The sequence below is a fragment of the Silene latifolia genome, chromosome 9, assembly GCF_048544455.1.
Source record: "Silene latifolia isolate original U9 population chromosome 9, ASM4854445v1, whole genome shotgun sequence".
Taxonomy (NCBI): domain Eukaryota; kingdom Viridiplantae; phylum Streptophyta; class Magnoliopsida; order Caryophyllales; family Caryophyllaceae; genus Silene; species Silene latifolia.
In genome coordinates, this window is record NC_133534.1 from 168,897,939 (window position 1) to 169,042,117 (window position 144,179).

Consider the following 144,179-nt stretch of genomic DNA (forward strand, 5'->3'; position numbering starts at 1 on the left):
AAGCTACTATTACTAGGCGATGCTATGCTAGGAGAAACAAAAGGGTGGGGAGTGACGATAGGAGGAGACTCTATAGCGAACTCTCTAGACTTAGGTTCCAACTCTGATTCTGATTCCGACTCTGACTTGAATTCATCGTCTTCGGGTTCTCCTTTGAACATCTCTCCTTCTCTAGTAGTGACCTTGAAGAGCTTTCCTTGATTGTTGGTCCACTTGATCGACTTTCTCCATCCTTTCTGCTGATTTGAGCTGGTGTCAGTGATCAGTGTTGTAGGGTTGAAATGCTCGTCTTGAAGTATCATGGTAATGAACTCATCCTGCGCTGCCTTGACGAATCGATCTTCTCTAAACAGAAGGGTAATAGCCATAGTAGAGGAGATAGTGGAATAACTCTCCTCATTTTTTAGTGCATTGACCTCATCTTCAGTCGGAGAAATGAGGTGTGAACAATCCAAGGTGTATTCCACGTCTGTGATCATTAGAACTCCAAGAGGATTCTGAGTATTATTAGGCTTACTTGCAGGAGGTCTAGGCAGGCGCCCATCTTCAATCATATCCTGAATGACATGTTTAATTTGAAGCAATTTTCTGTATCATGCCCTTTGCCTCTATGGTACTCGCAGTAGGCATTCTCATCCCAGAACTTAGACTTCATCTCTGGGTGGTCGTGATATTTCTCTTCGTCAAAGCTATCAACCAAAACAATATTTCTAACTCTACAAACTACTCTTTAGTGGAGTGGTAAGTAAAGGTCGAATCCCAAGGGACGGGTATTGATTTAGGATTTCAATTGCAAGTAGTTTATGTCTTAGGGTGTCACAAATTATGGGTTCAGATGAGATGTAATCTAAACTAATCAACAAGATGAATGTAATTTAATGAAAACAAAGTAAAGCAATAAAAGGGGTTTGTAAACAATTGATTAAGGGTACTAGGGTGTCATGGGTTCATAAGGGAATCATTGAAATAGATCATACAAACATGTTCTCAAATACATACAAGCAACTTACTGTTGTGATGGAATCGAGTTAGTGTATATCTTACAATTCCTAGGAAGATTTAGGTGCCGGAGCCGAGTCGATCAAGACTTTACAACACCTACAACTCGACTTAGTCTCTTCCTATTCAACTATATGCATGTTCTAACAAGGCTCGAGTTGGCTTATATCTTAAACGCCTCATTGAAAAGATAAGAGATGGGTAAAAAATGGAAGGTTTCATAGTCTATCATTTTATCAAACATAACATGTGCATAGGTTGTGTTTTGGCAGGAATTTACACAAAGAAAATGTCCTGCCAGGGAAGATTTTGCAGGGTTATCTAACTCAATTTGATAGCCTGACTAATAAAACTAAACAATTAAGGAAATAAATGAATAGACGTGACACAAAGATTTATACGTGGAAAAACCCTGGGAATAAGGGAAAAAACCACGGGCACCAAGCCAGGAGGGATTATCACTAGGACTGTGGATAGCCTAACAGGGAATGTGTTTGTCAGGCCAGATAATTAACAAGGATGTCTAGTAATAATGTTCAAATCTTTTGTTGAACACAAGTATATGAATAGAATGTGGGTAAGTAGCTATGTTGATGTGTCTTCCTCTTTCCTTCTTTTCTTCTATTTATAATAGCTTACCAACGGTTCCTTTAGCTTAGTTTTAGGGTTTTCTGGTAAATAGGACTCGTGCCCTATTTACCTCGAAGTAGTTATTTGACTTTTGCTATATTCCAGCCATTTGCCTTGCTTGGTTAACTCTTCTATGTTCTTGTTTGAGTGTTGAATGGGTCTTCTTTGTTTATAGGGACCCTTTTTCTATTGCCTGACCGTGCTTCTATTGTTGCCTGACTTGTTTTGATTATGCTGCCTTCATGCCTGACGTGGTATCTCTTCAGGCCAGGCCTATTAGATGCCTGCCCTGTCTTTCCCTCCTGGTTGATGCCTGATCAGGTGTCCCAATTGTCTTGTTTTAGATGACTTTAGTTAAGGTTTGGCTTTGGGCATCGCCTGACATATGTCTGACGAGGCAGGGTAATTCTGGGCCCAATAATTGCCCCTTATCTTCGTATTCTCAATGGATCTGGCCAGGAATAAGGAGATAAAAATTCGGGGTAGGCAAAAAGGTGTATAAGATTTTTTACCGGAAAGAATTTGTGTTTGCTTCAACTTCTATAACGGCTACTTTCCATAAATGAGGTAGGTTTCATCAAACCCTAGGAGAGTCATGATTAGGTTTGTCCACTTGCATTGCCCGTTTATTTTTGCGGCTATAAATACTTTGCTGCGTTCACTTTTGCTCTCACATTTCCATTATCCAAATTCTTCTTTCTTTCTCAATAATTCTCTTTGCAAATTTTGTCTTCTAAAAAATCAATCTTCAATTTTAACCCTAAAAAATGGCTGGAGGACGAAGGAAGACAGCCACATCCAAGGCTGCTGCTGAGGTTGAAAAGGTTCCTGCGGTTGTTGATGTTCCTGAAATCATCCCAGAAGATGAGGTTATGGAGGTTCCTGCCCCTTCAGAAATTCCGTTCATGACACAAAAGGGAGTTACTTATGCCCCTGTGAAGGCTTTGTCTGCCTCCTTTTCCGAGGCTAATCAATTGAAGCCTGCTTTTGAGCATTATTTGAAGGGTTGGGGTCTTCTCCCTGCTGAGGCTGAAGTTTGGATTCCTGAAAGTGGTCCGGTCAGGGCTAATTGGTATAGTCCTGGTTGGTTCTGTATTTTTGAGTGGGCATTCAAAGAGGGCTGTCAGCTTCCACTTTCTCCACTTATGGCTGAAGTTCTCAGGGCCGTCAAGGTTCCTCCTTTCCAACTTATGCCAATGGTTTGGAAGATTGTTCAGTCCGTTGAACAACTATGTACCAAGCATAAACTAGTCATCACTCTTGATGATTTTAAAAACGTTTATCATCTAAAGAGTAATTCTACTGGGCGTTTCAATCTTCGAGTCATGTCAAAGATGTCTCATTTAATCACCAATTTTGATTCAGGCGATGATAAAGGATGGGCTCAGACTTATATGTTCATCAGGGCTGACTCTATTGCCCCTGACCTAGATTATCTCAGCTATCCTGCCGTTGAGGGAGGTAATTTCTTTTTCCTGCATCCAATTTTGGTTAGAGATAATTTGTTTGATTTTTGAAAATAGGCTTACTTGATTCGTCTTTGTAGTGGCTGATTGGGTTAATAACCCTGATGCTGACCGGATTGCTGCTTTTATGGCCCTGCCTGATGAGGAGAGGGCGTGGCCTGCCTGTCTGGGGCAAGCACATATGCCTCATTTCAAGAAAGCTAAGTTAAGCACCTACAAAGTCGTCAAGGGTGTCAAAGCTTCGGGGGCTTCTTCGTCAGGCAGTAAGTTTTGTTGTCTTTGCTTTATCAATTATTCTGTTTGAACACATATTAGCATTACTGATATAGGGTCTCGTCCTATAGCTACCAGGGCTTCTGCTAGGATTGCTAGCTTTGGGTTGTCCTTGGTGAAGGTAGGTGTTTCTCAGATTACAGGGGAAAAATCATGGAGTAGCGAGGCTACAGGGAGTGACAACACGTTGCAGGTCCAAGCGCCTGTCCAGCAAACTCAGTTGATATCTCCTCTAAAGGTTATGGTTGATGAGTTTAGGGGAGTCAGGGCCAGGCTTGACGAGGTCCAATTTGCCAAGGAACAGATCCAGACCCATTCTTTCCTGGTTGATGATCCTTTCTATAAGTACCAGGCCGAGGATTCTTCTGATCGTGCTTTGGCTGCTATGTACCGTTCTAGGGATTGTGCTGCTAACCTGGTTAGTATGCTGCAAGAGGTGATGATTCTGTTTTCCTCAGTTTTGTTTTGTTTTGGTTGTGTGTGTTTTGTTTTGTTTTGCCTGATTGGTGGTCTTTTTGTAGAATGTGAATGACATTTTAAGGGGTGCCTGCCAGCTGGAATCCGAAAATGGTGTTAAGGATACTTTGGACTGGGAGGTGCAATGCCTGAAGGACGGTGCATCTTTAAAAACATATTTGGAAGTGGCTAAAACGGAGAATGGGTCTTTGAAGAAAGATAATGAGGTAGGGAAGGCACGGTTGGTGGTGGAAACATCAAAGTTGGGTTCTGCTCAGGATGCTCTGAAATCTCTCCAGGCCAAGCTTGATGCTGTTCAGGAAGAGTTGCTGGCTGAGAAGCTGTAGATATCCAGTATCTGCACCTTCCAAAAACCACCCGATGATGATCGAACTGTAACGTGTTTTTGATATGTGTGCGTGGATTGGCTATATATGAGACAGTTTAATGCACTACTCGAATATGAAAAATGATTTCAAAAATGGTTTTCTAACTTCATTTGCATTCAAATAACAATATTTATAGTTAAAACCGTCTTCAGACCCAAAACCGACTCAGAAACCCGCAACTCAAGTCAACCCGAGTCAACCCAAATCCCGAATGTCAAAAATAATGCCATGAATATCTTTATCGTGTCATTTCCTTAAAAATGACCCTAATTAGAGTCAAAACCGTCTTCGGACCCAAAACCGACTCAGAAACCCGCAACTCGAGTCAACCTGAGTCAAACCGAGTCAATCAAATCTCAAATGTCGAAAATAATGCCATGAATGTCTTTATCATGTCATTTCCATTAAAATGACCCTAATTAGAGTCAAAACCGACACCGGGCCAAAAATCGACTCGAAATTCAAATCCCGACTCACAAGGGTCAAACCCGAGTCAAAGACACAAAATACCTACCCCAAATATCACCCAAGAGGAAGCTTACACGGCTAAGCAAACCTCAAAGACCACAAATTACAAGCAACAAAACATTGGTTAGAACAAATGCAAAATCCAAATTTGCGAAAGGGACATTACACCCATTTGTATCACAAGGTAGCTCGCGCCTCAAAGGGGTGTCTACTTAGCCTCTAAGCAAACAAAATCGACCTACCTCCCCACATTTCTCTATAAATACCACCCTTCACACACCAAAAAACTCACGCGAGTGTCCGCCCCTCACCTCTCTCTTAAACTTCTAGACCCGACTTCCTAAGTCGCAAAATCGACACGTGTTTACGACCTACCAATCGTAAACACAAGCCTTACACATTTTGTTTGGTACAGTCGCCGTGCATTCGACCGACCCATTTGACCAACTCAACTCATTAATAAATATGTTTTAATTAACATATTTTCAACTCATTTTCAAAACAAAATCCTTTTTTAAGGCACTCTTTTAAACTTCTTTGATCGCGAGTAGTCGCTACGAGAAAACCGTCTCTAAAGTCGTCTATGTCGCAAACATCAATACACGTAAGTTTTAGGGTGTAAACAACTCACTCTATTTCACGTCTTTACTGTTTTTATGAGTTTATTAGCATGAACAATGCATAACATGATTCGAACATAGGTTAGACGAGCCAAAACCGAGTTTTGGCCTGAGACAGAAGCCCCTTGCTATGCAAAGAGGCTCGCGCCTCAATGGGGTGTCCAGGTCAGACTCAAATGTGTTTGAGTCCGTCTTTCCTTCAACACTTTCTTTTATTTTTACTTCTTTACTTTTACGGTTTTTACCATTTGAAATCATTTTTATGACAAACGTTTTAGCCATAAATCATAATCACCCTTCGTTCCATATACCATGACGGTTTATTCCGTGACTCGGTGATATTGTTGGTTAATTACATTTTAATGGGTATTTTAACACCATTTTCTTTTATTTAAGCATTTTTCTCATTTGTTTACATTTGTAAACATATTAGTCATAATTCATAATCATCCTTGGTTCTTTATACCATGTCGGTTTAATCCGAGTACGATGATTAACTTGACTAATTACAAAGAAATGAACTTAACATGATTAGTTAAAATCAAATATTTTACATTTTTGTTTGTAAACTATACTTTTCAAACATGAAAATCCGACAACGAATGTTACTAACACAATAGTAATTATTCCGAGTCATGCAAACAACATTTGCAAATCTTTCATCATAAATACGATTTTAAAAAACCTTTTCAAGAACCAGGAGACGCCCCATTAGGTCGGCTCATGGCTCGCGCCCCAAGCGGCCGTCTGTTTCCATCTTTCAAAACCAGGGCAGAGCCCTTTATCTCGCCAATAGGCTCGCGCCTTAATAGGGTTGCCTGACATTGTTCTGTCTCATTTTGGTACTTATCTAGGACGATCCCGATTACGGTTTATCCGAATACGTGATGGATCAGATTGATAAGTTTACGTTTTTTATACTTTGTCATTTGACACCCTTTTTCAATAAATGGATCGTGTTAAGCATCATAACCCGAACTTGGTAAATGGATGTTTAATTTCCGTTTTCACATGCAAATCAATCTAAATCCAACATTGACACCAATTTCTTGGTACATGCATAAACAACCGACGTAGGAAATATTAACATGTTAGGTTAAACTTTTGGATGTGCATTCATGCATTTACACCGTTTTATCAACTTTTGCACTTAAACAACCACGATCGATCTGTAGAGGTCGCTAACGCGAGCGGGATTGGGTGTCCGATTAAAGGGCTTCCCAATACGTACCCTCACCAGTTTACTCAGAACCTTTGGATAGTGGATGGCCTTATCCAGGGCGTACGAGAGTCATTTTAGGCATAAAATACTAAAAGGGGGACGAGTCCATATCTTTAGTACCTATGTCAAACACTGCTTTGTGCTTCCTTTGACCGAGGTATAAAGTGGATTTCGAACGGGTTTCAGGCATCCCATAATTGCTTGGTGGCGACTCCTAACATCTCTAATCATTTCAAGACCTTTGTCGAGACGAAACCGACCGATCTAAAACGATCCGGTCGAAAGCATTTGAACGCCACCAAGCGTGGATTTCTAGACCGCTGCATGTCCATAGATTGGCTTGGCGTGCAGGTGGCCCGTGACCACGAACCGATAGGTGGCCCAAATCCACAGACCGGTCTGTGGCCCATGTCCACAGATTTGGCGACTCCGCTGGGGAAAACTAGGACACTTGTGTCTTTGTGATCCTTAGAGGTGAAACTCGAACGAGGTCATGGCTAAAGTGCATTAATAGATATTATGGTCATAGGTCGGGTTCCTTGTTCGGGCCCACAACCTAACCTTTTTCGACCAATTGGCTCGTCTCATCGGCGTGAGTTTTCTCATCCCCGCGTCTCGAATCCCGATTGAGTCAAGCATACCGTTGACGTTACACATTTATGTTTCGTCAAAGAGCTTTCATCACTTTCGAGCACGAGGCTAGGGCACCCTCCTTACACATTTTGTTTAGATTGGTATCCCTCTCCAAAATCGGGGTTTGATTGCTTGGTGTGTAACCCACCCTTTTAAGCCAAAACCCGTGTCAGCATTATGCATAATATAATGATTTGCGAGTGCTTATGTGTTATGTGAACATAAGTCCTTCCGTGTCATTTCAAAAACACATTTTGCGCCGTTATAATGGCTGTTTCAAACCTCGGTCTTTCGCTGACCGTTGCATTTCAACACGCCTTTCTAGGCCGTTGTAATGACGATTTTCAAATCCGATTTTTCACAACCGTTTCAAACCTCAGTCTTTTGCCGACCGTTGCATAACCTTTTTATGCCGTCGTAATGACGATTTTCAAACTAAGTTTTTACAACAGTTTCAAAACACCTTTTTGCGCTGTTATAATGGCCGTTTCAAACCTCGGTCTTTCGCCGACCGTTGCTTTTCAAACGACACGCCTTTCTAGGCCGTCGTAATGACGATTTTGAAATCCGGTTTTCTACAACCATTTCAACACGTCTTTCTAGGCCGTCGTAACGACGATTTTCAAATGGTTTTCCACAACCATTTCAAATACACCTTTTTATGCAGTTATAATGGCCATTTCAAAACCTGGTTTTTGTAACAGTTTCAAATGCACCTTTTTATGCCGTCGTAATGACGATTTCAAACCTCGGTTTTCACAAACCATTTCAAAATACCCTTTTACGTCGTCATAATGGCTGTTTCAAACCTCGGTCTGTCGCCGACCGTTGCATTCTCAAAGTACCCTTTTCACGCAGTCGTAATGATAAAATCTACCCTCGAATTTTCAAAATTTGAAATCAGTTTTCAAACAAAAACGTTTTTCAAACCGTCGTAATGACGATTTTAACCCGTGCAACTTTCCAAATTTCAAATCTCGTTTTTGAAATCAAATTTGGCTTTTCTAAGCCGTCGTAAAGACGATTTCAATTCTCACAATTTTCGATTTGCATACCGTCTTTCAAAGTTAAAACGGTTTTCTAACCCGTCGTAATGACGAATTCAATCCTCATAATTTCCAATTTCAAACCATTTGAAAACAAATTTAACCATTTTCAAATTTCAATTTAAAATCAAATCTTTGAAAACAAATTTAACCGTTTTCAAATTTTAATCCAATTTCAAATTATTTGAAAACAAATTTAACCGTTTTCAAATTTCTATTCAAAATCAAATCTTTGAAAACAAATTTAACCGTTTTCAAATTTCAATTTAATTTCAAATCATTTGAAAACAAATTTAACCGTTTTCAAATTTCAATTCAAAATCAAATCTTTGAAAACTAATTTAACCGTTTTCAAATTTCAAATCTTATTTCAAATCATTTGAAAATAAATTTAACCGTTTTCAAGTTTCAAATCAATATCAAATCTTTGAAAACAAATTTAATCGTTTTCAGATTTCAAATCCAATTTCAAATCATTTGAAAACAAATTTAATCGTTTTTAAATTTCAAATTCAAAATCAAATCGTTTGAAAACAAATTTAACCGTTTTCAAATTTTTAACGCAATCTCAAAATCCTTTGAAAACAAATTTAACCGTTTTCATGGCCATTGTGATGACGATTCCAAATTCTTCAATTCTCGATTTTCAAATCCGTGATTCAGAATTTCAAAAACCGTCTTCGGAAACAACACTTTGTTTTCAGAGCTGCCACAATTTCAACTCAAACCGTCTTTTGAAAACAAACCTAAGACAACCCTTTCAACTGGCCGACCTTCTAAAGATCCCTACTCTTTGGAAGCCGTCCATAAAACGACAAATGAATCTTTTTTAAAATTTCTATTTTCGAAAATTTCAGTCCACCTTTCTGATTTAGCCTCAAGTTAATTAGAGTCCAGTCGATTTTAAGACAAGTCGTCTAGAGAACGTTGAGTCTCCGCCAAAGTTAGTACCGACCTTCTGGTCTAGGTCGTGTCGCCTAATTTTTGAGACATCTTCAATGGTGTTACCTGAGTCAAAACCTGTCAGGTTTAAACCCGTCTTTCCCCCACATTACGGGTCAAAGGTCAAGTTTGTGTACATGTCTTGTCCAACGGCATCAAGCCAAAAATGCACATCCAAACTGAGTCAGAAGTCGTCTGTCTAGGCATCACTATGCCAAAGTCGACACTCGAGTCTAAATTCAAAGTCATGCACCAAGAGTTCAAACACAAGAGGCCATTCACGATCTTTAATGAACTGATAACCTATTCACACCGTCGCGTCTTCTCTACATAACCGCCTTTGATACCTGTGTGTCGTACTTGCCTTTATTTGTGTAATCCCCTGCCAAGACAAGTTATAACGCCTATCATTATGTCAAATAGGAATCCCTTGGGTGCCATCGATCGTCAAACAGAAACTCAAGAAGCTGATCAACCTTCATCTGCCATGACTTCTGCCGAAACCAACAACATGGTCCTTCGACTCCTAGCTACCATGGAAAACTTGAGCACTCGTCTCTCCTAGGTTGAGGACAAAATGATAACCGAGAATTTTACCTCTTCTGATATTGAGCAAAGGGTTAAGCTCCTTGAAAGCCGGCTACTGGCCAACGACCAAACAAAAACCAAACGACCTCATCTGTCCTTCCCTGATTTGGGTATGCCTTATGCCACAGTCTTAGAAAGGATAATCTCCAAAGGAAAGCTCAAACCAATTGGTCCAACTCCAGACCCTTTACCAAGCAAGCGAGGTCGAAGATGGGACGGAAAACTGTTTTGTCAATATCACCAAGGTCGCGGACACGATACTGAAATGTGTCTCCCCCTGAAAGGTGCCATCCTTGATATGATCAAAAAGGGTAAATTACCATTACCCCCCTCAACAAACAACAATAACAACCCTCCAGAAAACCCTATTGGACACAGTTAAGAATCTTCCCTAGACTGCTCTCATCTCATCTCTCCTGACGATGAGAAAATTCATGCAATTGACGAAGATGGCATACAAAGGGCTATAATGATGCTCTCCATCTCCATGAACAACATATTCTCAAAGCTGCAAGTGGCTATCGATGATTTGAATACCCGGGTAGCTAATTTGGAGAAGAGGTTTGGTAGTACTGAAAATGAACCTGACCATCAAGGAAACCAACCCTTCGTTCACCAACCAACAGCTTTTGAAAATGAGGAGTCATCCAATGGTTCCCACATCCATGAACCCACCAACAAAGAACATGAAGTCGCCTCACCAAAATCCCCTTTAGAATACCAAGCAACATCCCCAAAATTTCCCATTGACAATGACCAAATCCTGTTTCTGCCCAGGATTGACAAAATCAAAAACAAAAACAAAACTCACAAAAACGTCCCAAAAAACACCAATGTTGGAACCATGGGAAAACATCAAAGGGTATTCAAAGGTCTGGGAATAACATATGGCACCGCTTTGGGGATACTTACTTCAGAAGGATTACTGCAACTGATTGGACCAACTCCGGATCCATCTGAGGCTAAGAAATCCCATTTCTGGAACCCTAATGCCTATTGCCAATACCATCAAGGCAAGGGCCATGACACCGAATCCTGCTTCAAACTCAAGAATGTCATTCAAGATATGATTGAAGCTGGCAAAATCATAATTGAACCTCTCAGTGAAGACAATCCTCTTGGATGTCTCAAGTCAAACAGCAAGGTTGAACGTTCTCAAAGGACATTCACTAGACTCAACACAACCTATGCCGCAGCTCTTCAAAAGCTTGTGACTAAAGGGAAGCTATAACCAATCAGGCCCACTCCGGACCCGTTTGAACAGAGGAAAACCCGTTTCTGGGACGGCAATACCTATTGCCAATATCATCAAGGAAAAGGTCATGACACTGAAACATGCTTCAAACTGAAACATGCTATTCAAAATTTGGTCGACAACCATGAACTTATGGCTTCATCCCTATGCCAACCAAGTGATGAAAACAACCCTTATGAACATCTAATTCTGCAAGGAGATGAGGGCCTCATGGACTATTATCCTCATATCATTCCCAACAACGAGAGTGAAGTGCTCAAGTGGGTCAAAGCTCAAGACCAGACATTCAAGACGCTGGATACAGCAAAGGAGACCTTCGAGGAGGAAAGTGATGATTAGGAGTCCGTATCTACGATTAAGTCCGAGTCCGAGTCCCGTGTCTTAGTCTTTCTCATATCTATCCTAGCGTCTGTCCTTTTATTCCTAAATGACAACTGGGGGCTGTCCCCATGAGTCACATGTATCCATCGAGTCTGTGCTAACATCTTATTTATCTAAATTAAAGCACGATTTTCAACTATCATATATTCTCCCCTTTACCATTTCCCGTTGACAACGAGAATTGATTTGAGAATTGATTTAAAACAAACAATATGTTCCAATTCAATGTGAGTACACTTGAATGACGTTTCGTACCGAGTAAGCAGAGGACTCGAAACTCCGTGTCCATCTCTTTACCTATTCCATGTCTGTTAATAGAAACCTTTCATTAGCACCCAATTTAAAACGAGCTTTTATCAACGGGATTCTATGACGAACCCAGATAACAAACCAAGAACATCTCCTTGTTCATGATCAATGACGGAAGGCAAGCCCATTCCCCACAAAAACATCACATCACCAAATATCAACCTCTCACCAACGGGTACATCCCCGTCTGCACCTCTACCTTCCTCGAACGAAGGATGGCAAAAAACCAATATATCCAAAGCAAAACCAATTCGAAAGGTCAAAATCAAAGGCCCAAGCCAATATCCATTCACCCAAAACCAAAGCGAAAGGCCAAAATTAAAGGCCCAAGCCAAAAGCCATTCACCCAGAGCCAAAGGCAAAAACCAAAGCCAAAGCGAAAGCCAAGGCTAAAGCCAAATCAAAAAAACAAAATAGTGAAATTCAAATTCGCTATTTTCACAAATTTCAAACGACGGAATAAAAACCCGACATTCTCAAATCACAAAAACAAAATAGTGAAATTCAAATTTGCTATTTTTACAAATTTCAAACGACGGAATTAGAAACCGTCACTTCTCAAGAAATGAAATAACTGAATTCAAAATTTGTTATTTTCCCACAATTCCAAATGACGGATTTAAAAACCGTCCTTTTCAAACAAATAATGAAATAGCGAAATTCAAATTCGTTATCTTCTCTCAATTCCAAACGACGGAATTTAAAACCGTCCTTTTTCAAACAAAAATGAAATAGCGAAATTGAAATTCGTTATTTTCCCACAATTTCAAATAACGGAATTAAGCCGTCACTTTTCAAACTTCGGACCAACAAGTCCAACATACAAAGTCCAGGACCAACAAGTCCAAAGCCCAGGACCCATGAGTCCAACACACAAAGTCCAGGACCAACAAGTCCAAAGCCCAGGACCCATAAGTCCAACACACAAAGTCCAGGACCAACAAGTCCAAAGCCCAGGACCCATGAGTCCAACACACCTAATCCCGGACCAACAAATCCAAAACACCAAACACTAAAACCTTAACAAAAACTGCTTCACTCTTAAGTCCTTCTAGAGACTGTTACAGGGAGACCTATATGGGCTTCTGAGGATTCTCCTCAAGCTCGTAATACCACACCTTAACCTTTAAGGTCCAGACATGGGATTCTGATCCCACATTTATTTACCAACCATTTCGTGCTCAGGCCACATCACGCCGGAGACCCCATTCAGCACCACATTACAAGCCGTAACCCACCAGCCTAAACACCACAAAATACCAACTCCAGATTTTTATTTGTCAAACAAACCTTTTATTACAAGGCTCCACATTTCATAATGTTGAAGCCATTTCCACCCCGACCCAAATACAGAGTCTTCAAAAATACATCGCTCCCCGGAACGGGACATGTCCATTTCATTCTTAGGGTCCACTTTTTAGTGTGCCCACACAACAAGAAACATTTTCACAAACTATGCCTCTTCGATTCATGATCAAGAGGAAATTCTCTCCAATCAACTTTCATGTCACCAAACGGAATTTACCGTCGTGACCCTCAACTCCAAATTTTTATCTATCAAACAAACCTATTATTACCAAGCTCCACATTCCATAATGTCGAAGCCATTTTCTCCCTAACCCATATACGGAGTCCTCGAATGCTTTGCTACCGAGAACGGGATATACCTAATCTACCCTTTGGGTCCACTGCTTAGTGTGCTCACATGATAAGGAACATTTTCACAAACTACACCTCTTCGATTCATGATCAAGGAGGAATTATCTCAAATCAATTTCTTGAGTCACCAAACGGAATTTACCGTCGTGACCCTCTCACTTTAAGGTCCTAACATATCGCTTAGGCACACGTTCAGAACTACGATCTGGTTTGATTTTACTTCACGTGAATACGTAGGCAGTCCTTCAAGGACACAACCATACACCTTAAAATCACTTCAAGGTCCTAACAGTTAGCTTAGGCACACAAACACACACTGAACTACGATCTGGTTTGATTTCACATCACGTGAATATATAGGCAGTCCTATTACAAGGGCACAACCACATCCCCACACACCTTTAATTTTTACACCTTCAATTTGCAATCCATTGCACACACAGCTAAGAATTACGGTCTGGTTTGATTTCGCAAACACGCGAATACGTAGGCAGTCCCCCAACAAGGACACAACCGCATACCCCTTTCAATCTCAACCATCAATATCAATCCTCAAAAATAGCCCACCCAGCTGCAAAAATTAATCTTATACCTCTTTACTGGGGGCTTCTTCTTTAAGACGTCGCCCATTCCCTATTTTGTCAAATTCCAACCTTCTCACTCTGGGGCTTCTCTTTCAAGACGCCACCCGTCCTTTATCTTCAAACATCTTTTGAGTCTTCACTACAATCCAAAATAAAACCACCCATAGCCTAGTGCTCGGTTCGGACGATGACAAGGTCGTGGTTTCGCTCTCCGAATCATCATACCTTGAGAAGGGATCTCAAACAAGCAAACGGAGGCAAAGATAATCAATTCATGTTCCCCAGCCAAGCGAACCTTCTACCTCGGTGATTTGATACGCGTTGTCACCCTTTCTTGGCTAGGAGTTGCACTTACATGTGCAAAGTCTGTCAGAGTCACCCCCATGTTCTGTCGACACTGCCATTTACATCACGTTCACGACCGCCTATTTGTCAGTCTGTCAGTATGCATCTGTGTCACAACGGTCACGTGTCTTGAATCTGTTGAATCACGGATCTACGAGCAATAAATTCCAACTCTTAACAGCTTTTAAGCTTCACAACATTCAAAACTCCTATCTCCCCTCACGCGAGATAGTATATGCTTGTAGCGTATATGCTAATTGCTTACATGCTTATGTGTTTATGTGTTTATGTGTTTATGTGCTTGCCTGCTACATGCTTGTCTATGCGACTGCGGATTTGTGTGGTCACTAACCATGCAGGTAATCTTGAGGAGTCAAACTCACTCCAACTGAGTACTGGGTTCTTCCCAACAAACACCGACCCGCCAAGTCCAAGGGCTTTAACCCCGCCGCTTACATGGCTTACGCTACCTCCCAGCGAGCAGCAACTCATATCCCCGGCGAGTCCTGAGAAGGTTTTAACTCCCCAGCGAGTGCTGATTTTTTAAATGGATGTCACACATGCTATTTTCCACGGTCGATCATTCGACCATAGATGGCTGGCGAGCCTTACAACGCATATGGCTGACGAGCCTCAAAACGCAACACATTCAACATGGCTGGCGAGCCTTACAACGCACCGCGGCTGGCGAGCCCTCCTCATGTACGCACCGTGGCTGGCGAGCCTTTGTCCCTAAGCAAGATACAACTCAAGGACGTATCCCAATGATGCCTCGGGTACGACTCCTTTTCATAAGCTGGCGAGACTTTGTCCGCAAACAAGGTACAACTCAAGGACGTATCCCGAAGATGCCTCGGGTACGACTCCTTGTCGCAGCTGGCGAGCCTTTGCATGCATACAAGATACGACTCAAGGACATATCCCGAAGATGCCTCAGGTATGACTCCTTCCTATGGCTGGCGAGCCTCAAAACACACCGCCTTCAACATCGGCTGGAGAGCCTTTGTACGCACACAAGATACGACTCAAGGACATATCTCGAAGATGCCTGAGGTATGACTCCTTCCTAAGGCTGGTGAGCCTCAAAACGCACTGCCTTCAACACCGACTGGCGAGCTTTTGCGCGCAAAATATTCAAGGACGTATCCCGAAGATGCCTCAGGTATGACTCCTTCTTATGGCTGGTTGATGCCCATCTTTGTGTGCACCAAAGATAATATTTATAATACCTATTAAAACTAACAGAAGCTAGTGGTAACAGGGTCGAACCACAGAGAGGCAAATGTAATTATTAGTTGTTTAATTTCAGTCCAAGGTAACAATGATGTGGGGATTTGATTTGATTTGATCTATAACTAAGGGCAGTAAATGAAATATAAACTAAAAATACGGATGAAAACAAATATAAAAAGGGTGCTAAGATGGTCGGTTCACTGTAGTTTCGGCGGCAGCATACTAGTTAGGTCTGAAATAAATCACGCGAGACGGGAAAATAAGAAGTCCTCTCGGTCCAGTCTTAACAAGTAGCATCTTTCGATCTCGCTACAGGTTCCTAATATCACTAGTACTGACTCTCATCCTGAAAAGTGACTAAAAGCCTAAACTTTACCTATCTTTCGATCTTAGCATAGTTTAGTCATTCTAATTGGTAGTCTAACGACCTTCCCTATCTTTCGATCTAATGGGTCAGTCATTTCCTAAGCATTCAACTAGTCGCGTGCACTCGATTCGTCAAATATAGAATTTAAATCAATTAAAACGAAGCAAAACCTCACGTGGCCAGTCGATCGACCAGGGTGTGCGGTCGATCGACCGTGGCGCGATTTCAGGTCATTGTGGACAGCGGGGGCCATGGGGGCGCTTGGGAAACAAGTGTTTGCATTTTGTATGGAGTCACCACCAATTTTTATGGGAAATTGGAACCGTTCGAATACCTCGTGTCATGTCAAGACACAAAGTAGAGACATGAACACTAAGCAATCGTTACCCTTAGCATTCTACGTCTAGAATGACTCTCGTGGATGCCAATGAACACGGGTGTTCACAGATATCTGGAGTAAGGGGTGAGGGTACGTATTAGGAAGCTCTTTTGATCGAACACCTAATCCCGCCCGCCTCGATAGCGGCCTCTACTAATGATTAGGGAAGTTATTCGTACTTGATATATCGTCGGCTATATGCATGCAATGCAACATCCAAGTTTTAATCCTAGCATGTGAGAATTAGACTAAGTCGGTTGACACGTAATTAGCATACAATTGGGTCGAAGTAGGATTTAATGCTCATTTACATGGGAAAACACACAAACAATAAAAGAAATACAATAATTATAAATTACAATAATGAAAATTACAATAATTACATTGGAATAGGCGATTTATGTCAAAAATACCTTTAAAACGGATAATTTGAGGAAAAGGAATAAAAGAATAAAATAAACTAACGAACAGAAATTAGCGTGATATTACGGATAATAGTCAGATAATACGTAAGCTAATTAAACTATGTCAAGGCAGAAACGAAGTTCAGGGACAGAACTCAGCCAGGAACAGGCGCAGCAGAGCTGCGTCCTTTGGAATAGGCGCAGCAGACGCTGCGTCTGTTCCTTGGCTCAGTTCTGGCTGTGAAGCCGTACTTGCAAGCCGTTAATTTCAATTGGTGATTTTAAAGATCGATTGATGATATTTACTCGGATGGAAGTGATTAGCATGTTATTTAACATATGAATGGGTCATGAAAACAGTAAAATATGAATGAGACGGATGCAAACGGATTATTACATGATGGAATAATGATAGAAGTGAAAAATATTAATGAGTCCTACGAATTAAATCAATTACTACGTTAGATATGATGGATTAACGACAACAACAGATGAAAACTATATCAAAGACGAATTCCAGAAACCCAATATGAACAAATTGAATCTCTACAATCCGGAATTGAATTTAATGACGAAAACCCGCAAATATTGGATTATAAGGGATCTAAGTCGGATTTGTGATGATTAAAACATATTTAATGATGATGATTAATGATATACGTGTGAATTATATACTATGATGAAGAATCAACTAAATAAGCAAAAGAAAACAAGAATCAAATAACAAACGAATTTACAGAGGACGGAGGAAGAAGAAAAGAAGCAGGAACTGCGGCAGCCTCACGAAGAGGCGCAGCAGGTACTGCGCTCCTTCGAATAGGCGCGGCGATTCTTTGCGTCTTTTCTCGACGCTGTCTCTCTGGAAATCCGTAAAAAAGAGTTTTAAAGCACGGTTTTAGAAATCGGTTTTAATGGTGTTTTCGACATAAACCTTACATTGATGATACAATAATTAAAATACAATAAATAAAAGAGAGATTTACACCCTCAGACTTACATGTTGACGAAACGAGAAGAACTAAGATATCGATTAGTGATGCTCGACGCGAATGCAAAGAAAGTGCCCTCGTAAGAGGAAAACGATTAATTAATTAAGTTGATTATTGTGTAGTTGGTCAAATTGGTCGATCATGCAAACGAGGCTGGTACTCAAAAGGATCCGAGCTTACATGGTCGAATGTTCAAGCACGTAGACGCCAAAAATAAGAACAAAGTCTAGAATGCAAAGGGAGAAGAGAAGGGCGGACACTCGCGTGAGAAATATGAGGAGCGAAGGCTCCTATTTATACTAATCACGTGAAGGAATTAGGGTTTCGGAGACTCTTTGGAAGTGAATCTCGGAAAGATATGAAAAAGATATGAGAAACATACGAGAAAAGGGCACGGGAAGAGGCGCGGCGCCATCGCGTCTCTTGGAAGAGGCGCAAGACTGCTGCGTCTATTCCCAAGTGGTTTCCTCTGCAAAGAAAGATTTCCGTGTTTGAGTTATGGTAGGACGGAAATAATTCGATTTCCTTAATATCTTATATGAATATTACGGGAATTTACTTACTAAAAGATAAAATTTGTGAAATATGGAATAGAAATATCCGGAACATTCCAACATTCGACTCGGGTTTTAACGGTTATCGAAAAATGGAGACGGTTTTAGGCCCGACTCGAATGTACTCTAATTACTGTCAAAACGACCGTATCGGGACGTAGATGACAACTAAGAGGTAGACATTAATATTTGAGCAATCACTTGACGATAATCTTACGAACTGTCACAAATCGTTCCGCATACCAAACATGCGGCCCAATCATCACCGGGTGGTTTGCGGGAGGTGCAGAAATGAGGTATCTACAGAGCCCCCACTTTGACTGAGGCTTGGACAAGGCGAAAGTCAAAGTATAGCCATCAGGTCAATCGAAGATTACAACCTGACGACTATGGCGACGCGAGGCGGCTCAAGGGGTTTGAGCCAAGGACCTGTCGTCGGGAACATTTTAGAGTCTGTCGACTATCGGGGAGGATCGTTTAAAGTCCATTAGACTACGTAAGGAGGCTCGCCAGCCATAAGAAGAGACCATACCTGAGACTTCTTCTCGAGATGCTTCCGGAGGTGCATAGGAGCTAAGGGTAAGCGTAGGAGCTAAGGTTAAGACCTAAAGGATATATAAGGATTGTGCTAGGGTGTGGGACCCTAAAGGAAAGCATTGACGGGAAGGAGGCCTAAAGTAAGTTCAACTTAAGGGGTAAACCAAAGGTTGGGTATAGGAACTCTATTGGTTTGGGAACTTGAAGGCTTATGAACCTAAAAGGATTGGGATCCTATAGGTAAAAAGTCCTAATTTCGGGCTTACGAACCTAAGAAAGAAGGCTTTGGGTTTGGGAACTTCTGGAGAACGACACCCTATCGAATTCCGCGGGGAAACGAGAAACATTGAGAGTAGCAGGACACAGGCGGGAACTGCTGAGAGAAAACTGCTTTGGGTAGTCTTCGGGAAATAATTGCGAATAGCAGGACACAGGCGGGAACTGCTGGGAGGAAATCTGCTTAGGTATATCGTCAATCCTTACGTCTTGAGAGAGACAGTACGTCCGCTTACTCTCGCCAGAGACACGATTGGGAATTATTCTTCTCGTCATGAGAGGGAAAGTATATCTGCTTACTCTCGCTGAAGACATGATGAAGGTGTGTCGAAGTTTGTGAAGGAACCAATGCTCGTTGCGACAAGCAGAAGGTCTTTGAAGGAATAAATAGTACGCAACAGTCCGCTGCGGGCTTGGAAATGCGGGCCGGAACGAAAGAAAAATCGCCAAACGGACCAAAAGAATGAAATAGCATCGGGGAAGAGGCGCACCAAAGATGGGCCCACAAATAACGAACTCATAACGAATTTTTGAAAATCCGTATGGAGGGAACAAAAGGGAGAGGCGCAAAGAAGAGCTGCGTCTCTTGGAAAAAGCGCAGCGCCCTTTCTTTGCGTCTATTCCCCAATTTGGTTTTCCTGCGTAAAAACGCGAAAATCAGGAGGTTTATGTTCATTCTTATTCGAAACACAAATCTCTCATTTCTCTCTCAAATATTCACCATTTCCGCCAAGGTTTGATTCAAAAGCTTGCATTAAAGATGACTAATCGAGGTATGTGTCTCGATCTTGCATTAATCTTCTACATTTGTCCAATTTTGAGCCGAAAAATTAGGGTTTATGACCCTTTTGATCGAAAATTTGGGGCTTTTCCCCCAAACACATCTGCCTTGTTAAATTGACATTAGAAATGGATTGTAGGTAGCATTAGGAACATAACCATGTATTTGTTTCGAATTTTCATCAAGTTTTGAGCCTTTGAGTGAATTTTGAGACGGTTTTACAGCTAAACCCTAAATTGCTTCGAAAATAGCCTTAGGATTGCCCATTTTTAATGAAACTTGATATTTGGGATCCTCGAGTGATGGGTAAACGTTCTACCATCTCGGAATTTTGGTTTGTGACAGCTTTTCCAGGACACTTTTTGGGGCATAATCGCCATTATAGCGAAATGTTGCCGAAATTTCGACTCGAACCCGGGATTAGGCTTCGAACTAGACTTGACTTGATCCAAAACTGCCACATGAGTGGTCGGGTTGGTGGGAATATGGCCAAAGATGGCGAAAAAAAGAGCGGTTTCAGGGCTTTGAAGGCTCGAAAATCCCTTAACCAAGGCTTGTCGTCATGTGACGCGGCCTAAATTTGCTTTAATGTTGCAGGTGATGAGGCTTCTACTTCCGGGAGAGCTCCCATGGAGATAGACGCTGCTACTGTCGAGGAGGCTTTAGAGCAGGCCTTCACCGCTGCGGTGATGGCTACTGGGGACGAGGCTCACGAGGAGGAGGCCGTTGAGGAGGAGGAGGCCCCGAGACGGGCCAATGTCGGGCGAGGAGGTCGCCAGCTGAGAGGGGCTTCTATGTGGGCTGAGACTTGGGAGAGCAGGCACCTGGTGTGGGCTGCAGAGGGTCACCTGTCCTACAGGACGGTGAAGAGTTTGGTAAATAGGAATTCACTACTTATTACTCATCTCCTTTCATTCCTTTATTCAAATTTCTTTCAAACTTCGTTCAAAACTAAAGATATATTTGTTTCAAATCATAATAGGAGGCCGGGAACATCAGGTCGTTCTCGTGTTAAACGACAGCGATGGAGCACTACGAGCGTCTGTCGGCGGAGGAGAGGGCCATGATTGAGCGCGGAGCGTTTGGTCCTTTGGTTCAGGTTTGGAGGGATATCGCGAAGAGGAAGTTGCGGGCTAACCTTAGCCTGGTCCGTGCTTTCTTGGACCGATTCTGGGACACGACTTCCACGTTTCACATGCCTTTTGGTGAGGTGGGAGTCACTTTGGAGGATTACGGCATGATTTCTGGTCTGCCGTGTGGGACCGAGGAGGTGGTGTGGCCGGAGACTGCCATGAGGGCGGACTCGGCCGAGGCAAGGAGATTGATCCGCTGGAACTTGTCGCCGAAGGCAGTTACAGTGCCGGGTTTGATACCCAGTTCTTACGTTCGAGACTACTTTGCTGGGAAGACCCCGGCGCTGGTGACGATCGATGGGAGGGAGACGGCTCCTCCTCCCCGTCTGGTGAAAGCGAGGGCCTGGCTCGTCGTGGCTTTGGTGGTTCCTGTCTTCGATTTACCTCGGAGACAAGGGCGAGAGGCTATCGACGAAGCTTCTTCCCTTCCTTTCTGACCTGAGTTCCCTAGGACGTTGGGACTGGGTCACTGCTGGTTTTGCGGTCCTCATCCGCTTCATGAGGGCCACGGTTCGTCCGGAGTTGATGGAGAAGGGGACTTCTCCTGGTGCTGTCGGACCTGGACTACTGCTGGAAGTATGAACCTGCCTTTAGACTAAAGTAAATTCCTTTCTTTATCAAATCACGAAAGATTGTCATTGATTATTTTGCTTTACAGGCGTGGGTGTACTCCTACTTCCCGAGTCTCGCGCCCAAGAGGACGGAGCCGCTGGAGAGGGCCTATCCCGTGGTGAGGGATTGGGTGATGTGCCGGACGAAGAGCAAGCGTTCTTCTCACAACGCCTACCGGCGGGACGTGAACGCTCTTCAGCTGAGCAGCGTGAGTATTTATATTCACTTGCTTCTTGCTTTTAGTTGATCATAGGAATGATCTTTGTTTTATTTTGTCACAGTAAGTGCTCCGACCTTGGGCGGAGTACGCTGGAGCGCCTCCTTTCGTGGCTGAGGTCCTTCGACCTAGGAGCTCGAGCCGACTGCTGTTGAGGACGTCGATGGGTCCTGTGTGGTACCTCGGCGAGCGCTTGGCTCGTCAGTGCTCGCGGGGCGTGTTGACGGTTCCCGTCGATCCTCCCCGGACGATGTTTAGGGAGCCTTCTGAGGCTGAGAGGGAGGCGGACTTGGCTGGTGCCAGTGGTGACGACCTTCTTCTTCCTGGTGAGGAGTACTCGGCGTTCCTTTACGGGAGGTTGGCGTACTGGCCAGTAGTGGTGAGTATCTTTTATTTTTTCTCTTGATCCGATTATGAGATTTATGATGAAAGATCATCGATTATTGAGAAACATTTGTCTTTGTAGGAGGTCGAGGCGGCGGGCATCGAACCCCCAGAGTACCCCGAGACCCTTGAGTACACTGACGCGACCGAGAGGACGACGATCTCCGAGCTGCGTGACTTTGACGTAGCCGTGACGGATGCTGGCCTGGACGATTGGCAGCATCTGATTCGGAGGGTGAGCCTCTATCCTTTGTGTAAGAAAACATTTGGTTGAGTTTGTTTAATTGTTTGAGAATGTCTTTTTTTTGAAATTGCAGGTTGCGCCGTCTCGGTTTGTGGCGTTGTGGAGGGTGGCCAACCGGCTGCGAGCTACTTCCGTCGAGGCACTCATTGGCGGTCGAGGTCGTCAGGTATGAACCTTACGCCTGTTTCCATTTTTTTATTTTTTATTTTCTAATTTTACTTGAATTGATTGACGTGAGCCAATTTTCTTGTTTACAGGATGACCGCGAGCTGGAGTGAGAGTTGACCTAGTCTCGGGAGGAGACAGCTCGCGTGTTGAGGGAGCTCGAGGTTCGGGATGCCGAGATCGCTGCTCTTGTGGCGAGAGTTGCAGAGTTGGAGGGCGCCCAGCAGTAGCTTTTTTTTGTCGTATGTTGGTTGTGTCTTGTACATTTGTTCATTGGGACTATCATTTTGAACATTTTTTGGACTTTGTTTGGGGCTCGAGCCCCCAGTTTGTACATTTTCTCCGTTTGGTATATATACGATGGCCTGAGTGCCTTTGCTGCTGGGTTGTGTTGCTTGTATCTGCAGGTTAGTTTCGAACAGGTTTGGTAGATGACGGTTTACGCCGTCATGCTGCCGAAATTTACATAGGAAAAACACGCAAAGCATACATTTTTATATACATATGGCCTTAATTAGCGCAAAGTGAGAGACTCAAAAGAACGCGAAAAAATGCAAAAAATGCAAAAATTTTGCCGGAAATGACCGGACGGTAGGGAGGGTTACCCCCTAAAAAAAGAAAGAAATAGAAATCTATAAGTTTAGAAATGAAATTAAAGAAATTAATATTTATAAGTTGAAATTAAAATGAAAATTATTTCCTAAAATGAAAATATACAAGCGCAATATAATGGCAGAAATGTCGATGTCGCCCTGAAATGCGTGCCCGCGAATTTAGGAAACCTGAAACATGGTAATTTCCATTATTTACCAAAATAATAACCCGTAGGAATAGGAAATTATTCGTTATGGAATTAGGAAAGATTCAACGCGGAAAATCACAGAAGTGAAGCTCGGGAAGAGGCGCAGCAGGTGCTGCGCCTGTTCCCACGTTGTTCCGTTCTGACGGATTTTTGGAAACAGTAATTAGTATAAATAGAAGCGTCGATGGAGCTTTTATTCACACAAATCTTCCGTCTATTCTTCGTCTGATTACACAAAATTCTTCAAAATAAATTTTCTCATCATGAATACTTTAGTGATCCGCTTGAAGGAATGGACCAATGAATTTTCAAATATCGAGAAGCATGATATGGGCTCTTATAACTTTGGATCGTTGTTGAGTTTGAAACTCATCAAGGTTGTGAAACCGTTCTTGGATGCTTGCCTTGACTATTGGGACCCGAACTACCATGTTTTTGCGTTTCCTGGGGGTGATATTTGTCCTTTTCCTGAAGAAATTGCTGCCATTGGTGGATGGGACCCCGAACATTTGCCTGCCATTCCTTCTACTTCTTAAGGGTACAAAAGCAAATTTAGAAACTTGCTCGGATTGACTAGGCTTGAGGTGGACCGTCTAGTTACCTCAAAAGGTGTGAGAATGTTGGACTTCATAGATCGATTCATCAATAGGGCCGACCCCACCGTTTCTCATGTTGCAAGGCGGAGGGCATTTGGCTTTTGCTTGTTGCATGTGTATGTCTTCCGAGGGCATGTTGATGAAGACTTGAGAGGTGATCCCCGTCTTTTGGGTCTTGTTGAGCAGATGGAGTTGCGCAAGAGCCCAGTTTGCTTATGCTTAGGAGAGATTATATTGGGTTTGGATAATAGGAAATCCAACCGTGATCTGCCGTTCTTGGGGAGTCCCGTCGTTTTGCAGGTAAAAGTCACTTTTTTGTTTTTTTTGTTTTTTTTGTTTTTTTTTTCTTTTTTTTTTCTTTTTTTTTTCGTTTTTTTTTTCTTTTTTTTTTCGTTTTCTTTATTTTTTTTTTTTTTTTTTTTTGATGTCTAATACCTGCTTTTGGTAGGTTTGGCTTATGGAGCGGCTCCGATTGATCGAGCCCCCAGTTCATGCGCTTTCCTATCATGCCCGCTCGATTGTGATGAGGACGAGGTTGTACATGGTGGACTTCACTCGGGTCTGTGATTATTGGAAGAATAAGCTGAAGAGCGATGATGGCCCGTTGATCAGGTGGGTCGTTCCGTGGTGGCGCCTTAAGTCCGTCACTGGAGTGTCTTCTTTGGATCCCACTAGGTCGGTGCGCATTCCTGGATTGGAGTTTATGGTGTGCATCTTCCCGGAAAGGCTGATGAGACAAGTTGGGCTGAAGCAGACGATCCCTAGGCTTGATACCGTCCCGCAGACTGCTATGGCACTTACTACAGAGAGCCGAAGATAGTGGGCTATCAAATGGGCCCAAAGGAACATGTGGTTCTTGAATTTCTCTGCCAATGCTTTATGGGTGTCGGATTCTTATCTGAGGTGGAGAAAGGCTGCAACTCCGGAAGAGCGCAAGAAATTGAGGAAACGCGAGCCCATTGACTACAAGGTGCGCGAGGGAGAGAAAGAGAAAGAGAAGCATCTGACAGAGGGAGAAGAAGAAGCCGGGTTTCGAGTCATTCAACCTTCGAAGAAATCCAAGACTACTCCTGTCGCAGAGATGGTGATTGGCAAGAATGGAAAAGCTAGACCTCGAGAAAGACCGTTGGTGATTAGGTCTGAAGTGGCGCAAGAGCGTCCGGCTCGAGGTCGTGATAAGAAATATGATAGGAATGACAAGGGCAAGGGGAAGATGGAGGAATAGCCCGAGTCTCTTTATTATTATTTGATTATTATTATTATTGTTGTAATAAAAGGTGGGGTTTTTTAGAATCCTAGCCTATTCTATTTTTTATTATGTAGCGTACTATTATTATTAAAAAATGAATAAAAAGGTTAAGTGGTTATGGAACCGTTGTGATTTTCTATTTATTATCCTTGTCGAATTTCAAATGCAATGCAAATGTCCTTCTATTTACATTTTAGATATGATGGGTTGAATCCCGTGAAGGATTGCCTACGTATTCACTTAAAAAGCGAAATCAAACCCTTGCTCGTAGTTCGAGTAAATGTAAAAGAATAATTGTTCTAAGCAAGAGCTTGTAATAAACTTAGAAAAGAAGCATGAGCTTTTGCTTACTCAGAAGGTGCGAACTTAGTTTATTTGATGATATGAGGATGACAAGTTTGTCAAAATGCAAGAGCATAGTGACATTTAGCTTATTTCAGCTTGGCCAGGGGCCGTTTATTTAGTGCCACAAGAGCGACACGTGGGATTACACGAGGCGCGTGTTTGGTCCTATTCTAGGCATAGTATCGTTTCAGTTGGTCAAGGTTCGTAGGGTTTGAAAACTCATTCCCATCTAGGTCTGTGATCCTAACCGCACCCACTGGGAGTATGGATTTGACTAGAAATGGTCCGGCCCAATTAGGTTTGAATTTTCCTCGTGGGTCAACAGGTAGAAGAGCTCTAACCTATTTAAGCACTAAGTCTCCTTCTTTGATGTTCCTTGGCCTAACCCTTTTGTTGAAAGCCCGTTTGATACGTGCTTGATATGTTTGGACATTATGCAAGGCGCGTAGCCTACGTTCATCCAGGAGGATGAGTTCTTCATATCTATCCCTTTTCCAATCGGCTTCCGGGATTTGACTTTCGAGTAGAATACGCAAGGATGGTATTTCTAGCTCGACTGGTTGTACAGCTTCCATACCGTAGGTCAAATAGAAAGGAGTAGCCCCAGTGGGCGTCCTGACAGATGTACGATACCCCCATAAAGCAAAGGGTATCTTGCTTGGCCAATCTCTATAGTTGTCAATCATTTTCTTGAGAATTGTGACAACATTTTTGTTTGCCGCCTCTACCGCGCCGTTAGTCTGCGGCCTATAGGGCGAAGAGTGATGATGCTTAATCTTGTACTTGGCTAGCAATTGCTCGGTTTCAGCTTGGAAATGTGATCCGTTATCGCTAATGATCTCATGTGGGCAACCATATCGACAGATGATGTTGTTTTGTATGAATTTTGCCACATTTTTAGCCGTGAGACCAGTGTAGGAAGCCGCGTCTACCCATTTGGTGAAATAGTCAATTGCTACTAGAATGAAATAGTGACCTCCTGTTCCGACTGGGGTTATCTTCCCGATTATGTCAATTCCCCATGCAGAAAATGGCCAAGGGGATGTCATTGTATAGAGCAATGAAGGAGGGACATGTTGCACGTTCCCGAAGATTTGGCAATTGTGGCAATGTCTTACGTATTTGATGAAATCGGATTCCATTGTGGTCCAATAATATCCCAAACGTGTGATTTTCTTTGCCATCATGGGCCCACTCATGTGAGGACCGCATTCTCCGTCATGGACTTCTTCCATCACCTTTCGTGCCTGTGAATGTTCAAGGCAACATAGGACTACACCAAGAGGTGTTCTTTTGTATAATTCTCCTTGCATGAGAATGTATTGGGAAGCTAGTAGGCGTATAGCACGTTGTCCCCTCTTGTCCATATCTGGTGGATAGGTGCCATTAAGCTTGAAATTCAGGATCGCTTGGAACCAGGGTTCCTGCGCGATTTCCTCTTTGTCGGTGATTTGGTGGACATAAGCCGGCTCTGACCGTCGTTCGATGCACAAAGGCATTTCCACCATGTGATCTGGCATATTAATCAACGATGTAAGTTTCGCAAGAGCGTCTGCAAATTGATTTTCCTCCCGAGGTAGGTGTAGGTAGGTTACGTGATCGAAGAATTGAGCGACTTGGTCTATCCTAGCCTGATAAGGTGCGAGGCTTTCGCTTCAGATTTTCCAAGATCCTGTAACTTGGTTAATTATCAGTGATGAATCCCCATGTACTCGGAGGTTTTTGATGCCTAAGCTTACTGCCGCTTGTAGCCCAATGAGACAGGCTTCATATTCTGCAGCATTGTTTGTCACCCCGAAGTCGAGTTTGACAGCAATTGGTGTATGCTCACCTTCAGGAGAAATGAGCAACACTCCTATTCCGAATCCTCTTAGGTTTGATGCTCCATCAAAATACAGGTCCCAGGAGTCTACATCAGTTTGGAGTATATCCTCGTCTGGAAATGACCAAGTATCTATTGTTTGAGCGTCATTGATAGGATTTTCTGCTAAGAATTCGGTGACGGCGCGACCTTTTATAACTTTCAGTGGCACGTATTTGAGGTCGAATTCTGAGAGCATCAAGGTCCATCTTGCTAGACGTCCGTTGAGGACGGGTTTCTCGAAGAGATATTTGACTGGATCCATTTTGGAGTATATTTTGACGGAGTAGCTAAGCATGTAATGGCGTAGCTTCTTTGTTGCCCACACGAGAGCGAGGCATGTCTTTTCGAGTTGTGAGTATTTGCACTCATATTCCAAGAACTTCTTACTAAGTTAGTAGATAGCTCTTTCTTCACTTCCTACAGTTTGAGCCAACTTGGCACCCATGGTCATTTCTTCTTGCCATTCTTGTGAGATATAAACCAAGAGGTTGATCTCGTTGTGGTGGCATGAGCACTGGTGGTTTAGCCAATATCTCCTTGATTCGATTGAATGCCTTTTGACAATCGTCATCCCACATGGTGTGGTCTGTTTTCTTGAGTTTTTTGAAGATAGGCTCACAAATCATCGTAAGTTTCGATATGAATCGACTTATATGTTGCACCTTTCCTAGGAATCCTCTAACTTCTTTTTCTGTTTGAGGTTGTGGCATTTCGATCAGAGCTTTGATTTTGGAAGGGTCTATTTCTATACCTCTTTGACTAACGACGTATCCCAGGAGCTTACCAGATGTTACCCCGAATGTGCATTTCTGAGGATTGAGCCTCATGTTGTACTTTCGTAGCCTTGCGAAGAACTTGCGAAGGTTCGCAATATGTCCCTCTCTTTCCTTAGATTTGACAATCATGTCGTCTACATATAACTCAACCTCTTTATGCATCATGTCATGTAGGAGTGTAGTTGCGGTGCGTTGATATGTAGCTCCGGCGTTGATTAGTCCAAACGGCATTACCGTATAGCAGTAGGTTCCCCATTGAGTGACGAACGCGGTCTTGTGCATATCTTCCATGACCATCTTGATTTGGTTATAACCCGCATACCCATCCATGAAGGATAGTAACGCGTGATCTGCAGTATTGTCCACCAATATGTCGATGTGAGGTAGAGGGAAGTCGTCTTTTGGACTTGCTTTGTTTAAGTCCCTAAAATCAACACAAACACGGATTCTCCCATCCTTTTTGGGCACGGGTACTATGTTAGCTACCCAGTCAGAATACTCGGAAACTTTGATGAACCCGGCTTTGAATTGCTTGTCAACTTCTTCCTTAATATTTAGAGCCCATTCTGTTCTCATTCGTCGAAGCTTCTGTTTCACAGGTTTGAAACCCGGCTTAATCGGAATCTTATGTTCAGCGATATCCCTGTCGATCCCTGGCATGTCCTTGTAGGACCAAGCGAAAACGTCTTTGAATTCATTTAGGAGGTCTATGAAATCGGCCCTTTCGGTAGAGCTCAAGGTAGTCCCTATCCTAAGTTCTTGGGGTTCTAGTTCGGTTCCTACGTTGATGGGTTCGGTGTCCTCTATTACTGGTCCCCCTTCCCCTTCCTGTAGTATTTCTTTGGCTATGTAGGGAGGTATTTCGATTGAGTCTGGGTCTTGGTCATCCTCAGTATCATCATAAACAGAATTGCACTCAAGATAACACAAAGAGTAAGCAAAACCTGATTTATTCATATTAAAATTTGAGTAAAGTTGAAACAAAGAAGCCAATTGATCCATAGTCAGTGGCGGCAAAGGGACAGTGGTTAGGGCATTTCCCGAACTACTGCGACTACTCGAGGCTAAGCTAGGAGAAACGAAGGGAGTGGGGATGACAACAGGAGTAGACTCTCTAATGACTTCTCTAGACTCCGACTCTGACTCCGACTCCGACTCGAACTCATCGTCTTCTGGTTCTCCTATTGAACATCTCTCCTTCTCCAGTGGTGAGCTTGAAGAGTCTTCCTTGATTGTTGGTCCATTTGATTGATTTTCTCCATCCTTTCTGCTGTCTTGCGTCGGTTTCTGTGATCAACGCGGTGGGGTTGAAGCGATCGTCTCGAAGTATCATAGTAATGATCTCATCCTGCGCGGCCCTAACGAATCGATCTTCTCCAAACAGTAGGCTGACAGCTTGTTCGTCTAAGCAAGGTGCTTGACGGGTTTTGACGGTAGGAACCGTTTCTGGAGGAATGAAGTAGCAATCGTGAAAGATCTCGATTCCGGCTAACTTCCTCTCGAGATAATGCCAAGGTTCGGGAAATCCGTGGAAGAGTTCTAGACTTCCTTCTTAAACAAAGTACCCATTCAAAGTGGGGAGATAGGGCCTCATTTGGACTCCTACGTGCTTGCGGTTTTGGACTTGGGCGAGCATCTCGAGAACCTCTTCTTTTGTGGGTTTATACCCTAGTCCCAGTGGTATCCTCGTTGAGTTGCCTTCCTTGTATGGTGCGAAGGTATTCTTCCGAATAAGGTTCAAAGGCATTCCAGGGAAGTATCCCTGGGATTTGAGTATGTGGTTGACCACCAAGTTAGAGTAGGGATTATAGTATAAGGGTGCCAATTCGCTTTCTATGACACTTACACTTTGGAAGCCCCCAAGTTCGTATACAGGATCCGCAAGGACTTGATTGTTCGATTGTTTTTCGATTATTGCCTTGATGGGTGACGAAGTGATCGTCACTACTTTGCCGTTTAGTGGGATCTTGATCTTTTGGTGAAGGGTGGATGTTACCGCTTTGGAAGCGTGAATCCAAGGCCTTCCCAGAAGTATGTTGAATGAAGCTTCAATGTCCACTATTTGGAAGTTCACCTTTCGTTCAATTGGCCCCGTGGCTATGGTTAAATTAGCAAGTCCTACTACTTTTCGTCGTGTACCGTCATATGCACGCACACCTTGATTGGTAGGGGTCCAATCCGACTCTTTCATACCTAGCTTGTATGCCGTTTTGAGGGGTATGACGTTGACCGCGGAGCCATCATCCACCAAGGTCATTGGCACATTCTTCTTTAGACAAATGACAGTGATGTATAGAGCAAGGTTGTGACTAGCGCCAAAAGGTGGCAAGTCTTCGTCTGAGAAAGTAATAGGATTACTTAGCTTAGGTGATTCTTGGAAGACCAAGTTGACTACATCTTCAGGAGTGGAGTTATGTGCTACATTTAGCTTGGCCAAAGCTTGCAGTAAAGCTTGGCGATGTGGGAATGAGCTTGCTACTTAGTTGCCGACCGAAAGATCGCCTTTGTTTTCTGTAATTGCTTGAGCAAATGATCAGTGGGGTCATCTTCGTTGTCATTTGGTGTGATGACGTTGGTTGGACCGTTTTGAGTAGTGCTTTGATATGGGCGGCCCGAACGAGTTAGGTGATCCACATCTTGGTCTTCACCATTTTGGACTATTTCCTTGACTAAAGAGTTTTCAATGGGATATTCGTCCTCATCATCATCGGCCCAAACCCCATTGACTGCAGCTAGCTCCCTCATTCTCGTGATATCACCTTCTAGTCGTATGATTTAATCGACTAGTTTATCAACCACGGTGATTATTTCTTGCATAGTGGCATTTTGAGAGAAGATAAATGGTACACGTTCTTTGGGTATTGCGTTGGGATTGCGTAAGGTTGTTACCATGTTTTCTAGTTCCCAAACTTGTCTATCTACACTCCTTGCCCATGTGATGAAGTCGGAAATGGTAGGGGAGATAGTAGAGTAGAGCCCTTCATTCTCGATTGCATGAATTTCATTTTCGGTGGGAGAAATGAGGTGTGAGCAATCTAAGGTAGATTCATCACTTGTGATCACTAGAACTCCAAGAGGATTCTGAGTGTTGTTGGGTTTACCTCCCGGTGGTATTGGGAGTTGACCATCTTCAATCATGTCTTGAAGCACGTTTTTCAACTTGTAGCATTTTTCTGTGTCGTGCCCCTTGCCCCTATGGTATTCACAGTACGAATTTTCATCCCAAAACTTGGACTTCCTCTCGGGTTCGGGAGTAGGTCCAATGGGTTGGAGTTTACCTTGCTTCATTAGCCTTTTTAGAGCGTTGGAGTAAGTGTCCCCAAGGTTTGTGAATTTCCTTGGTGGGGTAGTTTTCTTGGATGGCTCGAGAAGGTTAACTTCATCGGTCTTGCTAGTAGAGCCGTATGAACGACTTGTAGACCCTTGATATCTTCGGCCTACCGTTTTGGACAAGAGTCCTTTACGGATGTCGTCTTCGATCCTTGTTCCTAGTACGGTCAAGTCTTTGAAGGTTTTGATGTTTTGGTATCTCAAATGGTTGGCATATATGGGCTTGAGATTATCCACAAACTTCTCCACAAGAGTAGCCTCATCCGGGCGTTCAACTAGTTGAGTGCTAGTCTTCCTCCACCTACTTAGGAAGTCGGTGAATCCTTCTTTGTCATTTTGGGTAAGAACCTCTAGAGTACGCATGTTGACTTGGATCTCGGCATTATCCGCATATTGTTTAGAGAACTCGATTGCGGCGTCTTCCCAAGTGGCGACCTTCTTGTGATCTAAAGTGTAGAACCATTGCTTCGGGATGGTGTCAAGAGATGAAGGAAAGATCCTTAAGAACATCTCGGGTTTGATGCCTTTGATAGACATGTAATCCTTGAAGGCACGGATGTGGTTTAACGGGTTCTCGTATCCCTTGAACTTAGGGATATCCGTCATGTTAAAGTTAGTTGGCAATTTGGAATTGACGGCTTCATATTTGCGATTGTTCTCCCTATAAATGTCATCCCCCTTAAGGTACATCAATTGCTCCTCTAGGTATTGGAGTCTTTTCTCAGCTGCAGTCGTCCCCATGAGAGGATTCTCATCCCTAGATTCATCATCGGAGTTACGTAGTACTTCACTTTCAAGAGGAGGCAACCTTCCCTCTACGGCATAGATACGGCCTTCGATGAGCTCAAGGCGGTCATAGGTTTGTTCTTGAGTAGATTGCATTTGGGCTAGCGCGGCTAGGATTCGATCATTACTATTCTGGAGTTGGTTGAAGTTTGCTTCATCACTTGATCCGGGCATCTTGGAACTGGATAAGAGATTGGCGACGAATCAAAACACGATCGACCATTCTATCACACTTGCTAAAAGAGGAAAAGTTTTGACTCGTGAAGTGGGTGTGTGCCACTTGTGTTGAGTGAGTTTTGAAGAAAGACAAGGTCTTTGAAAATGTGTTTCCTAGTCAACTGTAGTGTAGTTTTAGGAGTGGACTCGAAGTGAGGTTTTGAAATGGGCTTGTGGCCCGAATTTTGACGCGACAAACGGATAGAGTTTTGACCGGGTTTTGCGCTAATTAAGAGCCTATTTCGAAATTCTTGTTTGAAAAGGGGTTTTGATCTTTTGAAAAATCGTCATGGTTTTGTTTAGAAGTGGTGATCACGTAAGGTATACATATTTATACAAGCATTATAACGGGATGCTGAGTGCATTTAAAAGGGATTTGGTTTAAAAGGTGGGTTGCCATACCGAACCATCAAACCCGAAGTCTGTGGAGAGGCTCGTGCTAAACAAGAGTAAGGCCGATTCCTAGTCCATTTCCTCAAGTAGTGAAGGCCCTTGATACAAAGAAGAGTAAGCATCATGGTATGGATGATGTCAATCGCTATCCATCCTTAGGCCCAAATAAGAATTAGGACCGTTTAGACGGGACGATTGGTCGAATGGGTTGGGTTGGGCCTAGGAAGGCCGAATAAAACGGTCTAGGAAGACCGAGCTATGAAAACCGACAATTGTCTTGTACAAACTATTCCCTAACCTTGTTCAAGTTTCACCCTTTTGGCTACACGTAAGTGTATTTTGTATGGAGTCGCCACCAATTTTTATGGGAAATTGGAATCGTTCGAATACCTCGTGTCATGTCAAGACACAAAGTAGAGACATGAACACTAAGCAATCGTTACCCTTAGCATTCTACGTCTAGAATGACTCTCGTGGATGCCAATGAACACGGGTGTTCACAGATATTTGGAGTAAGGGGTGAGGGTACGTATTAGGAAGCTCTTTTGATCGAACACCTAATCCCGCCCGCCTCGATAGCGGCCTCTACTAATGATTAGGGAAGTTATTCGTACTTGATATATCGTCGGCTATATGCATGCAATGCAACATCCAAGTTTTAATCCTAGCATGTGAGAATTAGACTAAGTCGGTTGACACGTAATTAGCATACAATTGGGTCGAAGTAGGATTTAATGCTCATTTACATGTGAAAACACACAAACAATAAAAGAAATACAATAATTATAAATTACAATAATGAAAATTACAATAATTACATTGGAATAGGCGATTTATGTCAAAAATACCTTTAAAACGGATAATTTGAGGAAAAGGAATAAAATAATAAAATAAACTAACGAACAGAAATTAGCGTGATATTACGGATAATAGTCAGATAATACGTAAGCTAATTAAACTATGTCAAGGCGGAAACGGAGTTCAGGGACAGAACTCAGCCAGGAACAGGCGCAGCAGAGCTGCGTCCTTTGGAATAGGCGCAACAGACGCTGCGTCTGTTCCTTGGCTCAGTTCTGGCTATGAAGCTGTACTTGCAAGCCGTTAATGTCAATTGGTGATTTTAATGATCGATTGATGATATTTACTCGGATGGAAGTGATTAGCATGTTATTTAACATACGAATGGGTCATGAAAACAGTAAAATATGAACGAGACGGATGCAAACGGATTATTACATGATGGAATAATGATAGAAGTGAAAAATATTAATGAGTCCTACGAATTAAATCAATTAACTACGTTAGATATGATGGATTAACGTCAACAACAGATGAAAACTATATCAAAGACGAATTCCAGAAACCCAATATGAACAAATTGAATCTCTACAATCCGGAATTGAATTTAATGACGAAAACCCGCAAATATTGGATTATAAGGGATCTAAGTCGGATTTGTGATGATTAAAACATATTTAATGATGATGATTAATGATATACGTATGAATTATATACTATGATGAAGAATCAACGAAATAAGCAAAAGAAAACAAGAATCAAATAACAAACGAATGTACAGAGGACGGAGGAAGAAGAAAAGAAGCAGGAACTGCGGCAGCCTCACGAAGAGGCGCAGCAGGTACTGCGCTCCTTCGAATAGGCGCAGCAGTTGCTGCGTCTTTTCTCGACGTCTGTCTACTGGAAATCCGTAAAAAAGAGTTTTAAAGCACGGTTTTAGAAATCGGTTTTAATGGTGTTTTCGACATAAACCTTACATTGATGATACAATAATTAAAATACAATAAAAAAAGAGAGATTTACACCCTCAGACTTACATGTTGACGAAACGAGAAGAACTAAGATATCGATTAGTGATGCTCGACGCGAATGCAAAGAAAGTGCCCTCGTAAGAGGAAAACGATTAATTAATTAAGTTGATTATTGTGTAGTTGGTCAAATTGGTCGGTCATGCAAACGGGGAGGCTGGTACTTAGAAGGATCCGAGCTTACGTGGTCGAAATTTCAAGCACGTAGACGCCAAAAAGTAAGAACAAAGTCTAGAATGCAAAGGGAGAAGAGAAGGGCGGACACTCGCGTGAGAAATATGAGGAGCGAAGGCTCCTATTTATACTAATCACGTGAAGGAATTAGGGTTTCGGAGACTCTTTGGAAGTGAATCTCGGAAAGATGTGAAAAAGATACGAGAAACATGCAGAAAAGGGCCTGGGAAGAGGCGCAGCAGCCACTGCGTCTCTTGAAAGAGGCGCAGCACCTGCTGCGTTTATTCCCAAGTGGTTTCCTCCTGCAGAAGAAAGATTTCCGTGTTTGAGTTATGGTAGGACGGAAATAATTCGATTTCCTTAATATCTTATATGAATATTACGGAAATTTACTTACTAAAAGATAAAATTTGTGAAATATGGAATTGAAATATCCGGAACATTCCAGAACATTCTGACTCGGGTTTTAACGGTTATCAGAAAATGGAGACGGTTTTAGGCCCGGACTCCGAATGTACTCTAATTACTGTCAAAATGACCGTATCGGGACGTAGATGACAACTAAGAGGTAGACATTAATATTTGAGCAATCATTTGACGATAATCTTACGAACTGTCACAAATCGTTCCGCGTACCAAACATGCGGCCCAATCATCACCGGGTGGTTTGCGGGAGGTGCAGAAATGAGGTATCTACAGTCATCCTAATTTTAATGCCGCCTAACCTACAGATCCCCTACATCCTAGCACGAATAATTTAGCTACTCATGAGTGTTACAAAAATAACAACAAGATTAATGAAATAAACTACTGAATTCATGCTTGAAATAATTGAACAAACAAATAACATAAAACGATAATTTTGGCCTCGGGAAACTAACTAGCAATTTCTATACTACGAATGAAAACAATAAAACTGAATAACGGGACAGAAGAATACCGTATAGAGGAATTGTAAGGGAAAGATTAGAACCGAATGCAAAACAGAAACTTTATTGATGAAAGAATAAAAATCTTAAGAACCCTAATTAATGATAAACTAAAATTGGATGAACGCTGAATGAAACTGAATGCGTAAAGCTTAATGTCAGGTTACGTTATATAGGAATCTAACGTAACAACTTATTCCTAAACCTAAAATACATTGGGCTTTCTTATTCTCGATCTTTTATTCACGCGAATTAACGGCTTGGTCGATCGACCACTGGGACCGGTCGATCGACTGAGGTATGCTGAACAGGAGTTCCTGTAAGTCGGGCTCTGGTCGATCGACCATAGGGACCAGTCGATCGACTAGAGTAGCTGATAATCCGCTTTTAATTCTTCATAAAGTTGTCTTTTAGGCCTCAAAATGCGCACCAAGCTCATTCCTTGAGTAAATACTTCACGTCAAATGCAATGCTAGGTACTCGGGGACGGATTTAGCTTGATTTCCGCTGGATTCTTCACATTTCTGCAATAATGTACAAAAACACGAAAGTTGACGGAAATAGGGAGAATAATAGCATAAACTACATAATTGAGCTCTGAAATGCGTGTAAAATAAGGTGTAAAACATCATATAAATGACACGCATCAAATTTCCCCAAACCAAACCCTTGCTTGTCCCCAAGCAAGAACTAGACTCGATTCTAAAACCTAATGAAACGAGTTCAATCTCAGAGCGAAATGCAAACCGTATAGCCTAAACCAATTTAATGCAACAACTATCAATCAATTAGTAATGTGAATCATGCAAACGAGTTAGGGAGTCGTTAAAAACTGCTGAACCGTCAACTATAGAGACTTATCATATTGGACTCTCACGGGTCGCTCAAAACACTCAAATAAGCACAAGGTGAATAATGTATAAGATAGAAAGAATTCATTTTGTAATGACTCTCAACTAACTACGACCCATAAGAATATGCCTGCAATCTAATATGAAAATGATCTCTACAACCGTACATATGCATTCCAACCAAACGAATGACCATGACACATGCCGAGGTAAATATGGATATGTGAGGTAATGGGTAACAAGAGGCAAAGTTAATTATGGGAGTGTGGAGGTACAGGTGATCAAGCTAGTACCTAACAAAACCATATGACAACATCCAACTTCTTGCTCAAAATCAACAATAAAACCCGGTGCTAATTAGAAGCATAAATCTCGCAATCTCCATAATAATTAATCATTCAACTCCTAATAAGATATAAATGCAACATGGGAGCAAAAATCGCCATTTAATAAGGACTTTAAATCATGTGAATTGATTTTCTTTTCTCTTCTCGGGCTACAGTCGATCGACCGATGAGACCAGTCGATCGACCGCCCTCTACAGTACAGCACGCATCTTTTTTTTTCTTTCTTTTTCGAACCATGTTTTTTCTCTTTTTTTTTTTTTTTCTTTTCTCATTCCTTTTTCATCTTCCCGATCATCATCTCAAAATGTGCAAATGCCACCAAAAACGTAGTAACAATCCCAAGAACATAAACTACTAGCTTGACAAAGGCAGGCTAAAAGTAGGATGTAGTTAACGGGACAAAAAGGCTATTTTTGGCAGTGTGGAGCTTATGGGCAAAATGAATAAAGGAAACCTCTTCCACATGTGTCAACAAACCACAAACCGAATGCATAAAGGTATTAAGCAGATTAAGTTCATAATTATGCACATTTATGTAACATGTCTCATATGGAGTAACTACTCACATTCCTAAATAAACTGGTCATGAATGTCACCAGTTATAAGGCTCTAAAACTCAGAAAATGATGTAGTTTGCCAAAATTCTAAGTCAAGTCTCAAGTCTAGCAAGATAAATTAACGAAAACTCGTAGACTATGCAAATGATTCTACTAATAACATGTCAATTAAGCACGGCTTAGGCAGAAACAACTGAAAATGCAATATCATCATTGAAATACTACCGTTCCGACTCGACCTATATGCTAAAATAAACGTGCAATTTTTGAAATTTTTGAATTTATTCAATTTTGTTTTTGAATTTTCTGTATATATATAGAGGAATTGAAACGACAATGCAAGACAAAATGTAAACGTGAATGCAAGCAAATGAAATGCAACGCAAAACCCCTCCCCAAACCAAATCGCACATTGTCCCCATTGTGCAAAATCATGTAATGGAATAAACAAAGGAAATGGGATTTTACGGTAAAACTAAACAAAACATGAAGTAAGAACTCGGAAACTCACAAGACTTTAAGAGCAGCAAAAGGAAACCTCCCCAAACCAGCGTGAGATAGGAGGTTTCAGTAGCCAGCAGTGCTACCAATAAGTACCTGAAAAAGACAACCAATACCACGCGTAATTTCGAGAAAGCAAAAATTGGGACGGTAAAATTATGTGCGAAAATGAGAAAATGGAAGAAAACAGAAATTAAGCGGAGAATAAAGTGGAGAAAAGACTCCCTCAATTCCGCAAATCGACCAAACACAGCAGGGGAACGATCGAAAATAGGTACAGCAGCACGGGGCGGTCAATCGACCACATCACCCAGTCGATCGACCAGGGTGAACAGGAACAGAAGCTCCTAGAAATCGCAGCTCAGTCGATCGACCATACTGGCCAGTCGATCGACTGTAATACCTGCTGTAAGTTCTGAATTCTTCGAATTAGCTCAATAAATTGAGCTATCAAGGTCTACAAACCTGAAAATACACATAATAACGCGCCCAAAATTGCGCAAAACGCAAAGCAATAGTCTAAAGTGTATAAAATCCTAAGCAAACTTAAAAGAGCGAAGTTTCGCGCACACAAAAACAATAAAAAGAAAGTCCAACAAAAAGCAATAAAAGAATGTTTTTGAAAAATCATTTGATTAACTAATAGTTGATCAAGAACGGCCACGGGATGGCCCATTTGGTCGGCTTCTGGCTACAAGAAGTAGCCTCTACAGTGCTCATCTCCTCAGCTGCACTCTTCTCAACTCCAACATCCGCAGAACTCAACGGATCAACAGCTTCAACATCTTCCCAAGCAATGACCTCTTCTGGCTCATCAAAGTCCAAGTCGGACTCCCTCACTTTGACTGGCTCATCTTCAAGCTCCTCATCAGTGCCATAGCTAAGACATCCTAAGCCGCCTCTTGAAACGACTGGCTCCCTCACAGCTGGAGCAACATACGGCTCTTCCTTCCCCAAACCAGCTCCTGCAAAATCCAAAACAGAAGAATCTTCCTCCAAGTTGCTCCCAATCTGGGGCGGAGGTGTTATAGCAGAAACAGGCGTAGAAACAGGCATATTAGGAAGCACAAAATAAGATTTCTTTTCAGAAACCGTATTACAAGTTATCGGCCACATGGGGTCTTTCTTCTTAGCAGTCTGGGCAAAGACAATAGAATGTCTCCCTACTTTGAAGGTCAAAGTCCCTGAACCAACATCTATAACTGCACCAACAATGTGCAGAAATGGTCTACCCAATATGATAGGAATGTGGGCATCCTCGGGCATATCTAGTACGACAAAGTCAACAGGGAAAAAGAACTTTCCTATTTGCACAGAAATGTCCTCTAAGACTCTTATAGGCTGGACCGCAGATCGGTCAGCCATCTGTACTGTCATGTTGGTAACTACAAACCTAGTCAATTTCAGCTTTCTAGCAAGACTCAAGGGCATGACACTAATACTGGCTCCTAGGTCACATAAGGCCTTCTCAATAGAAAAGGTGCCAATACTACATGGAACGGAAAACCTACCTGGGTCTTCTAGCTTATGGGGTGCAGTGTGGGTCAAATAAGAGCATGACTCCTCAGTTAGTGCGACAGTATGCACAGTTTCAAGTGACTTCTTTTTAGATAAAAGTTGCTTCATAAATTTCATGTAAGCAGGCACTTGATTAACTAACTCAAGGAAAGGAACTTGTACGTTTAAGCTACGAATAACATTTTCAAACTTATTAAACGACACTTGTTCCTTCGTCGGCACCAATCTCTCTGGATAAGGGGCTGTAAGAAGAAACTTAGCCCTCTCCTCTAAATCTCTCATGCCGGCATCGGTGGACTTAGGCTGAAAGTCCACAACTTTCTCCTTGTTGTAGCTTGACCCTTCTTCAAACCGTCTCAAATGTGAACCATTAATCGACATAGGGTCGTACTTCGGAACAAGAACTGACCTATCAGCATTTGGGTCTTGCCTCAATATTTTCGGAGCATTCGTACCCCGAAACAAGTGGTCCCTCAAGTTATTAGGCATCGGAGGACGAAAAGGTTCACCATCAGCAGCGTTGTCAGTCGATCGACCATGTTGGTCAGTCGATCGACCCGACCTCTGAGACCGAAGCTACTGTTTCTCGCGGATGTCGATCGATCGGGGTATATCGATCGATCGATCGATGTACCTGGTAATCGTCTTTTTCTTTCCACTATTTGTTCCAGCCGTCTTCTTACTCGGTTCCGCCTCATCTTTTTCAGCAATGTCCTCGACCATAGCGGGCCCATCATGAGTAGACCCACTCCTCAAATTAATAGCATTTAGGGTCTCCTTTTGGTCAGTTTGCGTCGGTAAATGTCCCGGAGCTCGAGTTGTATTCTTGCTTGCCAATTGAGCGATTTGGCTCTCTAACATTTTCATCCCGGCCTCTCTAGCTTGAGACTCTTTTAGCAACAGATTCTTCAATTCGGCAAATTCAAAACCTTGGGATTGCTGCTGCTACTGAGGGACATACGGAGGCTTTTGGAACTGTTGTTGCTTATGAGGGGGCACATAATTCTGTTGCTGATGCTGCTACTGTGGAGGTGGAGTTGGATTTAGGACATTTTGGCTACTCCACCTCAAGTTCGGATGGGTATTCGGCTCAAAATAAGTGTTTGTCTGCCTATAATGTTGAAAGGCAGCACAAGACTCAAAGGGGTTAGGACAGTTGTCTGAAACATGTCCCTCAGCTCCACATCTTTTACAGACGAAAGGACCGTCGGACACATCATTCACATGATAGATCCCTCCTTTTGAAGCTCCTCCCAACTCGTACTTATCAAATCTCGCCGTAAGAGCTTCTAATGCAGCTATAGAAGAAAATTCAGCAGCTCTCCTTTGATTTCCCCTGCAATTTCCATACTCGGCTTTATGGGTGGCCAAGTCATCAATGATTTTCCACCTCTTAGTTTCCCCCATATTCTTCTGGAATCTGCCGCTAGCCGCCGCATCCAGGATAGCCCTCTTATCGTCATAAAGCCCGTTATAAGATTGCATAAGCTCCATTTCTCGAACCCATGATGCGGAATAGTTCGCACTAGTTTCTTGAAACGCACCCACGCCTCATGAAAACTCTCATCAGGACCCTGTTTAAAGCTCGTGATCTGAGCTCTAATGGCATTAGTCTTCGAGGCACAGAAATACTTTTTATAGAATGCTAAGGCCAGAGAATTCCAGTCAGTGATCCCATTAGCAGCTCGATCCAGGTCTCTGTACCACTCCCTTGCAGCATCACGGAGTGAGAATATAAACATAGTCTCCTTTACCTGGTCCTGGGTCACACCGGTCGGTGGGGGTATAGAGCAGCAATAGTCAATAAATATCTCCATATGCTTGGTTGCATCTTCATTTGCAGCTCCCCCGAATTGGTTTCTCTCAACCAAGTTGATATAAGAAGGCTTCGGTTCGAATTTTTTATCTGCTCCCGGTAATTCGAATCCCTTATATAGATTCGCAGCTGTCGACTCAGAGTGACTTGCTATACTCGCTTCTTCAGCCATCTCTAAAAAATCTAGAGAAGTGACGGTCTCAGCTGATGAAGTGGAAATAGGAGATGAATGTGGATCCTCCTCAAACAGCTCATTCTCGTAGTAACTAGACAGAGTACTCAGCTCTTCCTCTGTTGGCAATATCCTAGATGATCGTCTCAACTCGCGCAAAGTCTTCTCAATCTCAGGATTAAACGGTAGTAATTCACCACCCTGTGACCTGCGCATAAGAAGAAACTACAAAAAGAATATGAGAATAGTTTAAGGAACGAATGTCCCTTAAACTAAGAAACAGACTAAAATAAAACAGCTAAAAATTAGAACAATTGCCTCCCCGGCAACGGCGCCAAAATTTGATGCCCGTCGTTGTGTGCACCAAAGATAATATTTATAATACCTATTAAAACTAACAGAAGCTAGTGGTAACAGGGTCGAACCACAGAGAGGCAAATATAATTATTAGTTGTTTAATTTCAGTCCAAGGTAACCATGATGTGGGGATTTGATTTGATTTGATCTATAACTAAGGGCAGTAAATGAAATATAAACTAAAAAGACAGATAAAAAAAAATATAAAAAGGGTGCTAAGATGGTCAGTTCACTGTAGTTTCGGCGGCAGCATACTAGTTAGGTCTGAAATAAATCACGCGAGACGGGAAAATAAGAAGTCCTCTCGGTCCAGTCTTAACAAGTAGCATCTTTCGATCTCGCTACAGGTCCCTAATATCACTAGTATTGACTCTCGTCCTGAAAAGTGACTAAAAGCCTAAACTTTACATATCTTTCGATCTTAGCATAGTTTAGTCATTCTAATTGGTAGTCTAACGACCTTCCCTATCTTTCGATCTAATGGGTCAGTCATTTCCTAAGCATTCAACTAGTCGCGTGCACTCGATTCATCAAATATAGAATTTAAATCAATTAAAATGAAGCAAAACCTCACGTGGCCAGTCGATCGACCAGGGTGTGCGGTCGATCGACCGTGGCGCGATTTCAGGTCATCCTAATTTTAATGCCGCCTAACCTACAGATCCTTTACATCCTAGCACGAATAATTTAGCTACTCATGACTGTTACGAAAATAACAACAAGATTAATGAAATAAACTACTGAATTCATGCTTGAAATAATTGAACAAACAAATAACATAAAACAATAATTTTGGCCTCGGGAAACTAACTAGCAATTTCTATACTACGAATGAAAACAATAAAACTGAATAACGGGACAGAAGAATACCGTATAGAGGAATTGTAAGGGAAAGATCAGAACCGAATGCAAAACAGAAACTTTATTGATGAAAGAATAAAAATCTGAAGAACCCTAATTAATGATAAACTAAAATCGGATGAAAGTCGAATGAAACCAATGCGTAAAGCTTAATGTCGTTTACGTTATATAGGAATCTAACGTAACAACTTATTCCTAAACCTAAAATACATTGGGCTTTCTTATTCTCGATCTTTTTATTCACGTCAGAATTAACGGCTTGGTCGATCGACCACTGGGACCGGTCGATCGACTGAGGTATGCTGAACATAAGTTCCTGTAAGTCGGGCTCTGGTCGATCGACCATAGGGTCCAGTCGATCGACTAGAGTAGCTGATAATCCGGTTTTAATTCTTCATAAAGTTATCTTTTAGGCCTCGAAATGCGCACCAACCTCGTTCCTTGAGTAAATACTTCACGTCAAATGCAATGCTAGGTACTCGGGGACGGATTTAGCTTGATTTCCGCTGGATTCTTCACATTTCTGCAATAATGTACAAAAACACAAAAGTAGACGGAAATAGGGAGAATAATAGCATAAACTACATAATTGAGCTCTGAAATGCGTGTAAAATAAGGTGTAAAACATCATATAAATGACACGCATCACTGGCGAGCCTTTATACATAGTCTAATGGACTTTAAATGACTCGAATCGAAAGTGGACAGACTCTAAAATGTTCTTGACGGCAGGTCCTTGATTCGAATCCCCAAGTCGCCTCGACGTCGCCCTTCCCGACGGTAGGTCCTCGGCTAAAACCCTTTTGAGTCGCCTCGACGATGCAATGGTCTTCAGGTTGTAATCTTCGATTGACCTGGAGATCATACTTTGACTTTCGCCCTGTCCAAGCCTCAGTCAAAGTGGGGGCTCTGTAGATACCCAGTATCTGCACCTTCCAAAAACCACCCGATGATGATCGGACTGTAACGTGTTTTTGATATGCGTGCTTGGATTGGCTATTCATGAGACGGTTTAATGAACTACTCGAATATGAAAAATGATTTCAGAAATGGTTTTCTAACTTCATTTGCATTAAAATAACACTATTTAGAGTTAAAACCGTCTTCGGACCCAAAACCGACTCAGAAACCCGCAACTCGAGTCAACCCGAGTCAACCCAAATCCCGAATGATGCGTGTCTTAAATATGATGTTTTACACCTCGTTTTACACGCATTTCAGAGCTCATTTATGTAGTTTATGCTACTATTCTCCCTATTTCCGTCTACTTTCGTATTTTTGTACATTATTGCAGAAATGTGAAGCATCCAGCGGAAATCAAGCTAAAACCATCCCCGAGTACCTTGCATAGAATTTGACGTAAAGTGTTTACTCAAGGAACGAGCTTGGTGAGCATTTCGAGGCCCGAAAGACAAATCCACGAGAATTTAGAAGTCAAGTATCAGCTAAAGCGGTCAATCGACCGCTACCTATGGCCGATCGACCATACCACGACTTCCAGGAGCCACTGTTCAGAGCTTACCAGTCGATCGACCGGTCACCTTGGTCGATCGACCACACCGCTAATTCAGACGTGAATTAAAAGATCGAGAATAACGAAGCCCATTGTGTATTAGGTTTTGCGAATAATGTTACGTTATATTGCTATATAACGTAACCTGACATTGAGCTTTAATCATCCAGTATTATTCAGTTTTCATTCAGTTTTATTTAGGTTTTAGAACATCAAATAATTAGGGTTCTCGATACTGTTTCGTACAATTTACAATTGCATTCAGTTTTTGGATCTTTATTCTCTACAATTCCGTTCGGTATTCTCCTGCTCTTACTCAGTTTCATTGCTTATATTTCGTTGATAGTATAGAATTGCTAGTTAGTTTCCCGAAGCCGATTATCGTTTATTGCTATTTGTTATTTAACTATTTTAAGCATGGATTCAGTAGTCTCTTTCGTTAATCTTGTTGTTGTTTTTACCAATATCATGAGTAGCTAAATACCTCGTGCTAGGATGTAGGGGATCTGTAGAATTAGGCGGCAGTAGAATAGTACGAGCTGAGTCGCGCCACGGTCGATCGACCGCACACCCTTGTCGATCGACTGGCCACGTGAGGTTTTGCTTCGTTTTAATTGCTTTAAATTCTATATTTGACGAATCGAGTGCACGCGACTAGTTGAATGCTTAGTAATTGACTGACCCATTAGATCGAAAGATAGGGAAGGTTGTTAGACTACCAATTAAAATGACTAAATTATGCTAAGATCGAAAGATAGGTAAAGTTTAGGTTATTAGTCACTTTTCAGGACGAGAGTCAGTACTACTGATATTAGGGACCCGTAGCGAGATCGAAAGACGCTACTTGTTAAGAGTGGACCGAGAGGACCTCTTGTTTTCCCGCCTCATGTGATTATTTCAGACCTACTTAGTATGCTGCTGCCGAAACTACAATGAACCGACCATCTTAGTACCTTTTTTATATTTGATTTTATACATTTCTTTAGTTTATTGCTCATTAGTTATAGACCAATTCAATCAAACCCCCACATCATTGTTACCTTGGACTGAATTTAGACAATTAATAATTACATCTGCCTCTCTGTGGTTCGACCCGACTGCCGCTAGCTATAGTTGTAGTTGGAATTATAAATTTATCTTTGGTGCACACAACGACGGGCATCAAATTTTGGCGCCGTTGCCGGGGAGGCAATTGTTCTAATTTTTAGTTGTTTTATCTTAGTCTGTTTCTTAGTTTAAGGGACATTTGTTCCTTAAACTATTCTCACATTCTTTTTGTAGTTTCTTCTTATGCGCGGGTCACAGGGTGGTGAATTACTACCGTTCAATCCCGATATTGAGAAGACCCTGCGTGAGTTGAGATGATCATCTAGAGTATTGCCGACAGAGGAAGAGCTGAGTACTCTGTCTAGTTACTACGAGAACGAGCTGTTTGAGGAAGATCCACAATCATCTCCTGTTTCTACTTCATCAGCTGAGACCGTCACTTCTCCAGATTTTCTAGAGATGGCTGAAGAAGCAACCATAGCAAGTCACTTTGAGCCGACAGCTGCAAATCTATATAAGGGGTTCGAATTATCGGGAGCTGATAGAAAATTCGAACCGAAGCCTTCCTATATCAACTTGGTTGAGAGGAACCAATTCGGGGGAGCTTCAAATGAAGATGCAGCCAAGCATATGGAGATATTTATCGATTATTGCTGCTCTATACCCCCGCCGACCGGCGTGACCCAGGACCAGGTGAAGGAGACAATGTTTATATTCTCACTCCGTGATGTTGTAAGGGAGTGGTACAGAGACCTAGACCGAGCTGCTAATGGGATCACCGACTGGAATTCTTTGGCCTTGGCATTCTACAAGAAATATTTCTCTGCCTCGAAGACAAATGCCATTAGAGCTCAGATCACGAGCTTTAAACAGGGGCCTGATGAGAACTTTCACGAGGCATGGGTCCGTTTTAAGAAGCTGGTGCGAACCATTCCGCATCATGGGTTTGAGAAGTGGAGCCTATGCAATCAGTTTTATAATGGGCTCTATGACGATCAGAGAGCTATCCTAGATGCGGCAGCCAGTGGCAGATTCCAGGAGAATATGGGAGAGACTAAGGGGTGGAAGATCATTGACGACTTGGCCACCCATAAACCTGAGTATGGAAATTCCCGAGGAAATCAAAGGAGATGTGCTGAATCTCCTTCTGTAGCTGCACTAGAGGCTCTCACGGCGAGATTTGATAAGTACGAATTGGGAGGAGCTTCAAAAGGAGGGATTTACCATGTAAATGTTGTTTCAGACGGTCTTTTCGTCTGTAAAAGATGTGGAGCTGAGGGACATGTTTCAGACAATTGTCCCAGCCCCTTCGAGTCTTGTGCTGCCTTTCAACATTATAGGCAAACAAACACTTACTATGAGCCGAATGTCCACCCAAACTTGAGGTGGAGTAGCCAAAATGTCTTGAATCCGACTCAACCTCCACAGCAGCAGCAGCAGCAGAACTATGTGCCCCCTCATAAGCAACAACATTACCAAAAGCCTCCGTATGTCCCACAGCAGCAGCAGCAGTCCCAAAATTCCGATCTTACTGAGCTGAAGAATTTGCTGCTGAAAGAGTCTCAAGCTAGAGAAGCCGGGATGAAGATGTTGGAGAGCCAAATTGCCCAATTAGCTAGCAAGAGTACAACTCGAGCTCCGGGTCATTTATCGACTCAGACGGATCAAAAGGAGACCCTTAATGCCATTACTTTGAGGAGTGGGTCTACCCTTGAGGGGCCTGCTATGGTCGAGGATGTCGCTGAAAAAGATGAGGCGGAACCAAGCAAGAACAAAGCCGTGGTAAACAGTAGCAAGAAAAAGGCGTCTACCAGGTATGTCAGTCGATCGACTGACATACCCAGTCGATCGACCAGTCCGCGACAAACAGTAGCCTCTGGTCCTGTATATTCCAGTCTATCGACTGCACTACCCGGTCGATCGACCGGAAACGCTGCTAATGGTGATTCTTTTCGTCCTCAAATGCTCGATAACTTGAGGGACCACTTGTTTCGGGGTACGACTGCTCTGAAAATAGTGAGGCAAGACCCAAATGCTGATGGGTCAGTTCCGGTTCCGAAGTACGACCCTTTGTCGATTAATGGTTCACATTTGAGACGGTCTGAAGAAGGGTCAAGCTACAACAATGAGAAGGTTGTGGACTTTTAGCCTAAGTCCACCGATGCCGGCATGAGAGATTTAGAGGACAGGGCTAAGTTACTTCTTACAGCCCCTTATCCGGAGAGATTAGTGCCGACGAAGGAACAGGTATCATTTAATAAGTTTGAAAATGTTATCCGTAGCTTAAATGTGCAAGTTCCTTTTCTTGAGTTAGTCAATCAAGTGCCTGCTTATATGAAATTTATGAAACAACTTTTATCTAAAAAGAAGTCACTTGAAACTGTGCATACTGTCGCACTCACTGAGGAGTCATGCTCTTATTTGACCCATACTGCACCCCATAAGCTAGAAGACCCGAGTAGTTTTTCAGTTCCATGTAGTATTGGCACCTTTTCTATTGAGAAGGTCGTATGCGACCTAGGAGCCAGTATTAGCGTTATGCCCTTGAGTCTTGATAGGAAACTCAAATTGACTAGGTTTGCAGTTACCAACATGATAGTACAGATGGCTGACCGATCTGCGGTCCAGCCTATAGGAGTCTTAGAGGACATTCCCATGCAAATAGGGAAGTTTTTCTTCCCTGTTGACTTCGTTGTACTCGATATGGCCGAGGATGCACACATACCTATCATTCTGGGTAGACCATTTCTACACACTGCTGGTGCAGTTATAGATGTTGGTTCGGGGACTTTGACCTTTAAAGTAGGAAAGCATCCTATTGTCTTTGCCCAGACTGCCAAGAAGAAAGACCCCATGTGGCCGATAACTTGTAATACGGTTTCTGAAAAGAAATCTTATTTTGTGCTTCCTGATATGCCTGTCTCTACACCTATTCCTGTTATAACACCTCCGCCCCAGATTGGGAGCAAATTGGAGGAAGATTCGTCTCTTTCTGATATTGCAGGAGCTGGTTTGGGGAAGGAAGAGCCGCATGTTGCTCCAGCTGTGAAGGAGCCAATAGTTAAAAGAGGTGGTCTAGGATGCCTTAGCTATGGCACGGATAAGGAGCCCGATGGTGAGCCAGTCAAAGTGATGGATTCCGATTTGGATTCTGACGAGCTAGAGGAGGTCATTGAGTGGGAAGATGTCCGACATGTTGATTCGTTGAGTTCTGCGGATGTTGGAGTTAAGAAGAATGCAGCTGAGAAGATGAGCACTGTTGAGGCTACCTCTAGTAGCCAGAAGCCGACCAAGTGGGCCATCCCGTGGCCGTTCTTGATCAACTACTAGTTAATCGATTGCTTTATAACCCATTTATTTTATTGTTTTGTTAGAATGTTTACCGTTTTTCGTGTGCGCGGGACTTCGCTCTTTTAAGTTTGTTTGGGATTTTTAAATGCTTTAGACTTTACATTTGGGTTTTGCGCAATTTGGGCGCGTTATTATGTGTGTATGCAGGTTTATAGACGATATTAGCTCAATTTATTGAGCTAATTGAAGAAATCAGAAAGTTACAAAGAGGTTTTCCGACGATCGATCGCCTCCTCCTGGTCGATCGACCAATGGCTGCGACTTTCGAAGCTCATGTTCTTTGTTCACCTTGGTCGATCGACTGGGTGATGTGGTCGATCGACCACCCAGAGCTGTTGTACCTGTTTTCGATCATTCCCCTGCTGTGTTTGGTCGATTTGCGGAGACAAGGGAGTATTCCTTTCACTTTAGTCTCCGCTTAATTTCTGATTTCTTCTGTTTTTCTCATTCCGCACATAATTTTACCGTCCCAATTTTGCTCTCTCGGATTACGCGTGGTATTGTTTGTCCTTTCAGGTACTTATTGGTAGCACTGCTGGCTACTGAAACCTCCTAGCTCACGCTGGTTTGGGGAGGTTTCCTTCTGATGCGCTTAAAGTCTTGTGAGTTTCTGAGTCCTTATTTCGCGTCTTATTTATTTATTTATTTAACGCAAATTCCCATTTCCCTTTTTACTTCATTACATGATTTTGCACAATGGGGACATTGTGTGATTTGGTTTGGGGAAGAGTTTTGCATCACATTTGCATATGTTTTATTTCAGTTACACGTTTACATTTCAGTTTGCATTGTTGTTTAATTTTCTATATATATACAAAATTCAAAAAAATTTGAAAAATTTGAAAAATTTCAAAAAAATTCAAACAATTTCACGTTTATTTTAGCATATAGGTCGAGTCGGAACGGTAGTATTTCAATGATGACATTGTATTTTCATCTGTTTAAGCCTAAGCCGTGCTTAATTGACATGTTATTAGTAGAATCACATATGCATATTCTACGAGTTTTCGTTAAATTTCTTGCTGGGCTTGTGACTTGACTTTGATTATTGGCAAACTACATCATTTTCTGAGATTTAGAGCCTATAACTGGTGTCATTCATGACCAGTTTATCTAGGATGTGAGTAGTACTCCTTATGAGACATGTTACATAAATTTGCATAAATATGAACTTAATCTGCTTAATACATGTATGCGTTCGGTCTATGGTTTGTTGACACATGTGGTAGAGGTTTTCCTTTATTCATTTTACCCATAAGCTCCACACTGCCAAAAACAGCCTTTTTATCCCATTACTACATCCTACATTTAGCCTGCTCTTGTCAAGCTAGTAGTTTACGTTCTTGGGGTTGTTACTTCGTCTTTGGTGGCATATGCTCATTTTGAGATGAAGTTGGGAAGAAGGAAAAAGGAATGAAGGAGAGAAAAGAAATGGAACTGAAAAAATAGAATTGATAAGAAAAAAGAGAAAAATGATTCGAAAAAGAAAAAAAAAACGAGTAATGTACTGTAGATGCGGTCGATCGACTGGCATCATTGGTCGATCGACTGGAGTCCGAGAAAAAGAAAAAATCAATTCGCATATTCAAAGTCCTTATTAAATGGCGATTTTTGCTCCCATGTTGCAGTTATATCTTATGGGGAGTTGATTGATTTTTATGAGATTGTGAGATTTGTGCTTGCTTTTAGCACCGTTTTGATTTGAATTTTGAGCAAGAAGTTGGATGTTGTCATATGGCTTTGTTTAGGTACTAGCTTGATCACCTGTACCTCCACTTTCCCATAAATGTTTTGCCTCTTCTTACCCATTACCTCACATATCCATATATACCTCGGCATGTGTCATGGTCATTTGTTTGGTTGGAATGCATATGTACGGTTGTAGAGATCATTTTCATATTAGATTGCAGGCATGTTCTTATAGGTCGTAGTTAGGTGAGAGTCTTTACAAAATTACTTCTCTCTATCTTTTACATTATTCACCTTGTGCTTATTTGAGTGATTTGAGCGACCCGTGAGAGTCCAATTTGATAAGTCTCTACAGTTGACGGTTCAGCAGTTTTTAACGACTCCATAACTCGTTTGCATGATTCACATCACTAATTGGTTGTTAGTTAATGCATTAAATTGGTTTAGGCTAATCGGTTTGCATTTCGCTCTGAGATTGAACTCGTTCCAATTAGGTTTTAGGATCGAGTCTAGTTCTTGCTTGGGGACAAGCAAGGGTTTGGTTTGGGGAAGTTTGATGCGTGTCTTAAATATGATGTTTTACACCTCATTTTACACGCATTTCAGAGCTCATTTATGTAGTTTATGCTACTATTCTTCCTATTTTCGTCTACTTTCGTATTTTTGTACATTATTGCAGAAATGTGAAGAATCCAGCGGAAATCAAGCTAAAACCATCCCCGAGTACCTTGCATAGCATTTGACGTAAAGTGTTTACTCAAGGAACGAGCTTGGTGCGCATTTCGAGGCCCGAAAGACAAATCCACGAGAATTTAGAAGTCAAGTATCAGCTAAAGCGGTCGATCGACCGCTACCTATGGTCGATCGACCATACCACGACTTCCAGGAGCCACTGTTCAGAGCTTACCAGTCGATCGACCGGTCCCCTTGGTCGATCGACCACACCGCTAATTCAGACGTGAATTAAAAGATCGAGAATAAGGAAGCCCATTGTGTATTACGTTTTGCGAATAATGTTACGTTATATTTCTATATAACGTAACCTGACATTGAGCTTTAATCATCCAGTATTATTCAGTTTTCATTCAGTTTTATTTAGGTTTTAGAACATCAAATAATTAGGGTTCTCGATACTGTTTCGTACAATTTACAATTGCATTCGATTTTTGGATCTTTATTCTCTGCAATTCCATTCGGTATTCTCCTGCTCTTACTCAGTTTCATTGCTTATATTTCGTTGATATTATAGAATTGCTAGTTAGTTTCCCGAAGCCGATTATCGTTTATTGCTATTTGTTATTTAACTATTTTAAGCATGGATTCAGTAGTCTCTTTCGTTAATCTTGTTGTTGTTTTTACCAATATCATGAGTAGCTAAATACCTCGTGCTAGGATGTAGGGGATCTGTAGAATTAGGCGGCAGTAGAATAGTACGACCTGAGTTGCGCCACGGTCGATCGACCGCACACCCTGATCGATCGACTGGCCACGTGAAGTGTTGCTTCGTTTTAATTGCTTTAAATTCTATATTTGACGAATCGAGTTCACGCGACTAGTTGAATGCTTAGTAATTGACTGACCCATTAGATCGAAAGATAGGGAAGGTTGTTAGACTACCAATTAAAATGACTAAACTATGCTAAGATCGAAAGATAGGTAAAGTTTAGGTTATTAGTCACTTTTCAGGACGAGAGTCAGTACTTGTGATATTAGGGACCCGTAGCGAGATCGAAAGACGCTACTTGTTATGAGTGGACCGAGAGGATCTCTTGTTTTCCCGCCTCATGTGTTTATTTCAGACCTACTTAGTATCTCTTTGAAACTACAGTGAACCGACCATCTTAGTACCTTTTTTATATTTGATTTTATACATTTCTTTAGTTTATTGCTCATTAGTTATAGACCAATTCAATAAAACCCCCACATCATTGTTACCTTGGACTGAATTTAGACAACTAATAATTACATCTGCCTCTCTGTGGTTCGACTCGACTGCCGCTAGCTATAGTTGTAGTTGGAATTATAAATTTATCTTTGGTGCACACAACGACGGGCATCACCGAATGTCAAAAATAATGCCATGAATATCTTTATCATGTCATTTCTATTAAAATGACCCTAATTAGAGTCAAAACCGTCTTCGGACCGAAAAACCGACTCAGAAACCCGCAACTCGAGTCAACCTGAGTCAAACCAAGTCAAACCAAATCTCAAATGTCAAAAATAATTCCATGAATGTCTTTATCATGTCATTTCCATTAAAATGACCCTATTTAGAGTCAAAATCGACACCGGGCCAAAAACCGACTCGAAATTCAAATCCCGACTCACACGGGTCAAACCCGAGTCAAAGACACAAAATACCTACCCCAAATATCATCCAAGAGGAAGCTTACATGGCTAAGCAAACCACAAAGACCAAAAATTACAACCAACAAAACATTGGTTAGAACAAATGCAAAATCCAAATCTGCGAAAGGGACAATACACCCATTTGTATAACAAGGTAGCTCGCGCCTCAATGGGGTGTTTGCTTAACCTCTAAGCAAACACAACCAACCTACCTCCCCACATTTCTCAATAAATACCACCCTTCACACATCAAAAAACTCATGCGAGTGTCCGCCTCCTCACCTCTCTCTTAAACTTCTAGACCCGACTTCCTAAGTCGCAAAATCGACACGTGTTTACGACCTACTGATCGTAAACACAAGGCTTACACATTTTGTTTGGTACTGTCGCCGTGCATTTGACCGACCCATTCGACCAACTCAACTCATTAATCAACATGTTTTAATTAACATATTTTAAGCTCATTTTCAAAACAAAATCCTTTTTTAAGGCACTCTTTTAAACTTCTTTAATCGCAAGTAGTCGCTACGAGAAACCCGTCTCTAAAGCGGTCTATGTCGCAAACATCAATACACGTAAGTTTGAGGGTGTAAACAACTCACTCTATTTCATGTATTTACTGTTTTTATGAGTTTATGAGCATGAACAATGCATAACACGATTCGAACATAGGTTAGACGAGCCAAAACCGAGTTTTGGCCTGAAGCCCCTTGCTATGCAAAGAGGCTCGTGCCTCAATGGGGTGTCCAGGTTAGACTCAAACGTGTTTGAGTCCGTCTTTCCTTCAACACTTTCTTTTATTTTTACTTCTTTACTTTTACGGTTTTTACCATTTCAAATCATTTTTATGACAAACTTTTTAGCCATAAATCATAATCACCCTTGGTTCCATATACCATGACGGTTAAATCTGTGACTCGGTGATATTAATTGGTTAATTACATTTTAAAGGAAATCCTTTTCTTTTATTTACTATTTTAATTCATTTTTATGATAAATATATTTTGACCATTACAAAAATCATCCTTGGTTCATTATACCATGTCGGTTTAATCCGAGTACGATGATTAACTTGACTAATTACAAAGAAATGAACTTAACATGATTAGTTCAAATCAAATATTTTACATTTTTGTTTGTAAACTATACTTTTCAAATATGCAAATCCGACAACGAATGTTACTAACACAATAGTAATTATTCCGAATCATGCAAACAACATTTGCAAATCTTTAATCATAAATACGGTTTTAAATAACCTTTTCAAGAACCAGGAGACGCCCCCTTAGCTCGGCTCATGGCTCGCGCCCCAAGCGGCCGTCTGTTTCCATCTTTCAAAACCACGGCAGAGCCCTTTATCTCGCCAATAGGCTCGCGCCTTAACAGGGCTGCCTGACACTATTCTGTCCCATTTTGGTACTTGTCTAGGACGATCCCGATTACGGTTTATCCGAATACGTGACGGATCAGATTGATAAGTTTACGTTTTTTACACTTTGTCATTTGACAACCTTTTTCAATAAATGGATCGTGTTAAGCATCATAACCAGAACTTGGTAAATGGATGTTTAATTTCCATTTTCACATGCAAATCAATCTAAATCCAACTTTGACACCAATTTCTTGGTACATGCATAAACAACCGACATAGGAAATATTCACATGTTAGGTTAAACTTTTGGATGTGCATTCATGCATTTACACCGTTTTATCAACTTTTGCAATTAAACAACCACGATCGATCAGTAGAGGCCGCTAACGCGGGCAGAATTGGGTGTCCAATTAAAGGGCTTCCCAATACGTACCCTTACCTCTTACTCAGAACCTTTGGATAGTGGATGGCCTTATCTAGGGCGTACGAGAGTCATTTTAGGCATAGAATGCTAAAAGGGGGATGAGTCCTTATCTTTAGTACCTATGTCAAACACTTCTTTGTGCTTCATTTGACCGAGGTATAAAGTGGATTTCGAACGGTTTCCAGGCATCCCATAATTGCTTGGTGGCGACTCCGAACATCTCTAATCGTTTCGAGACCTTTGCCGAGACGAAACCGACCGATCTAAAGCGATCCGGTCGAAAGCATTCAATGCGTCCGAGCGTGGCTTTCTAGACCGCTGCATGTCCACAGATTTGATTGGCGTGCAGGTGGCTCGTGACCACGGACCGGTAGGTGGCCCAAATCCACAGAACGGCCTGTGGCCCATGTCTACAGAAGCAGGCAATGCAGGATCAACTGAAGGTGAATGAGGAGTTGGATGCTGAGAGGGATTTGGTGCAAGGTAGATATAAGGATGTTGCCTTATACATCTTTGGTAAGGGTCGTGTAGATGCTATGAAGGAGCCCATTGAAGTCAGGCCTTACTGGAATCCTGATCAGAAGATGGCTGATCTCTATGCCACTTGCCCTGACCTCTGCAAATTGCATGATGATGACGAGGTGGATTCTCCTCCATCCAAGGAAAAGAGCGGGGAAGCTGGTGATGAGGAGGATGGCGAGGAGGAAGAGGAGCCTGTTGATGAAGGAATTAGCTCTGCTACTGCTTCCAAGGCAGGCTAGTTGACTTTGGTTTTTAGGGTAGTTGTTTTTGTTTTGGCCCATCCAGGAGGGGATGTTTCCTGGACAAATAATTTTTAGATATTGCTAGTGTTTTTGTCCTATCCAGGAGGGATGTTCCCTGGGCAATTTTGGATATGTTTCCTTTATTTTGATGCAATTTGAAGGCGTTTTCTTTTTCCTTTGAATATCTTGGTTTGGTACCTGTAGTAATGCAGTTCAAAATATTTTGTTAAAAAATGCTTGTCAGGAGGGCTTATGGCCCTCAATCCTATTTTAGGAAATCATGGCTTTCTGTCTGCCAGGAGGACTTTTTTCGGTAAGAGGGGTGGTTTCCAGTCAGGAGGGCTTATGGCCCTCAGCCTGTCAGGAGAGCTTAAAGACAAGTGGTCTGGTCTTTTTCACCATCATACTTGTCTTTTTACTTTTTTTGTACTGAGCTCAGTTTTTTGTATATGTTTTTTGGGTCAGGCAGGCAGGTGCCAAGTTTTGTGAAGCATTTCTGAGATGCTATTCTGGTTGGGTGGAGTGGCCCTCAATCCTGAACATTTGTTTAAGCCTGTGTGTAATACATAAATTATGGAAAAAAGGCATAAAATAAGTTTCCAGGATTGTTACATAGTAAGGACATAATAGGCAAACATAGTAGGATTTATATTTAAATAAAACAGGCAGATATTCAGGCAAAATGGCAATTAGCATACAAGCATAACATGTTCAGGTCACATGATTTTATTCAGGGGTTTTCCGTCTGAAATCCTAACTAGGCAAGAGATAAAGTTAGTTGTTTTACCTGATCTGGATCATAGGACGTTTATATGTGAAATAGCTTTAGGTGGGAAATGTTACAAGATTTGGGGATCATTTCTCCGTCCAGGGTTTGTAGCTTGTAGGCTCCATGCCCTACTATTGAGTCAATCAGGTAAGGTCCTTCCCATGTGGGGGTTAGTTTTCCGGTATTTTTATCTTTAGTATTAGGGAAAACTTTTAGTAGGACTATATCTCCTTCTTTGAACACCTTGATGTTCACATTTTTGTTGTAGCTTCTGGCTACTGTTTGCTGGTAGGAAGCTATCCTGATTTTAGCTACGTCTCTGAATTCTTCACTCAAGGTCAGGCTGTCTTGCAATAGTGGCCTGTTCTGGTGGTTGGTACATGGATTTCTGTTGGGATTACTGCTTCACAGCCATAGACCAGGGAGTAGGGAGTTTGACATGTGGATGTCTTAGGTGTAGTTCTGTCAGCCTAGAGGAATAAGGGAAGTTCTTCAGCCCATCTGCCTTTTCTTCTTTTTAGTTTTTTCTTCAGGCAACTGATTACCACTTTGTTACAGGATTCTGCTTGACCATTGGCTTTTGGATAGCCTGGCGTGGAGGTTACCAGGCTGATATTTCATTGTGCACAGAAAGCCATTGTCCTTTTTCCCACGAACTGAGTACCATTGTCACAGACTATTTCGGAAGGGATACCATATCTACATATGATGTTGCGTTTGATGAATGATATGACATCCTTATCCTTAACTTGCCTGTATGAGTCTGCCTCTATCCATTTTGAAAAATAGTCGGCCATGGCTAGCATAAAGACTTTCTGTCTAGGGGCTTGAGGTAGCTTGCCTACAATGTCCATTCCCCATTTCATAAACGGCAAGGGAGCTGAGATAGAGTGCAGTAGCTCTGATGGTTGGTGGATGAAAGGAGAATGGATTTGGCAGGCTTCGCATCTAGAGCTGTAAGCTATGCAATCATCTTTGAGGGTTGGTAAGAAGTAGCCTGTCCTTAGAAATTTGCTAGCCAGGCTTCTGCCACCTTTGTGATTTCTACAATATCCATCGTGTATGTCCTCTATAACTTGTTTAGCTTCACGAGGTTCCAGACAACGCAGGTAAGGTCCAGCCTGAGACTTTTTGAACACCATGTTATTGATAAGAGTATAGGTGGAAGCTTTGATCCTAAGGGCCCTTGCTTCATTCTTATCTTTAGGAAGTGTTCCCTGTAACAACCAATCATAGTATGGTTTGGTCCAAGAGTTTGTGTCCTCATTGATGGGATAAGTTTGGTCAGGTTTTTCAATGGTTGGTTCTAGCAGGTGAACAATGGGTATTTTATCAAACACAGCAGGGCTGAAATTTGATCCCAAGCTAGCTAAGGCACCAGCCTGAGTATTCAAGTCTCTTGGTATTTGATCAATGTCAAATGAACTAAACTTTTTGCAAAGGTTTTTGACGTAGTCTAGATAGAGAATCATTTTGGAATCCTTTGCAGCATATGTTCTCTTGACTTGATTGGAAATTAAAAGGGAGTCAGTTTTTACCTTGGGATTTTTTACACCAAGTTCTATACATACCTTGAGTCTAGCTATCAGGGTTTCCTATTCAGCTTCATTGTTTATTGCTTTGAATTCACAACTAATAACCTGAGCAATTAGATCTCCCTGTGGTGATTTTAGTACTAATCCTACGCCAGTTCCTCTCATATTTGTTGCTCCATCTATGTGTAAGGTTCATTCCTGGCCTGATTTACGGGTGTCTAGATGGTTGACCTTATTTATGAGGTCTGGTTCTAGGTTGGGACTAAATTCAGCCACAAAGTCTGCCAATGCCTGAGATTTAATTGTTGTCCTAGGTTCAAAGGTTATGTCATAAGTACTTAGTTATACTGACCATTTTGCCATTCTGCCTGAAAGCTCAGGTTTTCTTAGGACAGATTTGATAGGCAGGTTGGTCCTGACAATTATTGGGTGACTCTCAAAGTAAGATCTAAGTTTAGTACAAGATATAATTAAAGCAAGTACATATTTTTCAAGTAGTTCATACCTTGTTTCTGCATCCAGGAGACTTTTACTTACATAGTAGACAGGGTGTTGTTGGCCTTCAACCTCCTTTGTTAGGACTTCACTTACTGCTGTTTTAGTGACAGATAAGTAAACCGTCAGGGGTTCTCCTTTGTTTGGCTTAGCCAACAGTGGAGGAGTAGTCAGGTATGTTTTTAAGTTCTGGAAGGCTGCTTCGTGTTCAGGCAACCATTTGAATGATTTGTTCTTCCTGAGGAGGTCATAGAAGGATCTGCATCTTTCTGATGATCTGGATATGAATCTGTTCAGGGCTGCAACTCTTCCTGTTAACCTTTGGATATCTTTAACTGATTTAGGAGATTCCAATTCCAGGATGGTTTTTATCTGTTCTGGGCTGGCTAATATCCCTCTTTTTGTCACCATGTATCCAAGGAATTTGCGTGAGGAGACTCCAAAGTGGCATTTGGAAGGGTTGAGCTTCATATTGAATTCTTCCAGGATCTTGAAGGCTACTTCTAAATCTTTTACATGATCTTCAGCCTTTTTTGATTTAACCACCATGTCATCAATATAGACCTCCATTGTATCACCTATTTGGTCTTTGAACATCATGTTGACCAGGCGTTGGTAGGTTGCCCCTGCATTCTTCAGGCCAAAGGGCATTGCTGTGTAACAATATATGCCCCTTTCCGTGATGAATGTAGTGTTTTCCTGGTCAACTGGGTGCATCTTGATCTGATTGAACCCACTTGAGGCATCCATAAATGTTAAGAGTCACTAAAACAAATCATCACTTGCGCCATGAATTATGTCACAGGAATTCATAATTCGTGGCTAAAATTTTCTTAGGCACGGGAAAAACATATGATAAAATAATTTTCAAAAGTTATGTCACGAGAAAAATCCAACAGTGGCCATTATTCACTTTGGCCACGAATTCAAGCCACGCTCGTGGAAAATTATCTCTTTAGCCACGAATTAAGCCACGCTCGTGGCAAAAACTCCCTTACCCACGAGTAAGGCTGATCATGGCTAATAATTGTCTTAGCCACAAATAGGCCATGTCGTGGTCAATAATTGTCGTAGTTACGAATACAGTATATCGTGGCAAATAATTGTAAATCAAATCGAGTAGGCTCGAGCTCACGTTAAAACACACACCCTTGATTACGAGGAATTTTTTTCAAGCTCGGGTAAGCTCGAGATCGGCTCGAGCTCATGTTTTACTTTATGAGCACAAGTTGAGCAAAGTCAAGTTCATGCTCGGACTCGGCTTTTTAACACCCCTACGGCTAGACTTATCAAACGGGCCGAGTTAGTCAGGTCACGAGTCGAGTGGAATAAGAGTCGCGCCATACGGCACTCGGGTAAGAGTACGGGTCAAAAAAAACATATATGAAATCTGTTATTTTATCATTTTTCAGCCGAATAAAACTTTTTAAAATTAAATCATACTCGTATTTGATATTAATATTATGATTATATTCGTTATTTATCATATATAATTATATTAGGACAAGACATTTGTAAAAGTAAAATTAAATTATTATTTAATGATATAAAATTTATATAAAATTTATATAAAATTAATTTTTTAATTGTAATATTAAAATAACTATTTTTATGTATATTATTTCAAATATAATATAAAATATTAATATTTTAATAATACTCATGACTTATCATTGACCCATTGGGTCCAAGGGTTGGGTCGAGTTTTGACCCTAAAGTAACGGGTCATTTTGGATTCAGGTTATTTCGTGTCGGCGGGCAGGATTTACGGGTCTTTGACCCTAAAAAATCGGGCCGGGTCGGGTCATGTTTTGACAGGTCTACACAAACCTTAGTTGATAGTTCCTCCACTTTCTTTCTCGTTCCTTTGCATCATAAACCTTGTGCCCGCAAAGGTGGAATCTAGTGATTAAAACTTGGGTGAAATTTTAAGAGACTCAAGTTCAAGCCTTGCAAAGAGCAATATGGTGGAGTCTTTATGACCAGAGGCTTTGCTTTCTAAACTATGAGTCTGTCACTCTCATGTGACTTACCTGATACAAATAGTCTTCCTTAAAATTTGTTAAATGTCAAAACGGATCAAATATTATTATACATGGTATATTGGACAAAAACTTTTTTTTTGCCTTATGCATTCTATTTTTTTCTTTTCCATCTCTACGTGAATATATTTGACCCGTAAACTTAAGATGATATTGTTATAAAATGTAGAGAAGAAGAGGGGGTGATGGTAGAGAATTGTATTGTTCTTATAATTAGCATAAAGTAGCATATAAATACAAGACTACAATTAAGAGTTATGTCATAGGAACTTAAAGGGACAATTCTAGAATCATCCTACATTTATGGACATCCATAATACATGCATTTCATAACACTCCCCCTTGGATGTACATCAACGTAAATACACTGGTGAAAATTGCCTCATTAAAAACCTTACTAGAAAAACCCTGTGGGAAAAACACTAGAAAGGAAAAGAGTACAATATCTACCAAACACGCATAACAAGATGCCTCGTTAAAACCTTTCGATGGAAAACTCAGTGGGACAAAACCATGGATAAGGAAAAAGAGTACCTCGCGTGTCTACTCCCCCTGATAATTACATAACTTGATATATCTTGAAATCCATCTTTTGACGTAACTTCTTGATCGTTGAAAAAGAATCCACCGTAGTTGATGATAAACTTGATATCTCTAATCAATATAAATCCTTGATAATTTCAATATAATATTTTTCGAAACTCATAATCTGAATTTAGTCATTAATGATGACTTTTGTGTCTTAATCTCAAATGTAATATTCACATTTGTAATAGAAATTTTTCTCAATAAATGACATAATATTATATGTCTAAAATACTTGTCATTTCAACGATCGTGATGATCATGACTATAGCGTATTTAACGCGCCAATAATGTTACCTCTTAAAAACCTTGCTAGGGAAAACCTATTGGGACAAAAACTTAGTCGAAGGGAAAAAGAGTGTAGCTTTCATTCCAGAATTCATTCTCTTCGGGAGAATCAATCTAGTTATAACCAATTCATTTGAAAAATAATTGATCTTTCTTGCCAAATCATCTTATTGTATGGATTGACATCATCATTATAGATTTTCACTATATTTTTTCAATATTATGAAACTTCTGGACCATAAAGTATTTTCACATATTTGGCAAGAAATTCATTCATGTATAAATCTTATATGTTCAAATTTCAGGTTGAGATAATAATAATTCAAGCAAATTCTTCAGGAATTTGAATATTCCATTGTAGAAATAATAACGATAATATTTTAATCGTATCGTAGAGGTCTATAAATCTCATCACCAGTTTTCCAAAAACTCAAATTGATCAACTGTTATCAATTAATGACCATTCATAAGAGGCTCGTTCAGGGAGTGTATCTTCATAGGAGTAAAATATATTTCTCATATATAATTTACCAATTTAAAATAAAATCATTAAACATGTGCATGCATATAAAATGACACAAATTTCTAAATAACATATTCTAAAACAATGTAATAATAATAGTAATAATAATAATTATGTAAATATTAAAACTAAGATGCAATGATAAATTTAGTATCTATATGCACATGATGATGACTCAAAATGCAAACTGTACAGTTTTCTTTTCAATATTCATAATTTGGATCGACTTCATGTCAATGGATAGACTTTCGGTCCATGAGCTCGTTTATAATCATATATTGTATGTCGATATTCAAAATGGAGTTATATATAAGATCCCCATTACGAGTTCATAAAATATCGCGCACAAAAGTGTATCGGTTCCATAAATTTATCGATATAATTTATCATCTCTTGATAATATCATTACTGTTCAATGATATCTGAATCTGAACATATATGTGGTACCATTATATTACTCTGGCCATCTATTATTATTCAGATATCCGTGTCACTTCGAGAACACTCCAAATATAGCAATCTATTTCACACCAACTGCTTTATGTTGCTATTTATCTTCTATTTCATTTTAATAGTGGAACCGTCAATTTATCTTGACTTTTATTGAATTACAATTCAGGTGTATATGTATCAATCTGGTAAAAAAAAATTTGTTATATCAAATTCAAAACCTCTACTCAATGAATTTAATGTATAACATTATATGAACTTCTGGTTCAGTAAGGGATCATTCTATATTTGTTTTTACCTACTTTTAACTCACTTTTCTCCCCCTAAGGTGGTAAAAGCTATAACCAATATATAGTCTAAAATTTATCATAACCACCTTAGACATCAATTTCTTATGTCATCGATGAGATTTTACATGGGCATTTTTGTAGAATAACAAAATATATTTCAGGGAATAAGATATGATGCAGTTGGGTTTTATATGTGCTGAATCACAATGCCCAATTCAAGAGATCAATGATTGCATATAATAATCAAAATGTGATTTTTAATCACAAGAACTACTTAGAAAATTCAATATGTAGCTATAAGCCACTCAATCTAGTGTCAATCCATACATGAATATTTAAGTTCTTTATTCAATTTCGAGTAGTGTTCAGATCTCCAATATCACATATATTCAATCTCAGTATAGTGTCTTGCCTTTAATAAAATTTGTACATAAGAGAATTTCAGCACTTATCTTTTCGAATATAAACTTCAGGTTTATCAAAACGGGTATAATATGAACCCGGATGGCCTTAATTATCACATCTAACCATTTCATGTCATCTCTCTTAGTTTGCCCACAATCCATGACAATATTTCATAAGCATTGCTGGTGTTTTTAAAACTTCACACGTCACATTTTTAGTTAACTATATTTCTCACGATAATCATCAAGTTAGCAATATTCGTATCATATAAAATTAAATTAAGAATTTCTATCCGGCCAGATAAATGATGTGACATAGGACACGAAATGTGTCTCATATATTTTAGCAAGACTCTTCAAGATTCCTTCAGGGAACATGATTATATTAGTCTTTGAGTATTTTTGATATATAATTCTATCATACTATCAATAATTATAATCAACATATAAATGATGGCATGCATGTTCGTATCATATCGATTTAATATGTTGTATAGAATAATAATACATATTATTGACTAGAATTCAACTTACGAATCACTTATTCCCTTAAGGGTGATAAAGTATTCAACAACTTTCAAATCAGTTGTACTATTCGACAATTTAGTTTACAATATATCATAAATTGATCACATTCATTTTTATTCAAGAGTGAAGTAAATGTCCACTTCCGGTGGGAATACTAGTGCCTTAAAACAAATACATATAACTCATGAAAATATCCATATTCTTCAACTTAATCACTGCTGATGGTATAAAGTTCATACTTTTATTAGATCAGTAAAACTATGCCATATTCGCTTCAGGGAATAATGGTCTTTAATCAAATTTATTATGTAATGTGTCTATAGGACTATATTATTTGTATGAAAGATAAAATAATCTCATCCTCAAAATCTGAAATCTCATTTGCTACAGGGAATGGTTTCTTAATCGATATGATACGATTCTCAATTTTTAAGAATATCTCATATTTTGCAAATATCAATGTATGGTTCCGAGTTCAATTTTTATATTATTACTCAAAATAATATTCATTACAGGAAATATAAAAATATATACACTGTAAACATTATGAACTTCAGGTCATAATTTAGTATATGTCAACACTATGAACTTCTTGTCACAATTTCAATATTTAGACAATATGAACTTCGGGTCATAATTTCATAATTTATGAGCACGATGAACTTTTGGTCATAGTTTCAGTATCCGTAAATACAATGAATTTCGGACCATAGTATAAATATTAATCAACTCGTCTATTATTATTTTTCTTATTCATATCGAACTTTTAGCATATATGAGTTTCACATGTCTTTTCATGAGATATTTACTTATATGAGATATTTTCTCTCAAAAACGAAATTTGCTCAATTAATATCACATTATACATTGAGCCCAATTAAGGTCTTATTGCTTGGCTGACCAAAAAAACCCACATTAGGTTTAACATTTTGTCATATTCTCAATCGCTGCTACAGGCAAAGTCCTTTATTATATGTCACATTCACTCCAAGAAAAATGATCAAATTTGAGATTTCATTATACTGTTCAACTTCAGGTGAACAAGAATCAATTCCGAATAAATTTTGACCTTAATAAGGACGCTTTAAACATAATTTATGTTCATCAAATCAAAGATATGGACTTCTGGTCACTTATATAATATGAATATATTGTATTAATATGACGGTTTTAAATTATTATAAACCGTTAGAACTTTGAACTTAAAGTCAAAGTCATAATGTGGATATTTATATCCATCTTTATAAAATAGATCTTTTAACACTTTAGACCCAAAATTTATGATATGTCTTTTCCAAAACTTGTTGACCACATATACGGTACTTAGGTCAAAAAATATGCAAAACTGATAAATTTCATATATACGCCATAGAGATCTCATACGCTATAATAAATATCATTATATTTAAGCAAAACTGTTAAATAGACATTAGTTCATCTAAGTGGTAACAATTAATAAGCTATTAAATTACATAGTGACACCATAGGTTTTCATAAGTTTTGTGTACCCACTCATATAGAAAAATAAAAAGGGAATATCAATCATTTTGTCATAATCACAAATCATAATAATGGTCAAAACTTGAGATATACAAGTAATAATCATCTCATATATAGAATTAACAAAAATGCATTGCCAAAAATATTTTGTTTTCGATCTTATCAATTAAATAAATTCAAAATTGACTGCACAAAAATATCGCAGTTCTTGTGATTAACTTTGGCATAAAAATGTTAGACACTGGTTAATTTCATACGCCACAACAAACATATATAGGTATCATGGCTAGTGAAGACATACATGAAACATAGCAAACTATAATTAAATGATTAGCAAACTGAGAGTGTTAGATCACATATTCAAGTTTAATAAACCATATAAGACTATATCATAATTTAGTATTACAAAACTTGTAAACGTATACAAAGTAAAGTAATATATTACCGTATTCAGTAATGTAAACCACAAAAACCCAACAATTTAACATGACTAAATTATTGGTTTGAAGTGTAACATGTTCCGTGATATAAATAGACATTAAGATAGCATCCCAACTAAATATGTAAATAATATGATATGGAAAAGAACAAGAACAAAAGTAATTGACATACATGGGAGATAACTTTCATGTCAAAGATATGTGAAAACTATGATTTTATTTTTATTTGTTTGTTTTAACAAAAACACCCAACTTGGTTATACAAATACACCAAAGTTTGCTATATGAATATATGATTTACTATATCAAGAGTCCATGGTATATAACTAACGATCTATGTGAAGCATGAAAATTAATAAGGTACATCGTAAAAAAAAAATATTATTGAACATGATCAATTTGCCAGCCGTAAATAAGAATAACTCACAATTAGTAATATAAGATGAAACGGACAAAATTTGATCAAAGCAAATAATCAATACGTAAACAATCAGTAATATCAAAAATCCAATCCACACACATACGTTTTCGTCGGTAGCAAAACATAAACCACGCATAATAAAGATGATCAAATAACATTAGATAGTAATACTAATGACTAATAAAGTAATGATCAACTCAACAAGTAATACTTCTAAGAGCACATGAACCAAATCAAACAACAAAAGAGCAATTTATTGACAAATCATTGAAAATTTACCGGCTAATCATACCTTCCTACATTTTAATAAATAATTAAGCGTTACAACGGAAACGTACCTTAAATAGTAGAAGAAAAAAAAACTAAGATCTGATATGACCTCCGGATTATCAAATCTTAATGATATATGAACAAATTACACCTTCTCGCTCAGTCGGTGAAAACTCGTGATGATAACGTGTTATAAAATGTAGAGAAGAAGAGGGGGTGATGGTAAATAATTGTATTGTTCTTATGATTAGTATAAAGGAGCATATAAATACAAGACCACAATTAGAAGTTATGTCATAGGAACTTAAAGGACAATTCTGGAATCATCCTACATTTATGGACATCCATAATACATGAATTTCATAACATATATACCTATTTTAGGCGAGAATTTATGAAAAATATTACTCGTGTGAGGGGGTGTCCAAACCCACTTGCAAACTCACAATAAATTACGGAGTATGAAAGTAAAACCATGAGAGAGAAGCGTGAAAGCAATCTGATTGCTAATCGGGTGAAACCAACCACAGACGAACAACGGCGAGGATTGGGAGACCTGCTACGCTACGTCGACCATCTTATTCGAAAGCTAATACCACGAGCCCTAATTTTCGATTTGAAATCACGTTTTTTTACTAATCTGATTACTCTGAATGAATTGGATTGATAATCGGGTTATTTCGTTTATCAGTTTACTCTTAATCGGATTATTTTGTTAATTTGTTTTACTGATGTTAATCGGCTTATTGGTGTTAATCCTGTTGCTAATCAAATTACTATTAACTAATCGGATTACTGTTGCTGTTGTTAATCGGATTGCTATTCTTCTTAATAGGATTTCGAAAAAATTTCAGTACTCATACAACTACGAATGTATTAATTGGTGTGGTTATCGTTCTAATTTATCGATTATAATCGTTGTCCGTTGATTACCATAGTAATATGTTTGTTGGTTTAGATGCTTGTTAATTATTGGTCTCATAAATTGTTAATATAGGCTTTCCCACTTGTATCATATGTACAGTTGCAGAAACTATATTTATAAAAATTACGCTTTTTGCTCAAAGCGTTTTGGCTTTTTTATTGTTCGGCCTAATATTGATTGATTAGGATTAAGGATGGTTTTTTCGGCAATCTATACTCTTTAGGTATGTCCTAACTACATACTTAAGCTTTTCCAGAACTCTTTTTTATGGAATGCTCCTTGTGCCTAGCAATAATTTTGTAGCATATTTTAAAAATTAGTGTGTGTTTGGATAGTAAAGTGGAGGGAAAGGGAGGGGAGGGGGAAGGAGGGAAGAGAAAGAGAGGTAAGGGAAGGGGAGGGTAAATAGGGTGTGAGTGTTTGGATAGAATTCCTTCCAAATCTTGCCTATTGTGGAGAGATTTTGATTTGCCTTGGAGGAGGGAAAATGGATCCCTCCAAATCTCTCCCCTTCTATTTTCCTCCACCCTTACTTGCTATCCAAACAAAGGATTTTTAATTCCCCACTCTCCCTCTCCAAATCTCTCTCTCAATCCTAAGACACCCTAAGGAATAAGGGTCGTTTATCTTGCTAATTGTATCACTAGGATCACTTTTGCAGTCTTTTCCCTGTTATAGTAAATATATATAAAGAGTTAAATAGTAAGACATGTTCTTATAATGGGATAAAATTGCATTATGCTCTAGTTGTAGGTTCCTCTTTAGTAGGTTGATCGAATAATTATATGCTTTTGAATTTCGATGTCTAAATGTATGAGATTAGGAGTACTTTTGAACACAGTTTTTTAATGTACAATAAGTTAAACCCATTATATAGCCCACAAGTTTTTTGCTTTTCCTGCTGACACCAATTGTCATACATGCAATCAAGATTTTTGACGCAGTAGTCCACCACACTGTGACTGCTCCTGTTTTTTCCTTCTGTTTTTGATAGGATTACTGCATTTTCGATGTAGTAATATGATTTCACAATTTTTCAGTCATACTACTATAAATTTATTAATTGGTGTGATTACCGTTAGAGTTTATTGATTATAATCGTTGTTTGTTGATTATCATACTACTATGTTTGTTGGCTTAGATATTTGTTGATTATTGATATTTAATGGAGGGATTGGTGTTAATTAGGGAAAAATTGACAAGGAAATGAAAATTTGAGAGTATGAGCTTTAAAATAAGTTATATAGAGGAGATTATAAAGGGGTATACTATAATTATGTTGGATCGTGATGAGTGTTTAGGTGTGTGCTCATTTTGAGCTACTTTTATATGTATCGTGTATGTGTATATTTTAATACCAACATAATTTCTACGTTTTATTCGTTTATGCATATTTTCTTGGAAGGGAAGTTTTAATTGGATGACATGTTTTCTAACCATTTTTTTAATGTTGTTTACTTATCCTTTTCTAAACAAATATCCTTTGCTAATTTCCTTTTCTAAACAATTTACCATTGCATCTATATGAGGAAGTGGGAATAGGTCTTTTGGGCAGGCTTTGTTTAGGTCTGTGTAGTCTACACAAACTCTCCACTTGCCATTTTTCTTTTGTACTACAACCACGTTTGCTAGCCATTCAGGGTACATGACTTCTCTGATCATTCCCATATCTAGCAGTTTGTCCACTTCTTCAGTAATAATAGAGTTGCGTTCAGGGGCAAACATCCTTCTTTTCTGTTGCACACGCTTAAATGATTTGTCAATATTGAGTTTATGGGTAATAATATTGGCGTCTATACCAGTCATATCAAAGTGGGACCAGGCAAAACATGAAAATTTATCTTTAAGAAAACTTACTAGTTCTGGTATGATATTGTGAGGGACATCAGATCCTACCAGTACATGCCTAAAATTACTTAATCTGTCTCCATTTTGGTTTCTGCCTCATAAGTGCTCCTGACAGGTACTGTAAATGCTAGGCGAGAGACTTTCCTGCCTTGGAAGGCTTTAATGATTCATTATAACATTATTGGGCAGACTTTTGTTCACCTTTAATGGTTGTTATTCGCCACTCTGTTGGTATCTTGACACACTGGTGGTAAGTGGACGTTGTGGATCCATGGTCTGCCTAGGATAGCATTGTAGGATGACAGGCAATCCAGGACTCCAAATCTCTCATTTGAGGAGACTCCTTCCACGTATTTTGTCAGGTAGATTTCTCCCAGAGTGTTCTTTGTTTCACAACTGAATCCTACCAGGACATTTTATTTCTTTATGATCTGGCTTTCATCAATCTGCATTACTTTCAGGACGTCAAGCATGATGAGGTTGACCGAGCTGCCCCCATCTACTAAAATTCTTAGGACATGTGCAGTTCCTATTTGCATGGTAATGACCAGGCCATCATGGTGTACATCAGGGATTCCCTGAATGTCAGTATCATCAAAAGTAATTTGAGGTAAATTTTTAGGTTTAAAAGGAGATTTCATTTTTGACTCCCTGACTATTTTCTTTGCTGCAGAGCTGGTCAGGCCACAGATTTCAGATCCTTCGTTGATGAAATTGACCTCATAGATGGGTGGTGTTGGACGCAGGTCACGTTATGGTTTCTCCTGGTCCTTTCTTGCTCCATTGTCTTCCCTGCTCTTTGATGGCATCAGATCTTTTAGGTAGCCTCTCTTTAACAGGTAAGCCATTTGCCTGCGTAGTCCCAGACATTCTTCAGTTGTGTGTCCTATGTCCACATGGAATTCACACCACCTTGTTGTGTCTTTCCTTGAGTTAGGGTTATCTGTCTTCTTTGGCCACTTGACAATGTCTCCCATGTTGTCAAGTCTTTCGATTAAGCCCGCAGTGTCAACGAGAAGTTATATTCTTGAATAGGGGGATAAGTATAAGAGTTACCTCGTTGTTCATGTGCATAGTTTACTTCTGATCTGTCAGGCCTGGTATAAGGGGATGGCCTGAAACTGCCTCCTCTATGATTGGAACTTTTCCTGTTGGCCCTATCATATCCTGGGTTGTTGTCAGTGGTATCTGGTTTAAAACCTTTATCCTCTTCCAGCCGGATGTAGCCAAGGGCCAATGCCTGGACGTCTTCAAAGGTCTGGCAAGGCTTCATAGTCATTTCATCATATAAATCATTATCCAGCTGTAGCCCCCGCCTGAAAGCTTCTATAGCTGTTCCAACATCACATCTGGGAATTGATACTTTTTCTTTGTTGAATCTGGTCACGAATGCTCTGATTGATTCGCCAGGCTTTTGCTTGATCCTGTACAGATCACTAGATCTCTTTTCAAGTTCCATGCTACTGGCGAATTGGTGGTTGAAGGAGTTTATCAGGTCAAGAAAGGACTTGATGCTTCCATTTGGTAGATTTATGTACCATTGTAGGGCAGGCCCATTCAGGGTTATTCCAAATCCCTTGCACATGCAAACTTGTTGTAGTTCACTAGGTATGGAGGCTGCCAACATTCTTTGTTTGTAGTAGGCTACATGATTTTGTGGGTCTGTAGTTCCATCATAGATTTTCATTGATGGAACCACAAACGTTTTTGGTAGATCTATCCTTGCTATCTCATCCACAAAAGGTGAGTCAGCATAACTCTATGGATTTGCTTCTTCAATGGGTGTGGGTACTCGAGGGATCTTCTCAAATATCTCATGGAGTTTTTGGATTTCCTAGAGCATGGCCATCATTATTGCTGCGTTGGTTTAATCTGGTACAGCCTCTTCATTTGGGATTTCTTCTGAGTCTGTATCACCTTCTCCTGCTAGGGATTTTGGTGGAGTTAGAGTACCAAAGTATGAGAAATCAATGTTCCTAATGATTGAAGAGAATGGTGTGCCAGGCTGTATTTTTAATTTTGAGCCTGAGGCTTTGTCTCCTAGCCTTTGTTTCAGACTAGATTCTGATTCCTTTAGTTTTATAACTTCAGCTTCAGCCTGGGCTATTTTTTGTTTCAGCTGTTCCATTTCCAACAATTGTTGCTGGGCGGCAGCCAGTTGTTGTACAATGCTATCTCCAGTCATTTTTTGGAATTGTTTTTGTGTTGTTTGGTTTTAGGTTTTGATTATTTTTGATCTAGATGCCCCACGGTGGGCGCCAATTGTTTTGGCAGGAATTTACACAAATAAAATGTCATGGCATGGAAGATTTTGCAGGGTTATCTAACTCAATTTGAATAGCCTGACTAATAAAACTGAACAAATAAGGAAATAAATGAATAGACGTGACACAGAGATTTATAAGTGGAAAAACCCTGGGAATAAGGGAAAAAACCACGGGCACCAAGTCAGGAGGGATTATCACTAAGACCGTGGATAGCCTGACAGGGAATGTGTTTGTCAGGCCAGATAATTAACAAGGTTGTCTAGTAATAATGTTCAGATCTTTTGTTGAATACAAGTATATGAATAGAATGTGGGTAAGTACCTATGTTGATGTGTCTTCCTCTTTCCTTCTTTTATTCTATTTATAATAGCTTGCCAACGGTTCCTTCATCGTAGTTTTAGGGTTTCCTGGTAAATAGGACGCATGCCCTATTTACCCGGAAGTAGTTATTTGACTTCTGCTATATTCTAGCCATTTGCTTTGCTTGGTCAACTCTTCTATGTTCTTGTTTGAGTGTTGAATGGGTCTTCCTTGTTTATAGGGACTCTTTTTCTATTGCCTGAACGTGCTTCCATTGTTGCCGGACTTGCTTTGATTATGCTGCCTTCATGCCTGACATGGTATCTCTTCAGGCCAGGCCTATTAAATGCCTATCCTGTCTTTCCCTCCTGGTTGATGCCTAATCAGGTGTTCCAATTGTCTTGTTTTAGATGACTTTGGTTCAGGTTTGGCTTTGGACGTCGCCTGACTTATGTCTGACGAGGCAGGGTAATTCTGGGCCCAACAGGTTGAAATCACAACAAGCAAGCAAGTGATGATGAAAGCATATTAGATTAAGCATAGATCAATTCCCATGATTATTTCCCCTAATTCCCCATTAACCCTAGCTAAAAGACTACTCACTCATGATCAAGTTTAACATGCTATTAAGGTTGTCAATCATACTAACAAAGCAAAGCACGATGAATAAATGAAGTAATTAACAATAATTAAGCAAAAGTAAAAAGAGATTATACCTACTTAAGATGATCCAAATAATAAAGCAAAGAATAATATAAGTAAACTTGATGATTTATGGAAGGTTGTCAATCCTCCAATAAACTCCAAATAATCTTCTAATTACCTAACTAAAGCTAAGAACAATTGAGAGAATTAAGGAAAGATTAAGATGTGATTAATATTGAAATGTGTATTACAACTTTGATTAGGACTAAATTAAGGGAATGATTATGATAAGATGATTCTAAGCTAGTACAATAGGGTATTTATACTAAAATTAAGTACAAGGATTAGGGTTACTAAGGGCTTAAATGACGATTAAGACCCTAAGAGAAGGTTGATAATTTGCAACTCCTGAGGGACATGCGCGAATTGAGTAGCAACTCCCCAGGGACACGCACGGATTGAGCTGAAGCACGCTTGGTCCTATGAGGTGATCCGCACGGGCTGACTGTCGGGACGCTCGGATCCTGGCTCTGGGATGCTCGTCCTGAGCTCAGGACACTCGAATCCTGAGACAGGGTTTTTCCCTTGTTCTTGTCTCCCTAACAATCCGCGGGGACTGTCTTAGGGATGCACGGATCGCTCACCATTGCCCATTTCTCTTCAGTTATTTGCTTAGGCTTCTAGTGTCGGTCTCCTCTTCGATGCTTAGTCATTAGATGCGATCCATTTAGCTCCATTTTGCTCCATAAATTGAAGGCTAGCAATCCTCTCCTACAAAGGACACAAAACCGCAAAGAATATGCAAAATGGGAAACTAAACATAAGAAATGACCCTAATAGGTGCTAGAAAGCATGGGAACGAAGTAATTCGGGACTAAATGTGCTCAAATATGAGTCACATCGAACATCCCCAAACCGAACCTTTGCTCGTCCCGAGTAAAGAAATGACTAAAACTATGACCTTTATTTAAACTAACCTATTAACATAGCCGATATGAGACAATTAGTGGGTCTCACTCCGCCCCTTCAACTCACAATAAGACACCTATGAGGTAAGATGCCTTCTTGCAAGGCAAGGTGGGGCTTCCCAAAATGGCGATACATCCAATCATTAACAACACAAAAGCAAGTAATGGATGCACCTACAAAAGAATAGTCACCTTCCTCATCTAAGTGGCAGAAATTATCTAAGGGGGATGCAATCCAAGGGTACACACTCCATTATAGATATGGTTTCTTCAAGTTACTAAGCCTAGGAGGATACCAACAAATCACCTCCAAGTTGTGTCAAGCTAGGGTACCTTTGTCCTCAATTGCTAAATGCTTTCATCAAGAGTAGACTCCCTATGATGTTAGAAATACTGTAGGATCGCGGAATTCCCCTTCTTGCGTAGACAAGAAGAAGGGTCGTCCCCTCTCTACCATGCACAAAAGTGGAATCAATGGATAAAGGGATCAATAAGATTTTGAGTTTCATAGTGGGAGTTTGCTTTTGATTTTGCTATTCCCCCCAATTTCTTGTGGCATTTGACATTTTTGAGAACAATTTCTTGCCATTTCTTTGATGTTTGGCATTTTGATACTTGGCAATTTTCAATTTTTGCAATTTTTTGAACATTTTTCAAAGTCACCCCAATTTGTAACGAGGGTGCTTTTATTGAAGCATAGGAGTTCTTATTTTTGACTCCTCTGCTCCTTGATGCAATTTTGAGCAAACTTCTTGATTTTCACTTTGGTACTTGAACTCAAATTGAGGTTTTTATGCCCATTCCCTTTTTGTTGATTAAACATGATGATAGAAGTGGAAGATGGTTGCATGGTTTCAAGAGTCACCTTGGAATAAACGGTGGCCAAGGAGTCATCACATCACAAGGTACTCTTCACTAGGCCTTAGTCCATGGGTCAAAGGATACTAGCATGACACATCTTAGGGTGTTTTGGAGGTATTCTAATGAGCAAAGTCTCAATAAGAAAAAGTATCTACAAGGGCCTTATATACACTTATCAAGCTTCCCAAATAGATGTTTTCACAAAATTTCCTAAAATGCAACTACATGCCATGATGCAACCAACATATATACAACCTAATGCAAATGCTTATATCAACTAGTATGCCATATAAATTAAATGCAATTCCTAACAACACATTGGTTTGTACCGCATCAACCAAAATAAAGTCACATTGTCATTAACATATAAAAGGAGGAAGGAGATTTGGAAAGATCATACCATGCGGTCTTCTATTTCCTTCATGCCTCGAATGTGGCGTAGTCGATCCAATGTGATAAGAGTGATAAACAAACACAAATATATACAATATATACAACTCTACACTACAAAGGAATGAACATGTTTTTGGATGTTTGAGAAATTTTTCAATTTTTATGAATTTTTCAAGAATTTTTCAATTTTTATCATTTTTATCATTTTTGAATGCAAGGTTAAGTTAGAATTTCCCATCCCCACACTAGTATGCGCATTGTCCTCAATGGCCAATACGATAGGAAATTATCAATGCAATCTATATGAATATGCATGATTTCTAAACTAATATGCAAACTATATGACATATATAACAAGTGAATGCAATATAATCTATCTTATACGATGCATGCTTTCGATTGGTCAGAGAGCTAATTTGAATCAACTCGCATCCCTTGTGAGTGAACTTCCCCAAACCAAACAAGACACTATTGCTAGTGTAAAAAGAGGGAAAGTTCATGCACAAGGTAAGAATACAATGCATGAATTCTAATTGTCATTTTGGATTTTTCAAATGGGAACAAAATATGAGACACCTCAATGGAACCGAGGTGGGAGTCCTTTGAATGGTGCTAGGACTCAAAACAAATGCTCAAGATAAAGATTGAAGACATGATATAAAGACAAAGCTAAAAGAGGTGTAGGAAACTCACAATGGAATAGGTTGAAGTCAAGTAATCAACCCCGCACTTGTGGTATCCTCCAATAGGCCTTGTCAACCCTCAATTATCGCTCATTGCGACATCTTCATCACCGGCCTCATCACCGTCATCATCATCATCGGAATTATCATCACCATCAACCTCCATTGGACCGGAGGATTCAGCAACTTCTTCGTCCTTGGAACTTGAACCTTGCTCTTCTTTTTAGCATGAAACAATACCTTCCCCGTCTTCATCAACAATAACCTCCTTTCCATTAGCCACCCGACTATCCTTTTCAGCATCTTGAGAAGTACTAGGGAAGAACACTTCCTTGTCCGCTCAACTAGGCAAAGAACATGAAGGATCAAGAAGTCCTTGCCTAGCTAGATGTAGAAGTGGCGGTTATTGGGCTCGATAAACATTCACCCAGTCATAATAAGCTTCTCTATGCATTTGTTGAATTAATTGGGTCAAGTAATCATTTCCTACCACAACATTAGAGCCACTTGGTTTAAACTCTTGGTAGGCAAAAGGATAGGGTGGAGTCACAATGGTAGAAGAGGAGGGCTTTGCAATTGGATCCCTTTGTTGCTTGATTAGCTCCTCGGCTTCTTTGGAGACGGGAATGAGGTAGTTTGGTCTATGGGTGGAGATATGGCAAATCTTGGCGGGTAAGAAAATGGACTTGGCTTCCTTGATGGGCCATTCATATTTGTGGTTAAGATTGACATTTTTGACCCAATGAAATTTGTTGATCAAAGTGCTCATATCAAGAAGGTAGCCTCCCTTAACCCGTTTGTAGGTGTTATCCTTGTTGAACTCCGGGTTAAAATGTTTAGCTAACCTTGTTACCAAGCCCCCGTTCACAATAAAGGCCACTCCCTCTTTCCCATTATCAATCTCTAGCCACCGGTCAATCAATAGTTGAAGAATGTTGTATTTTTGGGTGGACTTTCCATTGATATTCAAGAAGGACTCAAGGTAGACAAAATCGAGTTCGGTGAAGTGGTTGGTGCCTTTCCTAGTAATCAAAGTATTCGCCACACACTTGTGCCAAGTTCTTATGCACGGATGGTGGACACTACAAGAAAAACTAAAACAGGCGACATATTTTTAGCGACTGATACTGGTAGTCGCCAAATTAGCGACTGATATCAGAATTAGCGACTGAAATCAGTCGCTAATTTGGCGACTGATTTTTTAAAAAAAGGAATCTTATTTAGCAACCGACTTTCATATTTAGCGACTGAAGTCGGTCGCTAAATTGCTTTATAGAAAACCCGTGAAATTCTTCCTCTCTCCTGCTTTACTCTTTCGAAAAAAAAAAAAGGAAAGGCGACTACGATCTCCAGCGACGACACCACCACCTCCACCGCCGTGGCCACCGTCCTCACCGCCTCCACCACTCTATTTAATTAGGTTAGTTTTTTTTTTGTTTAATTTCAGTTTAATTGGTTTAATTTGTTAGATTAATTTGTAGTTAGTTGGATTAATTTGTGGTTAGTTTGTTAGATTAAAATGAAGAGATTGGATCCGCATGGTCCACATGGGGGGAGTGGAGCCGGTGTTGGCTTCCCAATAGTTAAGTAAGTTTAATTTAGCATGTAAGACTTGAACTTTAGAATATGTTAGCTTGTAAAACTTTCATTTTCAATATATGAAATGAAGTTTGGGAAAATGTATGTTTCAAATGTGTGGTGTTGGGTTGAAATTTGAAATGTATGTTGTTGTGTGTGTTGAAGTTTGGGATGTATGGCGTTGTTGAACTTCGGTTTGTATGCAGGTTGTAAATATTTGGCTAGCAATGAAAACGAAAAAGCCACGAAAATAGTCAGTAGCTTTAGCGACTGATTTGCAGTTTTGCGACCACAAATCAGTCGCTAAAGAGCATCCCTGATTTTGGCTGGGTCACCCAAATTAGCGACTGAAAAGCCAATTAGCGACAGAAAGTCAGTCGCTAATTTGGCGACTACCACCTGTCGGTCGCCAAATTGGCGACTACTATTTCAGTCGCTATTTTCCTCATTTAGCGACTGAAATTGCAGTCGCTAAATTTAGTGACTTACTCTGGTCTCTAAAATCAAAAAAAGCGACCAAGGTCTGCGATTGGTGTTTGGCAACTGAAGTCAGTCGCTAAATTGAGTTTTGCGACTGACTTCAGTCGCCAAAATTGGTCGCCTGTTTTATTTCTTTTTGTAGTGTGGACATACAAAGCATGACACTCCCGGAAGGACTCAAATTTTTGACCGGTTATAACCTTCCAAAGGGGTGCGGCATCATATTTCAAAGGCTTTTCCTTATAATGATCATATCGTACAAGACCAAACACTTTACCAAACTCACTGCTAGTCATTCTTCTACTCTTGTTCTCAAGCCGGAACTCAACAAAATTTCGAGTCTCGATCTTGTATGCACTCAAGGAGCTTATGAACTCCATGGTCAATGAGGGGTAAGTCAATTCATCCATATCAAAGAGGGTAGTCAACCCCATAGACTCGAAAAATGCTCTAGTTTGCTCAAGGACACCCAACTTTTGCAAAGTATCATGTCAAATAAACTTGGTAGCAAGGGATAGAAAGGCAATCCTATGTTTATCGGATAAGAAAGTTACCTCCGCAAAATTTGGCAATTGTTCTACAACCGGAGTATATGTGGTAGCTTCCTCAATAGGATTAACGGTTTCTTGGACTTCTTCCCTAGTTTGAGCTACTATCAAAGCCTTAGATGCAAGAAGAGCTTGTTGCCTCTTTGACAAATTTGAAGTTTTGGGTGCCTTGGTTCCGCCTTTAGTCCTTCCCATGTATGCTCCTTATCAAATTGGTATCAACAAACTAAGATATTCCTTGAATGCTCCTTGCTTCTTCAAACTTCGATCAATTCCTCAATCAATTTGGGATTTTCGAAATTTTTCCCAAACCCTAGAAAAGTGATTCAATTTGTGAGGAAATTGATGGTTAAAGTGTCTTTTGTTGATGAAGGAGTGATTTAATTTTGTTTTGAGCAAGTTTTGCTTTTATTGTTGTGAATTTTGTTGAGAAATTGGTGTTTTTGAATGAGGGGATCGAAGGTTGAAGTGAGGGAAAATGTATGTGTTTGTGTTTTTGAAAGATGGAAATGAATTGGGAAGAAAAGGATGTCCCGTGTTTGTTTATGTAATAGGTCTGGGATGCTCGGATTAGAGTTGGGATGCACGGATTGTCTCACAGGGTTTTCTGAAATGGAAAAGCAATGCTGGGATGCGCGGATTAAGTCTGGGACATGCAGATTTTTCTTCATCAAGGATTCGTCAGTTTGGAGCTTCCCAGGACCCGCGGCTCGATATTAGGACGAGCGTCCTGAGGTTTGAGGACGAGCGTCTTGAGGTCAGCTTGCGCAGATTTCCTCACAGGACTTCTCCCACAAATTGAAGCTTCCTAGCTCCCACGTCCTGACAGTATGACGCGCGGATTGAGCCCGGAGACGCTCGGATTGCCCTTAGCTCCCACGAGCTCAGGTCTTCTCGCGGGGATTCTTCTTCCCGTGTCATTCCTTCTTCCTTTCCTTGTTAAATGTTGTGGGTTGTACTACAAAGGCTTGGTTAGCCTAGGTATTTAGCATCCCTACACTTGATCAAACACTACACATTGAAACACATTAAAATACCTCCCTCACTTGCTCTCATGTCAAAAATCTTGCAATAAGGCACAAAAATGCAAATCCAAAAATGACAAAGATGCAATAAAGGAAATAAAATGCTAGTTAGGGAGTTAGAATATTTACAAATGGTGGTTTAGGGAGGACTCCACCAAACTCTTTTTCTTGCGAGAGGTATCAAGGGGGCAAGGCCAAGGTGTTGTTGATGTTGCTCAACACCTTGTGGAAGTAGTCGAAGGCCTGCTCATTTTCATGATAAAGATCTTGTATGGACCTTTGTGCATTGTTTTCTCCATTATCGTAGTCCAAGTCAAAGTGATGACAAGGATCAACAAAGCCTTGGTCTAAGGTCATAGCATTTCCAATATAAGGATTGACTAATCCTTCAAACTCATCATCCCATAGACCACAAACTTCGTTTGCTTGTTCCACAATGATGTCATGAGTTGACAAGAGCAACTCTCCTTTCTTGTTATCTTGGTCAATGATGCCTTCTTCATTATTTGTCATGATGGGTGAGCTATTCAAGCTCTCATTGTTGTTGTTAAAAATTCCGTGTTCTCCGAATAGAACTACTTCAAGGTCATCCCCTTTCTCCATCCATATGGGTGATGTTTCTTTACCCATGGCTTGATCTTTGCATAGATATGCTAACTTCTTCCTATCACTTTCTCGGCTATAGTGATTGATCATGAAGCATGGCTCATGTAATCGGGGAACTCTCATTGTTTTGTCAAGATTGAAAGTAATTGTCTCATCCCCTACTTCAAGTGTGAGCTCTCCATGTTTCACATCGATTACAGCTCCGGCGGTATGCAAGAAAGGTATTCCTAAGATGATAGGGATGTTGGAATCCTCCTCCATGTCTACAATGACAAAGTCTACCGGGATGAAGAATTTGCCAATTCTTACGGGCACATCCTCCTATACCCCTAAAGGTATCTTTGTTGATCGATCCGCCATTTGAAGAATAATGTTGGTGCATTTGAGCTCTCCTATTCCTAGCCTCTTACATACCGAGTATGGCATGACATTTACACTTGCTCCAAGATCACACAATGCTTTGTTGGTTGTAGTATCGCCAATGGTACATGGAATAGAAAAATTTCCCGGATCTTTGAGCTTTGGAGGGGAACTCCCTTGAAGAATAACACTACTCACTTTGGTAAAGGCAATAGTCTCCAACTTTCGGATGGATTTCTTCTTGGTAAGAATATCCTTCATGTACTTTGCATAAGCCGGAACATGATTGATCAATTCCGTGAATAGGATTGAGACTTATAAGTTCTTCACAATTTCCATGAACTTTCCAAGTTGCTCATCAAGCTTATGCTTAGCTTGACGACTTGGGAATGGAAGTCTAATCACAATAGGCTCCTTATCAAAATTCTTAGCCTTTCCTTCATTCTTCTTCTTTGAAAGTTCGTTGGTAGTGGGTTCTTCTTCGTTAGAGTTCTCCACAACTACTTGCCTGCTACTAGCATCCACAATATCTTCATCAATTGGCCTCTTCGACCCCTCATATCTTATACCGCTCCTCAAATGGATGGCACTAACCGTCTCATGTCTTGTGTGTGGGTTACCTTGAGGAGGTAATTGTCCCTTTTGTCTTTGGGAGCTAGAAGATGCTAATTGGGTCATTTGAGTCTCTAACATTTTGGTGTGGGCAAGTATGTTGTTGATGGTGATTTCTTTAGCTTGGCTTTCTTTTTGCATTTGGGTGAAGAATTCTTATTGGTTTTTTTGCATTTGGAGGACCGCTTTTTGAACATCAAAGCTTTGGTAATTGAATTGGTTGTAGGAAGGTTGATTTTGATATCTTGGCTTTGGTTGAAAAAGGGTCTTTGAGCTTGGTTTCTCATTGGAGATGGAGTGTATGTTGGCTGAGGATTTTGAACATTTTGTTTTTTATATGAGAGATTTGGATGGAATTTGGTATTCTCATTATAGTAGTTGGAATAAGGGGTACCACTCTTGTATGCTTGGAAAGCATTTACTTGTTCATTTGTTCCCCTACATTCGTTTTGATCATGTCCCAAGGTTCCACAATTTTCACATACTCCATTTGGGATTGAGGATGAAGCCACCATAGCATTAACATGTTTTTCGGGTGATTTGGAAGCTTCATCAAGCTTAGCCACGGCCTTCTCAAACTTTAAGTTGATTGTGTCGATATGAGCACTTAGTTGAGCACCCAATTGAGTGATGGAATCTACCTCATGCTTTCCTCCTCTAGTGGCCTTTCAAGGCCTACTATATTGGGAATTATAAACCGCCATCTCTTCGATTTTGTCCCATGTTTGGTTGTCATCAACTTTGGTAAACCTCCCATTGGATCCCATATTAAGCACTTTGCGTGAGTCTTCATATAAGCCGTTCCAAAATTGTTGCACAAGGAACCACTCACTAAGTCTGTGGTGTGGAGAAGAACGACAAGTATCCTTAAATCTCTCCCATGCTTCATAAAATGATTCCTCATCCCTTTGCTTGAACCCGTTGATTTGGGATCTCAACATATTTTCCTCTGGAAGATATAATTTCTTGTAGAAGGCAAGTTCTAACTTCTTTCATGAATCAATACCAAGGGTGGCCTTGTCTAGGCTCTTCCACCATTGCTTTGCGGTACCGATCAAGGAAAAAGGAAACAATACCCATCGGATTTGGTCTTGAGTAACTCTGGTTTGAGAAATTGCATCAAAATAATCACAAAAAGTCTCCATATATAAATGAGGATCTTCACTAGGCATCCCTCCAAATTGACTTCTCTCAACTAATTGTATGAATGCGGATTTGGCAATGAAATTACCGGTTAAATGTGGTGGTGTAGGAGTACCGTTTGGTAGGTTCTCTTCGGTTGGTACGGAATATGATGAAAATTTAGGCATTGTAGGTTTATTTTGTGGTTGGTTTGGAATTGGGTTGTCCTCTCCTTCTCTTGCAAAAGGATTGACAAACTCAATGTTATTTGGTTGATTATCCACAATTTCTCCAATACCTACGACTCTTGAAGTACCTCTAGCAACTCTTCTATTGTTGGTTAAGGTTCTTTCAATCTGGAAATCAATAGGTAATAAATTACCTTGTGATCTCCTAGTCATGTAAGATATCAAACAAGTAGAAAACAATTAGAACAACCTTGAGGAGATTGACTTCCCCAAGGTAAAAAAAGACACAACTAAAAACAATTAACGAAAATTAAATTAATTGAACACCGTCCTTGGCAACAGCGCCATTTTTGGTCGTGATATTTCTTGTCGTCAAAGCTATCAACCAAAACAATATTTCTAACTCTACAAACTACTCTTTAGTGGAGTGGTAAGTAAAGGTCGGATCCCAAGGGACGGGTATTGATTTAGGATTTTAATTGCAAGTAGTTTATGTCTTAGGGTGTCACAACTTATGGGTTGAGATGAGATGTAATCTAAACTAATCAACAAGATTAATGTAATTTAATGAAAACAAAGTAAAGCAATAAAAGGGGTTTGTAAACAATTGATTAAGGGTACTAGGGTGTCATGGGTTCATAGGGGAATCATGGAAATAGATCATACAAACATGTTCTCAAATAGATGCTAGCAACTTATTGTTGTGATGGAATCGAGTTAGTGTATATCTTACAATACCTAGGAAGATTTAGGTCCCGAAGCCGAGTCGATCAAGACTTTACAACACCTACAAGTTGCCTTAGTCTCTTCCTATTCAACTCTATGCATGGTCTAACGAGGCTCGAGTTAGCTTATATCTTACAAGCCTCATTGAAAAGATAAGCGACGGGTTAAAAATGCAAGGTTTCATAGACTAGCATTTCATCAAACATAAGATGTGCATAGGTTGAAATCACAACAAGCAAGCAAGTGATTATGAAAGCATATTAGATTAAACATAGATCTATTCCCATGATTATTTCTCCTAATTCCCCATTAACCCTAGCTAAAGGACTACTCACTCATGATCAAGTTTAACATGCTAATAAGGTTGTCAATCATACTAACAAAGCAAAACATGATGAATAAATGATGTGATTAACAATAATTAAGCAAAGGTAAAAAGAGATTATACCTACTTAAGATGATCCAAATAATAAAGTAAAGAATAATAGAAGTAAACTTGATGATTGATGGAAGGTTGTCAATACTCCAATAAACCCCAAATAATTTTCTAATTACCCAACTAAAGCTAAGAATATTGAGAGAATTAAGTAAAGATTAAGATGTGATTAATATTGAAATGTGTATTACAACTTTGATTAGGACTAAATTAAGGGAATGATTATGATAAGATGATTCTAAGCTAGTACAATAGGGTATTTATACTAAAATTAAGTACAAGGATTAAGGTTACGAAGGGCATAAATGACGATTAAGACCCTAAGAGAAACTTGCTAATTTGCAACTCCCTAGGGACATGCGCGGATTGAGTAGCAACTCCCCAGGGACACGCGTGGACTTAGCTTAAGCACGCTTGGTCCTGTGAGGTGATCTGCTCGGGCTGACTGTCGGGAGGCTCGGATCCTGGCTCTGGGACGCTCGTCCTGAGCTCAGGACGCTCGGATGCTGGGACAAGGTTCTTCTCTTGTTATTGGCTCCCTAACAATCCGTGGGGACTATCTTAGGGACGCACGGATCGTTCATCATTGCCCATTTCTCTTCATTTATTTGCTTAGGCTTCTAGTATCGGTCTCCTCTTCGATGCTTGGTCATTAGATGCGATCCATTTAGTTCCATTTTGCTCCATAAATGCAAGACTAGCAATCCTCTCCTACCAAGGACACAAAACCTCTTAGAATATACAAAATGGAAAACTAAAGATAGGAAATGACCCTAATAGGTGCTAGGAAGCATGGGAACGAGGTTTATTCGGGGACGAAATGTGCTCAAATATGAGTCACATCACTGAGTCAGGTGTAGGACCTATGGATTGGAGTGTACCTTGTTTCATTAATCTTTTTAGAGCATTAGAGTACGAGTCAGCAACATTGGCGAAATTCTTTTGCAGGTTATTCTTCTTAGTAGATGATTCGACAAGGTTGACCTCATCGGTCATGCTAGTGGAGCCATAAGAACGACTCGTTGTGCCTTGATATCCGCGACCCACCGTTTTGGACAAGAGTCCTTTACGGATGTCGTCTTCAATTCTTGTTCCTAGCACTGTTAAGTCTTTGAAAGACTTTATGTTTTGGTACCTTAGATGGTTCGCATAGATTGGCCTTAAATTGTCCACGAACTTTTCAACAAGAGTAGCCTCGTCTGGGCTTTCGAGGAGTTGCGTGCTAGTCTTTTTCCACCTACATAGGAATTCGTTGAATCCTTCTTTCTCATTCTCGGTAAGAACCTCTAGAGTGACCATATTGACTTGAATTTCAGCATTATCTACATACTGTTTGGTGAACGCAATTGCAGCATCATCCCAAGTAGCAATTTTCTTGTGATCCGAGGAGTAGAACCATTGCTTAGGAATAATATTGAGAGATGAAGGAAAGATCCTTAGGAACATCTCTGGCTTGATGCCTTTGATAGACATATAATCTTTGAAGGCATGAATATGGTTCAACGGGTTTTCATACCCCTTGAACTTCGGGATGTCAGTCATGTTGAAGTTAGTTAGCAGTTGAGCATTTACAGCCTCATATTTGCGACTGTTTTCCCTGTAGATGTCATCTCCCTTGAGGTACATTAGTTGTTCCTCTAAATATTAGAGTCGCTTTTCAGCTTCAGTAGGACCTGGTGTAGGGTTGACTTCTGGTTGTCCAACAAAGGGTGGAAGATTATCGTGTATGACCATGTTAAGAATGGCATCCTCTGCAAGAGGAAGTCTAGCTTCTATAGCGATAATACGGCCTTCGATGGCGTTAAGGCGAGCATAAGCTTGGTCTTGGCTTGTCTGGAGACGAATGAGTGCAGCTAGGATTTGATCATTACCATTTACGGACGGTTGGGGTTGACCATTAACGCTTCCATGACTAGTTCCCACCATTTTGGAACTGAGGATAAGAGATCCGACGGCGAATCAAAACATGATCGACCATTTTTGCACACTTACTCAAAAAAAGACTCGACTCGTGAAGTGGGCGTGTGCCACTGTGTCAAGTGGGATTTGAAAATGATAAATTTTAAAATGTTTATCCTAGACAACTGTAGTATAGTTGTAGGAGTGCTGACTCGAAGTGAGGATTGAAATGGGTTTGAGGCCCGAATTTTGACTCGACATTTGGACAGAGTTTTGGCTTATTTTGCGATATTTTAGGCCATTTTCGAAAATATTTACTTTTTGAAAAGGATTTTATTTTACAAAATTTCGTCATGGTTTTGTTTACCAATGGTGATCACGTATATGATACAAACATACATATGGGCATTATAACGGTATACTGAGTGCATTTAAAGGGTTTTGGCTTAAAAGGTGGGTTGCCATACCAAGCAATCAAACCCTGGTCTGTGGAGAGGTCCGTGCCAAACATGAGTAAGGTCGGTTCCTAGTCTATTCCCTCGAGTAGTGAAAGCTCTTGATACAAACATGAATATGTACCACGGTATGGTTGACGTCAATCGCTATCCATCTTTAGGCCCAGATAAGAATTTGGACCGTTTGGATGGGACGATTGGTCGAATAGGTTGGGTTAAGCCTAGGAAGGCCGAATGAAACGACCAAAGAAGGTCGAGTAATGAAAACCGATAACTATCTCATATAAACTATTCCATAACCTTGTTCAATTTTCACCTTGGGTAACACGTAAGTGTATCATCCCCAGCGGAGTCGACAAACTGTGGACATGGGCCACCCGCGCCGCGCGTTGGTCTCGAGGCGACGACACTTCTCCCACGGAACCTTGGGTTTGCCAAAGCACGTCATGGGTCGTTACCGATTGGTGAGGCATTGAAACCGGTGAAAGGTTGAATAAGCCTGCATTTGTGGAGTCACCACCAATTTATTGTGGAAAAATTGGAAACCGTTCGAATACCTCCTGTCATGTCAAGACACAAAGTAGTAACATGAACACTAAGAACTCGTTACCCTTAGCGTTCTATGTCTAGAATGACTCTCGAAGATGCCAATGGACACGGATGTCCAGAGATAACTGGAGTAAGGAGTAAGGGTACATATTATGAAGCTCTTTAATCGAACAAATAATCCGGCTCGCCTCGATAGCGACCTCTACTAATGATTAGGGAAATCGTTCATATTTGATATGTCGTCGATGTAATGCATGTAATGCAATAAACAATAGATTAATCCTAGCATGTGAGATTAAACTAAGCCGGTTAACACGTGATTTAGCAAACAAATTGGTCGAAGTTGATGTTAGATTAATTACATATGAAGGCCATACAATTAAATCTTACATAATAATAAAATTACAATAACTAAATTACAAGCTTTACAAAGTTTATTTGATCTACGTCAAAAGCACGCTTAAAAACGGGATTGTGAAGAAGAAAATAAAAGAAAAAGAGAATTAGAATTTAAAAATATGAAAATACATCAGATTAGAAGTGATAATACGGATAATAGTCAATTTAAACCGCAATTAGAAGCTACGTCAAAGCGAGAAAGAGTTCAGAGACAGAAACCAGCCCAGAACAGGCGTAGCATCTGCTGCGTTCTTTCTAGAGCTGGGCTCTGGCTGTGAAGTCAGAATCGAGGATTGCTATCGTTCATTGGCAGATTTAAGGTCGATTATTGATATTAGACTCGAATTGAAGTGCTTTAATTGATTATATGCACCTGGAATCGTCATAAAACGAATTAAAGATGAGAATTTACAGCGATTTACATGATTACGATGAGCTCATGTCGGAAATACAAAAGAAGCGAAACTTCGAAAACGGAATTAAAATTGGTAAAACTGAAATCAAATAAAGAAAACTATGTAAAAAAGACCAATTCCAGAGAATCGATATGAGAAAATCGACCTTTTAAAATCCGGGTTTGAATAGACGACGAAAACCCGCAAATATTGAATTATAAGGGATTTATGTCGAATTATGAATTAAAATTTAAAGGAATAGTTAAAAGTATGTTTATATACTTAAACGAACAAAAGAAATGATAGAATAAGAGAAAAGGTAAAATTACAAAAAGTCGAGGAAGAAGAAGAAGAGCAGGAGCAGCGGCAGCCTCTAGAAGAGGCGCAGCTGCTGCTGCGACTCTTCCTGACGTCAAACCTCCGCTTTTTTGCAAATACGGTTTTAAAAGATGGTTTTGAAGACGGTTTTGAACGTGCTTTTGATATAGACCTTACATTAGATGTGAAAGATTCATTAACCCTCAAATTAAACTCTTTAATTTTAAATCTAAATTACTCATTAAATTAGATGATGGTCTTATGCATGCATAACAAAATAAAACAAAGATTAAGAAATGTGTTCCTTACATTGAAGAAAAACGGTTTATAGGGCACAAGCACGAACTCCTTTCTTACTTGTTCTTGAGCTTAAATAAATGGATGATCCTCCTTGTCTCCATAATGTGAGAACCTCCTTTCAATTGCACCAAGACAAACCCTTAATACTAATTTATATATTAACTAGATATATTAAATTAGTGACCTTAAAATTAATCTTATTATCCTTATTTCTATTACTACTTTTAGTAATCTAAATATAAGATTTTGAACAATTTTATTTTATTTTCTAAAACTTAATTTTAGAGAGAAAAGGAGAGAAGAGTAAGAAGAGAAATTGTGTAAGAATGAATGTGTAAAAATAAGAACAATTCTTATTGTAAGGGAGGGGGACAAAACCGGTGGGTAGAGAGAGGGATGAGAGCCAATGCATGCAAAAATGCTCATGCAATTGTTCTTATCAAAACTTGTAAGTGTGTAGAATAGGCTATAATTGTAATCATTGTGTATTCCACTCAAATAAACAATTTAGCTATTTCTTCCTAATCCCTCCATAAAACCGGTTTTCCTAGTTAAAATGGAGTCCATTTTATTTTTGTCAATTTGTCATTTTGTCATATAGTGTGTGACAAGTGACATATAACATGTTATTAATAATATTAATGCATATTAACAATTAAATATCATTACATATATTAATTTAATTATATACAATAATTGACTAGTAATTCCCAATTACATGTAAATAAAATGGTCCATGTTGATATCTATAACATATTGCAATTATAGTTAACTGTTCATTCTTAATTTAACTGTTTCATAAACAAAGTTTTAGTAATATAACATCTTAATTACTGAAACGAACCTCATTTAATCGAATTATAATAAGATTCATATTCTTACTCACATTTGTGAATTGTTCTATTTTAAAGAATTAATTAATCTTTATCTAATTAATTTTATCTATTAAGAGAATTGTCCTTTAGGTGTGACCTTAAGGGATCAACTGATCACCACCGTCAAACGACAGTAATATCAAACTCTAGTCAGCCAATCATTACCGATTAATGTTGATCAGTTGACGTATAAAATGAATTATCCCTTTATGTATTCTTATTATGAGTTTTAAATGTGATCGCACTATTGTCGAGGACACATACTCCAACAATCTCCCACTTGTCCGAGACAAGTGTGCGTCACCAATTCTCTTGTCCTATTACTATCTCCCACTCAATGCAAGGTGTCTTGCAGGTCATTCTTGCAAGTGATCATATCAAGAGTGGTTTCCTCGATCTGGAGAGTAACTGTCTGACCGAAATTATCTATCGTAGATACCTTCCGAGCATGGCCACGCATTTTAAGTTCACTACTCCTCGAATGGCCCTGAGATAATTTAAATAACCCTGACAAGGGGATGGACAATTCCTATCGCACTATTCCCTTTGTTTAGCCATAGCTCATCATGACCCAAAAGATGCCCATTAGACCTTATTTACGAAAATCGTACAACATAATTTAAAGTCACTCAGAAACTGTGCCAACTTGGGCGAATAGTCTTTAGTCAAAGAATTGACTCAAAAGAATACTATTGTAGCTCCCGCCACGACCAGGCTATATGAGTTACCAGAACTTATAAGCGGTCACAGCCCGACAAAGTGTCTCTTACAGTCTGTCTATGTGATCGACTGGTCATCTCTTATGAACCTATGGCACTTGAACTTGCCATCAATCGACTCACAATCTAGTCACTTAGAGACGTCATCTCATATGAACGACCAGGGGCAATTACTATATTAATCCAGTTCACTTTAACAGGGTTCAATGTTGTCTCAACAACTTATTTGGATATAACAAGGTAATAGAAGAGTTTAAGAAACTCAAACGATAAATGCGATTATCACATATGAATAGTCAATACCATATTACTACTTCACATTTTATAATCTAAAGTGTACCTTTTACACTCGTCAAGATGCAATAGAAGCTTGGTTAGTGGATATGTCATGTATCCATTCATTCCAACTTTATGAATTGTTATTTCCTTCTATCAATGTCATTTCTAATGTCATAAACTTTTCTAAGTACATGTCTAGACTTTTTCTTAGACTTGGGCTCTTGAACTTGAAAGATGCTCCCACTGTCATCATATAACTTGTGATAAAACACTTGGTAGAAGGAACTACCTATAGTCCCTTTATAAACCACCTTATCACAATGTACTCAGACTTCATTTGTAGAAATTGCAATGATTGATTCTTAAACATTATTCTAGTCACTTACTCCCGAGTCAATAAAATTAGCCTAGGATTTCGTTAAATCCTTATAAGTTTGGAAATTGAAGTTTGTGTAAACCTTCAAAACACAACTTAGTATGTCTTCCAAACACAAGAACGGATCCTCAGTTCTTCTCAGGAATTATAGTGGATATTCTTGAAGGCTTACAAATGACCTTTATACGAAATAACTTGTCATTGACTCATTATGCTCCAAGCATATTATTAATAACTCATGGCATGTGCATACATTGGCATACATGATCGTTCTAATGGCGGAAACATTAAAAATTTATTTCATGTGATCAACAACTCATGGGGTTCAGTGAATGACTATGACTCTATCATAGTAATTCCACTTTCATCTAAATGAATAACCTCTTCAACCTATGTTGATATTAAACCGATAAAAAATCTTATCAACATAAGATACTTATCTATGTGCCAACTTAAAATTCCCTATATAATGATAGATTTGGAATTTTAAAATGCAACATGTCTGCTTTCATCGAGAATTGAAAACAAAACACTCCTTCATCAACGGTAGTGTTAGCATGTCATCCTCAATGATATTAATATGAAAGACAATTTCTTCCACTGATCTCCATGTCTAAACATGACAATATTGACTCCCACTTAAATCCATGTATACTTATGGTTTCTTGACAACTCGAGTAAAACCATTTTCTTATCACATAACTTGAGATGATCATTGCAATTCTAACTGTTGATTAAAACCTTGTGTTAATGTCACACACTCACACCATTTCTAAATACCTATTTAGAAATTGGTCTTAACATCTAACTTGATCATTTACACTTTGAGGTGTAGCAATGATAATATGGATCTTAGCGTAGTTACCCTTTAACTCAGCTTTGTGGACAATTTAATGTCAATCCATGCAACTCTTATGCATAGACATCACATTGGTTCGTTAGGCTCTTATGTACATTGACTTGTAATTACTCGATATAACCACTTCATAATCTTTACAAAAGATCACTTTCTTTTGGTCTCTTCACTAGTCTTGAGTTTGACCTAACAAGCTTTCTTTTGGTCTCCTCATTACTTTATAACCACTTCATAATCTTAATAAAAGATCACTTTCTTTTGGTCTCTTAACTAGTCTTGAGTTTGACATAACAAGCTTTCTTTTAGTCTCCTCATTAGTCTTTAGTTTGTTACTAATTTTCTCCCACTCTATCTTTTGAAAAATACTCCTATTTTATCGAAAGATAGCTATGTAAGCAACAAACTATTCTCAAGAGTAAATGTCGCACATTATGACCTTAATAGATGACCCTCTTGTAATGACATTGTAATCTAGTAGTAAGATAGACAAACCTTTATAAGATAAACAATTGGACTCATATCCATGTCTTATACAATTTTAGGGTCTTAAGACCTCCCATAACTCGTATGGAGCCTTATAAGTGGTTACAAGCCTTAGTTATAAGTGGTGTTCTCAATTGGTTTATAAAATTCTCTACCTAGAGTTCAAATAACTCTATTTGAATTTTTAATCGTTCTATCTTATCCCAAATAAGATGTGATATTTGGTCATAAAAGTATAAGAGGGAATCAAATTCATGGCTTATGAACTTATTACAATGATCCAATCGTTATAATTCTTTTATGATCAATTTAAGTCAAATCAATTTATGTTGTTGATGTAAAAATGCATAATGACGAGTTTTTAGAACAAAGAAAAAATTCCGTTAACCGAATGACTTGGGTTGAAAGCCAAGCCATTAAAATTTATACAACCATTGTTTGCAAAATGGAAATAAAACAAACTTCCATGTCCAACATGGATATCAAAAGAAGTTCTAAAAACAATAAGCCAAAACACAATAATACTAAGAAGACAATACAAAATCATAAGCCAAGCTTCCATAGGTCTTCTACTATAGGCGGCTACACTAGCATCCCTTGTTGAAGATCATCCTCAAGCTTGCTTGTCCTTGCCTTTGTCTTTGCTCACATGCCCTATATCACATTTAAAGGGGAGTGAGAATCACAACTTGTAACTAAATACCAAAGTTGAGATTTATATCAATAACACAAAAATTAGAGAACTTATTACCTACTAGAGTCACACGTCTAGCTTTACCATCTCCAAGATACTTTGAGCAATTTCTCTTCCAATGGCCCGTACCACAACAATAGTGACACTTATCTTCGGAAGATGCACCCTTTTTGGGCTTGGATGAGCTATTTCCAATTGTTTTCCCTTTCCCCTTGTTGGGAGTGGGTTTCTTACCCTTTCAACTCTAGCGCTTTTCTTGAATTTTCCTTTGCTCTTTTCATTAATATTGAGCACATCCTTAGTCGCACTCACATTGAGACCCATGTCTCTCTCGGCTTGTACAAGCAAGTTGTGCAATTCATGGAGAGAGTTTTTCATGTTTTGCATATTGTAGTTTACCCTAAACTGTACAAATGCTTTGATGCGATTCAAGGAATGGAGAACTCGGTCAATAACGAGTTGTTCGGGAATTAAAATCTTTTGCAATTTGAGCGTTTCAACATGCTCAATCAATTTGAGTACATGAGGGCTCACTTTTTTACCCTCTTTGATGTTGAGCTCAAACAATGCGGAGGCTGCCTCATATTGGATGATTATAGGGGCGAAAACATGGTCACAAGCTTGACGTAGATCTCATAGGCGGTACCTATCTTAATAGCACTCCTTTGGAGATCCATCCATAGAGAAGATCAAGACATTCTTGATCGCAGCCGATTCCTTTAGGTAAGCCTCATAGGCCTCCCTAACCGCGGTGGTAGACCTAGTAGTAGGTATAGCGGGAGCGGCTTCGGTAAGGTAACGAAGCTTGTCGTCACCTTCCGCGGCCAAGAGGAGTTGCGCATCCCAATCGGCAAAGTTAGTGCCATTCTTTTCAAGTTTACATCGATCCATAAAGGATCAGAGACAAGAAGCATTGGTGAGAGGTGGAGCAGTTCCACTTGTGGAAGCGGATGAAATCGGAGTTGTCATTGCAAATTAATCGAATTTGACTACAAAAAGGAAATGAAGGAAACAATTAACATTTATTGTTTTTACTTGTAAACATTTTAACAAGGTTTTAAAGAAAATATGCATTTATATAATGACCTCGCACCTAAATTATATAAATGATTCCGAGATCCATCTTTACACAAACATGGGCACGGGAAACCGATACAACCCACATTTGCATAAATTTCTCTACCATAGAATTATCAGTCGATGTATTTCATAAATTCCATCTCTAGCCCCGGAACATAAGACTAGTCTTGATATCCCGTTGAGTCTAACCAAATTTCGCGTATAATAACGTTTTATTACCCCCACTTACCCAATGAAAAACGAAAGTACCACGGGGAACCGAATCTATCCCAAATGTCAAAGGGATTCATGAGTCCTACTATTTGGTAAGGCTAATCTCAATTTTAAATATGTGAGAGGTCTTGTCGATTTATTATCTATCCTCTTTTAAGTGAACTAAGTCGATGAATGCTCGATAATTATAATTGACAATAGTCGATAAAACGATTAAATATGCATGTGAAGTTATGGCGATTTGGTAATGCATGCAAACATAAAAAGCAAGCAAACAAAGAAAAAAAATTTCCTAGTATGGCCTTTCCGAAAATAGAAAATCTTATATTCTATTACATATTCGGAAACTAACTCCTTTGGTTCCTTGAATCTTCACGTGACACGCCTCCCAAGGACAAACACCGTCTTGATCGGAACTCCTTTCCGAATGGCACCGTCTTTAGAAAACTCCGGGATTGCAAATAATTAAATAATAAAATGTACATAGTACTTCCTATTATGCATTTGTAAAATGAAATCTAAATGAAATAAAATAAAAGTGATACGAGATCACAATAAATTACAACCGAATCAATATTTTCTCACATTACGAGTAATGTCGATTAAACTAAGGCCATACTAAGATAAAATTACATAATTCAAAATTATATAAAAGAAATATGACATTCATCAATGGAAAAATGCAGCATTATAATATGTATCTAACATGCCAAATTATGTGCCAAATCGCCCTATTAAACTGATATCGTATATATAATCCGATTTTATGGATATATTCGCAATTTGAACTTATTAAAATTACACAAAATAATACTAAAATCCAATTTTAGTCCACGTTAATTATCCTAACCTTTTAGGACTCAAAACTTAGTCATTACTCAATTTTTGACAATATTTCAACTTGATTTATCAATTATGCTCATTTTTTACCTTAATATCATAACTTATTATGAAATAAATCCAAATTAAATTACAATAATTTCAAAATTTGAATTTTAAATTTTTGAACATTATGGAAAAATTCCATGATACTCATAATGTCAAAAATCAAGGTTAAAATTTTCGAATTTATTTCGCGAAAAATATAGTTGCTATTTATCGGTTTTATCAAATAAAATATCTAAAGTATATGAAAATTAATCTAATCAATGTTCCAACTTTAGATCGGATTTTTGGGATAATAATGCAACCTAAAATAATTTTCTCATGCCATGTAATTCATTTTAGCTTATTTTGCTAAAATAAGCCGATTATGCATGCAAGAACCATAGCTCTTGATACCACTTGAAAGATTCATTAACCCTTAAATTAAACTCTTTAATTTTAAATGTAAATTACTCATTAAATTAGATGATGATATTATGCATGCATAACAAAATAAAACAAAGATTAAGAAATGTGTTCCTTACATTGAAGAAAAACGGTTTATAGGGCACAAGCAAGAACTCATTTCTTACTTGTTCTTGATCTTAAATAAATGGATGGTCCTTTCTTGTCTCAATGATGTGAGAACCTCCTTTCAATTTCACCAAGACAAAACCTTAATACTAATTTATATATTAACTAGATATATTAAATTAGTGTCCTTAAAATTAATCTTATTATTATTTCTATTACTACTTTTAGTAATCTAAATATAAGATTTATTTTCTTTTATAAAACTCAATTTTTGAGAGAAAAGGAGAAAAGACTAAGAAGTGAAATTGTGTAAGAATGAATGTGTAAAAATAAGAACAATTCTTATTGTAAGGGAGGGGGAAAAAACCGGTGGGTAGAGAGAGGGAGGAGAGCCAATGCATGCAAAACTACTTATGCAATTGTTGTTATCAAAACTTGTTAGTGTGTAGAATATACTATAATTGTAATCATCGTGTATTCCACTCAAATAAACAATTTAGCCATTTATTCCTAATCCCTCCATAAAACCGGTTTTCCTAGTTAAAATGGAGTCCATTTTATTTTTGTCAATTTGTCATTTTGTCATATAATGTGTGACATGTGGCATATAACATGTTATTAATAATCTTAATGCATACATACAATTAAATATCATTACATATATTAATTTAATTATGTACAACAATTGACTTGTAATTCCCAATTACATGTAAATAAAATGGTCCATGTTAATATAATCTATAACATATTGCAATTATAATTAACTGTTCATTCTTAATTTAACTGTTTCATAAACAACATTTTAGTAATATAACATCTTAATTACTAAAACGAATCTCATTTAATCGAATTACAATAAGATTCATATTCTTACTCACATTTGTGAATTGTTCTATTTTAAGGAATTAATTAATCTGTATCATTATACAATTAATTAATTTTATCTATTAGGGAATTGTCCTTTAGTTGTGACCTTAAGGGATCAACTGATCACCACCGTCAAACGACAGTAATGTCAAACTCTAGTCAGCCAATCATTACCGATTAATGTTGATCAGTTGACGTATAAAATGAATCATCCCTTTATGTATTCTTATTATGAGTTTTACAAATGTGATCGCACTATTTTCGAGGACACATACTCCAACAAGATGATAAAAAATAAAAAGTACAATAAGTAAATGAGATTTACACCCTCAGAGTTACATGTTTGACGAAACGAGATTGACAAAAGTTATCGTTTAGTGATTGCTCGACTCGAAAATGCGTCGAAAGTGCCCTTAACAAGGATTTAAAAGATTTATTAAGTTGATTAAAGTGGAGTAGGTCAAGTTGGTCAGTCTATGCAACGTGACTCGGACTCAGAATGATATGAGCTTACGTGGTCGATTGATCAAGCACGTAGGCGTCGAAAGCAATAACGTAGTCTAGAATACAAAGAGAGAGAAGAGAAGGGGCGGAACACTCGCGTGCCAAATATGGAGACCGAAGGTCTCTATTTATACTAAACCTGTGGAGGAGTTTAGGAATGACACAGATACGGAAACAAATCACGGAAATATTCTAGAAAGCGTGGAAAGACGGCTGGGGAAGAGGCGCAGCAGCCACTGCGACCCTTGGAAGAGGCGCAACAGATGCTGCGTCATTTCCCGAGAAGTTTCCTCCTCAGCAAGAAAGATTTCCGCGTTTTTTTATGGAATTCTGGTAGATATACACTTCCTTATTCCGTGAAACACAATATGCGGGAGATATTTACTTAAAAATATTTAATTTAATTAGGAATAAATATCCAGAGAATTCTAGAACACTTCGGAATATTCCGACTCGACATTTAAACGGTTTTTAGAAAATGAAGCGGTTTTTGACCCGGACTCCAAATAAACTCTAATTACTGTCAAAACGACCGTATCGGCGCATAGATAACGACCATGAGGTTGACTCGAGTGTTTGAGCTATCACTTTTCGATGAATTTATAAGCTGTCATAAATCGCTCGGCGTATCAAACATGCGGCCCAACCATCACTTGGTGGTTGGCGGGAGGTGCAAAAATGAGGTATCTACGGAGTCTTCCACGAGTCATGGCAGAGATAGGTTCGCATAGTTGATAGAAGTCACGAGTTGTATCTTTTATTTTGTTTAATCACTTGTAATATAATATAATAGTTCTTTTATTGACATTTGATTATTATTGTTCCTCGGGCAACCGAGATGGTAACGCCCTTATCTAGTGGGGAAGGCCTTGTTAAGGCTCCTTGGTAGATGGTCGTGTTACAAGACCGTCTCATTTCACAATGTTGTGTTTTTTTGCTCGAGTTGTGTGCCCCACTAGGTTGTATTGTAGTCGAGGAAGACCATCTTAGCCATGTCAAACCTTCGTTGGGTGTTTAGGGACGAAATTTCGCATTTCGCCTTTATCAGACGGTCTTATGCTGATGAGATAAGCATTTGTTTGGGCTCAAAGTGAGCCATTTTGCTTTGACATGGACCTTAACGGTAGTTGAGGTCACTTTGGGACGTGATCAAGTCACATTGCTTTGTTGTGGTCGTAGTTTGAATTTTTGACCTATTTGTCCTTAATTTGGCGTAAAATTGCCTTTTTCGAGCTGTGTAAAATGCCCAGTTGTGTCGGGAATTTTTGTTGCTAATTTTTGCGGACTTGGTGTGTGCCCGAGGGTGTTGGGTTGTCTTTGAAGTTTTTTGTTACTTTTGACTCGTCTTTTGCTTTAAAAGAAGGGCGAGTCATTTTTTGTGAGTTTTTTTGTGAAATGTTTTGCTGGATGGGATTGGGTGGGTTTGCCCTTGCTTTTGTTTTTTATTTGCAGGTGATTTTTGTTTTTTTGGATTTTGTCTGTTTTGTGCCGTCGTAATGCCGAAATTTCGGCTGACGTTGTTTTTGTTTTGATTTCAGGTGAGTGTTCTGGGGCTTATAGGCCCACTAAGTCTGTGGCTGAGTCCTTGGGGGAGGAGGAGAGACGGTTGTCGTCCTGTCTTTGTCCAGTTGCATTTTTCCCTGGTGGCCTTTGTCCAGCCCTTGATCACGTGTTGGTCATTGGCTGTTCTCTGTAGAGATTTGGACGTCTGATGATTGGGGGTCAACACCAGTGCGTCTTTCTACATTTCTATTTTCAATCGTCACTGAGTTTTTATGGTTGGGGGTCAACATTGGGGTGGCACCCTATGTCGTGGCTCTTACTCGTCGCTGAATTCCGATGATTGGGGGTTAACGTCGGGGCGATGCACTTTATCACAATTCCCGATTGTCATGTCGTCCAAAGTCTGTCAGGCACTTTTTCCTTTTTTGTTACGGAGTAGGAAAGAGAGATTACCATCATGGTAACCACCTCTACTTCCGCTGTTACTCTCTTTTCCATGTTGTTCCCTTTCTTTTCTAGTTAGAAGGATAGGAAGTGCTTAGTTCGGTAGGTGACGGATAGCCCCAGTTCATTGTTTTAGGCCAGTGTCTGTCTCATAAATACTTGTACCAGATCCTGTTCGTATGGTCAGTCGTTTATATCAAACGTGTGTTGATGTATTTTGCGTGAGGCGGTTTGTATTTATGTTTTTTTTGTCCGTAGCGTTTTTGTGTTTGGCTTTTTTTTCTGTTGTGTTTCGGAGAAGCACGGTCAACGGCTGCTTCCCCATTTCCTTCGGCTTTTGTTCCTGCATCGTTAGTGTAGAAAACAGGCAACAGGTAGCACATATGGCACACACGTAAACACGCAAAAGTATTTGTTGAAAATAAAAATAACCACGATAACTCGAAGTTAAAATTGAAATTGTTTATTTTTTTTTTAAAAAAAAGAATTTTGAAAATTCCGCTACAAGGAGTCACGTCTGGATTTTTCAAATGAAATTGTTTTGAGATTTCGAGAAATTAATTCGTGTTTGAATTAAATCGCATCGAATTTTGCCAAAAAATTGATTTGCAACTCGAAAATTAAAAATCAAACCATCAAGGATGAATTTCAAGAGAGATTTTGTGAGTGTGTTAATTTTGATTTTTTCCGAGGTCAAGAGTCGAATTTGCAAGAGTGTTTTGAGAAAAATTGATGTTATGTTATAAATTTTGATTTGTGGAAATGCAAAAAATGCGAAAAATTTTCAAAATTTTTGACTGACATGGAAACGTCCGTCGCGGATCGGGGCGACTAGCCCTTCCGCCTAAAAAAAGAGAAAAAACCTGTATCTTTAAAGATACGTCATGGAAACCGTGTCGGATTTCGCAAAATGCGAATCTAAGGAAATGTGATTGTGAGAAAACACAAAAACTTTCCGGATAGGCCTGAAGAGGCGCGAGCCTTAAGGCGAGAAAAACGATGCGTCAGAATGAAGCACAACTTGACACGGACAAGTCAATGAAAGGATTCTAAACCCTCTAATTAAACACTTTAATTATTTATCTAAATTACTCATTGATTTAGATAATGATCTACTGCAAGCATAACAAGATATAAATAGAAAAGTATGAATAATGTTCCTTACATTATTAAAAATCGGTCTAAGGGCACAAGTAAGGACTCCTTCCTTCACTTGTTCTTGAGCTACAAATTAAAGGATGATCCTCCAAAATCCCAATATTAGAGATTCTCCTCTTGATGGCACCAAGACAACCCCTTAATTCTAATTAATATATTAACTAGATATATAAATAGAGACCTTAAAATATAATCTAATAATATTTCTTATTACTACCTTTAGTAAACTAAATAATATTAGATTTTTGAACAATTTATATTCTAAAACTAATTTTTCGAGAGAATGAAGAATAAGAGAGAAGTGAATAATGTAAGAATGAATATTAGAGAGAATAAGAAAAATTCTTATGCAAGAGTAGAGGGGGAAAACCGGTGGGTGGGGTGGTTAAAGGACCCTATGCATGCCCATTCTCTTTTGCAATTTGTTCTTCACAAAAACAAGCTAGAGTGTAGATTAGGTTAAATGGTAATCATTGTGTTTTCTATAATTAAAAACAATTTAACCATTTCTCCTAAACACCCCTTTAAAACCGGTGCCTCTATGTAATATGGAGTCCATTTTATTTTTGTCAATTGTCACTTTGTCATATAATGTGTAACATGTAACATGTAACATGTTATTATTAATAATAATGCATATTTAACAATTAAATATCATTACATATTTTAATACAATTATATATAACAATTGACTAGTAATTCATGATTACATGTATATAAAATGGTTTATGTTAATATAATCTACAACAAATTGTAATTATAATTAACCGATCATTCTTAATTTAATTGTTTCATAACATTGTTTTAGTAATATATATATATATATAACATTTTATTTACTAAAACGAATCTCATTTAATCGAATTACAATAAGATTCATATTCTTACTCACATATGTAAACTGTTCAATTTAAGGAATTAATTAATCTGTATCAGTATAAAATTAATTAATTTATCTATTAAGGGAATCGTTCTTTAGGTGTGACCTTAAGGGATCAACTGATCACCACCGTCCAACGACAGTAATGTCAAACTCTAGTTAGCCAATCATTACCGATTAATGTTGATCAGTTGACGTATAAAAATGAGTCATCCCTTCATGTATTCTTATCATGAGTTTTACTAATATGATCGCACTATTGTTGAGGACACATACTCCAACAATCTGCCACTTGTCCGAGACAAGGGTGCGTCACCAAATCTTTTGTCCTATAACAATATCCCACTCAATGCAAGGTGTCTTGCAGGTCGTTCTTGCAAGTCATCATATCAAGAGTAGTTTCCTCGATCTGGAGAGTAACTGTCTGACCTAAATTATCTATCGTAGATACCTTCCGAGCATGGCCACGCATTTTAAGTTCACTACTCCTCGAATGGCCCTGAGATAATTTAAATAACCCTGACAAGGGGATGGACAATTCCTATCGCACTATTCCCTTTGTTTAGCCATAGCTCATCATGACCCAAAAGATGCCCATTTGACCTCATTTAGGAAAGTCGTAGAGCATAATTTAAAGTAACTTTGAAATAGTGCCAACTTGGGCGAATAGTCTCTAGTCAAAGAATTGACTCAAAAAAATACTATAGTAGCTCTCGCCACGACCAGGCTATATGAATTACCAGAACTCTATAAGCGGTCACTGCCCGACAGAGTGTCTCTTACAGTGCCTATGTGATCGACTCGTTGTGGACATGGGCCACGGGGGCGCTTGGGAAAAAAGCGTTTGCATTTGTGGAGTCGCCACCAATTTATTGTGGAAAATTGGAAATTGTTCGAATACCTCGTGTCATGTCAAGACACAAAGTAGTGACATGAACACCAAGAACTCGTTACCCTTAGCATTCTATGTCTAGAATGACTCTCGTGGATGCCAATGAACACGGATGTTCACAGAGATCTGGAGTAAGGGGTGAGGGTACGTATTAGGAAGCTCTTTTGATCGAACACCTAATCCCGCCCGCCTCGATAGCGGCCTCTACTAATGATTAGGGAAATTATCTATACTCGATATATTCTCGATTATATGTATGCAATGCAACATCCATAGAATTAATCCTAGCATGTGAAGATTAATACTAAGTCGGTGAAACATGTAGTTTTAGCATACAATTGGGTCGAATCGGGATTTAAGTTCAATTACATGTGAAAGCATACGAGCAATAAAAAGTACAATGATAAATACAAAAAAGGAAAATTACAATAATGAAAATTACAATAATTACATCAGGTTTAATGATTTATGTTGAAAATACATCTAAAACGGATAATTTGGAAAAGAATAAATGAATGAATAAATTAACGAACAGAAATTAAGGCGATAATACGATTAATAGTAGATTAATACGCAATTAATAAAGTAGGTCAAGGCAAAGCGGGAGTTCAAAGACAGAAGTCAACCAGGAACAGGCGCAGCAGAGCTGCGCCCTCTGGAAGAGGCGCAGCAGTCACTGCGTCTGTTCCTTGGCTCAGTTCTGGCTGTGAAGCCGGAATTGCAAATTGTTAATATTCGTTGGTGATTTTAATGATTGATATTATATTATTTACTCGGATGGAAGTGATTAATAGGTTATTTACATATGATTAACGGTCATAAAAGCAATAAACATGGATGAAATTAATTTAGAATGAATATTACAAGATTAAAAAGGGTTAATTAACAAATTAATAAACTAACTAATTAATTAGGTTAAATACGATGAATTAATGATGGACTAACGATGATATGATAATAAACAGATGAGAATATATCAAAGATCGAATTCCAAAAACTCAATATGAATGAATCGAATTTCTACAACCCAGACTTGACTTTAATGACGAAAACTCGCAAATATTAATTACTTGGGATTTAAGTCGGGAATTTAAGAGATGAATTATATGTTAATGATGATGAACAATTTATATGTCAAATTATTATGTTCAGATTGTTATATTAAAACAAGGAACAAAAGAAAACAAAAGAAAAACAAACGAATCAATGAAAGACGAAGGAAGAAGAAAGGAAGCGAGAATCGCGCACCTCACAAAGAGGAGCAAAGCAGTCTGCGTCCCTTCAAGGGGCGCAGCGATTCTTTGCGTCCTTTCTCGACGGTTATCCTCTGATAATCCGTAAAAAGGGTTTTAAACAAAGGGTTTTAGAAATCGGTTTTAATTGTATTTTTGACGTAAATCTTACAATATGATTACAAAAACTAAATAACAATAAATAAAAGAGAGATTTACACCCTCAGACTTACATGTTTGACGAAACGAGATGAACTAAGTTATCGATTAGTGATGCTCGACCCGAATGTAGACGAAAGTGCCCTCGTAAGAGGAAATTAAACAGATTGATTAAAGTTGATTATAGTGGAGTTGGTCAAATTGGTCGGTCATGCAAAACGAGTCTAGTACTCAGAAGGATCCGAGGATACGTGGTCGAAAGTTCGAGCACGTAGGCGCCAAAAAGTAAGAACGTGGTCTAGAATGCAAAGGGAGAAGAAAAGGGCGGACACTCGCGTGAGAAATATGTGAGACCGAAGGTCACTATTTATACTAATCACGTGGAGGAAGTAAGGTTTTTTCGGAGAAACTTTGGAAGTGAATCTCGAAAAGATATGAAAAGATACGAAAAATACGCAGAAAAGGACTTGGGAAGAGGCGCAGTAGGCACTGCGTCTCTTGGAAGAGGCGCAACACTTGCTGCGTATATTCCCAAGTGGTTTCCTCATGCGGAAGCAAAATTTCCGCGTTTAGTTTATGGAATAACGGAATAATTTGGTTTTCCTTAATATTTTGTGTGAATATTACGGGAAATTGTTTACCAAAGACTAAAAGATTTATGAAAGATTTATAAAAAATGGAATAGAAATATCCGGAACATTCCAACACATTCTGACTCGGCATTTTAATGGTTATCAGAAAATGAAGACGGTTTTAAGCCCGGACTCCAAATGTACTCTAATTACTGTCAAAACGACCGTATCGGCACGTAGATGACATTTAAGAGGTAGACATAAATGTTTGAGCGATCACTTGACGATAAACATATGAACTATCACAAATCGTTCCGCGTATCAAATATGCGGCCCAATCTTCACCGGGTGGTTTGCGGGAGGTGCAGAAATGAGGTATCTATAGAGCCCCAACTTTGACTGAGCCTTGGACAAGGCAAAAGGCAAAGTATAGCCATCAGGTCAATTGAAGATTATAACCTGACGACTATGGCGACGCGAGGCGGCTCAAGGGGTCTGAACCAAGGACCTGTCGTCGGGAACATTTTAGAATCTGTCGACTATCGGGGAGGGTCGTTTAAAGTCCATTAGACTACGTAAGGAAGCTCGCCAGCCATAAGAAGAGACCATACCTGAAATTCTTTGAAACTACAGGGAAAATAAAATGTGATATTTGGAGAAGACAGCAGGACACGGTTTGGAACCGCTGGGATAAATCTGCTTGTGTTCAGCTTCAAACAAACTTCGGAAGAATTTGGGGTCGATGTTGATCTCCATGTCTCGAGAGAGAGACTGTCGGTCGTGAACTCTCGCCGGGGGAACTTAATCGGGAACTGATCTCCATGTCTCGAGAGGGAAAGTCTATCCGTGTACTCTCGCTGGGGGAACTTAATCGGGAACTGATCTCCATGTCTTAAGAGGGAAAGTCTATCCGTGTACTCTCGCTAGAGGGAACAGAATAAAGGTGTGACGAAACACCTGTCAAAGAATATTTGCTCGTTGTGACAAGCTAGGTCTTGGATAAGAAAGGTGATAATTTGTTGTTGGCTTGGAAGATGTGGATTCGGGTGAAGAACATACGTCAAACGGACCAAATATGCGATGTAGCATCAAGGAAGAGGCGCACCAAGGATGGGCCCACAAAATAACGAACTCATAACGAATTTTTTGAAAACTCGTATGAGGGGAAGCTGAGGAAGAGGTGCAGCAAGAGCTGCGTTCCTTGGAAGAGGCGCAGCACCTGCTGCGTCTTTTCCTGGGCGCGTCTTTCCTGCGTAAAAACCCGATGAAACAGGGGTTTCATTTCATTATTTCGAAACATAAAATCTCAATTACTCTCTCAAATTCCAACCATTTCCGTCAAAATTTGATCCAAAAGCTTGCATTTGCCATGACTAATCGAGGTATGTATATCAATCTTGCATTTATCTTCCGTATTTGCTCAATTGGGATCGACAAAATTAGGGTTTTCGACCCTAATTAGTCGAAAATTTGGGGCTTTTTCCCCAAATGATTTTGCCTTGCCAACTTGACTTTGTAAATGGCTAATTGGTAATATAAGGATCATAACCATGAATTTGTTTCGAATTTTCGTTGAGTTTTGAGCATTTGAGTGAAATTGAGACGGTTTCACAGCTAAACCGTAAATTGCTTCGAAAATAGCCCTAGGATTACCCATTTGTGATGAAACTTTATATTTGGAATCCTTGTATGATGGGTAAACTTCCTACCATCTCGGAATTTTGGTTTGTGACGGCTTTTTCAGGACACTTTTCTGGGGCATAATCGCCGTTATAACGAAATGCTGCCGAAATTCCGACTCGAACCCATTACTAGGCTCCAACTTAGGCTTAACTTGACCCAAATTTCCACATGAGTGGACGGGTTTGTGGGAAAATTGCAAAAGATGGCGAGAAAAGAGAGATTTCAAAGCTCCGAAAACTCGAAAATCCCCTAATCAAGGCTTGTCGTCACTTGACGCGGCCTAAATTTACTTTAATCTTGCAGGTGACGAGTCTTCTATGTCTAGGAGGGCTCCCATAGACATAGACACTGCTTTTGACTCTTCGCAGGTGCTTGAGGAGGCGTTGGAGGAGATTTCACCGCTGCGGTGATGGCTGCTGAGGACGAGGTCCTAGAGGAGGAAGCTGCTGAGGAGGAGGAGGCCCCGAGATGGGCCAACGTTGGACGAGGTGGTCGCCAACTGAGGGCAGCATCTGCATGGGCTGAGACTTGGGACAGTAGGGACCTTCTTTGGGCTGCGGAGGGTCACCTGTCTTACAGGACGGTGAAGAGCTTGGTAAATAGGATTCATCACTCTTCATTCATGTTCTTTCATTTCTGTTTGTCATTCCTTTTCTTCTTCATTTGAGCTAAAGATAGCTTTTGTTTCAAATCATCATAGGAGGCCGGGAACATCAGGTCGTTCTCGGGTTACACGACGGCGATGGGGTGCTACGAGAGGCTGTCGGTTGAGGAGCGAGCCATGATCGAACAGGGAGCGTTCGGTGCCTTGGTGCAGGCTTGGAGGGATATGCGAGGAGGAAGCTTCGGGCTAACCTCAGTCTCGTCCGAGCTTTCTTGGACCGGTTTTGGGACACGACCTCCACGTTTCACATGCCTTTTGGTGAGGTGGGGGTCACTTTGGAGGACTACGGCATGATTTCTGGTCTGCCGTGTGAGACTGAGGTGGTGGAGTGGCCAGAGACGGCCATGATGGTTGACTCGGTGGAGGCCAGGAGGTTGATCGGCTGGAACTTGGCGCCGAAGGCGGCTGCGGTATCTGGCTTGGTGCCTAGTTCTTACGTTCGAGACTACTTCGTGGGGAAGACCCCGGCGTTGGTGGTGATCGAGGGGAGGGAGACGGCTCCTCCTCCCTGCACTGCAGAGCAGAGAGTCCGCTTGTGGCTCTGGTGGTTTCTGTCTTCGATTTACCTAGGAGACAAGGGAGAGATGCTTTCGACGAAGCTTCTTCCCTCCCTTTCTGACCTGAGCTCCCTAGGCCGTTGGGACTGGGTCACTGCTGGTTTTGCAGTCCTTATCCGCTTCATGAGGGCCATGGTTCGTCCGGAGTTGATGGAGAAGGGAACTTCTCTTGCTGCTGTCGGCCCTGGACTGTTGTTGGAGGTATGAACCTTCACTTTTTCTCATGAAAGGTAATTTCTTTTTCTTATCAAGTCATGAAAGATCGTTCTTGATTATCTTGATTTACAGGCGTGGGTATACTCCTACTTTCCGGGCCTCGCGCCCAAGAGGACAGAGCCGGTGGAGAAGGCCTATCCCGTCGTGAGGGATTGGGTGATGTGCCGCACGAGGAGTCGGCGTTCCTTCCACGACGTCTGTCGGCGGGAGGTGAACGCTCTTCAGCTGGACGGCGTGAGTACTTCACCTTACCTTTGACTGTGTTTCTTTCTTCTACTTTTAGAACTGATCATAAGAATGACCCTTCGTTTGCTTTTCTAGTGGGTGCCTAGGCCTTGCGTGGAGTACGCTGGCGCTCCTCCTTTCGTGGCTGAGGTCCTTCGACCTAGGAGCTCGAGCCAGCTACTGCTGAGGACGTCAATGGGTCCTGTGTGGTACTTGGGTGAGCGCCTGACTCGACAGTGCTCTCGGGACGTCTTGACGGTTCCCATCGATCCTCCTTGGACGCTGTTTAGGGAGCCTTCTTGAGGCTCAGAGGGAGGCTGACCTGGCTGGCGTCGGTGGCGACGCCCTCCTCCTTCCCGGTGAGGACTACTCGGCGTTCCTCTATGGGAGGTTGGCGTACTGGCCGGTTGTGGTAAGTGCTTTGCCCTCTTTCCTTTTTAATTGTTTGAGCATACGATGAAAGATCATCGGTTAACGGAAATCATCTGACTTTGCAGGAGGTCGAGGCGGCGGGCATCGAGCCCCCAGAGTACCCCGAGACCCTTGAGTACACCGACACGACGGGGATGACGACAATCTCTGAGCTACGTGACTTTGACGTGGCGATGAGAGATGCTGGCCTCGACGATTGGCAGCATCTGATCCGGAGGGTGAGTCTTCTAGCCTGTATAGTTTTCGTGTAAGAACACATTTGCTCGAGTTTGCTCAATTGCTAAACATTTTTCTTTTGAAATGCAGGTCGTGCCATCCCAGTTCGTGGCTTTGTGGAGGGTAGCCAACCGGTTGCGGGCTACCGCCGTCGAGGCACTTGCTGGTGGCCGAGGACGTCAGGTATGAACCTTCCGTTTACTTTATTTTTGAATTTTTGAATTTTCCTTTATGCTTGAAATGGTTGACATGAGTCAGTTATGTCGTTTTCAGAGGGAGCTGGAGCGAGAGCTTGCCCAGTCCCGAGAGGAGACGGATCGCCTGCTGAGGGTGCTCGAGGTTCGTGATACGTGCCTAATGTATAGTATTTTTAGCCTATTTCAGCACGTATTTCTATGCATTTTCATACTATTTTTATGGTATTTTGCCCCGAATTGGCTACTTTGGTTCGTTTTGTCTATTTTGTAGAAATGAACGCGGAAGTAGTGGAACCGTACTCTTTTTCGTCCTTTTTGCATGCATTTAGAGGAGACGGGATTGTCCAGAGTGAGATACTGCATTTGGAAGCGTCATGGCACGCACTACGAGGCACTTGGGTGAAGACGTGAGCTGAAATGAAGACATAATCACTCGATCGAGCTGTTTGCCAGTCGATCGAGTGGTTTCTACACCCTCTGATGCTCGATCGAGTAACATTTTACTCGACCACTGAGCTGCACAAAGACCAAGTTCTCCATCGAGTAACCATTTGGTCGATCGAGTAACCTTTGCTGAGAAGTTGGTCGATCGAGTGGTTTAATCCACTCGATCGAGTGGTTTTTACGGGTATGGGCTTTTAATCAGTCCGTGTGATGTTTTATTCCGCAAGCTTTAGTTTCTTTTCTATTTAAACCTATGTTAACTAGGTTAAGGACATCATCTTTTGTCATACTTTTACTCTATCTTTGACAGTAGAAAACTTTTACTACGTTACTTTTATTCTTCTTCACTGTTACTTTACTTCAGGGTTATTATTGCTCGGATTCAGTTGTTCTTTACGCCGGATTCGCATTGATTGTAATTCCTTCTCTTCCTTTATTGATAATAATCATTTTGTTGCTTTAATTTCTCATTTGTGTTCTTATTTCACTTGCCCTAGTTTTCATTATTGCGAGTTTTAGTTTATTTATAATGTTCACTGCTGGGAAATTGTCTGCTGTTAGTTTAATCACCGATATGAGTAGCTAAACTCCCTTCATGTTGGGATTAGGGAATCTGCGGTTGAAAGATGACGATCTAGTAGATGAATCAGACGAATTAATCACGAGACTCTGTCACTATAGCAATTTAACTGTAATTCCCGACCTAGTTGAGTGTACGCTTCTATGTCAACCTTTAATCTGGCTAAAATTAATCCTGGATCGAAAGATTGGACTAAATAGGCCTGCAATAAAAAGTAGACTACCCTAATGAGGACGAAAGTTAAGTTAGTGGTATTTTAGGATAGAAAGTGGACCGAAAGGACCTTTTAACATCCGTCTCACATTAGTTCGTCTGAATCATTTACAGCTGAGTTATTGGACTACCGTAGTGAACCGAAATCCTGACATGTCCCTCTCTTCTTGATAGTTTAAATCGTATTTTATTGCCTTTACTGCTCTTTACTTTATTTCTCTTCCTTTCAAACCTCGTAGTTTAGAATCAAATTCAACCAACCTCCAATTGTTACCATAGGATTAGAATTAGACAGCTATAATTGCATTACCTCCCTATGGATTCGATACTCGACTGCCTCTGCTACATTTTAGTTGAGACCGTTAGGTTTTATCTTTGATAGGGTTGCGATAGCCGTGTCAAATTTTGGCGCCGTTGCCGGGGAGGCAATTGTTCAATTTATTAGTTGTTTTATTTTAGTCCTTTTTCAGTTTAAGGAACACCCGTTCCTTAGACTATTCTTATATCCTGTTTGTAGTTTCCTCTTATGCGCAGGTCTCAGGGCGGTGAATTATTGCCTTATAATCCTGAGCTTGAGAAATCTTTGCGCGAGTTGAGACGATCACAAAGGGTATTACCGACAGAGGAAGAGCTAAGTACTCTGTCAAGCTTTCACGAGAACGAGCTTTTCGAGGAAAATCCATCTTCATCCCCAGTCTCCAATTCATCAACTGAGACAGTTACTTCTCCGGACTTTCTACAAATGGCCGAAGAAGCAACCATTGCCAGTCATTCTGAACCGATAGCTGAGGATCTCTATAAGGGATTTGTACTACCAGGGGAGGCAAGAAAATTCGAACCGAAACCTGCTTATATCAGCTTGATCGAGAGAAATCAGTTCGGGGGAGCTGCAACTGAAGATGCAGCTCAGCATATGGAGACCTTTATTGATTACTGCTGCTCCATACCCCCTCCCACTGGCGTGACAACGGATCAGATAAAAGAAACCATGTTTATCTTCTCACTCCGCGATGCTGCTAGGGAGTGGTATAGGGATTTGGACCGAGCTGCTCACGGTATAACTGACTGGAATTCACTGGCTTTAGCGTTCTATAAGAAGTACTTTTCTGCATCGAGGACTATTGCCATTAGAGCTCAGATAACGAGTTTTAAACAAGGGCCTGACGAAAACTTTCCCGAGGCATGGGTTCGATTTAAGAAGCTAGTGCGAACCATACCGCACCATGGTTTCGAAAAATGGAGCTTGTGCAATCATTTCTATAATGGACTCTATGACGATCGAGGGGCCATTTTGGATGTCTGCCGACCAATGGCCGATTTGTTTAAAACTTGGGAGCAACCAAGGGGTGGAAGATCATAGATGATTTGGCCATCCATAAAGCTGAATATGGGAACTCGAGAGGAAATCAAAGAAGAGCTGCTGAATCTTCTTCTCGTCGCACACTTGAAGCTCTCACTGCAAGGTTTGACAAGTATGAGTTTGGAGGGAGCTTCCAAGGGGGCATGTACCGGGTTAATCTTTGTAATGAGACGGTCCCTTCACCGCGAAGATGTGGAGGGGAGGGGCATGTTTCAGATAACTGTCCCAACTCCTATGAGTCGTGTGCTGCCTTCCAACACTACAGGCAGAATAACAGTTACTACGAGCCGAATGTCCACCCAAATTTGAGGTGGACTAGTCAGAATGTACTCAATCCCACTGCCCCTCCGCATCAGCAGCAACCGTATATTCCTCCACACAAGAATCAACAGGGCTACCAGAAGCCTCCTTCTTTCAACCCTCCTAATCAAGGTGCATCATCTCCAAGTGGGGTGAGTGAAATGAGTGAGTTAAAGTCTATGATGCAGTCCATTTCAAAGCAATTACAACAGAAGGACGCGTCATTTAAGGCACTTGAGACTCAAGTTGCCCAACTTGCTGCGAATCAATCCTCGAGGAAGCCGGGTCAATTACCGACTCAAAATGAGAAGAATCCACATGAGACGGTAAATCTGATAGAATTGAGAAGCGGTCTTTCTTATGAGGGACCGGAAGTGTCAAAATCAGACCCGAGGAAAGCTGTAACTGGTGATGAGCAGTGTACTGTCTAGAAAAAAGGGCTCACGACAAAGGAACTACTCGATCGACTGAAAAATGGCCATCGATCGAGTGGAAATGGTGAAGAAACAGGTCGATCGAGCGGTTTTCCTGCTCGATCGAGTGAACAGGAAAGTGCAGTTGGTCGATCGAGTGGAAAGTTTACTCGATCGACTGACAATGATGAAGAAACAGCTCGATCGAGTGAGGAACTTGGTCGATCGCGTGGTATTGATGATGGGAAGCTTATCCGAGAGCCTCCTAGTGCTCGTTTAAGCGAGAAATCACCGGAAAGACCTCGTTCGAGAGGTAAGAAGCGCCCAAAGGATACTGAACTTGCTCCGGAAGACACTTTGGAAGAGAGAAACAAGGGACTCGAGATACCAATCACGGTTCCCTTCCCAAGGCGGCTGCAGAATACCAAAGTTAATCAACAGTTTGGCAAATTTGTCGAACTTTTGAAGAGCTTGGAAGTCACCGTGCTGTTCATTGAATTGCTGACTAAGGTACCCTCTTATTTAAAGTTCATGAAAGAAATTTTAGCACGTAAGAGGACTATTAATGATAGTGAGACCGTAGCTTTGACTGAGGTGGGGTCAGCCCTATTCCAAAATAAGTTACCCCCTAAGCAATCAGACCCGGGTAGTTTTTCAATTCCGTGTCATATCGGTATGCAATTGATTGATAATGCGCTATGCGATTTAGGCGCTAGCGTAAGTGTCTTACCTTTGTCTCTGGCTAAGAGACTTGGTTTGACAAAACCGAGTTGCACCAACATGACTCCGTCCCGGATGGCCGACCGTAGTCTATCACGGCCACTAGGTATAGTAGAAGACGTACCTGTTCAGATCGGGAAGTTCTTTATTCCCGTTGATTTTGTTGTCTTAGACATCCCCGAAGATGCACACACCCCTATTATCTTAGGGAGACCATTTTTGTCCACTGCCCGTGCAGTAATAGACGTCAGGGGAAAGACTTTGACCTTTCAGGTGGGGGGTGAGGAGCTGATTTTTCATCAGTCCAAGTTCCGGAGAGCCCCCATGCAAGCCCAGCCTTGCAATGCTCTCTCTTCTATTATTCCTATTATTGACACTCCAAATGAAAGTTTGGAGAATTGTGCCGCTATTGTTGACCCTCCGCCTCAGATTGAGAGCAAAAATGAGGAAAGTTCGTCTGTTTTCCTTACTGCAGGTACAGATGAAAGCAAGGATGGGGCTGTCAAGGGACATGGTGTAGCCATTATCAATCAAATTGGAAGAAAGGATGCCAAAGACGGTGATAGAGGAGCAAGGACGAGGAAAGCCGACGCTTACGTGGATGCGAGCTACTCTCCTCCTCCCGTTTCAAGTGATAATTCATGCTCATGGAAGATGAAGAGGACAGTCAACGTTGCTGAGGTGACGTCCTCCAGTCAGAAGCCCACGAAGGGGCTACTGAAATTTGATGGGAGTTAAACGGGGAAATGCCCCGTGTAACACCTTGTAATAGACAATTTTTTAATTTCTTTTGAATTTGTTTTATTGCGTTTTAATTAGGACAATTAGTTTAGACACTTTTTAAAATAGACGTAAGACTATAGACTGTGCTTTTGCGTATTTGGTATTTTGGGAAACTCTCGGATGTGTTTTTATGCAGGTTTGGGGAAGTTTCACGCAATTCAAGGAAGAAAAGACGGAATTCAAGAGCCTACAAGAGGAAAGTCCTCGATCGAGCACTTTTTGTACTCGATCGAGTGAAAATATGGTCGATCGAGTAGTTTATTTACTCGATCGAGAAAAGCCAAAAGAGTACCTGGTCGATCGACTGGATGTTTATCGATCGAGCAATAGGGACATCAAAAGTCCTCGATCGAGTGATTTAAAATCACTCGATCGAGTGAAATGAACAGGACACGAGAGTTTTCTAACTTAAACTCTTTATTTCCTTTTCTAATTCAATTGCATCCCTAATTCCGTCTAACCCTTCCCTAATTGCGATTTCAACTCCCCCAAATCCCCATTTTCTTGCCCAAATCACCAAATCCGTCACCTACATTTCATTGCTTGCATATTAATCTTCAAAAACCCCTTGATTCCCCCTCTATTTGTGTCCATTTTCGCGGTTTTTAAAAGGGATTTAGGGCTTGCGGGTTTTTCGACTGAAATCCGCCTTTGTTGCTTGTTTACTTGAGGATTAATTGCATTTGTAGGTTCATCATCATCAAGTAAGTGTTTCATTCACCCTCTTTGCGTTTTCTCTTCGATTAATTCAGATTTCATGAGGTGATATTGAACTAGGGTTTCGAAAATCCATGTCTAGTCGAATTTTTCGATTTAATTGTGTTTATATGCCCTTAATTAGCTTGCTTGACGATCATATCCCAATTCCTCGCTGTTGTTGCTTGTTTAATTCGAAATTTGCGCAAGAATTCCGCGATTAGGGCTCCCAAGTCGATTTTTTTTTTCGACTGTCAGACGGTCTACATGCTTTCATGCTTTGTTTAACTTCAGTTCTTGCTTACTTGCTGCTGTTGTTGACTGTTTTTTCCGTCTCCTATCGCCTTTACATGCTGTAAATTGTTGGGATTCAAGTAATGTGAGTCGAAACTTTCGACTGCTAGGAGTCTTACACGCTGTCATATACAGTTTTCGTGTTATTTTAGTCTCCATTGGCAGTCATTACATTGTCACATTATCACCATTCACATGCTGTTTTTTCGAAATTTCAGAGGAATTATTGGAAATTGTTGCTGTAAGTCGAATTTCTTTCGACTGTTAGGGCCTTTACGAGCTGTCACATGCTGGTTAACGTGTTGTTTTAGCCACGGTTAGCAGCCGTTTTTCTTATCATGCCCTTTACCATGTTGCAGGATGGATACTAGTTCTTTACCCTCCACTAGTTCGTCCTCCAGCCCGTCCTTGAGCGAGTCAGTGGCCCCTGCTGTTGCCACTAGCTCCGCCTTAGCCAAAGACTGCAGCTTTGGCTCTTTCTTCTACCCCCGCCAGGCCTTTCTCCATGCTGGACGGAGGACTCACGCCTCGTTTCCCGACGCCGCTATGTTGCCACCTAGGCCGAGTCGGCCTGCTAGCCGATTAGCCATTACTTCCGGCTCTTCCTGGGTCATTTGTTACGAGGAGGCCGCTCTTACTCCTTTACCGGAGTTACCCACGGTACGTTTCACTTCCGCGGATCACCGGACTCGGTTATCCGCTTTGCTTCGTTGCCCTCTCTCCTCTACCCGTTTCATTGCACGGACTGACCTAGAGACCTTAGGAATTTATGAGTAGGTGTGTAGTTTGTTGAACGGGACGGGAATGTCGGGTCTGATTACCTTGCAGGAAGCTGCTATTCGTATCCCTACATACGAGTTTTTCAGCTCCTACTCTTTTGACACCGACTCTTACGCTGCCAACCACTCTAGTCCTTGCATTCACTTCTGACTCCGCAATGAGTCGCACCATTGGACTTTGGCCAGGTTTGGGGAGGTTCTAGGCCTCGTTAGTGACGGCCCCATCGATCCACCTCGGGATATCCGTCAGCCACTTTGGGCTGCGCTTTCTCACACCCCCTTCCCCACACGGAAGGGAGCCCACGTACACTTACCTGCTCCCCGTTATTTCTTGCGACTTATAGGAGAGACCATCTTTGGGCGACCTGAGCCCAATAACGTGACCAACACTGAGCTAGCGATTCTCGCGGGGTACCTTAACATTGACTACGGTACCCCGTTTGTTCTAAACATTGCTTATTTGTGTAACACCCCCATACTCCAAGTGCCTTACCAGGACCACTCAGGTATAAGGATACTACCATCTCGGTTGCCCGAGGTACTGAATATCATAAGACAATAAAGAAACGTACTTTTAAAGTAATTATAGATTAAGTGATTACATGTTCAAACCAAAACTAATAAAAGGAATTACAAGGTTCTCATACGGTCTACAGCTAAAACTATCAAAGCTACTAGACTTCGTCGACACAAATGAAGACTTCTAACCGCCACGTGATGACTCATCCCAGCTATCCCATACGCGTCATATCACACCTGCTCAATAACTGCTCACCACCCCGAATGGATCACCACGATTTTAAAACATTTAAACGGGGTCAATACTAATCACACAATTCAATACATATATCAACAATAAGATAAACAGACAAATGAATCACACACACACACACACCACCAACTCCCATCGTCTCAATCTTGATCGTCCACTTTGGACCCGCCACGCCAATGGGGGACCGCAGCCGTTCCCACCTAAGCCCCGCTCATCGTACGAGCGATAACCCCGTCCATTAATGTGCACATCCCCTTTCGTGGCGGGTTCCACTAAGGGCGAAACTAGGGCGTGAGATCACTCCCGCAAGTGACCCCACTCAACCGAGAACGCATCTCGAGAACCATCAACAAACACAACCACAATCACAATCACAATCACAATCATATAGCAAACAACTAACTACAAAGACATCACTAATATCCCATTATGGGACTAATACGAGTAGGAAATCCTACCGGATAGCACAACACGCAGACGGTATCTACAGATGTCTCAAAACGCCTCTTCTATGAACTCTCCTCCTACCATACAACACATAGATACTACTATTCAATTACTATTCATAAAAACCCCCAATTCCTAAATTAGGGTTTCACTAATCTTAACAAAACATTATATAAATTACATTAAAAGCTTACCCTCGACGCAAGGAATCCAACGACACAAACTACGATGCAAACCGACCGTCGAACTCCGGAATTGTCAAGAACGCGATTAGGAAGAAGACAAGTTGCTTTCTCTCTTAAACAGGTTTTAGGTTTTGTAAAAAGTGATTTAGAACAAAGACGAATTGGTTTAAATACCTTAATCGCGTAATTAACAAAACCCGAGAAAACTACCCCGTAAAACCGGACACTCGATCGAGTACCCAAGGTACTCGATCGAGTACCCCCCTACTCGATCGAGTACCCCAGCTACTCGATCGAGTACCCAACAGGTCGAAACTATTTTATTTCGCAACTTGCCCTTACTCGACAGAGTAAGGGCTACTCGATAGAGTACCCCAAGACTTATAAATACGGAGTATTACGGTCTTCCCTCCTTAAAAGGAACTTCGTCCCCGAAGTTCAACCCATACATAAAAACAACCATACCGACTCGACCAAGACACAACAACTTAGCTAAGGACTCGAGAACTCGACCGAACATAGAACATGAACTCTTAACCCCTATTCTACCAACTATGTTTACTTCCACAACATGACTCACTATATCGTATCTACCACATATATATCTTTCACGACACCAACTCCATACATAACCAACTACCATCCTCTAATGCTGCTAGCTCCATAATATCATCAACTATCAAATCCAATACCAAGACACTCATAGACATCAAACGGAATGTTACATTCCACCACCCTTAAAAGGAACTTCGTCCTCGAAGTTTACTCACACTCATAACATCATCCTCCAACTGTTAACATTATATAAAATATTCCCCCACTCTGAAGCATCACACTACTACGAGCACGGCCATGGCCCTTTTATAAGTATTGTCCACAAAACAAATCCCTCCTTTACGCTACGCTAACACTCTACTTCCAATTATATTACCGCATGCACCACCATGAAACTCTCTTTTATTGCATCCTACTCCTCTTAAGACAAATGTTACGTCCTCGTAACTCGCTAATACTAAACCCTTAGCTATATTATCTCATTATCCTCATCACCACCCTATGTCAAAGATAACTGCCTATAACCTCATTTCCATAATCACCCCTATTTCTCAAGGCTCTCTTACTTCAACAGTTCTCATACTTCAAATCAATCTGCACACCCCTAACCTATACCATAAGGCTCGTAGCAAAATCACCATACTAACTCTCCATTATCACCGCAAACCAAAGATACCTCGCTATGTAAAGCACTTATCTTCCGTAAAGCATAACTCACGATCCGCACTCGTTACGTACACGCACACTAGATCCTCAAGTTCTTTCTTTCATTACCGCAAAATTCATACACAACTTAACATGACACTAATTTCCCCAACACCCCACACTCACTGTCTCAACAAAAGATTATGAACTACCTGCCGCTTTCAGCTCATTACAACACATGATCCACGAATCATTTCCCATTACCATGTCTACCGATGTCTCATCTGAAAACAAGATCAACATTACCGTAACAACCTCTCACAACCGCGTCCCATCAACAGATTATCACTATCCCATGACAACAACGAAACATATACAACTCTATTTCACATCATACTCTACCTCATTCCCAACTTAACCTAGTAACGAAAACATAAATAAGCAAGACAACTGTCTATCAGCACAAACTGAAACTCGTAGAGAGCAACATCAAACAAAACAACAATCCATGTATAATCGGTATGTACTTTCGAAACTCGAATCATAATCACCCCGCCTACTCCACCACAACCGGTGACGGCATCACAACGCCGCCACCAACAAACCACACCGTAGTGCGAAAATACCCGCATCACAACACTAAATATCGAGCCCGGATCACCACCCGAGGCACCACAACCACATCGATAGACATCACAACTACATACGATTCCATAAATACTGCCTCGGAAATAACCTTTCGGACAAGGAAACTTACTCCAATCCACTTTACTCTATCACAACGCAACATATTATATGAAATAACAGATAAGCATCTCATGAACATCATCTCTACCATTTCACGGAATACACGTGTGTTATTAATACACATAAAATTATAACTAGCCATGTCAAATTAATCAAATTATTACCTTTTTGGATATCATTCAATTAAACTACCGTGTCCAACATATATATATTACAGAACATTCATAAAATAGCTTTATAATTATCACACCGTACCACTTCTTGTGAGGTCAGAACCTCACACAAACATTTACACATATCATAGACCCGTAATCACAACCAACTAGTCAATCCTGACCACGTAAGTTACCACTCAACAAGGGTTACCTGCTGTCCGAGCTTAACTCGCATGCCCCTCATCACATTCTTCCATTCGCATCACCAGCACCTTCTGCCATACATAACCATACCGCTAACACTCATTATGAGAAACCACCTCCTAAGACTATGTCTTATACTTCCTGACAACCGTACTTTTATCAATTCAGTCTTTACAAAATCAGCCTCTTTAGAATTGCCACTTTTCTAATATACACTTTCCCTTAACCACTAGTCAAAGACCATAACACTACCACTGTCCGGACATCAAACCTCTTCACTCATCTCTAAATATCATGATTTCTTTTCTATCTTTGGTTAACATCCCAAACAACGAACATCGAATCCATGAACAAAATTATCTCAACGTTCTTCCCAATATTTTCCTTAATTGAATCATCGTCCATTTCTCCACCAAAATCTCATATTATGCAGATATTCTTCTAACTTCTTACTTTCCTTAATTCCTCGAAACTCATTATCAATCATGTTGTCCTGAAACTCCTATATAACCTTCAGCTAACATCTTCGTGATACTATCACACATTTCGATGATTCCTTACCTTTACATCACATAACTCCGGTGAACATTTTCCTCAGCTTACTTTTATCCTTCTTTTCTCTTTACACTCAATAATACCAATTTAATAGCTCAACTCCTTATTACTTCTATCTAACCCTTTTGTGCACCAATTACCTTCTCATCGCTCCAAAACTCAAATCCCATTATTTTATATCGATATCATCTCCCTCTTTCTTACCACAAATATTCTCTTATTATGTCATCAATCACCCTTGCCACTAATACATCCATAGAATCAACGTTCTTGTTCAACAATTGCATCTCCTTCTTACATCTCTAGAAATCAAAATTCCTTTCATACCGCCAATTACCCAAGGAACTCACACAGTAGTTTCATCTTTTAATAAACCAAACCTCCCAAACTCACTCATTGTCTATAAATACACCTCGCGACATGTCTCCACAAAGTTCACTATATATTACTCTTCTCAACCCCTTTAAACGAACTTTCACTACCTAAATCCATAACCCACACGACTCCTAACCATTTCCCTCCTTAACTCTTTACACATCTCAAGCTGCCACTATCCACATTCTTACTTTCAATCTTTTCATTCTCACGTTCATTATACTCACATCATCCCTTGTCTATATTCACTTATTTTTACATTACTCAACATACAATCATATCACTCATCCCGTCTCGCAAAACGTGCGCCATGCCTCAATAAACTATACCAATCTTCCTTTTCTTTTTCCACCATCTATCATAATCACTCATAATTCATGTCCTCCCCACCGAACTCATACTCATCATAGTGCCACTCCTTACATCATAAGATTGGGTAACTTACGCTTCAGGACCAACACATACGTAAAACAATGCATAAAGAAGTAATACAACACCTTTGAATTAAACATAATATGCAACGAATGTCAAAAGACAAACATATGACCCGAAATACGCATATGACTGTAGACCCCACTCGATCGAGTACGAAACCTACTCGATCGAGTTGAGGCTACTCGATCGAGTGCCCAACATGCTCGATCGAGTGCCCCGACTCCAGAACCCAAATAGACCTTCTCGATCTCGACTTACTCGACCGAGTAGCCCGGCTACTCGATCGAGTGACCCCATACTCGATCGAGTGCCCGAGGTACTCGATCGAGTGCCCAAACACGATTCTGTCAAAATAACGACAAGTACCCACTCGATCGAATCAAACCCACTCGATCGAGTCATGCGATTCGTTAATACTACCCGCATGTTATCTCACATACCCTAACGTACTATGCATTCATTATTATTTCAACATTATGATTACAACTACGCATTCAAATCTGCGCGACTCCTCATACAATCAACAAAATAATCTACTTCGTGTTATTAAGTGCCACGTTATAAAATGACCATCATGCTTTTCATCCAATTCGTTATACAAAACACATATCATTGAACCTCTATTCTTCATGTTACTACTTACCAAAAGTCAAACATTACCACCTATCATGCTCATATAACATTCAACTTTCAATCATGTATTACTCGCATGTTTTAAATTTTCATAACTTTTCATAACACAAACCACACCCATACACTACAAATCCTATTTCCATGTTGCTAATACAACAACATTACAAATCCACTTCATCACACATCATCATATACGAACTACTTTCTTTTTCTACCATATCATTCATCATTCTCATATACTTTTCCAACGATTCCAACCAACATGTCAACCAACTATCATGCAACATGCTTTCAACAAACCATATACAGCACAATTAACATACACGTCGCACATATACACACGGACTCCACGTTCCCATACCATGTGACTGGCTTAAGTATAATGGGGCCAAGATTTTGAAGTGAGGGCGCCTACTCACCCAAAACCTAGCATCAGCCGGGGCTCCCATTACACATACACCAGGTTCATTTTATTAGACTCCCTATGTTCATTATGTTCATTTGTTACAGTTCCAAAATCGTCGCTCTGATACCATTTGTAACACCCCCATACTCCAAGTGCCTTACCAGGACCACTCAGGTATAAGGATACTACCATCTCGGTTGCCCGAGGTACTGAATATCATAAGACAATAAAGAAACGTACTTTTAAAGTAATTATAGATTAAGTGATTACATGTTCAAACCAAAACTAATAAAAGGAATTACAAGGTTCTCATACGGTCTATAGCTAAAACTATCAAAGCTACTAGACTTCGTCTGACACAAATGGAAGACTTCTAACTGCCACGTGATGACTCATCCCGGCTATCCCATACGCGTCATATCACACTCGCTCAATAATCGCTCACCATCCCCGAATGGATCACCACAATTTTTAAAACATTTAAACGGGGTCAATACTAATCACACAATTCAATACATATATCAACAATAAGATAAACAGACAAATTGAACTGTCACACACACACACACACACACACCAACTCCCATCGTCTCAATACTTGACGTCCACTGGACCCGACCACCGCCAGCTGGGGGACCGCAGCCGTTCCCACCTAAGCCCCGCTCATCGTACGAGCGATAACCCTGTCCATTAATGTGCACATCCCCTTTCGTGGCGGGTTCCACTAAGGGCGAAACTAGGGCGTGAGATCACTCCCGCAAGTGACCCCACTCAGCCGAGAACGCATCTCGAGAACCATCAACAAACACAACCACAATCACAATCACAATCACAATCATATAGCAAACAACTAACTACAGCACATCACTAATATCCCATTATGGGACTAATACTGAGTAGGAAATCCTACCTGGATAGCACAACACGCAGACGGTATCTACAGCTGTCTCAAAACGCCTCTTCTATGAACTCTCCTCCTACCATACAACACATAGATACTACTATTCAATTACTATTCATAAAAACCCCCAATTCCTAAATTAGGGTTTCACTAATCTTAACAAAACATTATATAAATTACATTAAAAGCTTACCCTCGACGCAAGGAATCCAACGACACAAACTACGATGCAAACCGACCGTCTGAACTCCGGGAATTGTCAAGAACGCGATTAGGAAGAAGACAAGTTGCTTTCTCTCTTAAACAGGTTTTAGGTTTTGTAAAAAGTGATTTAGAACAAAGACGAATTGGTTTAAATACCTTAATCGCGTAATTAACAAAACCCGAGAAAACTACCCCGTAAAACCGGACACTCGATCGAGTACCCAAGGTACTCGATCGAGTACCCCCCTACTCGATCGAGTACCCCAGCTACTCGATCGAGTACCCAACAGGTCAGAAACTATTTTATTTCGCAACTTGCCCTTACTCGACAGAGTAAGGGCTACTCGATAGAGTACCCCAAGACTTATAAATACGGAGTATTACAATTTGGTAGCTCAGCATTGGAACGGAATTGGGAAGAAGGTCAGGACCTCTGTTGTATGCGGCGGGTTAGTGACCAGGATAGCCCGCCATCTTTACCCCTCTGAGCCTGGACTTACCGCGCCTCATAAGCAGGCTTACCATGATTTGGCTGCCATGGTTGACTTCACCTGGTTCCCAAAGACGAAGGGCGCGAGGACGTGGAAGATTTGTGGTTCCACGTCTGTTACCTTGCCGTGCCCTACCCTTCCTCCACTCTTACCGCTCCCGACTGCTGCTAAGGGAGCGAGGCCACCTCCTCCCACCTACCACCTCACCCTCATCCCTGCTTCTACCTCTTCCAAGAAGAGGAAGCGGGAGGCCGGAGAGTCTTCTGGCTCTCAGGCTCAGACTCCGGCTCAGACTGGGCCCACACCCACACCCACATCCACACCTTCACTTACCCCTCCTCCTTCTGGTTCGGCCCTGCCGGCCAATTTTGTCTGCCCTCCTGCTTTAGGGGCGCCCGAGGTCATGGACCAAGGGCGTCGTGATGCCTTGCTTCTGGATATGTGCAGGTACATTTCCGAGATGAGACGGGATGTGGCCTTGGCCCTATTCCCGCTCTACGAGTTCCATATCCGAGCACGGCGACCGATTCCAGCAGGGTGGCCGCATCCCTCTTTCTACCGATACCTAAAGGGTGGGTACCCTCCACTCCCTTCTGACTCAGAGGACGAGGTGGAGGAGACAACGGTAGCACGAGAGTTGCGGTTGCGGGGGAGCGAGCGCACGGCACAAATGAGCCGCCAGAGAGGAGGCGAGGACCCCCATTTACACCAAAGTGCGGAGGATGTGGATCGGAGACGACGAGTAGCTACTGGTCTACTCACTTCCCCAGTTTTCCGGCTGGTTTGGGGAAGTTCGTTTTTTGTATGTACCTCTTACTCTTTTTATTTTGTCTCCTTTATTTTTATTTTGTTGGTTGTATATTCCCGTTCCCCATATTTCTGCTGGTGTATGCTGGAGGACAACGAGGGCGTTGTCCGTTTTGGTTTGGGGGAGGGTATTGCATCCTTTTGAGTCTGCATTTGCATTTGTTGTTGCATTCACGTTTATTTTTCAGCCTTGCATTGTTTTATTTCTTTAAAAAATCAAAAAAAAAAATCAGAAAATTTCATAAATTCAAAAAATTTCACGTTTATTTTTGCATATAGGTTGAGTCGGAACGGGAGATTTCCATGATGAAATTGCACTATAACTTGTCAATTTACTTGAGCCTTGCACCTTATTGATAGTTTTTAGCTTTGTCATACGCATAATCTACGAATTTCTGTTCAAATATAAGCTGACTGTTTAGACTTAACCTATAAATTGGCAAACTACTTAAAAATTCTGAGTTTTTAGAGCCATAACTGGTGCCATTCATGACCAGTTCATTAGGAATTTTGAGAGTAGTACTCCTTGCATAGCATGTTCATCTCATTTGCACATTTATGACATTCAATTTCTTGTCAAATGCACATATTCGGGTCTGTGGTTGGTGTCACATGCAGGGAGGGTCTTGCAAATTCCCCTTTCTTTATATCTTTCACCCATTTAGCTCCACATTAGCCAAAACTTGCCTTTTTGACCCATTAGCTACATTCGAAACTAAGCCTGCCTAGTCAAGCTAGTTAGTATGTTCTTTTGTGGCATGTTTTCCATTGCAGTTTGGTCCGTAATTCTTGTTTGGAGTTGGTGTTTGTATTAAGGAAGGAGGAAAGAAAGAAGTATTGAAAAAGAAGAGAAAAAAAAAAGAGAAAGAAAACGTGAAAGAAAGAAAAAAAAAATATGAAAAACAGAAAAAGAGAAGGCTGGAACGTAAGAAAGAAAAAAAAAAGGAGATTGTGAAAATGAAAAAAAAGAGTTGAGAAGATGTTCGAAGACGTACAATCGAAAAGGGTTGTTTGTTTCAGTTAGTTTTCAGACGATGTCTAAAAAGGAAAGTTTGTCACCGTCTGACTCCTCCGTTCTATCCCATATTTTTTGAGGAGATTGTGCTTTGAGTCTAGTGAGTTTTGTGCCAAATGAAGGGCACTTGTACTTAGTTTTTCAGTCAGTTGAGATCCGGATGGTTTCACTATGGTCCTGTTAGGAACTAGCTTGACGCTTTTACCTCCACATTTCCATAACTTGTTTTGCCTTTTCTCACCTGAACCTAACTATTCCCATATTATTTGCAAACCTTCGGCTGTGACGGACATTATTGGTTGGAGTGTGTGCATTAGTACTTGAATTGTCTTTCATTTTTGTTGCATGCATGCTATGTAGGTCGCAGTTAGGTGAGTGACTGTCTTTTCTTCTCTCTTTTACATACAACATTTGCCCTTTGCTTCATGAGAGAAGAGTGACCACGAGAGAGTCCAGTTTTGTTGGTCTTGCAAGGTCGATAGGTCAGCTATATTTCTGAACAGCTTATAATTCGTTTGCGTATTGACTGCTTGGCTTTAACTGTTGATTTTTGTTGCATTAAATTGGTTCAAGTAGACAAGTTAAGCTAGCTCTGAGTTATCATTTCCGTTCCATTAGTTTAGTTTTGAGTTTACTCGAGGGCGAGCAAAGGTTCGGTTTGGGGAGATTTGATACGTGCCTAATGTATAGTCTTTTTAGCCTATTTCAGCACGTATTTCTATGCATTTTCATACTATTTTTATGGTATTTTTCCCCGAATTGGCTACTTTGGTTCGTTTTGTCTATTTTGTAGAAATGAACGCGGAAGTAGTAGAACCGTACTCTTTTTCGTCCTTTTTGCATGCATTTAGAGGAGACGGGATTGTCCAGAGTGAGATACTGCATTTGGAAGCGTCATGGCACGCACTACGAGGCACTTGGATGAAGACGTGAGCTGAAATGAAGACATAATCACTCAATCGAGCTGTTTGCCACTCGATCGAGGGGTTTCTACACCCTCTGATGCTCGATCGAGTAACATTTTACTCGACCACTGAGCTGCACAAAGACCAAGTTCTCGATCGAGTAACCATTTGGTCGATCGAGTAACCTTTGCTGAGAAGTTGGTCGATCGAGTGGTTTAATCCACTCGATCGAGTTGTTTTTACGGGTATGGGCTTTTAATCAGTCCGTGTGATGTTTTATTCCGCAAGCTTTAGTTTCTTTTCTATTTAAACCTATGTTAACTAGGTTAAGGACATCATCTTTTATCATACTTTTACTCTATCTTTGACAGAAGAAAACTTTTACTACGTTACTTTTATTCTTCTTCACTGTTACTTTACTTCGGGGTTATTATTGTTCAGATTCAGTTGTTCTTTACGCCGGATTCGCATTGATTGTAATTCCTTCTCTTCCTTTATTGATAATAATCATTTTGTTGCTTTAATTTCTCATTTGTGTTCTTATTTCCCTTGCCCTAATTTTCATTATTGCGAGTTTTAGTTTATTTATAATGTTCACTGCTGGGAAATTGTCTGCTGTTAGTTTAATCACCGATATGAGTAGCTAAACTCCCTTCATGTTGGGATTAGGGAATCTGCGGTAGAAAGATGACGATTTAGTAGATGAATCAGACGAATTAATCATGAGACTCTGTCACTATAGCAATTTAACTATAATTCCCGACCTAGTTGAGTGCACGCTTCTATGTCAACCTTTAATCTGGCTAAAATTAATCCTGGATCGAAAGATTGGACTAAATAGGCCTGCTATAAACAGTAGAATACCCTAATGAGGACGAAAGTTAAGTTAGTGGTATTTTAGGATAGAAAGTGGACCGAAAGGACCTTTTAACATCCGTCTCACATTAGTTCGTCTGAATCATTTACAGCTGAGTTATTGGACTACCGTAGTGAACCGAAATCCTGACATGTCCCTCTCTTCTTGATAGTTTAAATCGTATTTTATTGCCTTTACTGCTCTTTACTTTATTTCTCTTCCTTTCAAACCTCGTAGTTTAGAATCAAATTCAACCAACCTCCAATTGTTACCATAGGATTAGAATTAGACAGCTATAATTGCATTACCTCCCTGTGGATTCGATACTCGACTGCCTCTGCTACATTTTAGTTGAGACCGTTAGGTTTTATCTTTAATAGGGTTGCGATAGCCGTGTCAGTTCGCGATGCCGAGGTTGCTGCTCTCGAGGCGAGAGTTGCTGAGCTAGACGGCGACCAGCAGTAGCTTCCGCGTTGCTTCTTGTTTTTTTGTTTTGGTTTTATTTTTGTACATTTATACATTTTCGGACTTTTGGGTTTTGTTTTGGGGCTCGAGCCCCCAGTTTGGTGTACATATCCCTTTTTGATTGTATATATGATGGCCTGCGTGCCTTTGCTGCTGGGTTGCTTTGTTTGTACCTGCAGGTTAGCTTTGAACAGGTTTGGTAGATGACGGTTTACGCCGTCATGCTGCCGAAATTTACACAGAAATCACATAAAACATGTATTTGTACATATGGCCTAAATTAGCGCAAAACAATGACTCGAAAATGCAAAAAAGTATGACCATAAATGAAAATGCAAAAATTTGGTCGGAAATGGCAAAAAATGCAAAAATTCGACCGGAAATGACCGGACGGTAGGGAGGGTTACCCCCTAAAAAAAGAAAAGAATAAAAACATATAAGTTTGCATTGGAGAGTGAGATGATTTCCCCAAAGGAAAAAAGGTAAAGTTCGAAAAATGATATAATTAAATTAAATACCAAAATGTAAAAAAGAATAAATGAAATTAAATTGGTGAAATGATTCCCAAAAAAGAAAATTAAAAAGAAATGTACAAGTGTGCTAAAATGACGAAAATGTCGATATCGTCTCGATATGCGTGCCCGCGAAATTAGGAAACACGAAATATGGTAACTTGACGCATTTACCAAAATAATAACCCGTATGAATAGGAAATTATTCGTTTAAGAATTTAGGAAAGATCCAACGCGGAAAATCACAGATAAAGAGCTGAGGAAGAGGCGCAGCAAGAGCTACGTCCCTTCGAAGAGGCGCAGCGCCTGCTGCGCCTGTTCCCCGGTGTGTCCGTTCTGACGGATTTTACGAAACAGCTTTTAGTATAAATAAAGACATCGAAGGAGGTTTTGTTCACATAATTCTTCCGTCTTTCTTCGTGTTATTACACAAAACTCCCAAAATAAGCCTACATCATGAATACTCTTGAAATTCGTCTAAAAGAATGGACAAATGAGTTCTCTAGTGTGGAGAAGTATGACATGGGTGCTTATAATTTTGGAGCACTTTTGAGCTTGAAGTTGATCAAGGTAGTCAAACCGTTTCTCGATGCTTTTCTTGACTATTGGGACCCGAATCATCACGTATTTGCCTTTCCTGGAGGCGACATTTGCCCATTTCCTGAGGAGATTGCTGCGATTGGTGGTTGGGATCCGGAACATTTGCCTGCTATTCCTTCCACTCCTCAAGGGTATAAGAATAAGTTTAGAGACTTGCTTTGATTGGCTAGAGCTGATGTTATCCGCCTTGTGACTTCTAAAGGAGTGCGAATGTTGGATTTCATCGATCGCTTCATCAATAAGGCTGATCCTACTGTTTCTTATGTTGCAAGGCGAAGGGCATTCGGGTTTTGCCTGTTGCATGTATATGTCCTTCAAGGGCATGTTGATGAGGACATGAGGGGCGACCCTCGTCTTTTGAGCCTGATTGAGCAAATGGAGCTGTGCAGGAGCCTAACTTGTCTGTGTGTTAGGAGAGATCCTATTGGGCTTGGATAACAGGAAAGCCAATCGCGACCTACCTTATCTGGGAAGTCCCATTATTTTGCAGGTAAAAGAATATTTTTTGTTCTTCTTTTTTCGTTTTCTTTTTTTTTTTCTTTTTTTCTTTTTTTTTTCCGTATTTTTTTTCCGTATTTTTTGTCTTTTTCGTATTTTTTTTGTTTTTTTTTCGTATTTTTTTTCGTATTTTTTTGTATTTATTTTTTTTCGTTTTTAATACCCGCTTTTGGTAGGTTTGTCTTATGGAGCGTCTTCGATTGATCGATCCCCCAGCTAATGTTCCTACTTACCATGCTCGTTCGATTGCAATGAGCATCAGGCTTTACATGGTGGACTTCACTCGAGTAAGCAACTACTGGGAAAACAAGTTAAAAAGTGAAGATGGCCCCTTAATTAGATGGATCGTACCATGGTGGCACCTCAAATCTGTCACTGGAGTATCTTCCCTAGATCCTACCCGAGCTGTTCGCATTCCCGGCTTGGAGTTTATGATATGCATCTTCCCGGAGAGGTTGATGAGGCAGGTTGGATTGAAGCAGATGATCCCGAAGCTTGACACTGTCCCGCAGACTGCCGTGGCGCTTACTACGGAGAGTCGAAGAGAGTGGGCCATCAAAGGGGCTCAGAGGAACATTTGGTTCTTGAATTCTTCTATCAGTGCTCTATAGGTGTCAGATTCCTATATGCGGTGGAGGAAAGCTGCTACTCCGGAGGAGCGCGAGAGACTGAGGAAGCGTGAACCTGTTGACTACAAGGTTCGCGAGGTGGAAAAGGAGAAGGAGAAGCATGTGACCGAGGGAGAGGAAGAAGCCGGGTTTCTAGTTGTTCATCCTTCGAAGAAACCGAAGACTTCTCCTGCCGTCGAGATGGTGGTTGGCAAGAATGGCAAAGCAAGACCACGAGAGAGACCATTGGTGATTAGGTCGGAAGTGGTGCAGGAGCGTCCGGCTCGAGGTCGTGACAAGAAGTATGATAAGAATGACAAAGGCAAAGGGAAAATGGAAGAGTAGTCTATGTCTTTTATTATTATTTATTATTATTATTATTGTAATGAGAAGGTGGGGTTTTTAGAATCCTAGCCTATTTATTTTTATTATGATTTTATTATGTAACGTATTATTATTATGAATGAAATAAAAGAGGTTGATTGGTTATGAAACCGTTGTGGTTTTCTTTTCATTATTCTTGTCGAATTTCAAATGCATTTGCAAATGTCCTTCTATTTACATTTAAAGTGATTAAGTGGGTTGTATCCCGTGAAGGATTGCCTACGTATTCATTAAAAAAATAAAATCAAACCCTTGCGCGTAGTTCGAGTAAATGTAAAAGAATAATTGTTCTAAGCAAGAGCTTGTAATGAACTTTAGAAAATAAGCATGTGCTTTGCTTGCTCCGAAAATGCAATTTAGTTTATTTGATGATATGAGAATGACAAATTGTCAAAATGCAAGAGCAAGATGACGTTAGCTTGATTCAGCTTGGTCAGGGGCCGTTTATTTCGTGCCACAAGAGCGACACGTGAGGTTACACGAGGCGCGTTTGTGCTCCTATTCTAGGCATAATAACGTTTTAATTGGTCAAGGTTTGTTGGGTTGGCAAATTCGTTCCCGTCTAGGTCTGTGATCCTAACCGCACCCCCTGGAAGTATGGACTTGACTAGGAATGGCCCGACCCAATTGGGTTTGAATTTTCCTCGTGGATTGACAGGTAAAAGAGCCCTAATGGAGTTGAGGACCAAATCTCCTTCTTTGATGTTTCTTGGCTTAACCCTTTTGTTGAAGGCTCGTTTGATACGCGCCTGATATGTCTGCACATTATGTAATGTACGTAACCTTCGTTCATCCAGGAGTATGAGTTCTTCATATCTATCCCTCTTCCACTCTGCTTCGGGTATTTGACTTTCGAGTAAAATACGCAAGGATGGTATTTCTAGCTCGACTGGTTGTACGGCTTCCATGTCGTAGGTCAAATAGAAAGGAGTAGCCCCAGTGGGCGTCCTAACGGATGTACGGTATCCCCATAAGGCAAAGGGTGTCTTGGTCGGCCAATCTCTATAGTTGTCAATCATTTTCTTGAGAATTGTGACAACGTTTTTGTTCGCTGCCTCCACCGCGCCATTGGTTTGTGGTCTATATGGCGAGGAGTGGTAATGCTTGATTTTTTATTTGGCTAGCAATTGTTCAGTCTCAGCTTGGAAATGTGATCCATTGTCACCGATGATCTCATGTGGGCAACCATATCGACAGATGATATTGGTTTGTATGAACTTTGCCACATTCTTGGCTGTAAGACTGGTGTAGGAAGCCGCTTCCACCCATTTGGTGAAATAATCTATTGCTACTAGGATGAAACAGTGACCTCATGTTCCGGCTGGAGTGATTTTGCCGATGATGTCTGATATGTGCATTTCATATAGTCTTTCTGGCCTATTTATGCACGTATTTCTTTGCTATTATCGTAGTTTTATGCTACGAAATGCCCCGAATATGCTACTTTGGTTTGTTTTGTCTTATTTGCAGGAATGAACCAAAAAATAGTGAAATCGAGCCTTTTACCGTCCGTTTAGCGTGCATTTGGAGGAAGAGTGAATTTGGAGCGGAAATGTAGCTATTTTGAGATGCGCAAAGAAGAAAGATAGCTAGGCGAGCAAAGGAAGAACTTCAAATTGATAGTGCCTACTTTGAAGAGCCATATCTCGAGTTCTACAACTGATATTCAGGTGATTCCAATTGGAGATGAAAGCTTGTCCTCTTAGTTTCCAACGCCACCGGAATCACCCTGTTTGCCCAAGTAACGAAGAAATGGCAGCCGTTTGAAGTTCAGTGTGCAAAGCAGGAAACTGTTGCTGGAAAGTACTCGATCGAGTAGAATTTTGTTCGATCGAGTCCTTTTTCTACTCGATCGAGTAGTTGCATTTTCGGATTTACTCGATCGAGTAGATTTTCTACTCGATCGAGTGGTTTAAGCTTTAGTTTACTCGATCGAGTGGTTTTAAATCACTCGATCGAGTGGATTCTCTTATGGGCTGGTCTTTTTAGTTTTATTCCGTCATTAGGTCAAATAATTCCTATTTTCTTATAAATAGGAGAGTTAGGACGTGAGTTTGAGGGGGCTTCTCCTCTGGAATTTCATACATACACTGTTACTTTGCTACTGTTACTTTCTTTCCGGATTTATTTCAGTAATTACTTCTTTCCCTTTCTTTTCCTCTTTAATTTATGTTTATGTTTATTGTTCTTTCTTTCTTCCTTGTTCTCCCTTTAATTATGTCTAGCTAATTCCTTTAATATGTTAGGATTAGGGAAACCGTGGTAGCAATATGTTAGGTTCGACATGATTAGATTAGTTTTGCGACAAGAATTGTATTAAGCAATATAATTGTGATTAGGTTGAATGAATGCATGCAGGAGACCGATTTATTTAGTTACCCCCGACCTGGATCGAAAGATTGGAAGGGAAGGCTTGCTTAATTACAATAGGTGATACCTAATTAGGGCGAAAGCTAAGTTAGGGAGACCCTAGGGCGATTAGAGACCGAAAGGGTATAATCGTAGGTTTAAGGACCGAAAGGTGACGACCTCGCTCTTCTTATCAATAATTTAATCGACTCAGTTGACCCGATAGTGTAGCTGCCACGGTAGACCGATTCCTAGCATATTCCTCTCTTTTATCTGATTTACTCCCATTTTTCTTCATTATTTTCTCTTGCCTTAATCTATTTAGTTTAGTCAAAACAATCAAAACCCCCAAATTGTGACATTAGACAGATAGAATAGACAGGTAGATACTAAACCGCCTCCCTGTGGAGATCGACCTTACTTACCGCTGAGTTCTGTTAGTAGTAGCTAGGTATTTATTTTTGGTACAGAAACGACTGTATCAGATTTTGGCGCCGTTGCCGGGGAGGCATCTATTTATTTATTTGTTTAATTTTATCTGTTTTTAGCCTCAGGGGATTTTTCCCTTGAGGCCGCTCTAATCTTTTTTTTAAGTGCTGTTTTGATAGGCCCTACAGGTTCTACCTAGACAGTTCTAGGTGAAAGATCGTCAAAGGGAAGGCTTGAGTACCTTTGACCCATCACCAATGTCCTATTATATGGCACAGCAGGTGATTTACTGCGGGAGATGTGGTTCTGCTGAGCACAATGCAGTCTTTTGCACGGCAGAAAATGACGAAGCTTACGCGTTCCATCAGCGCAGTCGAGTTAGTCAAGTAGCTGTAGTTGCGCCGCCACATCCACCCTATCAATGGCCACCGCAACAAGATCCTCCTGATATACAAGAAGAAGAAATTGCGGAGCTGAAATCTTTATTGGAAACACTTGTATCTCAAGTGCAAGAAAATGATAGACGCACTTTTTCGCGACTTGATAAGCTCGAGACTGAAATTGCTCAGTTAGCAGCTGATATACAAGAGGAAGAGATTGCAAAACGGAGGTCTTTAATGAAGACACTTGTATCCATGAGGCAAGAGAGTGATAGACGTATGGAAGCTCAATTCATTGAGCTAGAGTCTGAAATTGCTCAGTTAGCAGCTGAGTCGGATAATTGGCAACCGGAAGAGGTGTACTTTACTGAGAGCGGTTTTTCCCATGAAGAAACCGTGTTGCCCAATGCTGAGGATGACTTTTATGACTCAGACGACGAGCTTCTATCATATTTCACTGCCCCACACGAGGATTTTAGCGCTATACAAGAGGAATCACTCGATCGAGTGACTAATATTAGTCGATCGAGTGAATTTCCAGGAGATAGTGCTCGATCGAGTAATATTTCTACTCGATCGAGTGGAATTCAGGAGGAAAGTGGTCGATCGAGTAACAATTCTGCTCGATCGACTGAGTTGGCCATTGGGAGCATTGATTCGTCATTTGGGTTTGTTTTGGATGACGATTTTGACGATGATAACGGATACGGTGAATCTCCCCTATTCAAAGCCGAGTTGGATGCACTTGAGGCTGAGATTTACGGGATGAAAACCACTGAGGGCGACGAAAGGGCAGCTGAGTCGGTATTTGCTCCTACCACGGATGAAGTAATGCATTCTTTTGTCGATGATTCCATTGAGAGCAACCTACCTGAGGTAATTAGCGATAATTTTATTATTGTTATTAATCAAAATATGCTACCTCGTTTGACTCATGCTATTTCTTTTAATGCTATACTCCCTCCCATGTGGACGAATAAATTAGCAATTATTCACCATCCTTGTCGTCTCAATTTTGTCAATCTAAAACGAATCCCTACTTTATTGACGATTGCTCCCGCGCTCCTCTATTTTATGGATAAATTTAGGAGCTCTCATAGGAAATTTGTTAGACTTAAATGTTTACATACTTTTATTTCCTATTTCTTTATTCCACTTTGGTGCTACTTACATTTCTGTGTAGCACATGCGCAGATTTATGATCTAATGCTGCACGCTTTGAGCTGTTTTGATTGTGATTAATTAGGGAGCCTCGAAGAAAAGAAGGTTGAGCTGGGACCTGACTGAAGCTAGCGCTACCCGGGAGGCAACCCGGAGATTTATTTTTATTTTTAATTTTCTATTTCATTTCAGTTGTAATAAATGGTTTTCATACCATAGACGATCTCAGTTAAGCTTGTTTTTGTTAGTTTGCGGGCTGTTTCTATTGCGTTTTGCAGGAATTACGTACGCTGAGAAGCACTCGATCGAGTAGTTTTTCTGCTCGATCGAGCACTTTTGATGACAAATCCTCTCGATCGAGCAGTTTAACTACTTGATCGAGTACCTGCATAAAGACAAACTACTCGATCGACCTAAAATCCTTTCGATCGAGCAGTTTTTGGATGCCCATTCATTCGTTTGACTTGGATTAGCTTCCTGTGACGGTTTCCCGGGCCTTTAGCAACCTCCCAGGTTCATGGTCGGTTTGGGGAGGTCCTTTATTCGCGTTATCTTGTAAGTTTTCCGCATTTACTCTCTTTCTCCTTTAGTTTGCGTTTCCTTTCCATGTTTTGGTACAATGGGGGCATTGTACGGTTTGGTTTGGGGAGGTTATGCATCCATATCTGTGTCTGCATATTGTTTTATTGCATTTTTGTTATCATGTTTAATTTATGTATGCATTGTTGTTTATTTTCATAAAAATAAAAAAAAACCATAAAAATTGAAAAAATTGTTAAAATTCATAAAAATTGAAAAATTGAAAAATCAAAAAAATTCATGTTTATTTTAGCATATCGGTTGAGTCGGAACGGTGGATTTCAGTGATGAAATTACACTATAATTGTCTTTTTGCTTAAGCCTTGCATTAACCGGTTATTCTTTTTAGCTTTATCTTTTTGCATATCTACGAGTTATTGTTAAATATTAGCTGAACGAATAGACTTGACCGGAAATTTTGGCGACTTACTTATAATTTCTAAGGATTAGAGCCGTATAAACTGGTGTCATTTATGACCAGTTTCATGTAGGATTGTGAGTAGTTACTCCTTGCATAACATGTATCATTAATTTGCACGTATATGAAATTCAATTGCTTTTTGCCTTCATACATTCGGGTTAGTGGTTGGTGTCACATGCAGGGAGGTGCTTACATTTCCCCTTTCTTTCATTTTTACCCATTCAACTCCACATTAGCCAAATTTGCCTTTTGACCCTTTAGCTACATTCCAAATTTAGCCTACCTTGTCAAGCTAGTTTAGTGTATGTTTCTGCGGTATATATTTCATTGTGCCAAGTTTGGCTTGTATCTGTTGATTCGGTGTTGGTAATTTATGAAGAAAAGGAGGTAAAAGAAAAAAAAACGTCAAAAAGAAAAAAAAAAGAATCGAAAAAAAAAGGAAGAAAAGAAACCGTGATTTAAAAAGAAAAGAAAAAAAAAAGTTTGTTTGATGAGACGATTTCACTCCTATGCGTTATTTACATTTATTGAGGAGTATTTTCAGTTCGGTTCGGTGACTTTTATGCCAAATGAAGGGCATATGTGCTTAATTCATAATTGAGTTGGAAATGGATGTTGTCATATGGCTCTGTTTAGGTACTAGCTTGATCACCTATACCTCCATATTCCCATAAATGTTTTGCCCTTTCTTACCCATTGCCTCACTTTTCCATATTTTTGTAAGCCCTCGGCTGTGACAGGACCTTGTTTGGTTGGAATGTGTGTACGGTAGCTAGAATTGTCTATCATATTAGTTGCATGCATGTTTATGTGAGTCGTAGTTTAGGTGAGCGACTATTTTTGTTTCTCTCTTACATATATATGTTCACCCTTTGCTTCATGAGAGAAGAGTGACCCGTGAGAGTCCAATGTTAAAGGTCTTGCAAGGTCGATGGTTCAGCTTTATTTATAAACATCCTATAACTCGTTTGCATTTCACTGTTTGCTATAAGTGTCAGTTTGCTTGCATTAAATTGGTTTAAGTGGGCATTTGTAGCTAGCTCTGAGTTATCTTTTCCGTTCCATTAGTTTGCATTTAGTTTACTCGAGGACGAGTAAAGGTTTGGTTTGGGGAGATTTGATACGTGCATTTTATATTATTCTTTTTGGCCTATTTATGCACGTATTTCTTTGCTATTATCGTAGTTTTATGCTACGAAATGCCCCGAATATGCTACTTTGGTTTGTTTTGTCTTATTTGCAGGAATGAACAAAAAAATAGTGAAATCGTGCCTTTTACCGTCCGTTTAGCATGAATTTGGAGGAAGAGTGAATTTGGAGCGGGAATGTAGCTATTTTGAGATGCGCAAAGAAGAAAGATAGCTAGGCGAGCAAAGGAAGAACTTCAAATTGATAGTGCCTAGTTTGAAGAGCCATGACTCGAGTTCTGCAACTGATATTTAGGTGATTCCAATTGGAGATGAAAGCTTGTCCTCTTAGCTTTCCAACGCCACCGAAATCACCCTGTTTGCCCAAGTAACGAAGAAATGGCAGCCGTTTGAAGTTCAGTGCGCAAAGCAGGAAACTGTTGCTGGAAAGTACTCGATCGAGTAGAATTTTATTCGATCGAGTCCTTTTTCTACTCGATCGAGTAGTTGCATTTTAGGATTTACTCGATCGAGTAGATTTTCTACTCGATCGAGTGGTTTAAGCTTTAGTTTACTCGATCGAGTGGTTTTAAATCACTCGATCGAGTGGATTCTCTTATGGGCTGGTCTTTTTAGTTTTATTCCGTCATTAGGTCAAATAATTCTTATTTTCTTATAAATAGGAGAGTTAGGACGTGAGTTTGAGGGGGCTTCTCCTCTGGAATTTCATACATACACTGTTACTTTGCTACTGTTACTTTCTTTCCGGATTTATTTCAGTAATTACTTCTTTCCCTTTCTTTTCCTCTTTAATTTATGTTTATGTTTATTATTCTTTCTTTCTTCCTTGTTCTCCCTTTAATTATGTCTAGCTAATTCCTTTAATATGTTAGGATTAGGGAAATCGTGGTAGCAATATGTTAGGTTCGACATGATTAGATTAGTTTTGCGACAAGAACTGTATTAAGCAATATAGTTGTGATTAGGTTGAATGAATGCATGCAGGAGACCGATTTATTTCGTTACCCCCGACCTGGATCGAAAGATTGGAAGGGAAGGCTTGTATAATTACAATAGGTGATACCTAATTAGGGCGAAAGCTAAGTTAGGGAGACCCTAGGGCGATTAGAGACCGAAAGGGTATAATCGTAGGTTTAAGGACCGAAAGGTGACGAGCTCGCTCTTTTTATCAATAATTTAATCGACTCAGTTGACCCGATAGTGTAACTGCCACGGTAGACCGATTCCTAGCATATTCCTCTCTTTTATATGATTTACTCCCGTTTTTCTTCATTATTTTCTCTTGCCTTAATCTATTTAGTTTAGTCAAAACAATCAAAACCCCCAAATTGTGACATTAGACAGGTAGAATAGACAGGTAGATAGCAAACCGCTTCCCTGTGGGGATCGACCCTACTTACCGCTGACTTCTGTTAGTAGTAGCTAGGTATTTATTTTTGGTACAGAAACGACCGTATCAATGTCAATTTCACAAGCAGAAAATGGCCAGGGAGATGTCATGGTGTAAAGCAATGAGGGAGGAACATGTTGCACATTCCCGAAGATCTGGCAATTATGGCAATGTCTCACATATTTGATGCAATCAGATTCCATCGTGGTCCAATAATATCCTAAACGTGTGATTTTCTTTGCCATCATGGGTCCACTCATGTGAGGGCCACATTCTTCATCATAGACTTCTTCCATCACTTTTCGTGCCTGTGAATGATCAAGATAACGTAGGATTACACCAAGAGGTATTCTTTTGTATAGCTCTCCTTGCATGAGGACGTATTGGGAAGCTAGTAAACGGATAGCGCGTTGTCCCCTTTTGTCCATTTCTGGTGGATAGGTGCCGTTGAGTTTGAAGTTTAGGATTGCTTGGAACCAAGGTTCCTCCGAAATTTCCTCTTCATCTGTGATTTGGTGCACATAAGCCGGCTCTGATCGTCGTTCGATGCATAAAGGCATTTCTACCATACTATCTGGCATGTTAATCAAAGATGCGAGTTTTGCAAGAGCATCCGCAAATTGATTTTCTTCTCGAGGTAGATGTAAGTAGGTTACTTGATCGAAGAATTGGGCTACTTGGTCTATTCTGGCTTGATAAGGTGCCAAGCTTTCGCTTCGGATTTTCCAAGATCCCGTAACTTGATTGATGATCAACGAGGAATCCCCATGTACTCGTAGATTCTTGATGCCTAAACTTACTGCCGCTTGCAATCCAATGAGACATGCTTCGTATTCTGCAGCGTTATTTGTCACCTCGAAGTCGAGTTTGACATAGATTGGTGTATGCTCGCCTTCAGGAGAAATGAGCAACACCCCTATTCCAAATCCTCTTAAGTTCGATGCTCCATCAAAATAGAGGTCCCAGGAGTCTACATCTGTTTGGAGTATATCCTCATCCGGAAATGACCAGGTGTCTATCGTTTGTGTATCATTGATGGGATTTACTGCGAATAATTCTACAACGGCGCGCCCCTTTATGACTTTCAAAGGTACATATTTAAGATTGAACTCAGAGAGCATCAAAGTCCATCTCGCTAGACGTCCATTGAGAACAGGTTTTTCGAAGAGGTATTTGACAGGATCCATTTTGGAGAATATTTTGACGGAGTAGCTAAGCATTTAGTGATGTAGCTTCTTCGTTGCCCACACAAGAGCGAGGCATGTCTTTTCGAGTAGTGTGTATTTGCACTCGTACTCCAAGAACTTCTTACTAAGGTAGTAGATGGCTCTTTCTTCTTTTCCTACGGTTTGAGCTAGCATGGCGCCCATGGCCGTTCCAGTTACCGTGAGATATAAACCAAGAGGTTGATCTCGTTGAGGTGGCATAAGCACTGGCGGTTTGGCTAGTATTTCCTTGATTCGGTCGAAAGCCTTCTGACAGTCATCATCCCACATGGTGTGATCTGTTTTCTTTAACTTCTTGAATATAGGTTCGCAGATCATGGTGAGCTTCGATATGAATCGACTGATGTATTGTACCTTGCCTAGGAATCCTCTAACTTCTTTCTCCGTTTGAAGTTGCGGCATATCGATTAAAACTTTGATCTTTGAAGGGTCTATTTCTATACCTCGTTGGCTAACCACGTATCTCAGGAGTTTGCCGGATGTTACTCCAGATGCGCATTTCTGAGGATTGAGCCTCATGTTGTACTTCCGTAGCCTCGAGAAGAATTTGCGAAGATTCGCGATATGTCCCTCTCTTTCCTTGGACTTGACAATCATGTCATCTACGTATACCTCAGCTTCTTTATGCATCATGTCATGTAAGAGCGTGGTTGCGGTGCGTTGGTATGTAGCTCCGGCGTTGATTAACCCAAACGGCATAACCGTGTAGCAGTAGGTCCCCCATTGAGTGAAAAAGGCGGTCTTTATGCATGTCCTCTAAGGCCATCTTGATCTGGTTATATCCCGCGTATCCATCCATGAAGGATAACAATGTGTGATCCGTTGTATTATCCACTAATATGTCGATATGTGGTAGAGGAAAGTCATCCTTAGGGCTTGCTTTGTTTAAGTCTCTAAAGTCAACACAAACACGGATTCTCTCATCCTTTTTGGGTACAGGTACTATGTTAGCTACCCAGTCTGAGTACTCAGAAACTTTGATGAACCCGGCTTTGAATTGTTTATCGACTTCTTCTTTGATCTTGAGAGCCCATTCTGTCCTCATTCTTCGAAGCTTCTGTTTCATGGGTTTGAAACCTGGTTTGATTGGGATTCTATGCTCTGCAATGTCCCTGTCGATCCCTGGCATATCTTTGTAGGACCAAGCAAAAACGTCTTTGAACTCGTGTAGGAGGTCTATGAAATTGGCCCTTTCGGTGGGGCTCAGGGTTGTCCCTATCCTAAGTTCTTGGGGTTCTAGTTCAGTTCCTACGTTGATGGGTTCAGTATTCTCGATCACTGGTCCCCCTTCCCCCTCTTGTAGTATTTCTTTGGCTATATAGGGAGGTATTTCGATTGAGTCAGGGTCTGGGTCATTCTCATCATCATCGTAAACAGAATTGCATTCAAGATAACACGAAGAGTAAGCAGAACCTGCTTTATTCATATTAAGATTTGAGAAAAGTTGAAACAAAGAAGCCATCTGATATGTGGTAAGTGGCGGCAAAGGAACAGCGGTTAGGACATTTTCTGAACTACTGTTGCTATTTGACACTAGGCTAGGAGAAACGAGGGGAGTGGGAATGATGACAGGAGGAGACTCTCTAGGAACTTCTCTAGACTTCGAATCTGACTCCGACTCTGAATCTGACTCGAATTCATCATCTTCTGGTTTTCCTTTGAACATCTCTCCTTCTCCAGTAGTGAGCTTGAAGAGTCTTCCTTGGTTGTTTGTCCACTTGATCGATTTTCTCCATCCTTTCTGCTGATTGGTGTTGATTTCTGTATCCAGTGTGGCAATGATCTCATCTACGATGCTTTCGGCGCTCATGATTAAGGGAAGATCCTGGAGGTAGACATCTTCCTCGCTATCCGTCCATATCCTGTTGATCGCCTCTTTTTTTGGGGAGATAAGATGTGAGCAATCTAAGATAGATTCGTCACTTGTGATCATCAGAACTCCAAGAGGATTCTGAGTGTTGTTAGGCTTACCTCCAGGTGGTATTGGTAGGCGACCGTCTTCAATCATGTCTTGAAGTACATTCTTCAATTTGTAGCATTTCTCTGTATCATGTCCCTTACCTCTATGGTATTCGCAGTACAAATTCTCATCCCAGAACTTGGATTTCTTTTCTGGTTCGGGCGTAGGGCCTATGGGTTGAAGTTTCCCGAGTTTCATCAATCTTTTTAGAACGTTGGAATACGTGTCCCCTAGATTTGTGAATTTCCTTGGAGGGGTACTCTTCTTAGATGGCTCAAGGAGGTTAAATTCATCAGTCTTGCTAGTGGAGCCGTAAGAACGACTTGTTGAGCCTTGGTATCCACGACATATCGTTTTGGACAAGAGCCCTTTACGAATGTCATCTTCGATCCTTGTCCCTAGTACGGTCAAATCTTTGAAAGTCTTGATGTTTTGATACCATAAATGATTTCCATAGATGGGTTTTAGGTTGTCCACGAATTTCTCAACAAGGGTAGCCTCATCCGGGCGTTCAACAAGTTGAGTACTAGTCTTCCTCCACCGACTTAGGAAATCGGTGAAACCTTCTTTGTCATTTTGGGTAAGAACCTCTAAAGTGCGCATGTTGACTTGGATTTCAGCATTATCCGCAAATGTTTTAGCAAACTCGATTGCAGCATCGTCCCAAGTAACGATTTTCTTGTGATCTAGAGAATAGAACCATTGTTTTGGGATGGTGTCAAGAGATGAAGGAAAGATCCTTAAGAACATCTCGGGTTTAATGCCTTTGATAGACATGTAATCCTTGAAGGCACGGATATGGTTCAAAGGGTTTTCATGCCCCTTGAATTTAGGGATAAGGTAACGAAGCCTTTCATCACCTTCCGCGGCCAAGCGGAGTTGTGCATCCCAATCGGCAAAGTTAGTCCCATTATTTTTAAGTTTACATCGATTCATGAAGGATCGGAGCCAAGAAGCATTGGTGAGTGGTGGAGCGGTTCCACTAGTTGAAGCAGATGAAATCGGAGTGCCATTACAAATTAATCAAATTGAGTACAAAAAGGTAATGAAGGAAATAATTAACATTTATCATTTTACTTGTAAACATATTTAACAAGGTTTAAAAAATGCATTTATATAATGACCTCGCACCTAAATTATATAAATGATCCCAAGATCCATCTTTATACAAACATGGGCATGTGAAACCGATACATCCCATACTTGCATAAATTTGGTGAATTAACTCTTTAATTGATTCTACTATAGAATTCTCGATCAATTTATTTCATAAATTCCATCTCTAGCCCCGGAACATAAGACTAGTCTTTATATCCCATTGAGTCCAACCAAATTTCGCGTGTAATAACGTTGTATTACCTTACTTACCCAATGATAAATGAAAGTACCCCGGGGAACCGAATCTACCCCAAATGTCAAAGGGATCCATGGGTCCTACTATTTGGTAAGGCTAATCTCAATTTTAAATATGTGAGAGGTCTTGTCGATTTATTATCTATCATCTTTAAGTGAACTTAGTCGATGAATACTCGATAATTATAATTGACAATAGTCGATACGACGATAAGATATGCATGCGAAGTTATGGCGATTTGGCAATGCATGCAAACATATAAAGCAAGCAAATAAAGAAAAATATATTTCCTAGTATGGTCTTTCCTAAAATAAAAAATCTTATATTCTATTACAAATTCGAAAACCAACTCCTTTGGTCCCTTGAATCTTCATGTGACACGCCACCCAAGGATAAACACCGTCTTGATCGGAACTCCTTTCCGAATGGCACCGTCTTTAGGAAACTCCGGGATTACAAATAATTAAATAATAAAATGTACATTGTACTTCCTATTATACATTTGTAAAATAAAATCTAATAAAATAAAATAAAAGTGATACGAGATCACAATAAATTACAACCGAATCAATATCCCTTACATTACGGGTAATATCGATTAAAACTAAGGCCATATTAAGATGACATTACATAATTCAAAACTATATAAAAGAAATATGACATTGATCAATAAAATATGAAGCATTATAATATGTATCTAACATGCAAAGCTATGTGCCAAATCACTCTATTTAAACTTATATCGTAAATATAATCCGGTTTTATGGATATTTGCGATCTTTAACCTATTAAAATCACAAAATAATACTAAAATCAAATTTTAGTCCAAGTTAATTATCCTAACCTTTTAGGACTCAAAAATTAGTCACTACTCAATTTTTGACAATAACTCATCTTGATTTAACATTTATGCTCATTTCAAACAACCCTGACAAGGGGGTGGAAAATTCCTATCGCACTATTCCCTTTGTATAGCCACAGTTCATCATGACCCAAAATATACTCATTTGACTTCAATTACGACAGTCGGAGAGTATAAATTAAAGCCATTCAGAAATATGTGCCAACTTGGGTGATGGGTGATGTCGTCGGGTCACATCCAATCAAACACATTTATAATACTCAACATACAACTAGTTAGTGGTAAGTCGAGGTCGATCCATGGGACGGTGTGCTTTGGGTTCTAAGTCTATCTATCTTAATTTATGCTAGTGTCACAATTTGGTTGGGTTTGTAGTTGTGTCTAAACTAATAAAAGCAATATAATAAACCAAGCAATAAAAGAAGGATGTAAACAATTAATTAAAGATGCTAGGATATCATGGGGACATAGGGGGTTCATGGTGTTGATCATATAAACATGTTTACAATTATAAGCAAGCAATTAATGTTGTGGAGGAACCGAGTTGGTTTATATCTTACGGTTCTTAGGAAGAGTTGGGTCCCGGAGCCGAATCGATTAGATTGTACAACACCTACAAGTCGACTTACTTTCCTCCTAATCAACTTCTATGCATGGTCTAACAAGACTCGAGTTGGTTTATATCTTACAAGTCAAGTTGAGTAGATAAAAGATGGTTGTAAATGCAAGGATTCATAGGCTTAGCATTTCATCAAACATAACATGTGCATAAAGTTGACATCACAACAAGCAAGCAATTTAATCATGTGAACATATTAGATTAAGCATGAATCAATCCCATGTTGGTTTCCCCTAGTTACCCACTAATCCTAGCTAAAAGACTACTCACTCATTATCATGGGAAACATGTCATTAATGGTGTCAAACATCACAACAAGTATAAACATGATAATAGAATGAAGAAATGAACAATAAAGATTAAAGAGTAAAGGAGTTGTACCAAACTTGAGATGATCCAAATAATAAAGCAAAGAATAATAGAATAAACTTGATTGATTGATGAAGGGTTGTCAATCCTCCAATAATAACCCAATAATCTTCAATTACCCAATAATAAACTTGAATAATAAACTTGAACAATAATTAAGGAGAGATTAATGTGAGATTTGTGGAAAGATTAAAGAGTAATCTATTCTAATCTACTCCTAATCTAATCTAAAGAAGGATTTGTTTCTAGCTAAGACAGATCCTCCTTTTGATTATTACAAATGGGGTATTTATAGTAGGGATTCATTAGGTTAACTAAGGCTAAATTAGTAATTACACTTTTTAGTTTAGAGCAGGGAAACGCTAGTCTTTTTGGAAGGATGGACATCTTTCTTGAAGCTTGAAGAAATGAAAATGGTCTGCCTTGGAATCCGGGCATCTTTACCACGGGACGGGCGGATTCTGGGGTCTCTGGCCGAGCGTCTTGGGGTGAAGACGGGCGTCTTCTGGAGCTGCTGCCCGGGCGTCTTCAGGGGATGACGGGCGTCTTGTGGTTCACGTAGCAAGGGAAGACTTTCTGTCCAGGAATACGCTCGTCCCGAGCGAAATATGGGCGTCCTAGGCTTCAACCCGAGCGGGTTGAATTGGACCCGAGCGGGTTGAGCTGTATGCTGCTTCACTTGAGGTCGGATTGTAAAACGGACGTCATTTTCTCATCCGGACTCCTATTGGCGTGATTCAAAAGCCTAGATCACTTGATTTTTCGACGCCGTTACATCTAGCATACTTTCAGAGCCAAAGGAGCAACTCTTGATTTGGGTTCCGAGCAATTTCTTCATGTAATGCCTTCCCTCTCGTCATTCTTACTTTTAACCCTTTGATCCTTCTATATACACTTTATTCCTACATCTTTGGTCATCATTCTTGCCTCCTCTTCATACTAGTCCATCTAATATCATCAATAAGCTTCCAAATATGCACGAAAGACGGGAATTTCCGCCTTATTATCTCCTTTTCTACAAAATATATGAAATGCGATAGAAAAGCAAATAGGAAGGTTTTGACGGATAACATGGCCATAGAATTTTATAATAGTGTTAGGCCTTGAAATCCGCAGACCACCCTGATCAGCATCTCATCTAAACCTGACTGCCAGGCTCTCAGGGCACATGTGTAGACACCTCGTTTCTGCACCCCTCGCAAACCACCCGGTGATGATTGGGCCGCATGCTTGATACGCGGAACGATTAGTGACAGTTCATAAGATTATCGTCAAGTGATTGCTCAAAAATTAATGTCAACCTCTTAGTCGTCATCTACGTGCCGATACGGTCGTTTTGACAAGATAATTAGAGTGCATTCGAGTCCGGTCAAAAACCGTCTCCATTTTCTCGATAAATTTGAAAATCCCGAGTCGAATGTTCGGAATATTCCGGATATTTCTATTCCATATTTCTCAAATTTTATCTTTTGGCAAATAATATCCCGTAATATTCAAAAGATAATCGAATTGAATCCGTCCTACCATAACTTAAACACGGAAATCTTTCTTAAACAGAGGAAACCTCCGGGAATAGACGCAAAGCAGTCTTTGCGCCTCTTCCAAGAGACGCAGTGGTCGCTGCGCCTCTTCCCCTGCACCCTTCTTTGCATGATTTACGTATCTTTTTTATATCTTTCCGAGATTCACTTCCAAAGAGTCTCCGAAACCCTATTCCTTCACGTGATTAGTATAAATAGGAGCCTTTGTTCCTCATATTTCTCACGCGAGTGTCCGCCCTTCTCTTCTCCCTTTGCATTCTAGACTTCGTTCTTACTAATTGGCGCCTACGTGCTTGAACCTTCGACCACGTAAGCTCGGATCTTTCCGGGTACCAGCCTCTCCGTTGCATGACCGACCAATTTGACCACTACACTCAATCAATCTAATTAATCAATTTGTTAAATCGTTTTCCTCTCACGAGGGCACTCTTTCCTTGCATTCGCGTCGAGCATTCACTAATCGATCTTCTTAGTTCATCTCGTTCCGTCAACATGTAAGTCTGAGGGTGTATTAATTCTCTTTATTTATTGTTATTTATTTTATTGTAATCACCGTTGTAAGATTTATGTCGAAAGCACCTCATTAAAACCGATTCCTAAAACCGTCTTCAAAACCTGTTTTGCGGATTTCCAGTAGACAGACAGTCGAGAAAAGACGCAGCAACTGCTGCGCCTCTTCAAAGGAGCGCAGCATCTGCCGCGCCTCTTTGTGAGGCTGCCGCAGTTCCTGCTTCTTTTCTTCTTCCTCCGTCCTCTGCAATTCGTATCAAATTTATTTGTTTTGTTTGTTCGTCTAAATTCTCCGTCATAAAATCATAATAATTAGCATGTATATTGTGTCATATATTTCATCATCCATTCACATGTTTAATTCATCTAATCCAACTTAAATCCCAAGTAATTCATATTTGCGGGTTTTCGTCATTAAGTTCAATTCGAGTTTTAGGGATTCAATTCGTTCGTATTGGGTTTCTGGGATTCATTGTCGATATATTTTTATCATGTTCATTGTTAATCCGTCGTTAATTCATCATGTTTAGTTAATTATTCGCTTGTTTAATCCTTCATTAACATCGACCCTTCACGTAAATAATCCGTCTTATCCGTCTTAATCGTGTTTGCTATTTTATGACCCTCAATCATATGTAAATAATCTGTAAATCACTTTCATCCGACTAAGTAATCTAAATCAATCCATTAAATTCACCAATAAACGTTAACAATTGCAGTTTTGGCTTCACAAACAGAGTTCGTCCTTGGAATGACGCAAGAATCGCCGCGCCTCTTCCAAAGGGCGCAGTGTCTGCTGCGCCTGTTCCAGGATGACTTCT

General features: G+C 40.2%; 1 protein-coding gene, 2 long non-coding RNA genes and 2 other non-coding genes across 8 annotated transcripts; 2 read left to right on the plus strand and 3 right to left on the minus strand.

The window, feature by feature from the left end:
* The first annotated feature begins 41,100 nt into the window (after positions 1–41,100).
* LOC141603554 (small nucleolar RNA R71) lies at positions 41,101–41,207 on the plus strand. The gene has a single exon (XR_012525421.1). It is a non-coding gene; the product is annotated as a small nucleolar RNA R71 (small nucleolar RNA).
* A 4,999-nt stretch (positions 41,208–46,206) lies between these two features.
* On the minus strand, positions 46,207–46,313 carry LOC141604009 (small nucleolar RNA R71). Its single transcript, XR_012525837.1, has one exon. It is a non-coding gene; the product is annotated as a small nucleolar RNA R71 (small nucleolar RNA).
* A 10,244-nt stretch (positions 46,314–56,557) lies between these two features.
* Positions 56,558–58,687, minus strand: LOC141601869 (uncharacterized). Its single transcript, XM_074422175.1, has 3 exons — positions 58,634–58,687; positions 56,841–57,469; positions 56,558–56,696 (listed from the first exon to the last, which is right to left on the minus strand). Exons 1-3 carry the CDS (start codon positions 58,685–58,687, stop codon positions 56,558–56,560), a joined length of 822 nt encoding a protein of 273 aa, XP_074278276.1.
* Positions 58,688–60,362: 1,675 nt separating this feature from the next.
* On the minus strand, positions 60,363–66,093 carry LOC141600199 (uncharacterized). The gene is made up of 2 exons (XR_012524251.1): positions 65,927–66,093; positions 60,363–60,813 (listed from the first exon to the last, which is right to left on the minus strand). It is a non-coding gene; the product is annotated as an uncharacterized LOC141600199 (long non-coding RNA).
* Positions 66,094–67,004: 911 nt separating this feature from the next.
* On the plus strand, positions 67,005–97,250 carry LOC141600197 (uncharacterized). 4 transcript variants are annotated; one of them, XR_012524248.1, is made up of 5 exons: positions 68,861–68,993; positions 69,093–69,215; positions 69,305–69,470; positions 69,727–69,822; positions 70,085–71,980. It is a non-coding gene; the product is annotated as an uncharacterized LOC141600197 (long non-coding RNA). The 4 variants fall into 4 exon arrangements; XR_012524247.1 differs by having other exon boundaries at positions 67,005–68,993; positions 69,305–69,822; XR_012524249.1 differs by having other exon boundaries at positions 67,005–68,993; positions 69,093–69,171; positions 69,305–69,822.
* The last annotated feature ends 46,929 nt before the right edge of the window (positions 97,251–144,179 follow it).

What these genes read in the sequence shown, in the direction of transcription:
- LOC141601869 (XM_074422175.1), bottom strand. Translation starts at nt 58,687, where the DNA reads ATGGAGGTCTATATTGATGACATGGTGGTTAAATCAAAAAAGGCTGAA. An exon ending in CAAAAAAGGCTGAAGATCAT is followed by an intron (nt 57,470 to 58,633) that starts GTAAAAGATTTA and finishes TTGAATACTCAG; the next exon opens with GCTGGTGCCTTAGCTAGCTT. An exon ending in ATAGAGGCAGACTCATACAG is followed by an intron (nt 56,697 to 56,840) that starts GCAAGTTAAGGA and finishes ATGAAATATCAG; the next exon opens with CCTGGTAACCTCCACGCCAG.